At 49.5% G+C, this 101,998-nt stretch overlaps 4 protein-coding genes, 2 long non-coding RNA genes and 3 other non-coding genes across 10 annotated transcripts; 6 read left to right on the forward strand and 3 right to left on the reverse strand.

Annotated features, from left to right (window-relative positions):
* The first annotated feature begins 261 nt into the window (after positions 1-261).
* FBXO47 (F-box protein 47) lies at positions 262-25,452 on the forward strand. Its single transcript, XM_071450826.1, has 10 exons — positions 262-433; positions 1,736-1,903; positions 10,118-10,194; positions 14,652-14,729; positions 16,756-16,864; positions 17,640-17,816; positions 20,679-20,825; positions 21,773-21,915; positions 23,065-23,224; positions 25,138-25,452. The coding sequence occupies exons 1-10, from the start codon at positions 262-264 to the stop codon at positions 25,254-25,256; spliced, it is 1,350 nt and encodes a 449-aa protein (XP_071306927.1). The 3' UTR covers positions 25,257-25,452.
* Positions 25,453-28,801: 3,349 nt separating this feature from the next.
* LOC139601772 (uncharacterized) lies at positions 28,802-31,472 on the reverse strand. The gene is made up of 2 exons (XR_011683017.1): positions 30,159-31,472; positions 28,802-29,546 (listed from the first exon to the last, which is right to left on the reverse strand). It is a non-coding gene; the product is annotated as an uncharacterized lncRNA (long non-coding RNA).
* LOC139601773 (uncharacterized) lies at positions 29,150-31,944 on the forward strand. The gene is made up of 2 exons (XR_011683018.1): positions 29,150-29,270; positions 29,364-31,944. It is a non-coding gene; the product is annotated as an uncharacterized lncRNA (long non-coding RNA).
* Positions 31,769-64,433, reverse strand: LASP1 (LIM and SH3 protein 1). 2 transcript variants are annotated; one of them, XM_071451038.1, is made up of 7 exons: positions 64,207-64,427; positions 57,416-57,510; positions 46,369-46,453; positions 40,407-40,514; positions 35,254-35,404; positions 34,564-34,658; positions 31,769-33,826 (listed from the first exon to the last, which is right to left on the reverse strand). In XM_071451038.1, the coding sequence occupies exons 1-7, from the start codon at positions 64,273-64,275 to the stop codon at positions 33,653-33,655; spliced, it is 777 nt and encodes a 258-aa protein (XP_071307139.1). In that variant the 5' UTR covers positions 64,276-64,427; the 3' UTR covers positions 31,769-33,652. The 2 variants fall into 2 exon arrangements, with proteins under 2 accessions (XP_071307139.1, XP_071307138.1); XM_071451037.1 differs by lacking the exons at positions 31,769-33,826; positions 34,564-34,658 and adding an exon at positions 34,690-34,987 and having other exon boundaries at positions 35,169-35,404; positions 64,207-64,433.
* Positions 64,434-64,676: 243 nt separating this feature from the next.
* Positions 64,677-64,748, forward strand: TRNAC-GCA (transfer RNA cysteine (anticodon GCA)). Its single transcript has one exon. It is a non-coding gene; the product is annotated as a tRNA-Cys (tRNA).
* A 179-nt stretch (positions 64,749-64,927) lies between these two features.
* Positions 64,928-64,999, forward strand: TRNAC-GCA (transfer RNA cysteine (anticodon GCA)). The gene has a single exon. It is a non-coding gene; the product is annotated as a tRNA-Cys (tRNA).
* A 92-nt stretch (positions 65,000-65,091) lies between these two features.
* RPL23 (ribosomal protein L23) lies at positions 65,092-67,290 on the forward strand. Its single transcript, XM_071451039.1, has 5 exons — positions 65,092-65,227; positions 65,440-65,523; positions 65,822-65,950; positions 66,739-66,852; positions 67,158-67,290. Exons 1-5 carry the CDS (start codon positions 65,215-65,217, stop codon positions 67,238-67,240), a joined length of 423 nt encoding a protein of 140 aa, XP_071307140.1. The 5' UTR covers positions 65,092-65,214; the 3' UTR covers positions 67,241-67,290.
* A 2,698-nt stretch (positions 67,291-69,988) lies between these two features.
* Positions 69,989-70,060, forward strand: TRNAC-GCA (transfer RNA cysteine (anticodon GCA)). Its single transcript has one exon. It is a non-coding gene; the product is annotated as a tRNA-Cys (tRNA).
* A 2,754-nt stretch (positions 70,061-72,814) lies between these two features.
* On the reverse strand, positions 72,815-82,836 carry LOC139601538 (acrosin-like). Its single transcript, XM_071450665.1, is given in 6 exon segments — positions 72,815-73,378; positions 76,165-76,310; positions 78,497-78,762; positions 81,491-81,703; positions 82,627-82,752; positions 82,754-82,836. Coding segments are annotated over 6 exon segments (1,398 nt in total).
* Between the last annotated feature and the right edge of the window lie 19,162 nt (positions 82,837-101,998).

Raw genomic sequence — 101,998 nt, forward strand, 5'->3', positions numbered from 1 at the left:
ATGATGATAATAATAATAATAATAATAATAATAATAATAATAATAATAATAATAATAATAATAATTTAGAACACATTCTTTATGTACTCAAAGTTATTTAACAAATTGCTTTCACTCAATCCAAGCAGTTCATCCCCCACACACGCACACTCCAAGGGAGTCATTTCCTCCTTCTGGGAGCCTTTTCCTCCTCAGAAAATCAGACTTTAATGCATTTTTTGTTGTTTTTCTCCAGGTTGGGTGCATGGGAGCGCGGGCACAATGACCTCGAGCGCGGGGGGCGGCCGCGCCTCGGTGCCCGGGCCGAGGCAGAGGCGGAGCCGCCGCCGCTCGGGCCCCAGGCCGGGCAGGGATTGCCCGGCTCCGTCAGCGCTGGGGCATTTCCAAAGCCTTCCCTTGGAGATCTTCCAAATGGTGCTGAATTATCTGTCAGGTGAGGGCCCGAGCAGAAACAGCGACAGCTGCAAATAGCCGTGTATAGGTTTGATTTATTTGATATGTGTATATGTTTGATTTATTATTTTAAATATTGTCACTTTGAAGTAGGTAAAATAATTTTATAGGGCTTCAACTCTGAATTTTCACCTTTTTAAGGATTGAAAAAACAACTGACCCAAACTGCAATGAGATTTGACCAATATATATTTAACAACCTATTTGAACTTTGCTTTTCTGCCGATCAAATGTGAAAATCACTCCTTAGATCTGGCAGTTTCTAATTCCTCCACCTTGCTGGGGAAGCAGACCGACATGAATCAATTTAATTGATAAATCTCATTCCTTTTCCTCGTTCTTTTGAAGCCAGAAGGAAACACTCAGTGCTTTTCTCAAACAAGAAGGAGTCATTGACTGGCGAGCAGCATTTCTCCCGTGCTGAGGGGATTTAGGAGCGTCCTGGGGTTTGTGCTGAGGGGATTTAGGAGCTGTCCTGGGCTCTGTGCTGAGGGGATTTAGGAGCATCCTGGAGCATCTTGGGCTTGATGCTGAGGGGATTTAGGAGCGTCCTTGGCTTTGTGCTGAGGGGATTTAGGAGCGTCCTGGGCTTTGTGCTGAGGGGATTCAGGAGCATCCTGGGCTTTGTGCTGAGGGGATTCAGGAGCATCCTGAGCTTTGTGCTGAGGGGATTTAGGAGCGTCCTGGGCTTTTTAGGAGCATCCTGGGCTTTGTGCTGAGGGGATTCAGGAGCGTCCTGGGCTTTGTGCTGAGGGGATTCAGGAGAGTCCTGGGCTTTGTGCTGAGGGGATTTAGGAGCATCCTGGGCTTTGTGCTGAGGGGATTTAGGAACGTCCTGGGCTTTGTGCTGAGGGGATTCAGGAGCGTCCTGGGCTTTGTGCTGAGGGGATTCAGGAGCGTTCTGCACTTTGTGCTGAGGGGATTCAGGAGCGTTCTGGGCTTTGTGCTGAGGGGATTCAGGAGCGTTCTGGGCTTTGTGCTGAGGGGATTCAGGAGCATCCTGGGCTTTGTGCTGAGGGGATTCAGGAGCGTTCTGCACTTTGTGCTGAGGGGATTTAGGAGCGTTCTGAGCTTTGTGCTGAGGGGATTTAGGAGCATCTTGTGCTTTGTGCTGAGGGGATTCAGGAGCATCCTGAGCTTTGTGCTCAGGGGATTCAGGAGCGTCCTGGGCTTTGTGCTGAGGGGATTCAGGAGCGTCCTGAGCTTTGTGCTGAGGGGATTCAGGAGCATCCCGGGCTCTGTGCTGAGGGGATTTAGGAGCGTCCTGGCCTTGTTTTTGCAGTGAAGGACATCAGCACGCTGAGCATGGTGTCCAAAACCATCAGCGGCCGCCTCGTTCATTACATCTCCACCTCCTCCGGGAGCCGCCGGCTGCTGCTGCAGGATTTCCACCAGGAGCTCCCGGCCAGGAGAGACGGAGCCTCCATCCTGGAGCACTACCGAGCTCTAGGTGAGAGCAAAACTGCCTCCGAAGGGTTCTCCTGCCGTGTGGGTGAATGGGAGAGTGTGGAGGGTGTGGTCAAAAAAAATAAAAATAAAGGAGTAAAAGGATTCCTTCCAGCACGGAGGAATTGCCTGGGAGAATTCTGGAAGAATTTCTGAGTTATGGAAAAAAATTCCTGGGTGTTCTGCGTCTTCTGGGTGTCCCAAAATTTTTGTTTTATGGAAAAAAAATTCTGTTTTTCCTGCCTCTTCTGGGTGTCCCAAAGTTTCTGATTTATGGGAAAAAGCCTGTGTGTGCCCCCTTCTCTGGGCATCTCAAAATTTCTGATTTTTGGGAAAAATCCTGCTTTTCCTGCCTCTTCTGGGTGTCCCAAAGCCTCTGAGTTAGGGAAAAACCCTGCTTGTCCTGCCTTCTCTGGGTTACCAACATTTCTGATTTATGGAAAAAATCCTGTGTGTCCCCCCTTCTCTGGGCATCTCAAAATTTCTGATTTTTGGAAAAAATCCTGCATGTCCTGCCCCTTCTGGGTGTCCCAAAATTTTTGTTTTATGGAAAAAAATCCTGTTTTTCCTGCCTCTTCTGGGCATCCAAAAATATCTGATTTTAGGGGAAAATCCTGTTTTTCCTGCCTCTTCTGGGTGTCCCAAAATTTCTGATTTATGGGAAAAAAATCCTGTTTTTCCTGCCTCTTCTGGGCATCCCAAAGTTTCTGATTTATGGAAAAAAGCCTGTGTGTGCCCCCTTCTCTGGGTGTCCCAAAATTTCTGGTTTATGGAAAAAATTCTGTGTTTCCTGCCTCTTCTGGGTGTCCCAAAAATTTCTGCTTTGTGGAAAAAAAATCCTGTTTTTCCTGCCTCTTTTTGGTGTCCCAAAGCCTCTGAGTTAGGGGAAAACCCCTGCTTGTGCTGCCTTCTCTGGGCATCCCAAAATGTCTGATTTTAGGGAAAAAAATCCTGTGTTTCCTGCCTCTTCTGGGTGTCCCAAAATTTCTGATTTATGGGAAAAATCCTGTGTGTCCCCCCTTCTCTGGGTGTCCCAAAAATTCTGGTTTAGGGAAAAAAAACCAAAACCCTGCATGTCCTGCCTCTTCTGGGCATCCCAAAATTTTTGTTTTATGGAAAAAGGCCTGCTTGTTCTGCCTCTTTTGGGCATCCCAAAATTTCTGATTTATTGGAAAAAAATCTGGTTTTCCTGCCTCTTCTGGGTGTCCCAAAGTTTCTGATTAATGGGAAAAAGCCTGTGTGTCCCCCCTTCTCTGGGTGTCCCAACATTTCTGGTTTATGGAAAAAAACTCCTGTTTCCTGCCTCTTCTGGGTGTCCCAAAATTTCTGAGTTATGGGGAAAAAATCCTGGTTTTCCTGCCTCTTCTGGGTGTCCCAAAATTTCTGATTTATGGAAAAAAAGTCCAGTGTTTCCTGCCTCTTCTGGGTGTCCCAACATTTCTGATTTATGGAAAAAAAGTCCAGTGTTTCCTGCCTCTTCTGGGTGTCCTAAAATTTCTGATTTATGGAAAAAAATCCTGTTTTTCCTGCCTCTTCTGGGTGTCCCAAAGCCTCTGAATTAGGGAAAAAACCCTGCTTGTCCTGCCTTCTCTGGGTGTCCCAAAATTTCTGATTTTTGGAAAAAATTCTGTGTTTCCTGCATCTTCTGGGTGTCCCAAAATTTCTGATTTATGGGAAAAAAATCCTGCATGTCCTGCCCCTTCTGGGCATCCCAAAATTTTTGTTTTATGGAAAAAAAATCCTGTTTTTCCTGCCTCTTCTGGGCATCCCAAAGTTTCTGATTTATGGAAAAAAGCCTGTGTGTGCCCCCTTCTCTGGGTGTCCCAAAATTTCTGATTTTTGGAAAAAATTCTGTGCTTCCTGCCTCTTCTGGGTGTCCGAAAAATTTCTGATTTATGGAAAAAAATCCTGCATGTCCTGCCTCTTCTGGGCGCCCCAAAGTTTCTGATTAATGGGAAAAAGCCTGTGTGTCCCCCCCTTCTCTGGGTGTCCCAAAATTTCTGGTTTATGGAAAAAATCCTGTTTTTCCTGCCTCTTCTGGGTGTTCCAAAATTCCTGGTTTAGGGGAAAAAACCCCTGCAAGTCCTGCCTCTTCTGCGTGTCCCAAAATTTTTGTTTTATGGACAAAATTCCTGTTTTTCCTGCTTCTTCTGGGTATCCCAAAGCCTCTGAGTTAGGGAAAAACCCCTGCTTGTGCTGCCTTCTCTGGGTGTCCCAAAGTTTCTGATTTATGGAAAAAATCCTGGTTTTCCTGCCTCTTCTGGGCATCCCAAAATTTTTGTTTTATGGAAAAAAAGTCCTGTTTTTCCTGCCTCTTCTGGGCATCCCAAAATTTTTGTTTTATGGAAAAAAATTCCTGTTTTTCCTGCCTCTTCTGGGTGTCCCAAAATTTTTGTTTTATGGAAAAAAATTCCTGTGTGTTCTGCCTCTTCTGGGTGTCCCAAAGTTTCTGATTTATGGAAAAAATCCTGTTTTTCCTGCCTCTTCTGGGTGTCCCCAAGCCTCTGAGTTAGGGAAAAACCCCTGCTTGTCCTGCCTTCTCTGGGCATATCAAAATGTCTGATTTTTGGGAAAAATCCTGTTTTTCCTGCCTCTTCTGGGTGTCCCAAAATTTCTGAGTTATGGAAAACCCCCTGCTTGTGCTGCCTTCTCTGGGTGTCCCAAAATTTCTGATTTATGGGAACAAATTCCTGTTTCCTTCCTCTTCTGGGTGTCCTAAAATTTCTGATTTATGGAAAAAAAAGTCCAGTGTTTCCTGCCTTCTCTGGGTGTCCCAAAATTTCTGATTTATGGAAAAAAGCCCGTGTGTCCCCCCTTCTCTGGGCATCTCAAAATTTCTGATTTTTGGAAAAAATCCTGTGTTTCCTGCCTCTTCTGGGTGTTCCAAAATTCCTGGTTTAGGGGAAAAAACCCCTGCAAGTCCTGCCTCTTCTGGGCATCCCAAAATGTCTGATTTTTGGAAAAAATTCTGTTTCCTGCCTCTTCTGGGTGTCCCAAAATTTCTGATTTATGGGAAAAAAATCCTGCATGTCCTGCCCCTTCTGGGCATCCCAAAATTTCTGATTTATGGAAAAAATCCTGTTTTTCCTGCCTCTTCTGGGTGTCCCAAAGCCTCTGAGTTAGGGAAAAACCCCTGCTTGTGCTGCCTTCTCTGGGTGTCCCAAAGTTTCTGATTTATGGAAAAAATCCTGGTTTTCCTGCCTCTTCTGGGCATCCCAAAATTTTTGTTTTATGGAAAAAAAGTCCTGTTTTTCCTGCCTCTTCTGCGTGTTCCAAAATTTTTGTTTTATGGAAAAAGGCCTGCTTGTTCTGCCTCTTTTGGGCATCCCAAAATTTTTATTTTATGGAAAAAAAATCCTGTTTTTCCTGCCTCTTCTGGGCATCCCAAAATTTCTGATTTATGGAAAAAAGCCTGTTTTTCCTGCCTCTTCTGGGTGTCCCAAAGCCTCTGAGTTAGGGAAAAACCCCTGCTTGTGCTGCCTTCTCTGGGCATCCCAAAATTTCTGATTTTAGGGAAAAATCCTGTTTTTCCTGCCTCTTCTGGGTGTCCCAAAATTTCTGAGTTATGGGGAAAAAATCCTGTGTGTTCTGCCTCTTCTCAGTGTCCCCAAGCCTCTGAGTTAGGGAAAAAATCCTGTGTGTCCCCCCTTCTCTGGGTGTCCCAAAATTTCTGAGTTATGGGGAAAAAAAATCCTGTTTTTCCTGCCTCTTCTGGGTGTCCCAAAGCCTCTGAGTTAGGGAAAAACCCCTTCTTGTCCTGCCTTCTCTGGGTTACCAACATTTCTGATTTTTGGAAAAAATCCTGTTTTTCCTGCCTCTTCTGGGTGTCCCAAAAATTTCTGCTTTGTGGAAAAAAAATCCTGTTTTTCCTGCCTCTTTTTGGTGTCCCAAAGCCTCTGAGTTAGGGGAAAACCCCTGCTTGTGCTGCCTTCTCTGGGCATCCCAAAATTTCTGATTTATGGGAAAAATCCTGTTTTTCCTGCCTCTTCTGGGCATCCCAAAGTTTCTGATTAATGGAAAAAATCCTGTGTCCCCCCTTCTCTGGGCATCTCAAAATTTCTGATTTTTGGAAAAAAATCTGTTTTTCCTGCCTCTTCTGGGTGTCCCAACATTTCTGATTTAGGGAAAAAAAGTCCAGTGTTTCTTGCCTCTTCTGGGTGTCCCAAAATTTCTGATTTATGGGAAAAAAATCCTGTTTTTCCTACCTTCTCTGGGCATCCCAAAGTTTCTGATTTATGGAAAAAATCCTGTGTGTCCCCCCTTCTCTGGGCATCTCAAAATTTCTGATTTTTGGGAAAAATTCTGTGTTTCCTGTCTCTTCTGGGCATCCCAAAGTTTCTGATTAATGGGAAAAAGCCTGTGTGTGCCCCCTTCTCTGGGCATCTCAAAATTTCTGATTTTTGGGAAAAATCCTGTTTTTCCTGCCTCTTCTGGGTGTCCCAAAGCCTCTGAGTTAGGGAAAAACCCCTGCTTGTCCTGCCTTCTCTGGGTTACCAACATTTCTGATTTTTGGAAAAAATCCTGTGTTTCCTGCCTCTTCTGGGTGTCCCAAAATTTCTGATTTATGGGAAAAAAATCCTGCATGTCCTGCCCCTTCTGGGCATCCCAAAATTTTTGTTTTATGGAAAAAAAATCCTGTTTTTCCTGCCTCTTCTGGGCATCCCAAAGTTTCTGATTTATGGAAAAAAGCCTGTGTGTGCCCCCTTCTCTGGGTGTCCCAAAATTTCTGATTTTTGGAAAAAATTCTGTGCTTCCTGCCTCTTCTGGGTGTCCGAAAAATTTCTGATTTATGGAAAAAAATCCTGCATGTCCTGCCTCTTCTGGGCGCCCCAAAGTTTCTGATTAATGGGAAAAAGCCTGTGTGTCCCCCCCTTCTCTGGGTGTCCCAAAATTTCTGGTTTATGGAAAAAATCCTGTTTTTCCTGCCTCTTCTGGGTGTTCCAAAATTCCTGGTTTAGGGGAAAAAACCCCTGCAAGTCCTGCCTCTTCTGCGTGTCCCAAAATTTTTGTTTTATGGACAAAATTCCTGTTTTTCCTGCTTCTTCTGGGTATCCCAAAGCCTCTGAGTTAGGGAAAAACCCCTGCTTGTGCTGCCTTCTCTGGGTGTCCCAAAGTTTCTGATTTATGGAAAAAATCCTGGTTTTCCTGCCTCTTCTGGGCATCCCAAAATTTTTGTTTTATGGAAAAAAAGTCCTGTTTTTCCTGCCTCTTCTGGGCATCCCAAAATTTTTGGTTTATGGAAAAAAAAAATCCTGTTTTTCCTGCCTCTTCTGGGTGTCCCAAAATTACTGATTTAGGGAAAAAAAGTCCAGTGTTTCTTGCCTCTTCTGGGTGTCCCAAAATTTTTGTTTTATGGAAAAAAATCCTGGTTTTCCTGCCTCTTCTGGGTGTCCCAAAGCCTCTGAGTTAGGGAAAAACCCCTGCTTGTCCTGCCTTCTCTGGGTGTCTCAAAATTTCTGATTTTTGGAAAAAAAATCCTGTTTTTCCTGCCTCTTCTGGGTGTCCCAAAAATTTCTGCTTTGTGGAAAAAAAATCCTGTTTTTCCTGCCTCTTTTTGGTGTCCCAAAGCCTCTGAGTTAGGGGAAAACCCCTGCTTGTGCTGCCTTCTCTGGGCATCCCAAAATGTCTGATTTTAGGGAAAAAATCCTGTGTTTCCTGCCTCTTCTGGGTGTCCCAAAGTTTCTGATTTATGGAAAAAAGCCTGTGTGTCCCCCCCTTCTCTGGGTGTCCCAAAATGTCTGAGTTATGGAAAAAATTCTGTGCTTCCTGCCTCTTCTGGGCATCCCAAAACTTCTGATTTATGGACAAAATCCTGTGTGTCCCCCCCTTCTCTGGGTGTCCCAAAATTTCTGGTTTAGGGAAAAAAAAACCCTGCATGTCCTGCCTCTTCTGGGCATCCCAAAATTTTTGTTTTATGGAAAACAATCCTGTTTTTCCTGCCTCTTCTGGGTGTCCCAAAATTTTTGTTTTATGGAAAAAAATTCCTGTGTGTTCTGCCTCTTCTGGGTGTCCCAAAGTTTCTGATTTATGGAAAAAATCCTGTTTTTCCTGCCTCTTTTGGGTGTCCCTGGGTCAGCTGCTCCTCAGGCAGTGCTGTCCAAAGCTGACCCAGCCCATAAAAAATGGATTTGGCTGAGTTTTGGGGCAGATCTGAGGCTGATGAATAAATGAGGGTTGGAACACTGACACCTCTGAGCCAGGCAAGACTCACTTCAGAACCACAGCAAATCCTTTCTGACCTTGGGGAAAAACAAAAAAATAAAATTGAGTTTTTAGGATTTTTTTTAAAATCTGGAGAAAAAATTTTATTTTTTTTTTGTTTCTTTCCCCTGGGAAATTCCAAGCTTTTCAGAGGATGCCTTGATTAATTAACAAGCAGTATATATATATTTTTTTTATTCTGGTGAAAGGCTTGGAGTGCAAGCTGTTAACCCAGTTTCTGTCATGAATGTAGAAGAAATTCTGCTCAACAACCAGCTGTTCCTCAGGATAATGAGCTCCAGACTCTGACATCCCAAACAGGAGAATAAATTTCCCTCTCTGCTCTGTTTTACATGAAGGAATTTCAACTTTGCCTATAAGTGCAGCTAGTTATGTCTATAACTAGCCTATAGTTATATATAGACAAGTTTTATATATATATATATATATTTATTTATTTCCTTTTTATTTATTGTTTTCTTTATTTATAGATAGAAAAATAAAATATTTATTTTTTTTAATTTTTATATATTTATATAGAATGATTTTTCCTCCCTGAAAATTTTGGCTTTTTCCTCCCTGAAAATTTGTTTTTTTCTCCCTGAAAATTTTGGCTTTTTCTCCCTGAAAATTGGGGCTTTTCCTCCCTGAAAAGTGGGCATTTTCCTCGCTGAATACTGGGGTCTTTCCTCCCTGAAAATTGGGGCTTTTCTTCCCTGAAAATTTTGGCTTTTCCTCCCTGAAAATTTGGGATTTTCCCCTCAAAATTGGGCTTTTTCCTCCCTGAAAATTGGGGTTTTTCTTCTCTGAAAACTGGGCTTTTCCTCCCTGAAATGTTGGGATTTCCCCCCATCATAATTGGGCTTTTTCCTCCCTGAAAACTTTGGCTTTTCCTCCCTGAAAATTTTGGCTTTTCCTCCCTGAAAATTTGGGATTTTCCCCTCAAAATTGGGCTTTTTCCTCCCTGAAAATTGGAGTTTTTCCTCGCTGAGTATTGGGGTTTTTCCTCCCTGAAAATTGGAGTTTTTCCTCCCTGAAAATTGGGCTTTTCCTCCCTGAAAATTTTGGCTTTTCCTCCCTGAAAAGTGGGCTTTTTCCTCCCTGAAAATTGGGGCTTTTCCTCCTTCGAAATTGGGGTTTTTCCTCCCTGAAAACTGGGCTTTTCCTCCCTGAAAATTTTGGCTTTTCCTCCCTGAAAATTGGAGCTTTTCCTCCCTGAAAATTTTGGCTTTTTCCTCCCTGAAAATTGGGGTTTCTTCTCCCTAAAAATGGAGGCTTTTCCTCCCTGAAAACTGGGCTTTTCCTCCCTGATAATTTTGGCTTTTCCTCCCTGAAATTTTGGGATTTCCCCCCTCATAATTGGGCTTTTTCCTCCCTTGAAATTGGGGTTTTTCCTCCCTGAAAATTTTGCCTTCTTCCTCCCTGAAATTGGGGCTTTTCCTTCCTGAAAACTGGGCTTTTCCTCCCTGAAAATTTTGGCTTTTCCTCCCTGAAATTTTGGGATTTCCCCCCCTCATAACTGGGCTTTTTCCTCCCTCAAAATTGGGGCTTTTCCTCCCTGAACATTGGGGCTTTTCCTCCCTGAAAATTGGGGCTTTTCCTCGCTGAATACTGGGGCTTTTCCTCCCTGAAAATTGAGGCTTTTCCTCCCTGAAATTTTGGGATTTCCCCCCCTGATAATTGGGCTTTTTCCTCCCTGAAAATTTGGGATTTTCCCCTCAAAATTGGGCTTTTTCCTCCCTGAAAATTGAGGTTTCCTCTCCCTGAAAATTGAGGTTTCCTCTCCCTGAAAACTGCCTTTTTTCCCCATGAAAACTTGATTTTCTCCCCCTGAAAACCTGCCTATAACCGCATCCCCACCCTGTGACTGATTTAACACCTACCCAATAACCAGATTTTGAAGAGCCACCTGGGGTCCCACATTTCTCCTTACGGCAGCTTTTTCTCTGTGCTTTTTCTCATTTATTTCATTTTTTTTCTGAGGATTCTCCAGCAGTGTCTGTTTGTGTTGCCCCAGGGCTGCTGCTCAAGAGGTGCACCCTGCTGCTGCCCACCAGGGACAGGCTCAAATATGTGCACAAGGTGCTCTCAGGGGTAAGTCTGCTGCCAAATTTCGATTTTTTTGGGCCTTTTCTTTTCTATCCCTTTCATAAAACTCTTGTTATTAAATTCTATTAAATTTTCTTGTATTAATTTTAAAATGAAATCTCGTTATTTAAAAAAAAAAGTAAAATTTTATTTAAATTTCCATGCTATTAAATATTAATTTAATATTAATAATGATATTATTTTTAGTTTTATATTATTTCGTTTTTATTATACAATATTATTATTTTAATTTGTATTATATTTATAGAAATATTTTATTATATTATATATTTATTATTTTTATTATATTATCCAATATAATATTATTATTTAGTTTTATTATTATAAGAAATATTTTCTTTCTATTCTTTATAGAACTCTAAGTATTCTTAGCATGCATGCTTGTAATTCCTTAAATCTGATAACTCAGCTTAGTCCTGGTATTAGGATAGGCCAGGAAACCAAACATCCTAAAGGCTGGAAAACCCTAAATTATCTTGGGAAAGCAAGGCCCTGGCTAGAACACATCCTGAAAATTAGGGATTTGGCCCATCCAGGGGGAAATTCCATGGATTATCCATGAATTATCCATGAATTATTTGCTCCATCCAAGGCAAAATTCCATGGATTATCCATGAATTATCCATGAATTATTTGCTTCATCCAAGTGGAATTCCATGGATTATCCATGAGATACCCATGAATTATTTGGTCCATCCAAGGGGGAATTCCATGGATTATCCATGAGATATCCATGGATTGTTTGGCCCATCCAGGGGGGAAATTCCATGGATTATCCACAGGATATCCATGAATTATTTGGCCCATCCAGGGGGGGAATTCCATGGATTATCCACCAGATATCCATGAATTATTTGCTCCATTCAAGGGGAAATTCCATGGATTATCCATGAAATATCCATTAATTATTTGGCCCATCCAAGGGGGGAAATTCCATGGATTATCCATGAAATATCCATTAATTATTTGGCCCATCCAAGGGGGAATTCCATGGATTATCCATGAAATATCCATGAATTATTTGGCCCATCCAAGGGGGAATTCCATGGATTATCCATGAGATATCCATGAATTATTTGCTCCATCCAAAGGGGAATTCCATGGATTATCCACGAGATATCCACAGATTATTTGGCCCATCCAAGGGGGAATTCCATGGATTATCCACGAGATATCCATGAATTATTTGCTCCATCCAAGGGGGAATTCCATGGATTATCCACGAGATATCCATGAATTATTTGCTTCATCCAAGGGGGAAATTCCATGGATTATCCACCAGATATCCATGAATTATTTGGCCCATCCAAGGGGAATTCCATGGATTGTCCATGAGATATCCATGAATTATTTGCTCCATCCAAGGGGCAATTCCATGGATTATCCACCAGATATCCATGAATTATTTGCTCCATCCAAGGCAAAATTCCATGGGTTATCCATGAATTATCCATGAATTATTTGCTTCATCCAAGGGGGAATTCCATGGATTATCCATGAGATATCCACAGATTATTTGGTCCATCCAAAGGGGAATTCCATGGATTATCCACAAGATATCCATGAATTATTTGGTCCATCCAGGGGGGAATTCCATGGATTATCCACCAGATATCCATGAATTATTTGCTCCATCCAAGGGGAATTCCATGGATTATCCATGAGATATCCATGGATTATTTGCTCCATCCAGGGGGGAATTCCATGGATTATCCATGAGATATCCATGAATTATTTGGCCCATTCGGGGGGAAATTCCATATATTATCCACCAGATATCCATGAATTATTTGGTCCATCCAGGGGAAATGCCATGGATTATCCATGAGATACCCATGGATTATTTGCTCCATCCAGGGGGAAATTCCATGGAATTTTAGGGAAAACTGGGGCTTTTGCTCCCTGAAAATTGGGTTGTTCCTCCCTGAAATGGGAGTTTGGCTCCCTGAAAATGCGGTTTTTCCTCCCTGAAAATTTGGGGTTTCCTCCCTGAAAATTGGGGTTTTGCTCCCTGAAAATTGGGGTTTTGCTCCCTGAAATCTGGGGCTTTTCCTCCCTGAAACTGGAGCTTTTTCTCCCTGAAAATTGGGGGTTTTCCTCCCTGAAAATGGGAGTTTGGTTCCCTGAAAATTGGGGTTTTCCTCCCTGAAAATGGGAGTTTGGTTCCTTGAAAATTGGGGTTTTTCCTCCCTGAAAACTGGGGCTTTTCCACCCTGAAAATTGGAGCTTTTGCTCCCTGAAAATTGGGGTTTTTCCTCCCTGAAAATGGGAGTTTGGTACCCTGAAAATTGGGGTTTTTCCTCCCTGAAAATTGGGGTTTTTCCTCCCTGAAAATGGGGCTTTTCCTCCCTGAAATGGGAGTTTTGCTCCCTGAAAATAGGGGGTTTCCTCCCTGAAAATGGGAGTTTGGTTCCCTGAAAACTGGGGCTTTTCCTCCCTGAAAATTGGGCTTTTCCTCCCTGAAATAGGAGTTTTCCTCCCTGAAAATTGGGTTGTTCCTCCCTGAAAATTGGAGTTTGTCTCCCTGAAAATTGGGGTTTTCCTCCCTGAAAATGTGAGTTTGGCTCCCTGAAAATGGGAGTTTTGCTCCCTGAATATTGGAGGTTTTCCTCCCTGAACATTGGGCTTTTCCTCCCTGAAAATGGGGGTTTGGCTCCCTGAAAATTCGGGTTTTTCCTCCCTGAAAATTGGGCTTTTGCTCCCTGAAAATGGGAGTTTGGCTCCCTGAAAATAGGGTTTTTTCCTCCCTGAAAATAGGGTTTTTTCCTCCCTGAAAATGGGAGTTTGGTTCCCTGAAAATTGGGGTTTTCCTCCCTGAAAATTGCATTTTTCCTCCCTGAAATGGGAGTTTTGCTCCCTGAATATTGGAGGCTTTCCTCCCTGAAAACTGGGGCTTTTGCTCCCTGAAAATTGGAGTTTGGCTCCCTGAAAATTGGGCTTTTCCTCCCTGAAAAGGGAGTTTGGTTCCCTGAAAATTGCATTTTTCCTCTCTGAAATTGGGGGTTTTCCTCCCTGAAATTGGGGTTTTTCCTCCCTGAAATAGGAGTTTTCCTCCCTGAAAATTGGGCTTTTCCTCCCTGAAAATGGGGGTTTGGTTCCCGGAAAATTGGGTTTTTTCCTCCCTGAAAACTGGGGCTATTGCTCCCTGAAAATGGGAGTTTGGCTTCCTGAAAATTGGGTTTTTTTCTCCCTGAAAATGGGGGTTTTTTCCTCCCTGAAAATTGGGTTGTTCTTCCTGAAAATGGGAGTTTGGTTCCCTGAAAATTGGGGTTTTCCTCCCTGAAAATTGGGGGTTTCTTCCCTGAAAATGGGAGTTTGTTTCCCTGAAAATTGGGGTTTTTCCTCCCTGAAAATTGCATTTTTTCTCCCTGAAATGGGAGTTTTGCTCCCTGAATATTGGATTTTTTCCTCCCTGAAAACTGGGGCTTTTCCTCCCTGAAAATTCTGGTTTTTCCTCCCTGAAAATGGGGCTTTTGCTCCCTGAAAATGGGAGTTTGGCTCCCTGAAAATAGGGTTTTTTCCTCCCTGAAAATTGCATTTTCCCTCCCTGAAAATGGGAGGTTTCCTCCCTGAAAATTGGGGGTTTTTTCTCCCTGAAAATTGGAGTTTTTCCTCCCTGAAAATTGGGGTTTTCCTCCCTGAAAATGGGAGTTTGGTTCCCTGAAAATTGGGGTTTTTCCTCCCTGAAAATTGGGGCTTTTCCTCCCTGAAAATTGGGCTCTTTCCTCCCTGAAAATTGGGCTTTTTCCTCCCTGAAAATTGGGGTTTTGCTCCCTGAAAATTGGGGTTTTCCTCCCTGAAACTGGAGCTTTTGCTCCCTGAAAATTGGGGTTTTCCTCCCTGAAAACTGGAGCTTTTGCTCCCTGAAACTGGAGCTTTTGCTCCCTGAAAATTGGGGTTTTCCTCCCTGAAAATGGGGGTTTGGCTCCCTGAAAATTGGGGTTTTCCTCCCTGAAACTGGAGCTTTTGCTCCCTGAAAATTGGGGTTTTCCTCCCTGAAAACTGGAGCTTTTGCTCCCTGAAACTGGAGCTTTTGCTCCCTGAAAATTGGGGTTTTCCTCCCTGAAACTGGAGCTTTTCCTCCCTGAAAATTCGGGTTTTTCCTCCCTGAAAATGGGGGTTTGGCTCCCTGAAAATAGGGTTTTTTCCTCCCTGAAAATTGCATTTTCCCTCCCTGAAATGGGAGTTTTCCTCCCTGAAAATTGCATTTTTCCTCCCTGAAAATTGGGCTTTTTCCTCCCCAAACCCTTTACCCACCCCCACTTTTGACCCCAAACCCCAAATCAGCTGCCATAACCCATCCCAACAACTCATTCCCACACCATTCCCCTCACTCCCCAAAACCAGGGAATCCTTCTGCACCTCCCTGAATTGAGAATTTCCAATCACTGCAATTAAAAATTGGCTAATTAGGACCCACCTGCTGCTGTTTGCACTTGCAGGTTTCCTGTTTCAAGCTGAATGGTTGTGCCAGTCCCCTGCACTGCCTGGGGCTGCAGTGCTATGGGGTTTTCTTACAGGTACAGTATCCCCATCCACACAAGGCTAGTAAAATTAATAATAAAATAAAATAAAAAGAAAATTCAGGCTTTTTTTTCTATATTAACCTGTGTTTTGCAAGATTTTTTAAAGTATAAACTGATTTTTTTTGGCGTGGTTTGGGGTTTATTCATCCGGTTCTCTGGGTTTTCTTTCTGGTGCTGGAAATTGCTGAGGATTTCTTGGCCTGGATTTCACTCCCAGCCAGTCTGGATTTTTTTAAATTAGCAATTTATTCCCTAAGAAAACAAAGGAGAAAGGGAGAATTTTATCCCAAATTCACAGGTCAAGAGCAGAAATGCTTTAATTTCCAGGGAAATGGCTCCACACAACAAAGGCCAGAATATTTTCTGTGTGTGGTAGCTTCAAGTGAATGTAAACCAAATATAAAAATTAAAATCCTCTCTTAGAAGAGCAGGTGATTGATTATTAGTGCTGGGACATTTTGTAGCAATTCCCTTCCACATCACAGCCACAAATCAGATTTTGGGACACTCTCAGCAGTTTTTGATTTCTGGGAGGCATCAGGCTGATGAATCCCTGCTTTCTAATGCTTCAAATCATGTTAGAAAGTTCATTTTCTGGCCAATTTTAGTACAAATCCTTAAGCACCTCATGAATCCTTGCTTTCTAATGCTTCAAATCATATTACAAAGTTTATTTTCTGGCCAATTTTAATATCAAATCCTTAAGCACATGATGAATCCCTGCTTTCTAATGCTTCAAATCATGTTAGAAAGTTCATTTTCTGGTCAATTTTAGTATCAAATCCTTAAGCACCACCTGATGAATGTCTGCTTTCTAATGGTTCAAATCATATTATAAAGTTCATTTTCTGGCCAATTTTAATATCAAATCCTTAAGCACCAGCTGATGAATGAATCTCTGCTTTCTAATGCTTCAAATCATGTAATAAAGTTCATTTTCTGGCCAATTTTAATATCAAATCTTTAAGCCCCACCCGATGAATCCCTGCTTTCTAATGCTTCAAATCATGTTAGAAAATTTCTTTCTAATACTTGAAATCATATTATAAAATTTCTTTTCTGGTCAATTTTAGTACAAATCCTTAAGCACCACCTGATGAATCCCTGCTTTCTAATGCTTCAAATCATGTTAGAAAATTTCTTTTCTGGCCAATTTTAGTGCAAGTCCTTAAGCACCACCTGATGAATCCCTGCTTTCTAATGTTTCAAATCACATTATAAATTCTATTTTCTGGCCAATTTTAATATCAAATCTTTAAGCCCCACCTAACATGAATCTCTGCTTTCTAATGTTTCAAATCATGTAATAAAGTTCATTTTCTGGCCAATTTTAGTATCAAATCCTTAAGCCCCACCTGATGAATCCCTACTTTCTAATGCTTCAAATCATGTTAGAAAGTTTATTCTCTGGCCAATTTTAGTACAAATCCTTAAGCACCTGATGAATCTGCTTTCTAATGCTTCATATCATGTTATAAAATTTCTTTCTAATGCTTCAAATCATGTTAGAAAGTTCATTTTCTGGCCAATTTTAATATCAAATCCTTAAGCACCACCTGATGAATCCCTGCTTTCTAATGCTTCAAATCATGTTAGAAAGTTCATTTTCTGGCCAATTTAGTATCAAATCCTTAAGCACCTGATGAATCCCTGCTTTCTAGTGTTTCAAATCATGTTATAAAATTTCTTTTCTGGCCAATTTTAATATCAAATCCTTAAGCACCACCTGATGAATCCCTGCTTTCTAATGCTTCAAATCATGTAATAAAGTTTATTTTCTGGCCAATTTTAGTACAAATCCTTAAGCACCTGATGAATCTCTGCTTCAAATCATGTTACAAAATTTATTTTCTGGCCAATTTTAGCACAAGCCCTTAACCCCCTCCCCTCAGGTATGACCCTTCCCTCCCCTCCCGAGCCTCTGCAGGATAAATTCGCCTTTATCCGCTGGAATCCCGGGCATTGGGAAGGGAATTTCTCCCCAAGCTCCCATTTTCAGCCCATTTTCCCTCCCCTGCAGATGCTGACCGCGGGCTGGGATGAGCTCGAGTGCCACCGGGTGTTCAACTTCCTCTGGGAGCTCAGCAATTTAGCCCGGAAGGTGCAGACGGTGGTCAGCAGCAAACCAGGTGACTCCGAGCAGCCAGCAGCCCCAAAATCCCCCCAAAAATTGCCCAGCACAGCCCCAAAAAACCCAAAAATGCCAGCCTGGAAATGGCTCTTGGTTGTGGGATTCAGGGTGGTTTTGTCTCCTGATTCTGCTGAGGGTTCTGTGGGCGTCTCCAGCAGTTCTGGGGTTCCCCTGATGGAAATTCCTCCCCAAGAGCAGATAAAAGTGCTTTTGGCTCTGAAATGATCTGTCTGGAGAGCTCTGCAGGGGTTTTAAATCATCCCTAAATCATCAATCCAAAGCCTCACTTGTGTCTGCACAGCAATTGTGGGTTTGTCTTTCCTACCCTACAGCGATGAAATGGATGGCTGAGGAGTTAGAGATAAAAATGAGGAATAAAATGAAGCCGTAAAAAGCGAGGTTTAACATTTCTGAACCCCAGCAGCCATGGGACGAATGCCTATCAAGAGATTCTCCCATTTCTCCCATTCCTCTTGAGAATCTCTCAAGGGAGAAATTTTGTTCCCTTGCTCCTCAGAACGAGGGATCGCTTGGATTGTGTGGATCATTTCTGAGGAACATTCCACCCACATCTCCCTTCCTCCCATTGCCAAACCCCAGAGGCTGCACCCACACATCCCACCCTGAATCAGGCCAGAACACCCAAACTCGGGAAGCAAGAGACAAACCCCGAATGAAACACGTCCCAAACCCCGTCCTTTCCCTCCCTACGAGGAAGCCGCGCTTTGCAGGGCTCGGGGCCGGGGAATCGCTGATCCCGGCCGCTGTTGCAGGCAGTGCCCGGCGGCTGGAGCTGCGGATCCGCCTGTTCTGCCGGGGGGTGCTGCTGTCGCCCGGGAGCCGCCGCAGCGACTCCGCCTTTTGGCTCACCCGCATCCTCAAGCCCTGGCCCATGGTGAACCAGGCCCGCCTGCTCTACATCATCTTCGGGCCCGTGTCCTCCCGCGATGGTGAGCAAAGGCTGCGGCCCCGGGACGAGATCTTCGGGCAGGAAAGGCCCAAATAATGGGATTGTGTTGGAATCGTGGAGTTGTGGGACGGGCTGGGGTGGAAAGGATGTTAAACTCATCCGGTGCCAGCCCTGCCATGGGCAGGGACAGCTCCCACTGTCCCAAGGCATCATGGGGTGCTCCAAACCCTGCCCAGCCTGGCTTGGGACACTTGCAGGAATGGGGCAGGGACAGCTCCAACTGTCCCAGAGCAGCGTGGGGTGCTCCAAACCCTGCCCAGCCTGGCCTGGGACACTTGCAGGAATGGGGCAGGGACACCTCGACTGTCCCAGAGCAGCGTGGGGTGCTCCAAACCCTGCCCAGCCTGCCTTGGGACACTTGCAGGGATGGGACAGGGACACCTCGACTGTCCCAGAGCAGCTTGGGGTGCTCCAAACCCTGCCCAGCCTGGCCTGGGACACTTGCAGGGATGGGACAGGGACACCTCGACTGTCCCAGAGCAGCGTGGGGTGCTCCAAACCCTGCCCAGCCTGGCCTGGGACACTTGTAGGGATGGGACAGGGACACCTCGACTGTCCCAGAGCAGCGTGGGGTGCTCCAAACCCTGCCCAACCTGCCTTGGGACACTTGCAGGGATGGGACAGGGACACCTCGACTGTCCCAGAGCAGCGTGGGGTGCTCCAAACCCTGCCCAGCCTGCCTTGGGACACTTGTAGGGATGAGGCAGGGACTGCTCCCACTGTCCCAGAGCAGCGTGGGGTGCTCCAAACCCTGCCCAGCCTGGCTTGGGACACTTGCAGGAATGGGGCAGCCTGGGAAATCCATTGCAGCCCCTCACCATACATTAAAAAAAAAATATCTCTGCTAAGGTGGGCATGTGTGCTGCTGTTTAACTTGTTAGATTTGGTGGAATGCTGTATGCAGTACCTGAAATATTGAATTGTGATACTACTTGGTTTAAGAAAGGTCATTATGGTTTCAGTACTAAACTAGATTTCTTTTCTGTATTACATGACACAGAAAAAATTAGCTTGTGAACTGCAAGGGATAGAAAAGTTGGAGTTTCAAAGCCAAAGGGAAATGCCAAAGAAATGCATAGTTTATATTTTTAAACCATAGACACCTACAGGCTACAATGTGAACTAAACAGTTCCTAAGTCAACTTTTGTTTACCCTCAGAGGATCCTCCCATGAGGAAGGGAGGGGAGGAATTCCTTCCCAAGAGCCAATCTGAACCTGCCCTCTGTGCATCTGAACCCATTGGAACCATTGCATTACCTGGGAAAAACTGTTCTGCTCAACCAGGCATCACTAACATACAGGAAATAACCAAATTATACACTGAAAACACTCCCTAACATACAGGAAATAACTAAATTATACATACAAAACACTAACATACAAAAATAACTAAATTATACACAGAAAACACTCCCTAACATACAGGAAATAAATAAATTATACACAGAAAACACTCCCTAACATACAAAAAATAAATAAATTATACACAGAAAACACTCCCTAACATACAGGAAATAACTAAATTATACACAGAAAACACTCACTAACATACAGGAAATAAATAAATTATACACACAAAACACTCCCTAACATACAGGAAATAATGAAATTATACATACAAAACACTCCCTAACATACAGGAAATAATGAAATTATACATACAAAACACTCACTAACATACAGGAAATAACTAAATTATACACACAAAACACTCACTAACATACAGGAAATAAATAAATTATACACACAAAACACTCCCTAACATACAGGAAATAATGAAATTATACACACAAAACACTCACTAACATACAGGAAATAACTAAATTATACACAGAAAACACTCCCTAACATACAGGAAATAAATAAATTATACACACAAAACACTCACTAACATACAAAAAATAAATAAATTATACACAGAAAACACTCACTAACATACAGGAAATAACTAAATTATACACACAAAACACTCACTAACATACAGGAAATAATTATACACAGAAAACACTCACTAACATACAGGAAATAATGAAATTATACATACAAAACACTCACTAACATACAGGAAATAATTAAATTATACACACAAAACACTCACTAACATACAGGAAATAAATAAATTATACACAGAAAACACTCCCTAACATACAGGAAATAACTAAATTATACACACAAAACACTCACTAACATACAAAAAATAAATAAATTATACACACAAAACACTCCCTAACATACAGGAAATAAATAAATTATACACAGAAAACACTCCCTAACATACAGGAAATAATGAAATTATACACAGAAAACACTCCCTAACATACAGGAAATAACTAAATTATACACACAAAACACTCCCTAACATACAGGAAATAACTAAATTATACACACAAAACACTCACTAACATACAGGAAATAACTGAATTATACACACAAAACACTCACTAACATACAGGAAATAACTAAATTATACACAGAAAACACTAACATACAGGAAATAACTAAATTATACACACAAACACACATGTAAAAGTTACAATTCAATGAAGAAATTAAATTACACCTCTGCTCCTCTCTTCTCCCCTGCTTGGGGAGACTTGACTCAAATCCATCCCAAGCACCCATTTCCCTGAAGGAAAGCACATTTTCTCACTTAATTATTCAACCTGAGTTTCTTTAATTGGACTCACTGTCCCTGCTGAAATGACAGCTGGAAACCAATCCCAAATCCTCGATGGTGGCACCTGAATTCCTCCCCTCTGCCTTGGCTGTGGGGCTCAGTTTAGCACCTTCCTTGTTTGAAAAGTGTCCCTTCCCAGCAGCTGTGATTGATCTCTCCCCCAGGACACGTGGTCTGGCAGAAAATGATAGAAGGACCAACAGATGAGAGCAGCCTGAAGGGTTTAGCTGATGCAATTAAGCTGCTCTATGGTACAGAAGCTAGAGAATGGACAGCAGATGATGTTATCAGTCTTGTGGATGAGCTGTCAGGTGTGTTTTTGCCTTTATCATTGATCCCTGGGATTATGGAACCTCACATCCTCCAAATTTTGGATTATGGATCCAAATCCTCCACACACCCCAGCTATGTGCTGCAAAATTCCTCTCAGTAGCTGGGAAACTCATCACACTGTGGAGCCAGGCTGGGCTGAGGCAAGCCCAGTTTGTTTTATACATCCAGGCTGCCTTTCCCCATGGAGAAATCTTTAAAGAACCCATGCAAACCTTTAAAAGTCAAATCTTGCCTTGAATTATTCAGGGAACATTGTCCAAACATGAATTTGCTCAGGCAAAATTCCCCTGAGCATTTTTACCAGCTGCACTGGGAGTTTTGGCTGAGGTTGTGTCCCAGAGTTGGTGTGGAGAGCTCTGACCATCCCTGGTGGGGATTATTGGTGCAATTTCACTGCTCAGAGGTTGTTGGATTTTACCCTTTTCTGACCCAGAGATGGGGTAACTGAGAGGTGGTTTAAAAACTTTTTATTCTATTTTAACTTTCATGAGAAGGGTGAGACAATACAGATGTTATAATTCATGCCATCACAATCAGAAGCTATTTTTTAATTACAATACACTATAAATGTTTTTTACCCTATCAGCTTTAGTCACATTATATTGTAAATGTCTTAAAGCTGATTACCTAAAATTACTCCTTGTAGGTCTTGGTACAATACACCTTTCAAAGTTCTATTTCTCTAAAATATCTGGTCTTATTTATTTTTTTCTAGTTCCATTTCTCTCCCAACAATATCTATCTTATTTTAGCATTATTAGAGCATTTCTAAGTTAACATTTCTATCTCAAAGCTTACACCCAAACACACACCATGTAAAGCTTCTGTCAAGGTCTGAGAATTTGCTAGAAATCCATTTCCCACAATGGAAATGGATTTTTAGAAATTTCAGGTGCCTGAAATCCTCTCTCCCCCCGCTCTGAAGTGGTTCCCCAGGAGTGGCTGATGGAGAACAACGCTCGCCTGCTGCTCCTCAGTGGGAACAGCATCTGCTTCACCTTCATGGCCAGCAAAGCTGTGAATGGCAGAGCTGTGGAGCTGGCCAGGCTCATGGTCTTCATGGTTCTGGTGAGTACAGCTCAGCCTCTCTGCCCCACATTTTCCAATTTGAAAATTTTCCCCCCACACTGCAGGGATAAACCCAGCCAGGAGCTGCGTTTCTGATTTTCACTTGTGATGGGAGCTGCTCTCTCCTCCAGGTCCCTGTGCCATGGAACCAAAACCACCCCATTGCAAGGTGCAAAAAGTCAATTTTAAGGCAAACAGCAGCTGAAAGGAGATTTGAGGCAGACATCTCACCTAACCCAGTCTGGGGCAGCCCTTGCTCAAGGCCCTTGCTCTGGTCTTTAATTTATGGGATTGAAAACCATTTCTCATCTTTTATTTATACTTTTTTCCTCATTACCTGTATTTTCTTTTTGCTGTAAGAAAAGCTCTTCCCCCTCTCTGCTCCCTGTCCTGCACATCCCTGAGGAGCAGAAGCACCAGCAGCAAAAGGGTCATGTTGGAAGCCAGGGCACAGGGAATATTTCTCTGCCTGTCCTGAGAAGTGCTGAGCCCCAGGAGAACACTGCTTTTAACCTTCACCCATGGAGGAAACCTCCAAGACTTTGGCATGGATTGGAACCTCCAGTGTGTGAAATAGATAGTAGGATAGTTTATCACAGGGTGGAAACCTCAGAGTTTTGAGGTTTTAGTATGGAGGTGGATGGAAGACAAGATGGAGGATTTTGGGCCTTGTCTCATCTCCTCCTTGTTCTTCATCTGCTCCATTTTCTGCAGTGCTGGTGGCACTGAAAGAGCTGCAATGCAGATTCTGCATGAACAGACAAAGAATTATCGGTGGAAAGGTAGAAATAAAATATGTTCAAGAGTTAATTGGACAAAACAGCTTTAAAAGACCTTGAGCCCGTGTGTCTGGTGGCTTTTGGTGCCTTCTCTTTGTACCCTAAGTCTGAGAGAGTAGACAGAGTTCTGAACTGTTGATAAGAGAAAAATAAACAGCAAAGAAGACCCAAAAACCCAAAAGTTCCATTCACCTCCCAGTTCTGGCACAGAATTTTTTAGGAGTCTCCCCAGCAGGGAGGTTTTCCACAGGTTCAGAATTCCCTTTGTGCCAGCAAGAACAACCTCTGTGTCCTTCTAACCAGCAGTGAACGCTAAGATTTGACCTTGCACCAGAAAAACTGAGCATGAAACCCTCCCTGTGCCCTGCAGGTGTGTGAGAAGGACCTGTACTGCATGGACTGGGCAGTGAGGATGATGCAGAAGGTCTGCAAGGTTTTCAGCACTCCCTGGGAGAGGAACAACTTCCTGCAGTGCCTGGAGAACTTCTTTGCCCGCATGCTCATGGACATGCTGCAGGCAGTGCTGGCTGGTAAGGGCTGGAGAGCACAAAATCACAAATCTCCAGGGTTTCAGAATGCTTTGGGTGGGAAGGGACCTTGGAGTTCATCCAGGGACACCTCCCACTGTCCCAGGCTGCTCCAAGCCCTGCCCAACCTGGCCCTGGAACTTCCAGGGATGCAGGGGCAGCCCCAGCTGCTCTGGGCAACAAAAATAACCAAGCAAATGTCATAGTTGGGAAGAAATATTTATTTTAAATTTATTAAATGGTATTTATTATTATTATTATTATTATTATTATTATTATTATTATTATTATTATTATTATTTATATTTATATTTATATTTATATTTATATTTATATTTATATTTATATTATTATATATAATAATATACACAATATTATATAATTTATTATATATTCTTATACATTTATTTTATATATAATGATTATATTTAATTATTATAAATAACAATTTATATTATTATATTACTATATTAGTTCTTATATATTTATTTTACTATTATATATTATTATTAATTGTTATTGTTGTTATTATTAACATTACTATTATTAATTTTAAGCTTATTTTAAATTACTAAATTGCTAAGGGATTCCTGGTGCCATGGAGGGTGAAACCAACAGTGGTTTAAAATCTGTCCCACCACAAAGCTGGGCCCAAAGTCCCTTTTGGGCTGAGCCTAAAGCTGCAGCAGCTGCAGCTGCTGCCTGTGCTCAGCCCTGCTGGAGCCTCAGGGACCATGGTGGAGCTGAGCTGGAGTGAGGAACATTCACTGAGCTCAGCCTAACCCAGCTCAGCTCAGCTCAGCCCAGCCCAGCCCAGCCCAGCTCAGCTCAGCTCAGCCCAGCCCAGCCCAGCCCAGCTCAGCTCAGCCCAGCCCAGCCCAGCCCAGCTCAGCTCAGCCCAGCTCAGCCCAGCCCAGCCCAGCTCAGCTCAGCTCAGCCCAGCCCAGCCCAGCTCAGCCCAGCCCGGCCCAGCTCAGCTCAGCCCAGCCCGGCTCAGCTCAGCTCAGCTCAGCCCAGCTCAGCCCAGCTCAGCCCAGCCCGGCCCAGCTCAGCTCAGCCCAGCCCGGCTCAGCTCAGCTCAGCTCAGCCCAGCCCAGCCCAGCCCAGCCCGGCTCAGCTCAGCTCAGCCCAGCCCAGCCCAGCTCAGCCCAGCCCAGCCCAGCTCAGCCCAGCCCAGCCCAGCTCAGCTCAGCCCAGCCCAGCTCAGCTCAGCTCAGCTCAGCTCAGCCCGGCTCAGCCCAGCCCAGCTCAGCTCAGCCCAGCCCAGCTCAGCTCAGCTCAGCTCCTTGTCCTGGCTCACAATTGTTCCTGTCTGTCCCAGGACAGGCTGGAAGGAGTCTGGGCTCAGCTCCTCCTGTGCTGCCATGGGCTGAGGATAAACCCAGCACAAGCTCAGGCTGAGCTCAGCTCCCCATGGGCTGAGGATAAAGCCAGCACAAGGCTCAGGCTGAGCTCAGCTCCTCCTGGGCTGAGGATAAACCCAGCACAAGCTCAGGCTGAGCTCAGCTCCTCCTGGGCTGAGGAAAAACCCAGCACAAAGCTCAGGCTGAGCTCAGCTCCTCCTGGGCTGCCATGGCTGAGGATAAACCCAGCACAAGCTCAGGCTGAGCTCAGCTCCTCCTGGGCTGAGCATAAACCCAGCACAAGCTCAGGCTGAGCTCAGCTCCTCCTGGGCTGAGCATAAACCCAGCACAAGCTCAGGCTGAGCTCAGCTCCCCCTGGGCTGCCATGGCAGAGACTGAGCATAAACCCAGCACAAGCTCAGGCTGAGCTCAGCTCCCCCTGGGCTGAGCATAAACCCAGCACAAGCTCTGGCTGCTGCCTCCCTCTGCTGAGAGCTCTGCCTCAGGGGGATTCAGCTCCTGACCTTACCTGGGTGAGTTCCTTCATTTCCCTCCTTTTCTGTGCCCTGCCAGGGGAGAGGGATGAGGAGGACAGCAGCTTCCTGAACCTGTTCCACCTGATGAATGCCCAGGCCAACTTCCACAAGGAAATCCTCTACCTGGCCATGGGCAGCACCAGCAGCACCTCCTGAGCTCCAGGGAGCCCTGCCCTGCTCCTGCTGGATTCCTCTTGCTTTTCCTTTGAACTTTAGCAGAGAAGTCTCCGATTATTTCTGAAATTTCCATCCCAGGAAGAGCTGGGGTGGCAGAGGTTGGGCCCACCCGTGCCAGGCCAGCTGAGTGAGCTCATGGAGGGCTTGGGGGTGGAATTCCATCCACTCTGCTCCTCCAGGGAAGAGGGCTGGGAACACAAAGTGCATTCTTTTCCCACTGTGTGCATGTTTGCACACACAATAAAAATGACATGGTTTCCATAGCTGATGTGCAGACACCAACTGAAGCTCGTGTTGTCTTAGCCCAGAACCCAAAACATTCTGAGCTCTTAAATTTGTTTTCTCTTGGGAATCTGAGGAGAAAGGGAGGGATGGGGTTGGAGGAGCTGCATTTTTCCAGCTTGCCAAGGTCTCTGACTCAGGCTCTGTGACAGAAATGCTCCGTGCTTTGCACATTCAGCTTTAGGGAAAGGTGATTTCTGAAAGCAATTCCAGTGCTTTGATCAACCAAGGCATTTCTGCCTCTCAATCTCCAGGTTTTAGAAAGCAAAAGAAACTTCAAATCTCTCCCCCTGGCCTAGGTTGAATTGTTCTAGGATTTAGCCAAGTTGAAGACACCCATTAAACACATGAAATTCAAACACTGGTTCATTAAATGGATAAATTTAAATTTAAATATTTAAATGGATAATATTTTTTTTATTATTTTTAATTTTGTTTGCTGCTCAGAGAAGGCTTTGATTTTCTGCTCTGTTGCCTTCCAGACCAACCCCTGTGATGGCAATGAAAGGCACTCCCACCCTCTGTGCTCTTTGCAGCCTCCAGGTTCCTTTCCCACCCAAATATTCCCTTCCCAAACCGTCCCTGGCACCCATTTCCCCCATTTAGCTCGGGAATTGTGGGAACAGCTGCAGCGGGACCGATTGGTGTCAGCTGTCCCCACCTGCTGCCATCAGCTGCCACCTGGGAGCAGCTCGGCAAAGTTCGAGTGCCCAAATTCCCAAAATTCGTGGAATCCCCAGTTCCAGGCAGGATCTGCCTCGGGGCCATCCTCTGGCGGTGGTGCCGGTAGATGGCAGAGGTGAAACCTTCCCAGCTGCTGGAAAACGCTGAGAATATCCCATTTTTTTCCCCCTCTCTGGCTGCTGGAAGGTGGCGTTTTAAGGGCGCTGCAACGCGTGATTTCTGAAGGGAGAGAAATTCCAGGCTCTGCTTCCCACTCCGGGAACCGAACGTGTCCGGAGCGAGCCCGAAATGTGAGGAGAAAAAAAAAACCCTCGATGTAAGAACGGGAAAAACCCACCAGGAATCTCCAGCCCGGGTCCTTGTCTGTCCCTTTATGCTCAGGAGCCGCTCCCCATGGATAATCCCGGCGGATGGGAGCAGGGAAAGGGAGCAGAGCCCGGCCCTTTGTGTGTCCCCATCCCTGTCCCGGTCATTCCCGGCCAGGAGCAGCCAGAAATTCCAGCCGGGCACAAGGGGGGCCCTAATGAGAGCTCAGCCAGGGAAAAAGGAAAAGGGAAAAGGGAAAAGGGAAAAGGGAAAAGGGAAGAGGGAAGAGGGAAAAGGGAAAAGGAAAAGGGAAGAGGGAAAAGGGAAAAGGAAAAGGGAAAAGGGAAGAGGGAAATGGGAAAAGGAAAAGGGAAAAGGGAAGAGGGAAGAGGGAAAAGGGAAGAGGGAAAAGGGAAGAGGGAAAAGGGAAAAGGGAAAAGGGAAGAGGGAAAAGGGAAGAGGGAAGAGGGAAAAGGGAAAAGGGAAAAGGGAAGAGGGAAGAGGGAGCTCTTTGATTCCCTGGAGCAGCCGGCGGGGCTGCAATGTCAGCCCGGCGCTGCTCCTGGTGAATTATTGATGGCTTTATTAATTAAAAATTAATTGTCATGAACTGCTCACTCCCAGTGCCTCAGGGAGTGCTTGGAAGGGACATTAAAGCCCATCCAGTGCCACCCCTGTCCCAGGGTGCTCCAAGCCCCATCCAGGCTGGCCTGGGACACCTCAGGGATGTTAGGTGGAAGTTTTTTGCCACATTTCCATCAAACAGGACTTTCCTTGCCAAAGGAGTGAAGCCCAGTCCTGCTTCCCTGCCCAGTTTGGGGTGAACTGGGAAATGCCACCAGCTTTGCTCCCTCCTTTTCCAGCTCCCCTTGGATCAGCTCAAAGGCTGACAGGATCCAGGTCCACACCAGGGATGGGGGCACTTGAGAAAAGGCTGATTTTCCTTTTGCTGCCAGATTTTAACAGCTGCACTGGAGAGGGGGTAAAAGGCAGGGCCAGGAGCAAATCCCCCGTGCCAGGGTGGCAGGGCTGGGTCCTGGCTGCAGCCTGGGATGTGTCCCTGCCCTCTGTGCCCTCTCCTGCCCTGGCTCCCTTTTCCCAGCCCTCCCCAGCTGCCAGCACGGAGCTGGGGCCTGCAGGAAGGGATTTCTCTGCAGAGCTGGCAGCTCCGTGAGGCCTGGGAGCCAGAGGAAAGGATCGTTCCTGCTTTCACACTCAGCTGAGTTTCCATTCCTCGCATTCCTCTTTCCTCACTCTGCCCTCATCCCCGCAGATGCCGGCTCCACACGCACGGCCTGAGGGAGGGGAGGTTGTTGAGAACGCGATTTGTGCCTGCAGAAATTCCTCCCGGAATGTTTCAGCCTCCTGATTCCCGGCTATATTTGGTGCTGGAGAGAGGGAGCAGCGTTTCCTCACCTCGGGGGCTCCGTGGGAGGATCCACCCTGGGCGGCTCCAGGAACGCCCCGGGGTGAAATCCCCAGCCTGGAGTTTCTCTCGGGAGTTTTCCTGGCAGGAAATTGCAGTGTGGAGCATTCAGCTGGCAGCACTGACCACAAAAAGCATTCCCAGGCTCTGAAATTTCTTTTTTCCCCTCTCCTGAAAGTCACAGCTGCCCATTCCAGCATTTCCTGGCCCCTGCTCTCCCTGGATCCTGTTCTCTCACACACTTGTGTGGTGCTTCCAGGGACAGCTGAAGGGGCACAAAGTTTTCCCCATTATGGATATTTCAAGTGTTTATTGCTTAAAAAAATATAAAGCCCTGGGAGATACCAGGAATGTGAAAATTCTGCCTTCTAGGAGGGTGAAACTTTCAGTCATTGCCTGCGAGTGGCGGTGGGAAAGCAGGGATGGATGCAGAGCTTCAAAACAGGACAGGAAAAATCCTCCTGATGCCCCAAACACCTCCCAGGCATCTCCAAGCAGGGGGAAAATGAAGCTCTGAAATGTTCTTTCCATCCCACAGAAATTTCCATTGTGTTAAAAGCTTCCCTTTTCCTATCCAAGGCCTCCTGGAGCTTCCCCAAACAGCAGAGAGGGACCCGAGGGAGCTGTGGGGACACTCAGGGAGGGGACAGGCTGCTGGGGACCCTTCCCCAGGACAGCCACTCGTGCTGGGGCACACAGAAGTGCCCTCAGGCTGGATTTCTGATCCCTGGCATTCCCGGGATGCTCTGGATCCCTCTGCCCTCCCAGCGTTTGTCCCTGGAGCCTCGTGTCCCCCGCCCCCATCCCTGCAGTGACACCAGAGCCATTCCCGTGTCATTCCTCTTTATTCCACTCCCTGAACATCGCTCAGCAAAAATAGAAGCCACTCCCTAAAAATGAAACCCAGACGAGCGGCCTCGGACCGAGGGGACACAAGGGGGGGACAGGACCCTTCCCACCCCCCTGGGGACACCGCGTGCGTCACCGGGAGCATCCCAGGTCCTGGCAGGGTGAAGGACACGGTCCTGGCAGGGTGAAGGACACGGGTCCTGGCAGGGTGAAGGACACAGGTCCTGGCAGGGTGAAGGACACAGGTCCTGACAGGGTGAAGGACACAGGTCCTGACAGGGTGAAGGACACGGTCCTGACAGGGTGAAGGACACGGTCCTGGCAGGGTGAAGGACACGGGTCCTGACAGGGTGAAGGACACAGGTCCTGACAGGGTGAAGGACACGGGTCCCAGCAGTGGGAAGGACACAGGTCCTGGCAGGGTGAAGGACACGGGTCCTGGCAGGGTGAAGGACACGGGTCCCGGCAGGGTGAAGGACACGGTCCTGACAGGGTGAAGGACACAGGTCCTGGCAGGGTGAAGGACACGGTCCTGACAGGGTGAAGGACACGGTCCTGGCAGGGGGTTTAGCCGGGTCCCGGCGGCGGGACAGCCCCTCGGAGCCCCCTCCCGTGTCCCCCCATTCCCGTTCCTGGCTCCGTGACCGCTCTGTGCTCCGTGCCGGGCTCGCAGAGGTTAACGCTGTTCCAGAAGGCTCCGAGGGACGCGCACCGGGCGGAGGCTGCGGGAGAGAAGGAGAAAGGAGAGGCCGGTGTGAGAGAGCCGGGCCTGGAGCTGCGGGAGAACCGGGGATGGAGCAGCTCCGTGCGGGAGAACAGGGGAGGGATGGAGCAGCTCCGTGCGGGAGAACAGGGGATGGATGGAGCAGCTCCGTGCGGGAGAACAGGGGAGGGATGGAGCAGCTCCGTGTGACGGAACAGGGAATGGATGGAGCAGCTCCGTGCGGGAGAACAGGGGATGGAGCAGCTCCATGTGACAGAACAGGGGATGGAGCAGCTCCGTGCGGGAGCAGCCGCCCCCGGCCCCGGGAGGCTCCTCTGGCTCCTGAGGATGACGCAGCCGGGATCCCGCCCGGTTTCTCCCCGAGCTGCTCCATTTCCCCCCGCTCGGAACAAAAGCCACCGGGCCGAGCTGCAGGAGCGGCTTTTCCAATAAACCCGGCGGCAGCTGCGCAGCGCCCGGGGCTGAGCGGCCTGGATTGGAAAATCACCCCCGGTGCCCCCTCCCAGCCCAGGCGGCCAAATCCAACAGCACCGACCCCTAAAGTGCCCCCTGCCCCCCTCCCGGCACAATCCTCCCCTGAAACTCGCACCTGGAGGGGCTCGGAGCTCACCTGGCCGCCGCTCGGGGGGCGAGGCCTCTGCTCAGCCGCATCCTCGGCGGCGCCGGCTCCTTAGAGCATGTAAATGATGTAGGACAGGACCACCAGGCCGATGATGGCGAAAAACATCAGGATGAAAATGTCCAGCATGGTGAGGGAGGGAGGGAGGAGGAGGCGGCGGCCGGGGCTGCGGGGCTCCGGGCAGCGCTGCTGGGCAGAGCCGCCCCCGCGTCCTCCCCTCCCCGCTCCGCTCAGGATGCAGAGACGATGCCGGAGCTGATGGAGCCGCTTTTCCTGCGGGAGATCAGGGGAGAAACCCCGGCGGGCAGCCGGGCTCGGCCCGGCCCTGGCGCCCGGGGCCGTCTGTCCCCATGGGGGCTGTTCTGTCCCCATAGGGGTTGTTCTGTCCCTCGGGTGTTGTTCTGTCCCATGGGGGTTGTTCTGTCCCTGCTGGGGTTGTTCTGTCCCGCGGGTGTTTTTCTGTCCCGTGGGTGTTGTTCTGTCCCCTCGAGGGTTGTTCTGTCCCATGAGGGTTGTTCTGTCCCGTGGGGGTTGTTCTGTCCCCTCGGATGTTGTTCTGTCCCCTCGAGGGTTGTTCTGTCCCGCGGGTGTTTTTCTGTCCCCTTTGGGGCTGTTCTGTCCCCTCGGGTGTTGTTCTGTCCCATGGGGGTTGTTCTGTCCCCTCGAGGGTTGTTCTGTCCCCATGGGGGTTGTTCTGTCCCCTCGGGTGTTGTTCTGTCCCCTCGGGTGTTGTTCTGTCCCCACAGGGGTTGTTCTGTCCCCGCTGGGGTTGTTCTGTCCTGTGGGTGTTGTTCTGTCCCCATGGGTGTTGTTCTGTCCCATGAGGGTTGTTCTGTCCCCTCGGGAGTTGTTCTGTCCCCATGGGGGTTGTTCTGTCCCGCGGGTGTTTTTCTGTCCCCATAGGGGTTGTTCTGTCCCCTCGGGTGTTGTTCTGTCCCCTCGGGGGTTGTTCTGTCCCCACTGGGGTTGTTCTGTCCCATGGGGGTTGTTCTGCCCCTGCTGGGGTTGTTCTGTCCCGCGGGTGTTTTTCTGTCCCGCGGGTGTTTTTCTGTCCCCTTTGGGGCTGTTCTGTCCCCTCGGGTGTTGTTCTGTCCCCACTGGGGTTGTTCTGTCCCCGCTGGGGTTGTTCTGTCCTTGCTCCTTCCTCCCCAAAACGCTTCAGGGGATGCCCACGGGGATGTGCCCCCAACCCCATCCTTTGGGGAAAGGAGGAAAAACGAGAAAATGAGTGCGGTCCCCACCCTGAAATCACCTTGGCTGGTGCTGCTGGGGTGCCCCAGCGCCGCCCTTTGCCTCCCCCGGCACCACTGCTTTGTTTTCCTCGCTTTTTTGAGCTGCTGATCAACACCATCCCTCCCCAGACACCCGCCAGCTGTTCATTAAACCCCGCTGGAAATCCCACCTGCGTTCCCAGCGCTCCAGGGAAAGCCCTCGGCTGAGGTGGGGCTCCAAAACATCCAAAGGCAGGGGATAAGCCGAGGAGCTGCAGCCCAGGAGGATCCCCAGCTGTGCCCCAAACCCCAGTTCTGGAAGCCTCCCCTTGTCCCAACCAAACAGGAAAAATGGCTGGAAAAGCGGCCACAATCAAAGCCAGCACGATCAGCAGGTAAAAATTAAACTTTTATTTTCAATTCCGAGTAAACCAGCAAGAGAATCGATGGTCGGGTTGTTCCATTCCGTGGGTTTTCTTTCTTTTGGATAAAAAGGCCAAATAATTTTGTAAAAAATTTTTTGTTTTTTTCCTGGTGGGTGCTCAACCCAGGAAGGAGGACACAAGGACAAAACCCCAATTAAGCAACAGATCCCGAGGAAAACACGTTCTAAGCTCAGCACTGAGACACAACCAGGGAAGCTGGGATGGACAAGGTCTATTTTACACGTGATGAGAAGCAATTACTCAGCTTTTTAATTGTTCTTCTTCCTTGTAATTTCTTTTTTTTTTTTTAACTCATTTATTTATTTATTTATTTTAAATACAGGTTTAGGTGCTTTTCAGCTATGAAAAAAAAAGGCAAAAAAGTGCATAAAGTTGAGAGAAAAGGCAGAAATCAAGCAGTAAGAGGTTTTGTTTCCCATGGCGGGGGTGAAAGGAGCATGGGAGGGGAGAATTTAGGGACAATGATTTTGAGGGAGGATTAAAAAAAAGATCTGTATCCCAAAAGGGAATTTCCTGTGTTATTTGGTCCATTAAAAAAGGGTTTATTCACATTGAGGCTCCCTCCCCCATTCCCAGACAAGAACGTGATTAAGAAGAGGATTCAGCAGGGAGAGGAGGCTCCCCCTGCCCTTGTGCTCCCTGTTTTAGCACCAGCCGGGATTCCCAGCCCAGGCAGCCCATCCTGGCTGCTCCTGCCCCTCTGTCACCCCAAATCCCTGTCCCCACCCCACTGCAGCCACAATTCCCTTTTCCCAGCGTGACTCTGCCCCAGTCCCAGCCCCCGAGGAAGGGAGGTGTCCCCAGCAGGACCAAGGAATGTCTCACTTGCCTGCTTTGGTCCCTTATTCCCGATTTTCCTGTGGAAATAACAAAAGTGGAGCTTCCCCCTGGGAGCCTCCCGGCTGGGGGACAACCCCACTGTCCCCTGGAACCCCATTGTCCCCAGGTCCTGGCACGGGGACCCTGCAGAGGTTCCTGCTCCTCCCTCCCTGCCCAGTTCCAGTTTAACCCGGCCCTGATCCTCCCCAGGAGCTCTGGAGGAGAAGGGGACAGGGATGTGCTTTGACGTTTTGGTCCATGACATGATCCCAAAGTGGTCCCAAAAAGCTGCCACCAGCACTGGGAATGAGAGGTGTGGGCTGGCTGGGGGTGTCACAGCACCAAGGGGACAATGACCCGGGATGGGCCCACAGGGGTGGCAGCACTCAGCAGCAGCAGGAGGAGGAGAAAAGCAGGAAAATTCTGGGTGGGGAGAAAAGGCTCCCCCAGGGGACCCCAGAGTGAGCTGATCCCAGTCTGGGGGGGCTGATCCCAATCTGGGGGGCTGATCCCAATCTGGGGGGCTCATCCCAGCTCCAGAGGCCTCATCCCAATCCAGGCCTCCAGCCAGGACAAGCCCCAGGGCTGCTCCTGCTCCGGAGGGCTCAGGACAGCCCAGGCCGAGGCAGGAGCAGCCAGAGCAGAGAGATTTTGTTGGAGATTTGAGCTCCAAACTTTCCTGCTCTGGGCACTGAAGGGAGTGAGCATTGAGGGCAGCCAGGAGCAGGATGAGCCAGAGCTGCCAGCCCACCCCGAGCCCCCCTTGCTTCCCCCACCCCACAGTGGGAATTTGGTCCTGAATTTGGCCTCTCCCTCCCTTTTCCTGGCATCCCGGTGGCTCCAGAGGCTCCCCACACCGGGAGGGCAGGACAGGAAGGACAGGGGGACAAACGCCCTGGGAGCTTTGATCCCCACCCCGCAAGGGGACACGGGGACGCGGCTCGGAGGGGCGGAGCGGGCGGGGAGGGGACAAGAGCCGCACCCACGGGGAGGGGACACGGGGCAGGGCTCAGATGGCCTCCACGTAGTTGGCCGGGAGCATGCCCGTGTCCCCCGTGCGCTCCACCGTGCCGTACATCCAGCCGTCATCGATCTGCTGCACGTTGATGATGGTGTCCCCGTCCTGGAAGGACACCTCGTCCTCGTCCGCCGCGTTGTAGTCATAGACGGCACGGAAACGCTTCTGTGGGGACACGGGGACATGGTCACAGCCCCAGGGGGCAGCGGGGTCATTGTCACAGCGCCGGAGGACACGGGGGTGGGTCATTGTCACAGCCCCAGGGGACACTGGCACAGCCCCTCCCTGGGGACAGAGGGGTCACAGCCCCTCTCCAGGGACAAGCTGGGAGCTGGATCTGGGCGGGTCCCAGTGCCCAAAACTGAGCATCCAACACCCCCAAAAACGAGCATCCAAACCCCCAAAACCAAGCATCCAACACCTGCCAAACTGAGCATCCAACCCCCCCAAAAACGAGCATCCAACACCCCCCAAACCAAGCATCCAACACCCCCAAAAACGAGCATCCAACCCCCCAAACTGAGCATCCAACCCCGCCCAAACCGAGCATCCAAACCCCCCAAAAAATGAGCATCCAACCCCCCAAACTGAGCATCCAACCCCCCAAAAACGGGCATCCAAACCCCCCAAGACTGAGCATCCAACCCCCCCAAGACTGAGCATCCAACCCCCCCAAAAACGAGCATCCAACACCCCCCAAACCGAGCATCCAAACCCCCAAAAACTGAGCATCTAAGCCCCCAAACTGAGCATCCACCACCCCCCAAAACCGAGCATCCAACTCCCCAAAATGGCTTCTCCTGGGGCTGAAGGAGCAGAGGGACCCCTGGGGTGGGAACTGGGGGCCTGAGGGAACCCTGGGATCGCCAGGGTGGGGGATTTGGGCTCTGGGCTGAACTCACCCCCCCTCCGGCCGGGGCGTTGCGCTGTGAGGAGGCCGGAGTTGGCTCCTTGTAGCCGTAGGACTGGGATGGAGGCGGCTGCTGCTGCTGGTAAACTGGGGAGGGACAGGGGTGAACTGGGATGGGGAGGGACAGGGGGTGAACTGGGATGGGGAGGGACAGGGGATCCTGCACTGGGATTTGAGTGGATCCATGAACTGGGATTTGGGTGGATCCTGCACTGAGATTTGGGTGGATCTATGAACTGGGATTTGGGTGGATCCTGCACTGGGATGTGAAGGGAAGGATGAATTCAGGAACTAGGATGTGGGTGGATCCATGAACTGGGATTTGGAAGAATCCTGCACTGGGATTTGGAAGGAAGGATGGATCCTGCACTGGGGTTTGAGTAGATTCTGCCCTGGGATGTGAGTGGATCCACGGACTGGGATTTGGAGGGAAGGATGGATCCTGCACTGGGGTTTGGCTGGATCCATGCACTGGGATGTGAGTGGATCCTACACTAGGTTTTGAGTGGATCCATTAACTGGGATATGAGTGTATCCATGAACTGGGATTTGGAAGAATCTTGCACTGGGATTTGGAAGGAAGGATGGATCCTGCACTGGGATTTGGAGGGAAGGACGGATCCTGCACTGGGATTTTGGGATGCGGGGATGCCGAGGAGCCCCGGGGCTGTGCCCACCCCACCTGTGGCTCCGGGCTGGCCGTGCTGCTGCTGCTGCTGCTGCTCTGCTCTCCGGTAGGCGCCGCTCTCCGGGGAATTCCGGCGCTCCGGCTCCGAGCCCTCGCTGGGGCTGGGCCCCATCCGGCTCCGCTCGAACTCCTCGTGGTACTTGATCTGCAGGGAGGGGGGCACAGCTCAGAGCCCGGCCCTGCTGCAGCAGCTGCTCCAGGGAAAAGGGGCTGGGACAGGGAAATGGCCTCGGGGCAGGTTTGGATTGGAAATGAGGGAGAATTCCTTCAGAAAAGGGAGTCACCGTCCCTGGAAGGGTTGAAAGCCCATGGGCTGCTGGTTAATGCTGGGTTAATGCTGGACTCGATGGCTTTTCCAGCCTGAAGGATTCTCATCCCAGCTCAGCTCTTTTTGCCACCCCAGCAAACCCCAGAGGCTCCTTCCCCACTCCCCCTCTGCTCAGAGCAGCTCCAGGCACACACGGGACAGGACAGGACAGGAGGAGCTTTCTGTGCCCTGTGGGTGGGGTGAGGAACTGAGAGGAATTGTTTCAGGATGAGATTGAGCCCCAGATGCACCTCCCAAACCAGGGGAACACGGAGCAAAATCCCCTTTGGGAATTCTGGTGTGCAACCCCCAATGCCAGGGGGACACAGGAGGGAAGGGTTAACCCAACCACGGGAGTGTGAGGGTAAAAATTACCAATTAACTCCTTGCTGTTAATGAGTGCATTCCCACCGGGAAGCAGCTGGAGCCTGGCAATGTGCCCTGGTTAAACAGTGATGGACTGGAGGGCACTGGGAGCTGGGCATGGCTGGAGCAGAGAGAACCTGGGCAGCCCTGGGAGGCTGGGACAGCCCAGGGACAGATAAGGGATAAAGGGCAGCACCAGGAAGAGCCTTGGGAACAATCAGGATCAGCCCCAGGACAGCCCTGGGACAGATCTGGGAACAGGGACAGCCCTCAGGATGGGCTCAGGAACAGGAACAGCCCCAAAACAGCCTCAGGAAGAGCCCCAGGACAGGTTCAGGAGCAGGGACAGCCACAGGAACAAGGACAGGAGCAGGGACAGCCTCAGAAACAGCCCCAGGAGCAGAAACAGCCCCCAGGACATGTTGAGGATCAGGAACAGCTCCAGGAACAGCCCCAAGAACAGCCCCAGGAGCAGCTCCAGGAGCAGAAACAGCCCCCAGGACAGGTTGAGGATCAGGAACAACCCCCCAGGAGCAGGGACAGCCCCCAGGAGGAGCTCCAGGATGGGCTCAGGAACAGCCCCAGGAGCATCCAGGTTCAGGATGAGGAACAGCCTCAGGAGCAGGGACAACTCCAGGAACAAGAATAGGAACAGGCTCAGGAACAGCCCCAGGAGCAAGAACAGGAGCAGGAGCAGCCCCAGGATGGGCTCAGGAACAACCCCAGGAGCAGAAACAGCCCCAGGAGCAGGAGCAGCCCCAGGATGGGCTCAGGCCATGCCCCAGGAGCAGGAGCAGCCCCAGGAGCAAGAACAGCCCCAGGCTGGGCTCAGGCCATGCCCCAGGAGCAAGAACAGGAGCAGGAACAGGAGCAGGATGGGCTCAGGAACAGCCCTGGGATGGGCTCAGGCCATGCCCCAGGAGCAGGAGCAGCCCCAGGCTGGGCTCAGGCCATGCCCCAGGAGCAGAAACAGCCCCAGGAGCAGGAGCAGCCCTAGGCTGGGCTCAGGCCATGCCCCAGCCCCATTCCCAGCAGGGTTTTCCCCACCTGTCCCCACCCCGAGGCCGTTTTTGGGCAGGGCCGGGCTGGCCCCACCTCCCCTGGCCCTGGGGACAGCGCTGGTGGCTGTGGCTCCCTAAGTGGGTCAGGGCCACCCGGGCTGGCAGCCAGGCACGGAAGCTGCTGGAAACGCTGGCAGAGGGTGAGGGGCAGGGCAGGGCCACCGGGGCTGGGCCCAGGGCAGCTCTGTGCTGTCATTTCATGGCCCCAAACCCAGCCCTGGTGAAGCTGCCGGCTCAGAGCTGCCCCAGGGAGAATCTTCCAGCTTGGACCCCACTCCCTGCCTGGGGTTTGGTGAACCCATCACATCCCGGGGATGCACAAATGGGAGCAGAAAAAGGGGGAATAAAAATCCCACTGGGTGGTTTTTGTGTGAGCTCCTGCCGTGGGCACCATCTCCCTGCATTGCAAACCTCTTCCATTCTCCTGGGACCATCTCCCTGAGCATTCCTGAGCCTCCCTGTCCATCCCAGAGCTTTCCTGAGCATTCCTGAACATCCCAGAGCCTCCCTGAGCATTCCTGAACATCCCAGAGCCTCCCTGTCCATCCCAGAGCCTCCCTGAGCATTCCTGAACATCCCAGAGCCTCCCTGAGCATCTCAGAGCATTCCTGAGCATTCCTGTCCATCCCAGAGCCTCCCTGAGCACCTCAGAGCATTCCTGAGCCTCCCTGTCCATCCCAGAGCTTCCCTGAGCATTCCTGTACATCCCAGAGCCTCCCTGAGCATTCCTGAACATCCCTGAGCCCCCCTGAGCATCCCTGTCCATCCCAGAGACTCCCTGAGCATTCCTGAACGTCCCTGTCCATCCCAGAGCCTCCCTGAGCATCCCAGAGCCTCCCTGAGCATTCCTGTCCATCCCAGAGCCTCCCTGAGCATTCCTGTCCATCCCAGAGCTTCCCTGAGCATTCCTGAACATCCCAGAGCCTCCCTGAGCATTCCTGAACATCCCTGAGCCCCCCTGAGCATCCCTGTCCATCCCAGAGCCTCCCTGAGCATTCCTGAACGTCCCTGTCCATCCCAGAGCCTCCCTGAGCATCCCAGAGCCTCCCTGAGCATTCCTGTCCATCCCAGAGCCTCCCTGAGCATTCCTGTCCATCCCTGAGCACCTCAGAGCATTCCTGACCATCCCTGTCTATCCCTGCCCATCCCTGAGTATTCCTGAGCCTCCCTGTCTATCCCAGAGCTTCTCTGAGCATTCCTGAACGTCCCTGTCCATCCTTGAGCATTCCTGAACATCCCTGAGCACCTCAGAGCATTCCTGTCCATCCCAGAGCCTCCCTGAGGATTCCTGTCTATCCCTGCCCATCCCTGTAAGAGATTTGATCAAGAGATTTGATCATTTTGATACCCTTGGCAAAAATAAATGGAACTTTGCAAATCAGACCCAGATTGCAGGAATATTAAATCAGACAGGTTTACCAGGAAGCCTCATTAAGCCCTGCAAGCAAGAGATGTTGTTAGATGCATCAGTTTGTGTGTGTGATTTTAACCTCATCACTGTAGTAAACATTACTAGTCTCCCTAAAATGACTAATAAGTAATTAATGGTCTCCCTAAAATTATTATTAAGTAATTGGAAGTGTCCCTAAAATGACTATTAAGTAGTGAATAGTCTCCCTAAAATGACTATTAAATAATGAATAGTGTCCCTAAAATTACTATGAAATTTCCCTAGAATTACTATGAAATTTCCCTAGAATTGCTATGAAATCTCCCTAAAATTACTATGAAATTTCCTTAAAATTACTATTAAACAATCAATAGTCTCCCTAAAATGACTATGAAATTTCCCTAAAATTACTATGAAATTTCCCTGGAATTACTATGAAATTTCCCTAATATGACTATGAAATTTCCTTAAAATGACTATTAAATAATGAATAGTCTCCCTAAAATTACTATGAAATCTCCCTAAAATTACTATGAAATTTCCCTAAAATAATAGTAATTTTAGAGAAATTTCATAGTAATTTTAGGGAGACTTTAGAGTAAAGTCTCCCTAAAATGACTATTAAATAATGAATAGTCTCCCTAAAATTGCTATGAAATCTCCCTAAAATTGCTATGAAGTAATGAATAGTCTCCCTAAAATTACTATGAAATGTCCCTAAAATAATAGTAATTTTAGGGAAATTACTATGAAATTTCCCTAAAATTACTATTAAATAATGAATAGTCTCCCTAAAATTACTATTAAATAGTGAATGGTCTCCCTAAAATTACTATGAAATCTCCCTAAAATTACTATTAAATAATGAATAGTCTCCCTAAAATTACTATGAAATTTCCCTAAAATAATAGTAATTTTAGGGAAATTTCATAGTAATTTTAGGGAGACTTAATAGTAAAGTCTCCCTAAAATGACTATTAAATAATGCATAGTCTCCCTAAAATGACTATTAAATAATGCATAGTCTCCCTAAAATTGCTATGAAATCTCCCTAAAATTGCTATGAAACCTCCCTAAAATTGCTATGAAATCTCCCTAAAATTGCTATTAAATAATGAATAGTCTCCCTAAAATTACTATGAAATCTCCCTAAAATTACTATTAAGTCTCCCTAAAATTACTATTAAATAATGAATAGTCTCCCTAAAATTACTATTAAATAATGAATAGTCTCCCTAAAATTACTATGAAATCTCCCTAAAATAATAGTAAAAATTACTATTCTTTTAGGGAAATTTCATAGTAATTTTAGGGAGACTTAATAGTAAAGTCTCCCTAAAATGACTATTGAATAATGAATAGTCTCCCTAAAATTACTATGAAATCTCCCTAAAATCACTATGAAATCTCCCTAAAATTGCTATGAAATCTCCCTAAAATTGCTATGAAGTAATGAATAGTCTCCCTAAAATTACTATGAAATTTCCCTAAAATTACTATTAAATAATGAATAGTCTCCCTAAAATTACTATGAAATCTCCCTAAAATTACTATGAAGTAATGAATAGTCTCCCTAAAATTACTATGAAATTTCCCTAAAATAATAGTAATTTTAGGGAGACTTAATAGTAAAGTCTCCCTAAAATGACTATTAAATAATGCATAGTCTCCCTAAAATGACTATTAAATAATGCATAGTCTCCCTAAAATTACTATGAAATCTCCCTAAAATCACTATGAAATCTCCCTAAAAATCACTATTAATGCCCAATCACTATACCCATTTCTATCCCCTGATAAAATCGGACTCTGATCACTGAACCGCCCCCTCCTCTCCTCCTCACAGAGGCCGATTCGTGCCGGGGCTGCAGGAACCGCTGAGCCCGGGGCTGTTTGCAGCAGCTGCGCCCTCCCCGCTGCCCCTGCAGGTCACAGCGGTGTCACAGCGGTGTCACAGCGGTGTCACAGCGGTGTCACAGCGGTGTCACAGCGGTGTCACAGCGGTGTCACAGCGGCCACTCACGTTGCTGATCTGATCCTGAGTCTTCTTGATCCTCTGCAGCTCGGGGGTGTCGGCCACCACGCTGAAACCCTTCCCTTTGTTCTTCTCGAACTCCTCCTTGTAGCGGATCTGGGGGCGCAGGAAGATGAAGGGGTTTGAGCAGGGGGGAGAGCAGGGACAGGGCCCAGCCCCAGGCTGACACCCAGGGCTGCCCCAGGGCAGCAGCTCCTGCCAGGGCTCCTGCCTCGCCCAGGGGCACCCCTGAGCATCCTTGAGCACTCCTGAGCATCCCAATGCATCCCTGAGCACTCCTGAGCCTCCCCCAATGCATCCCTGAGCCTCCCAATGCATCCCTGAGCAACCCAGTGCATCCTTCAGCATCCCAGTGCATCCCTCAACATCCCTGAGCCTCCCAATGCATCCCTGAGCACTCCTGAGCATCCCAATGCATCCCTCAACATCCCTGAGCCTCCCAATGCATCCCTGAGCCTCCCAATGCATCCTTCAGCAACCCAGTGCATCCTTCAGCATCTCTGAGCATCCCTCAACATCCCTGAGCCTCCCAATGCATCCCTGAGCAACCCTGTCCATCCTTGAGCATCCCAGTATGTCCCTGCACATCCCTGAGCATCCCTCAACATTCCTGAGCTTCCTCGAGCATCCCCAGTGAATCCCAGCACCTCTCTGAGCCTCCCAGAGCATTCCTGAGCCTCCCAATGCATCTCCGCACATCCCTGAGCCTCCCTGAACGTCCCAGTGCACCCCTGAGCATCCCCAGTGAATCTCTGCTCATCCCTGTTCATCCCTGAGCCTCCCAGTGCATCTCTGAGCATCTCCAGAGAATCTCTGCACATCCCCGTGCATCCCTGAACATTCCTGAGCATCCCTGAGCCTCCCAGTGCATCCCTGAATATTCCTGAGCCTCCCGGAGCATCCCTGAACATTCCTGAGCATCCCTCAATATCCCCAGTGAATCTCTGCACATCCCTGAGCATCCCTGTTCATTCTTGAGCCTCCCAGTGCATTCCTGAACATCCCCAGTGAATTCCTGAGCATTCCTGGAACATTCCTGAGCATCCCTGAGGCTCCCTGAACATTCCTAAACATCTCTGAGCCTCCCTTAACATCTCTAAACATCCCTGAGCCTCCCTCAACATCCCTGAGAATTCCAGGCAGAAAAGACAAGGAATCACTGAGGAAGAAGCCAATCCCAAGGGAGGGCAGATCCTCTGATAAATCCTGTGGTTTTACCCTCCTAAATCCCACCCTGCTCCATCTCCTTTGGTTTTTCACCCTGCTGATGTTCAGGACACAAGAATTCAGCCCTAAAAAACCACCTGGCAACATCCCCATGATGATGATGAGAATAATTTAACAAATTAATGAACCCCACAATTAATTTTCCTGTGGGGAGCTGCTCCCTCCATGCCGTGACTCCGAGTGCATCCATGAGTTATCAAAGGGAGCCAGAAATAAAAATCTTCAAAAAACCCTTCACACATCAAACACTAAAAACCCTTCACACATCAAACCCTCCCCTTTTTGCCACCAGCACCGGGGTGACAGTGCTCCCAGAGGGACACAGCAGGACAGGAGTGGCACTGCCACCCCCACACGGGACCCTCGGGCAGGAAGGGCTGTGCCCAAACTCCCCCCAGGAAAAGCTCAGAAAAGGAGCCCCAGGATGGGAACCTGCAATTTCCCTGCCACACGTGGGCTGGGAGAAGCAGCCTGTGGGCACCAGGGTGGCACTTTGGGGACACTTTTGGCCTGACAGGACATCATTATCCAGCAGCTTCCCGTGAGCGGAACGGGAGGCGCCTCCTGGGGACACAAATAGAGGGGACGGAGGAGTGACAGGGAACTGCTGTGGCCTGGCCCTGCCACCCCCTGTCCCTGGCACCCATCCCTGCAGCTCATTGTCCTCGTCACCCCATCCCTGTCACTCCATGCCCGACTCCCTGTCCCTGGCACCCATCCCTGCAGCTCATTGTCCTCGTCACCCCATCCCTGTCAACCTCCCCTCGCAGGTGCCCAGGGTCCCATCCCTGCAGGTGCCCAGCACATTGTCCCATTATTGTCATCCCATCCCTGTGGGTGGTGAGCACCCCATCCCTGTCACCCCCACCCAGCTCCTTGTCCTTGTCACCCTACCCCATAAGCTCTGATATCCCAAACCTCTGATATCCCCCTATTTGTCATTCCAAACCTCCTACATCCCAAACCTCCTGCATCCCCCCCTCCCTCCTGGCTCCCAAACCTCAGATATCCCCCCATTCATTACCCCAAACCTCCTACATCCCAAACCTGTGATATCCCACTCCTCCTGCATCCCAAATTTCTGATATCCCACTCCTCCTGCATCCCAAACCTCCTGTACCCCACCCTTTCTGTATCCCACCCCTCCCAGCCCCTCTGCAGGGTCTCTCCCACCCCCAGAGCTGTTCCCTGCCCAGCACCCACAGAATCCCCTCTGCAGCTCATCCTGCTGGGAATGTGACCCTGAGGAGGCCCTGGCCCTGCCCTGCAGGAGGCTCTTCCACTCCTGAGCCACCCCAGCTCCATCCCAGCACCCCATTCCTGTCACCCCCACACCATCCCTGTCACCCCATTCCTGTTACCCCACCCCAGCTCCTGCCCAGCACCCCATCCCTGTCACCCCCACCCCATTCCTGTCACCCCATTCCTGTCACCCCCACCCCAGCTCCATCCCTGCCACCCCATCCCTGCAGGTGCCCAGTGTCCCATCCCTATCACCCCACCCCTGTCCCCCCAGTGTCCCCGAGCCTGGCAGGCCCCAGGAGCTGGGCACAGCTGGCACAGGGCACAGGGCACAGGGGCTGAGCTGTGGTCACCAACCCATGGAACAGGAGCCCCCCTCCCTTCAGGGCCGTGCCCCACCCAGCGTGAGGGGCTGCGAGTCCCCCCCAGGCTCAGGAGAGCCCAGGCAGAGCTCAACCCCCTCCCCTGGCTCTGCTTCCATCAGCAACAACCCAGGGAGAGCCTGGAGACTCCAGAGCAGCAGCAGCAGCTCCGTGGTTGCCATGGAAAAGCCACGGTGTCCCCTTGTCCCTGTCACCCCCCTGTCCCTGTCATCGCTGCGTGCACACAAATGCAGCCCCAGGCTGGGCTCAGCTCGGAGCCTGAGCCAGGGCTGGGGGAAAAGCTGAGCTTTGGGGACAAAAGCTGAGCTTTGGGGACCCCATGGTGGCCCTGGTCCTGCAGGTGAGGCTCCCCCATCCTCCCAGAGGAATTCCCAAGGATTCAGCTCCTGGCACTCTCAGGCTAATGGGAAGAGAAGGAAGAAGGTCACAGCATCCTTCAGAGCACAGCAGGCAGGGATCTGATCCCAGTCCCAAAAAAATGACTGGAAACAGCAGGGAAAATCCCAGAAAACAGCAGGGGAAAAAAATCCCAGGAAACAGCAGGGAAAAATCCCAAAAACCAGCAGGGAGAATCTCAGAAAACAGCAGAGAAAAAAATCCAGAAAACAGTAGAGAAAAAAATCCCAAAAAACAGCAGGGGAAATTCCAGAAGACAGCAGGGAAAAAAATTCCCAGGAAACAGCAGGGAAAAAATCCCAGAAAATAGCAGGGAGAAATCCCAGGAAACAGCAAGGGAGAAATCCCAGAAAACAGCAGGGAAAAAATCCCAGGAACGTGCAGGGAAAAAATCCCAGAAAATAGCAGGGAAAAAATCCCAGAAACCAGCAGGGAAAAATCCCAGCCCAGGAGAGGCAGCAGGCCTTGCTGCCAGCACCCTGGGCTGTCCTAGGGCCCCTTTTCCAAGGAAAAAAGGGAATTGGGAGCAGGAATGGCAGGGCAGCTGCCCATGGAGCTCTCCTGGCAGACAGGGTTGCCTTGGATGGGATTTTTTCCAGCACAGTGAGCTCGGCTCGTGAGCAGGGCTGACATCAAAGCTCCCAGCACGGCTCAGGGGAGGCTCCAGCACAGCCAGAGCCCAGGGAAACGTGGAATTGTCACAGCTGGAAAAGCTCTGTGAGCTCAGAGTCCAAGCATGCCCCAGTTCACCATTAACCCACGTCCCCAGGCTGGATTTGGGACATTCCCAGGGATGGTGACCCCAGCACTGCCCCCTGCAATGCCTGACAACCCTTCCAGTGAATGGCTCTTCCCTGATTTCCACCCTAAACCTTCCCTGGAACAAGGTGAGGCTATTTCCTCTCACCCTGACAATTTGGGGAAAAGCCTGACCCCCACCTGCCTCCTTCCAGGGATTTTTAGGGATTTTGGGAAGGACCCTCCCTGATCCTCCTTTTCCATCTCCCTCAGCCTCTCCTGGTGCTCCAGCCCTTTCCCCAGGCAGGGTCACATCTCCCTCCGTGCCCATTCCTGCACTTCCAGCAGTTTTCCTACAAAACTGAAGCTCCCATCCCTTTTCCCAGAGTTCTGGGGCAGAAGGAAATCCGGGATCACCACAGGGACAATCCCTGGGCCCACACCCAGCAGGGAATGGCTGAGCCAGGGCCACCTGCAGGGGACAAAGCCTGGCCAGCAGCCTGTCCCACAGGCTCTGCCCTTCCCAGAAAAAGCAGGAACTCATGGAAGGGGTTTGGAAATGGATTTGTAGGAAATTTGTAAAGTTTGACAGAAGGTTTACAAAGTTTGTAGCTTATTTGAGATAAGCTTATTTCTTATTTGAGATAAGAAATGTTGACTTGGGAATGTTATGGAATAGGATGGATATTGTTGAGAGAGGAATGAAATTAGAAATAAGTTTTAAAGGAGGTTTTTTTTAAAATTAAGACTACAGATACTTTGGAGAAGTAGAATTATGAAAGGTGTATTGCAGTAGGACTTAGGAGGGAGGGGTTTGGGAAGCAGCCAGAGAATCATGGAATTGTCAATCATGGAATTCCAATTGACTTGGAGTTGCCAATTCCAAGGCTGGAAGGGCCCCTCTGGAGAGGGAATGCAGAGAAATCCCAAACCATGGAACCCTCAGAGACAGAAATGCAATGGGAAGGGTCAGGGTGGGCTTTTCCCATGGGAAATTTGGGAATTTGAGGGGCACCCAGAGAAATCCCAAAACACAAAACCCTCAGAGACAGAAACAGAACAGGGAATGGTCAGGGTGGGTTTTCCCCATGGGAATTTGGGGGGCACACAGAAAACAATGGAATTTTCAGGGCTGGAAGGGCCCCTCTGGAAATCCTGCCCAGCATTAATCCAGGAACCTGCAGAAGTCAGACACGGAGGGAACTCCCAAAACACAGAGCCCTCAGAGACAAAAATGCAATGGGGAAGGTCAGGATGGGTTCTTCCCATGGGAATTTGGGAAGCACAGAATAAATCATGGAATTTTCAGGGCTGGAAGGGCCCCTCTGGAGAGGGAATGCAGAGAAATCCCAAACCATGGAACCCTCAGAGACAGAAATGCAATGGGAAAGGTCAGGGTGGGCTTTTCCCATGGGGAATTTGGGAATTTGAGAGGCACCCAGAGAAATCCCAAAACACAAAACCCTCAGAGACAGAAACACAACAGGGAAAGGTCAGGGTGGGTTTTCCCCATGGGAATTTGGGGGGCACACAGAAAACAATGGAATTTTCAGGGCTGGAAGGGCCCCTCTGGAAATCCTGCCCAGCATTAATCCAGGAACCTGCAGAAGTCAGACACGGAGGGAACTCCCAAAACACAGAGCCCTCAGAGACAAAAATGCAATGGGGAAGGTCAGGATGGGTTCTTCCCATGGGAATTTGGGAAGCACAGAATAAATAATGGAATTTTCAGGGCTGGAAGGGCCCCTCTGGAGAGGGAATGCAGAGAAATCCCAAACCATGGAACCCTCAGAGACAGAAATGCAATGGGAAGGGTCAGGGTGGGCTTTTCCCATGGGAAATTTGGGAATTTGAGGGGCACCCAGAGAAATCCCAAAACACAAAACCCTCAGAGACAGAAACAGAACAGGGAATGGTCAGGGTGGGTTTTCCCCATGGGAATTTTGGGAATTTTCAGGGCTCACCTGGCTCTGGAGCTCACTCTGCTGCTTTAGGCGCAGGTTCTCGGGCGTGTCTGCCACCATGGTGAAGGATTGCTTGGGGTAGTGTCTGCAGAGGGAAGGAAAGGGTTAATGTCACTGTCCCCTGCCCCTGTTAATGCCACAGCCCCCTGTCCCCACCTGCCCAGGTGTTCAGGCACAGCAGAGCCATTCCCACCATGGAACTGTGGAGTCTTTCAGGCTGGAAAAGCCCTCCAGGATCATGGAGCCCAAACCTGTGTCCCCCCAAACCTGTGTCCCCCCAAACCTGTGTCCCCCCAAACCTGTGTCCCCAAGGGTCACACCCAGGTGTTGTGACCATTCCAGGGGTTTTGTGCCACTCCCAAGGAGCCAGAGCTGGTCCCAGCTATGGAGCTTCACCCCCAGGCCCTGCATGCTGGTCCCACAGCTCTGCCTGGAGCAAGAGGAGCATTCCCAGCCTGGCAGAGCCCTCCATGCCCCAGGATTCCCAGGAAAAGCCCAGGGAGGAAACCTGACCTGGAGCAGATCTGGGAGATCCCAGATCATGAATTCCCCCTGGGAATCCCAGAGCATTCCCAGCCCTGTGAGGAGTGCCAGCCCAAACCATTCCTGGAATTCTGGAAGATCCCAGATGATGAATTCCCCCTGGGAATCCCAGAGCATTCCCAGCCCTGTGAGGAGTGCCAGCCCAAACCATTCCTGGAATTCTGGAAGATCCCAGATGATGAATTCCCCCTTGGAACCCCAGAGCATTCCCAGCCCTGTGAGGTGATTCCCAGCACCTCTGCCCCAGGTTTTAACAAACCCTGAGGGTTCTCCCTGTGGCTCAGCATTGTTTTTTACTGATACTCCCAATGTGAGCATCCCAATATCCCCCAAGAAAGGCACGGACAGGGACAGGGCCCAGCCAAGGGCAGAGGCTCCTCTGGAACCTTTGAGAGCAGCTCAGCCAGAGCCCAGAGCATCCACAGAATTCACAGAATGACAAAATTACAGGGCTGGAAGGGACCTTCAAGATCATAGAGCCCAACCCAGCCCCAACACCTCAACCCTGGCACCCAGAGCCAACCCAGCCTTGTTTAAACACCTCAGGGCAGTGCCCACCTCCCTGGCAGCACATTCCAGTGCCCACTCTCTCTTTCTGAAGGATTTTTTCCTCATGCCCAGCCTAAACTCCCCCTGGCACAGCTGGAGGCTGTGTCCTCTTGTCCTGGTGTCACTGCTGAGCCCTGCAGAGGAAATGACCTCGTGGGAATGGTGTGAGCACAGAGAACAGAACAGAATGACCAGGCTGGAAGAGACCTCCAAGATCATCGAGTCCAACCCAGCCCCAGCCCCTCAATAAACCCTGGCACCCAGAGCCACATCCAGGCTTTGTTAAACACCCCCAGGGATGGTGACCCCAGCACCTCCCCGGGCAGAACATTCCAGAACTTTATCACCTTTCTGGAAAAAACCTTTTCCCTGATATCCAACCTAAATTTCCCTTGGTGCAGCTCCAGGCTGTGTGCTCTGGTTGTGTCAGTTCCTGGAGACAGAGCCCAGCCCCAGCTGAGCCCAGGCACCTTTCAGGAGCTGTGAGAGTGAGGGGGGCACCCCTGAGTCTCCTTTTCCCCAGGCTGAGCACCCGCAGCTCCCTCAGGTGCTGCTCACAGGGTTTGTGCTCCAGACCCCTCACCAGCCTCGTTGCATCCTCTGGACATGCTCCAGCCCCTCCTAAATTGGGGGGTGGCCTCACCAGTGACAAATCCAGGGGAACAACGACCCCCCCTGCTCCTGCTGGCCCCACCATCCCTGATCCATCCCCGCCCTTCCAGCCGGGATCTCCCATTGCCATGGCAACTGCATCCTGCCCCGGGCACTGATAACAGGGAGGAGATCAGGCCCCAGCAGGCACGCTGGCCAGGAGGGCTGGGAAAGGCAGAAATCCATCCCTGGGCAGCTCAGGAGAACGAGAAAACTGCAGGAGAAGGAGGAGGAGGAGGGAATTAAAAACAACCTGGAAAACAACAACAAGCAGCCAGGCTGGAGTGAATGCAGAGCTGTGTCCTGCTCCAGCCCAGCCTGGGGGAGCAGCAGACAGCCAGGGATGAAGCTGGGATTAGGTTTCCTTTGGATTTTGAGGAAATCTCGCAAGGATTTGAGGCAGCTTTTGCTCAGCCCTGAGGTAGCAGGCAGCAGGGATCTGTCTGCTAGGATGGCAACAGACAGCCAGGGGGGACTGGGTGGGGAACCCTGGGGTCTCTCCTCACTGCTGGCATCCCTCCATCCCTTTATTCATCCCTTTATCCATCCCTCCCATCCCTTTATCCATCCCTCTATCCATCCCTCCCTCATCTCCCTGCCTGCAGCCTGCACACAATTCCCTGCTGGAATTGCTGTCCCGTGGATCCCAGGCACACACAGGGATGGAGGAGCTGCTCCCTGCAGGGGATGGAGCAGGAAAACCCTCCCTGAGCTCACCAGGAGCCCAGGTGGAAACCTCAGGAAAAGCCACCTCTGGATGCAGCTGGAAAAGTCAGGGGAGACTCCCCAGGGGCTGCAGCTCCTCACAGGAGGAGTGGAGAGGCAGCTTTGATCTCTGGTACAGGGCCAGGACAAGGGAAGGGCTGGAGCTGTGCCTGGGAGGCTCAAGCTGGATTTTGGGAAAGGTTCCCAGCTGCCCAGGGAATGGGCATGGCCCTGAGGCTGCCAGAGCTCCAGGAGGGTTTGGACAACAGAGGGGACAAGGGGGGAATTTTGGGGTGTCTGTGCAGGGCCTGGGGTTGGATGGATGATCCCTGTGAGTCCCAGAGCTCCAGGAGGGTTTGGACAACACCCTGAAACAGGCTGGGATTGTGGGGCTGTCTGGGGTCAGCCTCATGACCCTTGGGGGTCCCTTAAACTCAGGATATTCCAGCATTCCACAGAGAACAGCGCAGGGCATGGCGGGGACCCCAAACACAACCTCACAGGCAGCATCCCACAGCAGGAGGGACCCCTTTCCACCCTCAAAACCCCCAAAAAAACCCCAAAAATTCCACAAATCCCCGTCTCCTGCTGCCAGCAGCCCAGAGCAGGCAGCTTTTGTGGCGCTGCTAAATCAGGTCAGAGGAATCTCCCCGGGCTCAGCTCCCGTCTGGCGCCGGCATTAGGGGCGGGCTGAGGCTGAGCCCGGCAATTCCCGGGGATGGAAACTCATCCCCCTGAACCTGGAGATTCCCAGGGATGGAAATTCATACATCTGAGCATGGAGACTCCCAGGGGATGGAAACTCATCCCTCTGAGCCTGGAGATTCCCAGGGCATGGAAATTCATCCCTCTGAGCATGGAGATTCCCAGGGATGGAAATTCATCCCTCTGAGCATGGAGACTCCCAGGGGATGGAAATTCATACACCTGAGCCCAGAGATTCCCAGGGATGGAAACTCATCCCTCTGAGCCTAGAGATTGCCAGAGGATGGAAACTCATCCCCCTGAGCATGGAGATTCCCAGGGATGGAAATTCATCCATCTGAGCCCAGAGATTCCCAGGGATGGAAATTCATCCCTCTGAGCATGGAGATTCCCAGAGGATGGAAATTCATCCCTCTGAGCCTGGAGATTCCCAGGGGATGGAAATTCACCCCTCTGAGCCTGGAGATTCCCAGAGGATGGAAATTCATCCCCCTAAGCCTGGAGATTCCCAGGGATGGAAATTCATCCACCTGAGCCCAGAGATTCCCAGGGGATGGAAATTCATCCCCCTGAGCATGGAGATTCCCAGGGATGGAAATTCATCCATCTGAGCCCAGAGATTCCCAGGGGATGGAAATTCATCCCCCTGAGCATGGAGATTCCCAGGGGATGGAAATTCATCCCCCTGAGCATGGAGATTCCCAGGGGATGGAAATTCATCCCTCTGAGCCTGGAGATTCCCAGGGGATGGAAATCCACACCCCTGAACCTGGAGATTCCCAGGGCATGGAAATTCATCCCTCTGAGCCTGGAGATTGCCAGAGGATGGAAATTCATCACCCTGAGCCCAGAGATTCCCAGGGGATGGAAATTCATCCCCCTGAGCATGGAGATTGCCAGAGGATGGAAATTCATCCCCCTGAGCATGGAGATTGCCAGAGGATGGAAATTCATCCATCTGAGCATGGAGATTCCCAGAGGATGGAAATTCATCCCACCGAGCCCCGAGATTCCCAGGGGATGGAAATTCACCCCCCTGAGCCTGGAGATTCCCAGGGCATGGAAATTCATCCACCTGAGCATGGAGATTCCTGAGGGATGGAAATTCACCCCCCTGAGCATGGAGATTCCCAGAGGATGGAAATTCATCCACCTGAGCCTGGAGATTCCCAGGGGATGGAAATTCATCCCTCTGAGCCCAGAGATTCCCAGGGATGGAAATTCATCCACCTGAGCGTGGAGATTCCCAGGGGATGGAAATTCATCCCTCTGACCCCAGAGATTCCCAGAGGATGGAAATTCATCCCCCTGAGCCTGGAGATTCCCAGGGGATGGAAATTCATCCTCATGAGCATGGAGATTCCCAGGGGAGGGAAAATCATCACCCTGAGCATGGAGATTCCCAGGGGAGGGAAATTCATCCCACTGAGCCTGGAGATTCCCGAGGGATGGAAATTCATCCCACTGAGCATGGAGATTCCCGAGGGATGGAAATTCATCCCCCTGAGCCTGGAGATTCCCAGGGATGGAAATTCATCCCCCTGAGCCTGGAGATTCCCAGGGGATGGAAATTCATCCACCTGAGCCTGGAGATTCCCAGGGGATGGAAATTCATCCATCTGAGCCCAGAGATTCCCAGGGGATGGAAATTCATCCCCCTGAGCCTGGAGATTCCCAGGGGATGGAAATTCATACCCATGAGGATGGAGATTCCTGAGGGATGGAAATTCACCCCCCTGAGCCTGGAGATTCACAGGGATGGAAATGCATCCACCTGAGCATGGAGATTCCCAGGGATGGAAATTCATCCACCTGAGCCCAGAGATTCCCAGAGATGGAAATTCACCCCCCTGAGCCTGGAGATTCCCAGGGCATGGAAATTCATCCCTCCTGATAATTCTCAGGGGATGGAATTCATCCCTCTGAGCATGATGGGATTTGGGAGCCCCAGGAGCAGACCCTGCAACCTCAACCCCGAGTCTGATCCCAAAAAAAAACCCCATGGATGATGTGAACGTTTGGAAAAACCTCGGGAGCTGTGAGTGTTGCTTACATTGAGGCTTTAAAGCAGATTTTGGCATCCAGGAGCAGCCCTGGATGCAAACACTCCCTTGTCCCTGCAGCTCCCAGGGGTGACAGCCACCCCCCAGCTGGCTCAGGGATTTGGGAACCATTTGGGGAGGATTCAGCAGAGGAGAGTTAAACAAAGGAAGCAATTGGCTGTGCTCTGCCAGGAGGCTCCGAGGTCACATCCTGCCTTTCAAAGGGCTGGGGACGAGCTTAAAAAATAAACTGAGCCTTTGTCAGCACCGAAATCAGCCCCAGGCTGCAGAGATCCCAGCGGGAACGGGCACAGGGGAGGGCTGGGATCCTCCCAGGGTGGCTGGGCCAGCTGCTCCCAGAGAGCCCAGCACCTCTGTGGAGGACAGGATTTCCCCAGGATTTGTCCCTGTGTCCTGGCTGGCACCAGGAGAGGCCAATCCCACGGCCAGGCCAATGCCAGGGCTGGTTTGGGGCCAGCAATGGGAACGGGGATTTGCTCACCAGCTCTGGGTGCAGCAGGATCAATCCCATATCCCCAATCTCACCCCCAATTTCCAGCAGGGGAACAACCCCAATCCCAGATCCAGGAGGTGGAACAGCAGATCCCTGGGATCCAGCACAGAAACAACCCCAATCCCAAATCCAGGGGCAGGAAGAGCAGATCCCTGTGATCCAGCAGGGAACAACCCCAATCCCAAATCCAGGAACAGCAGCAGATCCCTCTGATCAGGGAACAACCCCAATCCCAAATCCAGGAGCAGGAACAGCAGATCCCTGTGATCCAGCAGGGAACAACCCCAATCCCAAATCCAGAAGCAGCAGCAGATCCCTGGGATCCAGCAGGGAACAACCCCAATCCCTAATCCAGGAACACCTGATCCAGCAGGGAACAACTTCAATCCCAAATCCAGAAGCAGCAGCAGATCCCTGGGATCCAGCAGGGAAACAAGCCCAATCCCAGATCCAGGAGCAGCAAATCCCTCTGATCCAGCAGGGAAGGAATCCCAATCCCAAATCCAGGAGCAGGAGGAACAGCAGATCCCACTGATCCAGCACAGAAACAACCCCAATCCCAAATCCAGGAACAACAGCAGATCCCTCTGATCAGGGAACAACCCCAATCCCAAATCCAGGAGCAGGAACAGCAGATCCCTGTGATCCAGCAGGGAACAACCCCAATCCCCGATCCCTCAGCTTCAGCACAGCAAGTTTAATATTTTAAAAAAATTATAAAATATATTTAATATACATAATAATAAAGATACAAAATATTTTTATGTCTTTATAAAATATACATTTAATATAAAATCTCTAAAAAATGTGTGTTTGGGAGCAGCTGGAGTTGGAACTCCAGCCTTGCCTGTCTCTTGTATCCAACTTTTCATCTGGGAAAAGTCTCAGACTTGCCTGGATTTTCCCTTCTCCCAACTTTTAGCTCCAAGTGCTCAGGCCAAGAGCCCAGCCCAGCCCTGACTGTCACTCCCAGTGAGCCACCAGTCCCTGCCAGTGCCCAGCTGGGGCCAGGGAGGGGACAGGGAGGGGGGTGGGCACCATCCCATCTGCCACCCAGCCATTCCCAAAGATTTCTGCTGGATTTCTGGCTGGGGGAACGGCAGGACTGGAGGAAGCCCAGCCCTCTTCCTCCTGCTCTCCCAGAAGAAAGAAACTCAGGAATTTGGCAGGGGGCCACGGGCTCGAACAGAGAGGACCCTGTTTGGAAAAGCAGCCTCTTCCCTGCCAGGATAAACGTTGCTTTTCCACCCCCTTCTCCTGGATCAGAGGACCTTTTCCCTCCAAATCCAGGAAATTTGGGAAGGCTGGGCTCCTCCTGGGATGTCCCCAGCCAGGCCCAGCTCTCCTGGAGTTTCTGCTGTCCCAGGATACTCCTGGGAGCAGCTGAGAAAGAACCAACCCCAAATCCAAGCCTGGAATTTTCCCTTTTTTTTCCCCACACATCCCAAGCCACTGGAAAATCCTCCAGCAACTTCCAGCTGCTCCCTTTGCTTTCAGACCAGGAAAATGGGGAGAAGAAAGGATTCTGGGGGGCAGTTTCTGTGCTCAGTGCTGGGCTGGGAAGGGTTAAAGCAGCAGCGGCATCAAAGGGAGCCCCCAGAGAGGGGGGTGAGAACCCGAGGTTGCGCAGACTCCTTGGAATGTCAGGAATTTCCCATTATTATCCCACTTCCCTGGCAGGGAGAGCAGAGAACAGGACCCTAAGCCTGGGGATGGGCAAATCCCACAGGGCCAGGGGGGGAAATTTTGGGTCAGGACACTCAGAACAGCTCGGGGGGCTCAGCTCTGCCAGGGCAGACCCTCCCCAGCCCAAAATCATCACCCCCTCCAAGGCAGAGCCCACCTGCCTCAGCACACACATCTTCCCCCAAAAAAACCTCAAAATTTCCTGCTTTTCCCCCAAAAAACTGGAGCTCCAACAGTGCTGTTCCCCCACAAATAAATCAATTTATTTTCAGCCCGTTATTTGCATTGTCACCTCGGTGAGACCCCCAAGAAATGCCATTCCCTGCCTAAATTGGAATTTAATAAATTTCCTCTCAGCCCAGCTGAACTCTTGGATTTTGGACAAGCCACAGCCACCCCCAGCACCCAACCCCAGCAAAAAAAAAACAAACCAAACAACCTAAAAAACCCCCACGGAAATGGGAGGGTCTGGCCAAGCTCTGCTCTCACCACTTCTCCTTTCCGTGTAACTCAGAAGAGTAAATTTAAAGAGCAAAAGTAAGAACTTTAAGAGTAAAAATCAGGAATATTGGGAAGAAATTCCCCCCTGTGAGGGTCTTTCACAGGTTGTGCATCCCTGAAGTGTCCCAGGCCAGGTTGGATGGGTTTGGGGCACCCTGGGATGGTGAAAAGTCTCCCTGCCCATGGAGCTGGATGGGATTTAAGGTCCCTTCCCACCCAAATCACCCTGGAATTCCCTGACTCCTACAGGGATCTTGTCAGGATCAGCATTTTTAAAGCACCCTGTGATCAGACCCCCTCTAATCCAGCATTTAGGAATTAATTACATTAATTATATTCTCTAATTTTCCTTCTAACGACTGCCAGTGCATAAAGAGCAGCTAAAAAAATCGGATTTTCAAGCTGCCTTTTAGATATTAGAAGTATTTTGGGTCCACAGGGTCCTTCTGGATAATGGAAAAAAAAAAAAAAAAGGTTGGAAGGGAACATCCAGTGCTCAGGAACAGGTGGAAAGGGCCAGGAAAAAAAGGGCCCAGAGGAAAAACAAAAATAAAAAAAAGGAAAGAAGAGGAAAAAAAAAGGCCCAGAGGAAAAGGAGAGGGAAAAGGGTTCAAGGGAAAAAAAAGAGGCTCAGGACAAAAAAAGTACCCAGAAAAAAAAAAAAAAGACCCAGAAAAAAAAAAGGCCCAGAGGAAAAAAAAAAGGAAAAAAAAAAGGGCCCTGAGCTCTTGCTCCACCCTGCCCTGCCTCCATCCCCCACACCAAGGCTTTCACCTCCCAGGTTTATTTACCTTGGGACTCTTTCCCTGCCAGGAAATTCAGGTGGCTGCACCCAGCCCAGCCTGGCCTGGTGAGCCCTGCACAGAGGGAATTTCAGGGGCTGTTCCCAGCAAAAAGGGAATTTCGGGGCCTGTTCCCTGCACAGAGGGAATTTCTGGAGAAATTGCAGAATTTCTGGAATTCCTGCTCCTGGAGAGCTCAGGATGCCCTACAGAGCCCATGCCAGGGTGAGGAGTGGAGTTTGAGAGAGGAATATCCAGGAGATCCCACAGGAGACCCCACAGAAAATGCCACAGGAGATACCCCAGAGGAGACCCCACAGAAGGGTGCCCCACACAGGAGAGACTCCCACAGCACAGGAGATCCCCACAGGGATCTCCACAGGAGGATCCCCCACAAAATCCCACAGCAGACTCCACAGGAGGCCCCAAAGGAGGATCCCACAGGACATCCCCACACAGGAGAGACCCCATGAGGGTCCCACACAGGAGGAGGCCCCACAGAAGGGTGCCCCACACAGGAGAGACTCCCACAGCACGGGAGATCCCCATGGGAGGGTCCCACACACACCACAGGAGACCCCCAAAGGAGGATCCCCCACAAAATCCCATAGCAGACTCCACAGGAGGCCCCAAAGGAGGATCCCACAGGAGGATCCCCACAACAGGGCCCTGCGCAAGGAGGATCCCATACAGGAGGAGATCCCATGGGAGGATCCCTATAGGAGTAGATTCCACACAGCAGGGTCCCACACAGGAGATCCCACACAGAAGGAGACCCCACACAGGAGAGACTCCCACAGCACAGGAGACCCCCAAAGGAGGATCCCCCACAAAATCCCACAGCAGACTCCACAGGAGGCCCCAAAGGAGGATCCCCCAGGAGATCCCCACACAGGAGAGACCCCATGAGGGTCCCACACAGGAGGAGGCCCCACAGGAGAGACCCCCACAGCACAGGAGGATCCTCAATGGATCCCACAGGAGGATCCCCACAACAGGGCCCCACACAAGGAGGATCCCATGGGAGGATCCCCACAGGAGGGTCTCACACAGCACAGGAGACCCCTCATAGCACAAGAGGATCCCCCACAGGAGACACCCCCATAGGAGGGTCCCCCACCACAGAATTCCCCCAGTGGGCCCCACATGGGAGAGACCCCCACAGGAAGGGCCCACACAGGAGGATCCCCCACAGCACAGGAGAGACCCCATGGAAGGATCCCCCACAGGAGAATGCCCCACAGCACAGGAGACCCCAGTGGACCCCACAGGAGATCCCATGGAAGGTCCCACAGCACAGGAGGGAGACCCCCACAGCAAAGGAGGATCCCCACAGCAAAGGAGGATCCCCATAGGAGGGGCCCACACAGGAGGGTCCTGACAACAGGGCCCCACACAGGAGGATCCCCAGAGCACAGGAGACCCCCATGGGAGGATCCCCACAGGAAAGACCCCCACAGCACAGGAGACCCCCAACAGACCCCACAGGAGGGTCCCCACAACAGGAGATCCCATGGGAGGATCCCCACAGGGGGGTCCCCCACAGAAGGGGACCCCCACACAGGAAGGTCCCACAGGAGGGACCCCACATGGCAGGAGACCCACAGAAGGTCCCACAGCACAGGAGACCCCCAGTGGATCCCACAGGAGGATCCCACATAGGAGGGTCCCACAGGAGAGACCCCACAGCAGGAATCCCCCCCAGAAAATCCCACAGCAGGATCACAAACAGGGGAATACCCCAGTGGGGATCAGCCCCAAAAACCCCACAGGGGAGGATCCCCACAGGAAAGACCCCCAGTGGATCCCACAGGAGGATCCCACATAGGAGGGTCCCACAGGAGAGACTCCACAGCACAGGAGATCTCACAGCAGGCCCCATAGCAAGAATCCCCCCCAGAAAATCCCACAGCAGGCTCACACACAGGGGAGTACCCCAGCGGGGATCAGCCCCAAAAAACCCACAGGAGAGGATCCCCACAGCACAGGAGACCCTCAGTGGACTCCACAGGAGGGCCCCACACATCGGGGTCCCACACAGGAGATCTCACACAGAAGGGGACCCCCACACAGGAGGGTCCCACAGGAGAGACCCCACACAGCAGGAGAGCCACAGGAGATCCCACAGCACAGGAGGAGATCCCACACAGGATGATCCCCCCCCTACAGCACAGGAGACCCCCAGTGAATCCCACAGGAGATCCCACATAGGAGGGTCCCACAGGAGAGACCCCACAGGAGATCCCACAGCAGGAATCCCTCCAGAAAATCCCACAGCAGGAGATCCCCACAGGAGATCCCACACAGGAGGGTCCCCACAGGAGGGATCCCCCAGAAAAGCCCCCAGGACCCCCTCAGAGGGCACTCACGCGTTGCAGTAGGGCTTCTTCTCGTAGCCCTTGTAGTTCTTCATGTTCAGGGTCATCTTGCAGGTCTCGCAGTGGAAACATGATTTGTGCCAGAACTGCAACACAAAAAACCCCAACCATCAGCACCAGGGATCCCAAACCCCTGCTGGAACCCCACAGTTCTCACCCAGCATGGCAGCAGTGCCACCTGTGACCCCAGGAAAACCAAATTTTCCTTCTAGGAATTGCCAGTGCATAAGGAGCAGCTACAAAAATGGGATTTCCAAGCTCCTTTTTAGATATTAAGAAACATTTTGGGTCCAGAGAGCTCAGGACCAGCCAGGAAAGGGGAGTACAACTCAGGATCCTTCTGGATAAGGGGAAAAAAAAAAGGTTGGTTAAATGAGCACAGGGAATATCCTGGTTAATTTAGGATAAAATTCCATCTCTCCTGATCTTCCCAAGTGCCAGGGGAGGTTTTTTTCCTTCCATAAAACCAGGAATTCACGGATAGGAAAAGCTCCTTCTGCAAGTGACACCTCAGCAGAGGGAACAGCTGTGTTTGGAGGTTCAAAGCTGCTGCTTTGGGTTTATTTTTTTATTTTATTTTATTGCTGTTCTCTGCTCAGTGCCAGCCAGAAGAGCAGGTCAGGTGAGGCTGCACGAGCCAAGCAGGAAAAGGTTCTCATGGGAAGCAGACACAGACCCACAAGAAAGACAAAATCCCAAAAAAAGCCAGACCCTGACCCCACAGCCTGGGCTGTGACAAACCCTAAAGGAGAATTTGAAGGTTCTTTTTCAGGGCTGCTCCTAAAGAAATTATTCCCACCTGGCTCTGAGCTGGGCCCAGGCTGGGAGGAGCCTGAGGACAGCTCAGAGCTGGAGTTAAAGGTTGGATTTGATGATCTGGGAGTGAAATTATTCTGATTTTGTGATTCTGAGCTCACACAGACTGAGTTCAAAGTCCTGCCAGAGTCCGGACTCCTCCTTTCCACGGGGATTTGTGGGGTCTGGTGGGAATTCCCAGGGCCCAGAGAGGAATGGGAAATTCCTCCTGGAGCAGGGAAAAAGGGAAAGCACAGCCTGGAGCAAAACCTTCACCCCTGACAGCCGGTCCTGCCCTAGGGCAACCCCCCAAAAAATCAGAGAAAACTCCACCAAAAGCCCAATTAGCAGCTCCAAGCCCTAATTAGAGCACAGGCAAGTGTCCTTTAACACTCAGCCACCACACCCAGAGTGCCCAGCTGCTGCTTTTTGCTGGGATTTCCACTTGAAACCCTGCAAGGAGCCGATCCCCCTCTCCAAGGCCAGCCTGGATCTGTGTCCCCGCAGGGACCAAGCCCTGCTGTCACCTGCCCAGGTGCCACACCCCGTGCACAAACACTGCCAGGCTCTGGGGACGTGACTCAGCCCTGGAGAGGACAATCCTCCTCCTTTTCATTGCTCTCAGACACAGATTTGTTCCTCCCCTCTGCTCACAGCAGTTCTCCAGCTGCAGAGGTTTTGCTCCTCTATCCTCTCTCCCAGGGTGGTTTTGCCCCTTTCCCAGTTTTTTTGGGCTCCTGCAGGATGGATCAGCAGCTGGAGCCTGAGTTTTTGGGGCTGTTCTGGGGGGTGAAGGGCCCTTTGCAAGCCCTTCCCAAGCAGGAGCTGCCAGGGATGGCACCGTGGGTCTGCAGGGAGGCAGCACAACCCCAGAGCCTTCTCCTTAAGGAATGTCCCAGCTTCCAGGAGGATCTGGCACAGCCAGCAGATCCCTGGGGTCCAGCAGAGGAAAAACCCCAATCCCAAATGCAGGAACAGCAGCAGATCCTTCTGATCCCAATCCCAAATGCAGGAACAGCAGCAGATCTCTCTGATCGCAATCCCAAATGCAGGAACAGCAAATCTCTCTGATCCAGCAGGGAAAGAACCCCAATCCCAAATCCAGCAGCAGCAGATCCCTGGGATCCAGCAGGGAAACAACCCCAATCCCAAATCCAGGAACAGCAGCAGATCCCTAGGATTAGGGAAACAACCCCAATCCCAAATCCAGGAGCAGCAGCAGATCCCTCTGATCCCAATCCCAGAACCAGGAACAGCAGCAGATCCCTCTGATCCAGCAGGGAAAGAATCCCAATCCCAGTTCTGGGAGCAGGAACAGCAAATCCCTGTGATTCAGCAGGGAAACAACCCCAATCCCAAATGTGGGAACAGCTGCAGATCCCTCTGATCCAGCAGATCCCTCTGATCCCAATCCCAGCTCCAGGAACAGCAGCAAATCCTTCTGATCCCAATCCCAAATCCAGGAACAGCAAATCCCTGGGATCCAGCAGGGAAAAAAAGAAACCCAATTCCAGCTCCAGGAACAGCAGCAGATCCCTGGGATCCAGCAGGGAACAACCCCAATCCCAAATCCAGGAACAGCAGCAGATCCCTCTGATCCCAATCCCACCCCTCAGCAGGACCACACTCCCAGGCAGGCTCTGCTCCCAATCCAGAGCATTCCCAGCACATTCCTGCCCCAGTTCCCACCAGGAATTGCTCAGCAGGGCCATTCCCAGCCTGAGGCTCCTCCCAAGGGATCTGGGAAGAGATTTGGGATCCTTTGGGAAGTGTCCATGGAGCATTTTCCCCGTCCCCAGCCTCGCTGCCACCGCTCCCTGTCTCACAAATGGAGTGGAATTAATGCTGGATCCACAAAATCTGAGGCAGCACTAAAAGGAGGCTGGAGCAGGGCTGGACACAGGGGAGCTGGAGTTATTTCAGCTTCCAGGAACGTTCTGCTCGCTGTGGAAAGAGGACAGGATCCAAATGGGGTTTGAGGGGAGGATGAACTCCCTGTGCTTCCCAATCCTGAGCCTGGAGGGGATCCCAGGTGACCCCACATCCCAGCAGGCTGGACAGGATTTTAGTTCTAAGTTTTGGAAACTCTTCTGACCAACATAACCTCAGTGGAAAATCACAGATTTAAAGGAAAACAGACCTAAAGCTTTCCAGGTTATCCAGGTGAGTGGGACAGAGGTAATCCATGCTGGGGAAATAAAGGATTCTTTAAGATTTATAATCATGGAATGGTTTGGGATGGAAGGGACCTTCAAACTCATCCAGTGCCACCCCTGCCATGGCAGGGACACCTCCCACTGTCCCAGGGTGCTCCAAGCCCTGTCCAGCCTGGCTTTGGGCACTTCCAGGGATCCAGGGGCAGCCACTGCTTCTCTTTTCCCACCAGGCAAAGCCTCTGCAAAACACCTGGGGCAAAACCCACAACATGGGAGCAAGCCCCACAACACAGGGGGGCAAACCCTATAACATGGGAGCAAACCCCACAACACAGGGGGGGCAAACCCCACACACCATGGGGAGCAAATCCCACAACCCTGAGTGGGGCAAACCCCATAACATGGGAGCAAACCCCACAGACGCCCTGAGGACAAACCCCACACCTGGGGGACAAACCCCACAACATGGGGGGCCCCAGGATTTGAGGATAACCCCCAGAGGAACCCCCTGGGCTGGAGGAGACGAGCCCAGGGTGAGGCTCAGCTCAGGGCAAGCCCAGCCCAGCCCTCGGGTGTCACTTCCCCTGCGGAAGCCAGAGCCAGCAGTGGCACTGTCCCCGTGGGGGCAGGGACAGCGATGTCCCCAAAGCCACCTGGGGCACGCCAGGGCGGTGGGGAGGTGGTGATGCTCTGGGTTTTCCATAAATCCCAAAGGGAAGCGGGGCTTCCCTGGTTCTGGAAGGAAAAGCACATCCCAGACACACCAAGGTTGGGGCTGTGCCCTCCTGGTGCCAGCACAGCCCTGCTGCCCTTCGGACCCTGCCTGGGAAAATGGGGACAGGAAAGGGACAGGGACACGAGGGGCTGGGAAAAGCAGGGACAGAGATAGGAACTCCCAACAGGGATAGAGGCAACTCCAAAGGCTGGGAAATGCAGGGACAGAAAAATTCCAAGGGCCAGGAAAAGCTGGGACAGAGGAACTCCAAGGGTCAGGAAAATCAGGAATAGAGGAATTCCAAAGGCTGGGAAATGCAGGGACAGAGGAACTCCAAGGGTCAGGAAAATCAGGAATAGAGGAATTCCAAGCAGGGACAGAGGCACTCCAAGGGTCAGAAAAAGCAGGACTAGAAGAACTCCAAGGCCTTGGGAAAAGCAGGGATAGAGGAAAATCAGGGAAAGGGAGAGGTACTCCAAGGGCCAGGGAAAGGAGGGACAGAGGAATTCCAAGGGCTGGGAAAAGCAGGAATAGAGGAACTCCAAGGCCTGGGAAAAGCATAAATAGAGGAACTCCAAGGGCCAGGGAAAGCAGGACAGAGGAATTCCAAGGGCCAGGGAAAGCAAGGACAGAGGAATTCCAAGGGCCAGGGAAAGCAGGAATAGAGGGACTCCAAGGGCCAGGGAAAGCAGGAATAGAGGGACTCCAAGGGCCAGAGGAATTCCAAGGGTCAGGAAAAGGAAGGATAGAGGAATTCCAAGGGCCAGGAAAAGGAAGGATCAAGGAATTCCAAGGGCCAGGAAAAGCAGGGACAGAGAGAGGAACTCCAAGGGCCAGGAAAAGCAGGAATAGAGGAATTCCGAGGGTCAGGAAAAGCAGAGACAGAGGAATTCCAAAGGACAGAGGAATTCCAAGCGGGGACAGGGAAAAAGCAGGGACAGAGGAACTCCAAGAGTGAGGAAAAGCAGGGACAGAGGAACTCCAAGAGTGAGGAAAAGCAGGGATACAGGAATTCCAAGGGTTAGGAAAAGCAGGGATACAGGAATTCCAAGGGTCAGGAAAAGCAGGGATACAGGCATTCCAAGCAGGGCCAGAGGCACTCCGAGGCCTGCCCAGGATTTTATGGGAACTGGGGCAGCGTTCCGGGAAAAGGGCAGCCGGAGGCGCTCCGGGGCGGGGTGAGCCGCACCACGAACCGGCCGAGCCCCGGCTCCTCGGAAGAGGAAGTGGCTGAGGAGCCCGAGGAGGACAAGATGGTGACTGCAGGCTCCTGCCGGCTCCCCACGGCTGGATCAGAGCCTCCCCTGGAGCTCACAGCTGGATCAGAGCCTCCCCTGCTCCCCACGGCTGGATCAGAGCCTCCCCTGGAGCTCACGGCTGGATCAGAGCCTCCCCTGGAGCTCAGGGAGCCCCGGCTCATCCCCTTCCCTGCCGGCAATCCTGGGATCCCCCTTCCCTCCCGGTCAGCCTCAATCCTGACATTTCCCTTCCCCTCCAGTTATCCCCAACCCCCCTTCCCTATCAAATATCCAGAATCCACAAATCTTTCCAAATATCCCCAATCTCAGCACTCCTTTTCCCTTCCAGTTACCCCCAATCCCAGCACCCCTTTCCTCTTCCTGTCAGCCCCAACCCCAACACTCCCCCTCCTTCCCAATATCCACAATCCCCAAATCTTTCCAAATATCCCCAGCCCCAGCACTCCTTTTCCCTTCCAGTTATCCCCAAACCCTTCCCTTCTAAATATCCACAACCCCCAAACCCCTTCCCTTCCAAATTTTCACAACCCCCAAACCCCTTTCCCTTTCCAAATATCCACAAATCCCAAACCCCTTTTCCCTTCTAAATATCTACAACCCCAAACCCCTTTCCCTACCAAATATCTACAATACCAAAACCCCTTTTCCTTTCCAAATATCTACAGCCCCCAAACCCTTTTCCCTTCTAAATATCCACAAATCCCAAACCCCCCCTTCCCTTCCAGTTATGCCCCAACCCCTTCTCCCTTCCTATTGTCCCCGGTCCCAACACCCAGCAGCTCCTGGAGGCTCCCAGGGCCCAGAGTCACTCACAGCCCCAAATCCCAGGATTCAGGGGTGATAGTTCAGCTCCCAGCCATTCCCAGCCTCAGGAAGAAGCATCATCCCTTAAAAATGCGAGCAACAGGGTCTGCCGGAGCTCAGGAATGCCGCTGGAGAGCGGAGTGTTCTTCCCAGTTACTTTTTTTAGTCCCTAAACTGGTTGTCCCAGAAGCCTGGGAGAGGAGGGGGAGGAGAGTAAAGGAAATCCCAGGGGAAGAGCAGAGGGAATGGAGCCCCACCATCACCTTCCTCACCTCCAGCTTCCACCAGAGCTTGGGTTTTGAGAGGAAAATACTCCAAAAAAAAATATTCCAGGTTAAGGGAGGCAGCCCCAGAGTGGAGGAACGGGATTTTGGAACAGGGAAGCAGCAACTGGGATGGAAGATTTGGAAAAAAAAAAAAAAAAAAAGAGAGAAAAAAAAAAGGGGAAAAAGCTCGATAATGGAAACCAGATGAGGTTCCCGGCTTCAGGGAAGCGTTAACTGTTGCTTTCCTTGGGCCTCCACACGGCTATGCCGCCTTTGAATGGGAAATATTCCAATAAATAGAAATATTTGCTATGGAAGGAAGAGCTGGGGATGCTGCCGGAGCCCCCAGGGCAAAGAGCCCCGACCCTGTCCCCTCCCCATGGGGACCCTCGGGACACCGAGGGCTCCGGGGACCCCCGGGACACGGCGGGGGAACGTGGAAATACCCCCGGGAAATTGGGGTGGGAAGGACCCAGATCCCCTGGAGTCCCTCCAGGAGGGGATCCAATGTGGAAATCCCCCCGGGAAAAGCGGGGTTTGGAGTGGGAACCGTGGAAATGTTGCCGGGAATAGGGCGGGGGGAGAGCCGCGTCCATAAGGAAGTGCCACCCGCGGGTGGGGGGGGAGGCTGGAATCCAACCAGAGACCCCCCAAAACAACAAAATCCCGTGGAAACCCCCCCCCGGGAATGGGGGTGAGGGGAAAAACCATCCCATGCAGAGGCGATCCTATGGGAAAAGCCCCAAATCCTTGTCCCAGTCCCCACGTGCCACCGTGCGGAGCTCACCTTATCCAAGCAGTTCACCTTCTCCGTGGGATACACGATCTTCCCGCAGCGCGCACAGTTAGGATTCATGGCGGAAAACTCGCGTGGAGGAAGGGGGAAAGAAAAAAATTAAAAAAAAAAAATTACTCCCACCCTCCTCCTCCGCCGCCTTCTTCTTCTTCCACTGAGCCGCCGCCCGCGATGTCGCGACTTTAAATAGTCGGGAAGGGGAGGAGGCGGTGGGAAAAAGGAAAGGGGAGGGACCGCGGGGGCGGGGCGCGCACCTACGCGTGCGCGCACACGTAACGCGCGTGCGAGCGGGGTGCACACCCCCAGGGAGGCAGCGCCGAGTTGAAACACCCCTAAAAAGGGCTAAAAACGGCGTAAAAACCACAAGAAATTCGCATTGAGGGCGCGGCGGGATTCGAACCAGGGACCTTCGGTTTCGCGGCGCGGGTAGAGGCAATTCCTGGGGAAGGCACGCGGCGGACGGGGGTATAGCTCAGTGGTAGAGCATTTGACTGCAGATCAAGAGGTCCCTGGTTCAAATCCGGGTGCCCCCTCAGAGAATGCTTTTACTCTTTTTACCCATTTTTTCGTTTTTTTGTCGGTATTTCCGGGGGATGGGGGGGGGTTTTGAGGCAGGCAGGTCGTATTTGTACGCACGCTCAGCTTTTGCTCCACGGGTAGAAAGGCGTGGACCAAGTGCTAAAATATTACCCAGCGAGGTGCGTACGGCAGTGGGGGTATAGCTCAGTGGCAGAGCATTTGACTGCAGATCAAGAGGTCCCCGGTTCAAATCCGGGTGCCCCCTTATTTTGCTTTATTTTTTTTCTTAATTTCTCCCATAATTCCAAGTATTCTCGCCCCAATTATCCCTGGTCGCTCATTCCGTCCCCGCCGGCCGCTCCCGGTGCTCCCGGTACCGGTGAGGGTGTCGCGGTTCCCGCCGGCGCTAGGGGGCGCCACGCGTCGAGCGAGGCGGGGCGGGCGCGTCACGTGACATCCGCCGCCTCTTCCGCCGCCAAGATGTCGAAGCGAGGTGAGGCGGGCTCCGCTCTCCGCCGCCATCCGGCTCCATCCGCCGCCATCCGGCGTCCCCGTGGCCGCCCCGGCGTAGCGGGGACCCGGGGAGAGGCGCCTGAGCCCGGGTGGGAGCGGATATCGCGGGCGATGGCACCGTCGTCCTCCCCGTGAGGCCGTGGCCGCTCCGTGAGGCGGTACCGGGCTCTTAACGCTCTTCTCGACCCGCAGGACGCGGAGGTTCGTCCGGGGCTAAGTTCCGCATCTCGCTGGGTCTCCCGGTGGGGGCCGTGATCAACTGCGCCGACAACACCGGTGAGTGCGGGGCTGGGACCGCGGGGCGGCGGGAGGGACGGCCCGGGAACCGGGGGAGGCCCTCGGGAACCGGGGGAGGCCCTCGGGAAAGGCCCCCTCAGTAATCCCGGGGTGAGGTGTTCAGTGAGTTCCCAAACCTCCGTTTTCCTTCTGGAATCTCTGGCTGGGCCCGTGGTAGTGGCAGCACTGTGGGGTGTCCCTGCAGTGGGACACGTCCCCGGTGTCCCGGGATAAGGGCGCTGCTGCTCCCCGGTATCTCCCCGGTGTCCCGGGATAACGGCGGCGCCGCTCTCCGCAGGGGCCAAGAACCTCTACATCATCTCCGTGAAGGGCATCAAGGGCCGCCTGAACCGCCTGCCGGCGGCCGGCGTGGGTGACATGGTGATGGCCACGGTGAAGAAGGGCAAGCCGGAGCTGAGGAAGAAGGGTGAGTGGCACCACTGGCGTCCCGAATTGTCGCGGGAATCGGGGACAGAGTCCCCGCAGAGCCCCCGAGTCACCCCCCCCTTCTCTAAAGCACTCGTTGGGTCCGTGCCGTGGCTCAGGGAGTTGTCGTGGAAGGGCAGAGCAAAGGCGCCGCTTTTGGGTGAAGTGGCAGCTGCTGGTGCTGTTGATTTCAATCAGCGGTGGGACACAGGGTTTGGGAATCCTGGAATGGGCTGGGTGGGATGGGACCTTCAATCCCACTTTCACTGCCCCAGGTGGCTCCAAGGCCTGGCTTTGGACACTTCCAGGGATCCAGGGGCAGCCACAGCTGCTCTGGGTAACCTGGAGGAATCCCTTCCCTAAATCCCCTCCTGAGCCCAGCTGTCCATCAGTAAAAGGAGAGTGATGTCACATGGATCCATAAAATTTAAAATTATGGAATTATTTAGTTGGGAAGGAACCTTAAATCTCATCCAGGTCCACCTCCTGCCATAGGCTTGCTCCTACTCCAGAGGACTTTTTGCTGGCTATTGTTTGTGAATTAATAATTTACTTCAAAATAAAGGTGCAAAAGTGGGAAAACCCTGGATTTTCCAAGTGTAGATGCAGCTGCAAGTATTTAATGATCAGTTTTAAGGAGACTGCTGACTATAAAGTGTAACTTTTTTTAGTAAAACACCACAAATACAAGGTGCTAAACAACCCCCACCCTGAGTCTGGGTTTGATTCCTGGGGGATCTGTGTGGAATGTGTGTTTTTCCTGAGGGCTGTGACACTTTTTCCTCCCAGTGCATCCAGCAGTGGTGATCAGGCAGCGGAAATCCTACAGGAGAAAAGATGGGGTGTTCCTGTACTTCGAGGACAACGCAGGAGTGATTGTAAATAACAAAGGGGAAATGAAAGGTGAGCCTGCCAATTGTGTCCCATGGGGAAAAAAAAAGGGAAAAAGGACTCAAGATTCCCCTCAGAGAGCAGGATTTTGGCTGGGAAATGCTGCCCTGAACCATCTGTGAGCTCTAAATCACAGAATTCCAGAATGGTTTGGTTGGAAGGGAGCTCAGAGCTCATCCCAGGGACATCTCCCACTATCCCAGGGTGCTCCAGCCTGGCCTTGGACACTTCCAGGGGCAGCCACAGCTTCTCTGGGAGTTGCATCTCAGGGATCAGGTGAGCCTCAGTGACCCTGGGGTGTTGTCCCTGTTTTCCAGGCTCAGCCATCACAGGCCCCGTGGCCAAGGAATGTGCAGATCTGTGGCCCAGGATCGCCTCCAACGCCGGGAGCATCGCCTGATCCCCACCCTGCCCCTGGCCAGGGACACAAAATAAACTCCTTGTACCAACTCCGTGGTGTTTTCATTCCAAACAGGAGCAGGGTTGTGCTGGGAGGTGATTTTATGGAGCTCCAGCTGGAAAATGGGATTGGGGGATTGAAATTCTGGTTTTCAGGCAGGTTCCTGAAGAATCCCTGGAGTGGTTTAAATTTTAGTGGGAGGGGAGCTGGGAGGGGTCTGTGCCTTTGTGCTGGAGCTCCCAGAATTGGAGAATTCCCAGAATTTTCTTCCAGAATGGGCAATTTAGCTGTTCAGAGTGAAACAGTGCCTGAGGCTGAGCTGCAGGACAGAGGGAGCTGAGGGCTGGGGACATGGGGAGGCTCTGCTGTCACCTGGGGAGTGGCTGGAGCTGAGGCCTCGGTGCCAACTGCACCTGGAGAGCCTGGGCTGAGCCCGGGGTCACTGGGAACCGTCAGGAACAGAGTGGGAAGGGAAGAGCTTGGGCTGTTTGTGGTGGTCCTGGAGCAAAAGGAGGAATGGTTTGGGTGGGAGCTGGGATTTCCTGGTCCAGAGGATGGGGGAAGCTCATCCCTGATCCCACAGGTGCCAGTGGGGTGGCTTTGGGACTCTGGTTTGGGGGCCCCAGTGCATGGAATGCCTGCCCTGGCCCCAAATCATGGGGCTGGAAAAGGGGGCAATTCCCACCTCCAGCTGTTCCCTGCTGCACTTCTGGAGATTCCTGATGATTCTGGGTCATTCCCGATGATTTTGTGCCATTCCCAATGATTTTGTGCTATTCCCAACATTCCTGTGCCACCCATGATGTTCCTGTGCTGCTCCCGGTGCCTTTTGTGCCATTCCCGACATTCCTGTGCCATTCCCGATGTTCCTGTGCCATCCCTGATTCCTTTTGTGCCATTCCCGATGTTCCTGTGCCATCCCCGATTCCTTTCGTGCTATTCCCTATGCCTTTTGTGACATTCCTGACATTCCTGTGCCATTCCCGATGATTTTGTGCCACTACTGATGATTCTGTGCCATCCCTAATTCCATTTGTGCCACTCCAAACGTTTCTGTGCCATTCCTGATATTCCTGTGCCGCTCCCGATGCCTTTTGTGCCATTCCTGATGATTTTGTGCCATTCCTTATGCCTCCTCTGCCATTCCCAATAATTTTGTGCCACTCCAAACGTTTCTGTGCCATTCCCAATAATTTTGTGCCACTCCAAACGTTTCTGTGCCATTCCCGATGTTCCTGTGCCGCTCCCGATGCCTTTTGTGCCATTCCTTATGCCTTTTGTGCTATTCCCGATAATTTTGTGCCATTCCCGATGTTCCTGTGCCATCCCCGATGCCTTTTTTGCCATTCCCGACGTTCCTGTGCCACTCCCGGCGTTTCCACTCCGCGGTCACTGCGGGAAGGCAGCGACACCTCCTGGATTGGGCAGCACCATCCCAGGGAAGGCTGCACAAATCCCCGCTTTGGGCGGGGTTTTTAAACCTCTCTGACCATTCCTGGCTATTCCTGGATATTCCTGGATATTCCTGGCTGTCCCAGAGCCGGGTGCGGGCAGCAGGAGCAAACCTGGCCAAGGATTTGCACATGCCGGGGGTCACTGCCTCTGTTCTCCACGGGGTTTTGGAGCAGGTGAGCACACGTGGAGCCCTGGAAGGGCCCAGCACTGCTCTGGGGGTGATCCCAACACCCCAAACCTGCAGCTGGAGGGGGTTTCTGTCTTCCCAAGCAGTGACCGTCATCCAGAGGTGCAGGTGATGCATCAGGTTTTAATTTTTATATTTTTTTTTAGGTTCTGTGCTGCTTTAGTGGGCGGGTCTGGGCTTCACATCAGGGGATGGTGAGCTCTGTGCACAGAGCAGGGAGACAAAACAATTCCTGCTCCAGCTGGGCACCAAGGACAAATGATCCAAATCTCAGCCCAAGAGCACAAACACCGTGGGCTGAAGAGAGAAAAACAAGAAGGATGGGCTGGAATTGGACAATGAACTCCAATATGCAAATGGAGTAAAACTTATAAAAGTGAGAGACCCCATGACCAGTGGGGCATTTTGTGACCACTTTGGTTCCTTTTGGATTAATTCTGTGACCATTTTGGGTTCATTTTGTGACCATTTTGGTTCACTTGGGGTTTAGCCCTGGCTGAGCTCTTGTGCTGCCCAAGGTGGATCCATGGAGGAGATGCTTTGAATAAATCCCTTTATTCTGCTTTACTCTAATCCCTTTATTCTGCTTTATTCTGGCCTCACTTCTAGCTGAGCCTTCTCAAGGCATCACAGGGACCTGCTCCATGTAAGGAACCACCCCAAATAAAACCCCGATAAATCTGCTCTTGTGGGTCAGCTTTAACATTCCTGCTTTTTGAAGGATTTCTCCACGGCTTCCAGAGTTGGATGAAACATTTTGGGAGGGATTTTTGGTGTTGCAGTAATTCCTGAGCCAGGCTGGGCACACCCTGTGTGACCAAACAGAGCCTGTGGTGACATTTTGAAGTCAGTGCTGGAAAAGTTCCTCTCCTTTGGCCACATTTGGGGCTTTTTAGAGGGAATCAGGTGGGAATTCAGTACCTGCCTTAGCAGGAGTGTGGTGAGAGCCCTGGTGTGAGGGCAGTGAGGGAGGGCTGGGTGTGCCAGGCAGGGCTGGGAGTGGCTGGTGTGTGACAGCCATCCCTGGAATGTGACAGAGCCACGTCAGTGACCACAAGGAGCCTCACCTGGCCACAAGGAGCCTCACCTGGTTACTATGCTCAGGTGGGGGTATAGCTCAGGGGTAGAGCATTTGACTGCAGATCAAGAGGTCCCCGGTTCAAATCCGGGTGCCCCCTCCCTTTTATGTCTTTTTATCCCCAAAAATGTGGTCCGGAGCCCAGAATTCCCAGGTTTTCCCCCCAAGCTGTGTGCAGGCCCCGTGCTGATTCCCAGCAGAGCAGCAGCAGGGGGAGTTGGTGAGGAGAGGGAGGAGGATTTTGGGAGGATGTGGATTTTGTCCTGGGATTAATTAGCAGAACTTTGTTGGGATCAGGAGCAGGGAATTCCTGCTGGGAATGCCCATGGGAAGCAGGGGGCGTAGCTCGGGGGGAGAGGAGAGCATTTGCAGAGCAAGAATTCCCTGATTCACCTCCAGGTGCCTCCTCTTTTCTCCTCCTTTTCCTCTTCCACCAGCCTTCCTTCTGCCCAAATCCTTCAGGGGAAGGTTGGGAAGCTGCTGTGGGATGTGGGAGATTGTGCTGGGCAGGGAATGTGGGGTGGGAGCACCAAGGCCTGGAAAAGCACAGGGGGTGGGCACTGGGTGAGGAACCACTCACAGGAACTCCTCAGGGGAAATCTGGGCCTGCCTGAGCCTCCCCTGGGCTGAATTCTCTGTATGGAGAAATTCTGGGAATGACGGGGAAAACTGAACTTGGATCCGGGCTGGAATCCGGAATGGGGGAAAACCGGGACTGGATCCGGGCTGGAATCCGGAATGGGGGAAAACCGGGACTGGATTTGGGCTGGAATCTGGAATGGGGGAAAACCGGGACTGGATCTGGGATTTGGAATCCGGAATGGGGGAAAACCAGGACTGGATCTAGGATTTGGAATCTGGAATGGGGGAAACCGGGAGTCTTTAAAAAGTCCTCAACATACCCTCAAAAGTCCTAAAAAAGCCCCAAGAAGACCTTAAGAAACCCTAAATAATTCTAAAATGAATTAAAAAAAGCCCTTGAAGTACCCTGAAAAAAAAAAATCTTTTAATAGTACCCTAAACATTCCCAGAAAACTCCTAAATCCTACAAAAAAACCCTAAAATATCCTTTAAAAGCCCTGATCAAAACCTAAAAAAACCAGTTCAGCCTCCAAACCCTTCCTGTCACTCTCTAGCCCACAGAGGGCGTCATCCCTACCTTTTGGAGGGGGTCTTGTCCTACTGGGAGGGTTTTGGGGCTGTCCCACCATTAGGGTCATTGCCTTCACCTGCTGGAAGAGATTTTGGGGCTGTCCCACCATTAGGGTCATTGCCTCACCTGCTGGAAGGGATTTTGGGGTTGTTCCAACATTAGGGTCATTGCCTCACCTGCTGGAAGGGATTTTGGGGCTGTCCCACCATTAGGGTCATTGTCTCACCTGCTGGAAGGGATTTTGGGGCTGTCCCACCATTAGGGTCCTTGTCTCACCTGCTGGAAGGGATTTTGGGGCTGTTCCACCATTAGGGTCATTGCCTCACCTGCTGGAAGGGATTTTGGGGCTGTCCCACCATTAGGGTCATTGCCTGCACCTGCTGGAAGGGATTTTGGGGCTGTCCCACCATTAGGGTCATTGTCTCACCTGCTGGGAAGGTTTTGGGGCTGTTCCAACATTAGGGTCATTGCCTGCACCCACTGGAAGGGATTTGGGGGTTGTTCCAACATTAGGGTCATTGCCTGCACCTGCTGGAAGGGATTTTGGGGCTGCTCCACCATTAGGGTCATTGCCTGCACCTGCTGGAAGGGATTTTGGGGCTGTTCCACCATTAGGGTCATTGCCTCACCTGCTGGGAGGGATTTTGGGGCTGTCTCACCATTAGGGTCCTTGTCTCACCTGCTGGGAGGGTTTTGGGGCTGTCTCACCATTAGGGTCATTGCCTGCACCCACTGGAAGGGATTTTGGGGCTGTTCCACCATTAGGGTCATTGCCTCACCTGCTGGAAGGGATTTTGGGGCTGTTCCACCATTAGGGTCATTGCCTCACCTGCTGGAAGGGATTTTGGGGCTGTCCCACCATTAGGGTCCTTGTCTCACCTGCTGGAAGGGATTTTGGGGCTGTTCCACCATTAGGGTCATTGCCTCACCTGCTGGAAGGGCTGGGGAGGAGTGAAGGGCAGGTGAAGGGTGGAAATGTGGGTACAGTAAAGGGGTGAAAGGGGAGCCATGGTAGAAGAGGAGTGAGGGGAGGAGGTGAGGGTTAGGAGAGGGAAGCCCATATCTAGGGTGCCAAAGCAGCAGCAAAAAACCCCTATAGTTCCCCTGGTAGGGTAAAGTGGCTCCTGCAAACAGACATCAGGACCCTGGCCTGGTGAGTTTTCTCTGCCAGGGAAAAGGGCTGAGGTTGGTGTTTGGGGGTCTGTGGTTGGCTGGCTCCTGAAATTCCGCAGTGCTCAGGATGCTTCCAGACCCAAGCTGGCACCAGTGCCAACTCAGGCTGCTTTGACTGTGCTAAGTGGCCACATCTCCTGACTCATGACAGAGCCCAGTTTCAAGTCCCACACCCAGGGATGATGCCCCTGATGGGCAGCATAAAACAATGTTCCCAACTACTGTCCCCAGGAGCTGTAGCCCCTGTGACCTGTGCTCCCTTCTCCCATCACACCTCTGTTTTGCTGGTGCCTGGCTTGGGACTCCTTGTCTTGCACAGGAGACTGGACTGGACTGCACACACGTGCTAACAGTGGCTATAGGCAACTTTATTTCCACAACTAAATCAATTTCAGCATTTGTGTGCATGCAGAGGAGGAAGATGGGCAGGAGAGGGGACACCTTTGACCCTGAGGCTGCCTTTGGATCAGCAGGCACTGGCCCAGTGTGAAGTGGTCATGGTCCACTGCAGCCTACACTGGATCTTCTTCATCCTGCTGCTTCTGTCCTGTTCCCCATGAGGCTCTGCAGCATCTGGTGCACCTGGGTTAAGAATTGCTGCAGAATCTCGTACGGATGCGGAGTGGGAAAGAGAGGTTGTGTTGGCATTGGCTCCTCAGAGGAATTTGAGGTCCAGGCTACCTCTGGCATGGCTGCTTCAGTTGGCTGCTGAGTGCTGGCTGTAGTAGAGCAGCCTGCCTCTGTGGGTGTTGGCGTTGGCTCCTCAGAAGGGGTTGAGCTGAAGGTTGGCTCAGGCGTTGGAGCCTCTGTTTCAGCTGGCTGTGGACACAGAGTGGGACTAGAGCAGCCTGATTCTGTGGGTGTTGGCTCTGGCTGCTCAAGAGGGGTTGAGATGCAGGGTGGCTCAGTGGCTGTTGCAGGTGGGCACGCGCCCATCTGGATCAGGATCCAGTTGTAGAAGTACTGAGTGGAGGTGTAGACTCCCAGATGTTTGGCTTTTTTCGCACAGCCTTTTCCCCAGCTGGTCACTCCCACCAGCCAGAAGTAGCTGGCACGGTTATCTTTGCACACCAGAGGCCCTCCACTGTCACCCTGCAACACAGGAAGGAGGATTAGGGTGCTGTTGGGTGGCTGCTCTTCTAAGAGCCTAAATGAGGGATGCAGGACTTGAGGTGGCTCTTCAAAATGCAGTTTATTGCATACAAAATGCAGTTTATTGCATACAAAATGCAGTTTATTGTATACAAAATGTAGTTTATTCCATCCAAGAGGTTACAGCAGCGCAGGGTCGTGGGTGACAGAGCTGTGCCCACAGCTGTCAGCTCCAGCTAGGCCTGGAGACCCTTTGGCTTTGGTTACACTGCATTCTATACTTTTCTTTTGCTTACAATGCATTCTATACTTTTCTTTTGGTCACAATGCATTCTATACTTTTCTTTTGGTTACAATGCATTATTTACTTTTCTTTGCTGAGCATCTTCATACAGTAGAACCAATCTATACCTTAACTATTATCCATAGCCCATCATAACTACTGTAATTACCATATTCATGGTACTGTTCTCCAATCACTAAAAGTCAGTACATCACAGTTTAAGCCAGAAGTTGTTTTTCAGTTTTTGTGCAGTGGAAAATTCTGAGACCTTTTTTCTACTTGCAACTTTGCTGACTTGTTTGCCTGTGCTATCTTTGTGCTTGGTAAAAACATCTTCTTGTTTGGGGTGGGTTTATCCTTTGCTGTAAGCCATAAAAACCCCTTCTAACCAACACACCCTTTGCCTCCTTGGTTATCCAGTGAGACTGGCTCAGCAATTCTTTTCTTCTCTATCAAAACTTGCTTCCCTCTCTATTCCTTCATCAGACTCTACATTCCAAAATCTTTCTGCTAAGCATCTGTGAGACTTCCTTGTCAAACTTTCATCCTTCCCAACATGCTCTCAGCACCAGAGGCTTGCTTTTCTCTTGCAGCCCCTGCCCCAGCTGTGTTCACGACACAAAAAGGCTCTGCTCAGGTGCTGGAGTCTCCAGAACTCCAGGAGTCTCCAGAACCTCAGCTGGGATCAGGGTGGGTGTGTGTGAGGGCCCCTCTTGTGTCTGCACGGTGATCCTGGATGAGCAGAGCATGGATAATCCAGGATCTGCACCTCTGTGCTGCTGAGAGCTCTGGATGGGCTCTCTGGGCAGAGGGGCAGGCCTGGGGAACACGAGCCCTTGGCAAGGAAACTCCAGCAGAGGAGGAAAAGTGATTTTCCAGGCACAGCCCATGGTGCCAGGTACCTTTAGTGCTGGGGGCTGGCGCCCAGTGCTGGTGAGCAGGAACACAATCACAGAATGATTCTGTGCAGGTGCTTTTATGGAGAGCTCTGGGTGCCAGGGCCACAGACCCAAATCTGACCCGCCACGGGTTTGGGATGAACGTGTTTTATATTCTATCATTATATAACTACATCTTAATTATTAAACTTACATTGTTCTATTGATATCACAAAATCACAATACAATGTTCTATTACATTGTTCTATACATTGATTTCATCCAAGCATGGGTTTCTTGTGATCCCCCTCAAACCCTTGAACATAGTTTCTCATGATTAAACAATAATTATATCTAATTACTAAGCAATCATCACATCTAACAATTATATAATTTATCGTACACTGACTACACAGGTGCAGTTTCACATGATCTAGCAAATACAAGGCCTAACATTAACATTTTCCTTTAACATTTTCCTAACCTTTAACATTTTCCCAGGGCCTACTAGGCCTAGCTTTCTTTCTAACTCTCTGAATTTTCTGTGATTTTAAAATCTTTTACTGTCACTGTGTAAAATGCCAAACGCTTATTTTTAGAATTTTAAAAGTTTAATAGTAATAAAATGGTTATAAAAATAGTAATATAATTAGAGTAATAAAAATTTGAACAATTGAGATTAGGACAATACAAGACAATTAAAAAAAAAGTGTTACAGACAGTCTGGGTACCTCTTTCTGGGCATAGTAAGTCCAAAAAAGGACCCATGTTAACAGAGGATTAAAAGCTTAAAAGCAATAACCTGTTGTGTATTCATACACCTCATACATGATGCATAAATTCTGTTAAAACACAGGATTCTGTCTGGTCATCATCAACTTCTTCCTCTGAACCCTAAGGTGTCTCCAGTGTTGAGTGAGGCGGGAAGTTCATTTCTGCTGATAATGGAGCAATAAATCCTTTATTTGAAAGATTCAGGTGTCCTATGGCTGCTATCTGGTGTGAGTACCTCATTCCTTTCTTTAAAAAAATATCCCACATACACAGTTTCTATTTTAACATTATATCATAACCTAAAACTGTATTTAACACTCTACTTACAAAAATTAATACAGCATCACTTTCTAACACAAGACATATAATATTTGAATATTTGCCAAAAGCCAATCATAAAATACACATTTTTCACACATATTCATACACCTCATACATGATGCATAAATTCTATTAAAACACAGGATTCTGCCTGGTCAGTGTCACCTTCTTCCTTTGAATCCTAACAGCGTCTTCAGAGCTGAGCAAGGCAGGAAGAAGTTAATTTCTTCTGATAAGGGAGGAATAAATTCTCTTTCTTTGAAAGATTCAGGTGTCCTGTGGCTGCTATCTGGTGTGAGTACCTCATTCCTCTCTTAAAAAAAATATCCCACACACACAGTTTCCATTTTACCATTATGTTATAACCTAAAACTATAATTAACACGCTACTTGAGAAAATTAATACAGCAATATATAATTAATACAAAAAATTAATACAGCTTTCTAACATAACACACAGAATATTCATTTTAATATTTGCAAAAATCATAAAATACACATTTTTCACCAACAAAAAAGTGAAGTCCTACCTGGCAGGTGTCCATGGCACCCCGGGGGTAGCCAGCACACAGGTTGTGGGTGTGGATGGCCCCGGCGTACCAGCGGCTGCTGTTGACCAGCCGGACATCCAGGAGCCGGACCTTGGCTTCCTGCAGGACATCACTGGCACCCTGAGCTGGGAGCACAGCAAGGAATGAGCACCCAGCAGCTCCCTGCCACCTCCACGCCCTTGTCTGCAGTGAAGGCATTCCCCTTTGGTGCTGGCTGGGGGCTGTACACAACGTGCAAATGTACACAATGTACACAATGCACAAATGTACACAATGTACACAATGTGCACAATGTGCAAATGTGCACAATGTACAAATGTACACAGTGTACAAATGTACAAAAGGTACAAATATACACAATGTGCAAATGTACGCAATGTGCAAATGTACACCATATACAAATGTACACAATGTGCACAATGTACAAATGCGCACAATGTGCAAATGTGCACAATGTGCAAATATACACAATGTACAAATGTACACCATGTACACAATGTACAAATGTGCACAATGTACAAATGCATACAAGGTAGACAATGTACAAATGCGCACAATGTACAAATGCGCACAATGTACAAATGTACACCATGTGCAAATGTACACCATGTGCAAATGTACACAAGGTACACAATGTACACAATGTACAAATGTACACAACATACAAATGCACACAATGCACACCATGTACACCATGTACAAATGTACAAATGCACACAATGTGCACATGTACACAATGTACACAATGTGCAAATGTACACAATGTACAAATCATGAACGGGACAGGACTGCTGTGGAACGTGCCTGGAGCTGTTGTATTTTCCAGCATCAGTCTCAATACATGGTTATGACAATGGGAAGATGCCAGCAGCTCACATCCCAGGCAGCAGACTAAGAACTTAATGTTACAACTCACTTTATAAGTTTTTGGACTGATCACACAAAGCAAAAGCACATTGACAGTAGTTCTATCCAACCACTATAAGCACAGGTACCTGTGGTTAAAACAATGCTTGCTTATTTTGAATACAATACCTGCTTGTAAGCTTTAAAACACAATGCACAGAGCTCCATTATTAAGCTTCAAACTTCTTAATATCTTGCTAGATAAACTTTTCTGTAGCTTGGAGAGTTATTCTAGACAAGCGTTAATACACAGCTCATTGTTCTATTTGTCCTTGCTTTTCTACAGTTTAAATAATTTTTCTGCTGACCTATCTCATGGCTGCTGCTTAGCTCTACTCACAGTTCTACTGCCTCTGAAGCCTGCCTTTTGCAGCTTTCCCAAAACCCTCTGATTTTGTGGATTCCCACACCCAGGGCTTGGCTTTGCCTCTGGAGCAGCTGTTGAAGGGCTGTACCCTATAGGAATGTGCCCCATGTTGATGGAGTGACAAAACTCTCCTTTGTCTCCTTAAAAAGGAAATAAGCCCAGAAGTTTCTCTCCTCAATTAGGTGAAAAGACACCTCATAGGACCTGGGGGACTTCACCTCAAACTGAAGGACAGCCAATTGACAGGAGCCAAGAAGTCCCACCTAAATAATTCACTAGAAAAAGAAGAGAACCAAGGAACTAAATTGCTTTTGTGAGGTGTTTTACCAACAGCAAGAACCTCTTGCACCTGGATCAGTTTTTCTCTGCTGAGAGTTTTGTTATTTTGCCTTTTATTAAACCTTTTTGTTTCCAACACTACCACAGAAGCCATCCTGCTGATTTTATGCCTCCAAAGATAGCTGAGCTATCTTGGGTGTGAAATAGATCTCCAAGAGCTTATGAGACCTGGTGTTGGAAAGGCATCTTGTGCTGTTCTTGTGAGCCAGCAAAGGCTTCCTGAAGATAAGGAAAGCCCCTTATCTCTCCTGAGGAAGACACCAAGGCTGTCACCATGGAGAAGTGATGAAGGATAGAATGTTGAGATACAGACTTTGGCTGGCTCACAGAATGACATGGCTCCTTGTTCACCTACTGAGAACTGTGTTTCTTTCTTATGACTACTGGGCAGTGAACGTGTCTGCTAAGTAAATGTAAATATCTTGAAAAACTATAAAAGTAACATGTTGCTATAATAAATCCCTCTTACACACCTTTCTGATGGGGGTCTTGGTGTCTGATGGGGGTCTTGGTGTCACGCTCTATAGCAACAACCTGGCTCAAGGAGAATCACATTTCACTGCCCTTTCTGCCCTTGGGGAGCAGGCCAGGCACTCCTCTCCAGAGGCATACATCCTACAGCCTGACTCTGGTCTCTGCTGTCTGGATTCCTCCCAGGGCGTGCCCAGCTCACCCTCAGGTCCCTTTTTGGCAGCTCACCTTTAGCACTGGCAGAACTCCAGCCAGCAATGTAGCAGGTTTTCAGCTCCGACACCGTGAGCGAGGCGTTGGGCACGCAGGCGAGCTGCACGTAGTCGCTGCACTCCACGGGCTGGTCCAGCTCCAGCAGGGCGATGTCATTCTGCTGGGAGTCAGCCGTGTACTCCTGGTGGGCCAGCAGCCTCTTGACGTGGCGCACCTGAGCCTCGGGGCCCAGGTGGCTCAGCTGGGTGGCCCCGATCAGCACGCGCCACTTGGTGACGTTCCTGCAGGGCAGAGACGGGGCTGAGAGGGAGCAGAGCCGGGTGCTGGTGGTGCCTTGGGATTTGAGCTTTGGTGTTTTCCATCTGTGACCGTGTTTGGAGGGGTCTTAGGATGAGGGAAGAGACGAGGATCTGACTCCATGTTTCAGAAGGCTTGATTTATTATTTTATGCTATATATTCTATTAAAACTATACTGAAAGAATAGAAGGAAGGATTTTGTGGGAATCTACAAAATTAGGGGGTTTTGGGAAAGCTGCAAGATGCAAGCATCAGATACAGCAGAACTGTGAGTAGAGCTAAAGCAGCAGACCAAAAAACTTCATGTTACAACTCACTTTATAAGCTTCTTGACCAATCACACAAAGCAAAAGCACATTGACAGTGGTTCTATCCAATCACCATAAGCACACGTGCCTTTAGTTACAACAATGCTTGCTTATTTCAAATACAATACCCACTTGTAAGCCTTAAAACACAATGCACAGAGCTCCATTATTAAGCTTTAACTTTCTTAATATCTTGCTAGATAAACTTTCTGCAGCTTAGAGAGCTATTCAGACAAGCGTTAATACATAGACCATTGTTCGTTTTGCTCTTGCTTTTCTACAGTTTAAATATTTCTTCTGCTGGCCTATCTCATGGCTGCTTCTTTAGCTCTACTCACAGTTTTGCTGTATCTGAGGTCTGCCTTTTGCAGCTTTCCCAAAACCCTCCAATTTTGTGGATTCCCACAATTCCCCCTCTCTGTTCACCCAAAAAGAAACCTTCATAATCGTGTCGTTTATTACTTGCGTTTCATAGGAATGATAACAAAGGCTTGTGTCTCAGATAGAGTCCGAGCCAGCTGACTGTGATTGGCCATTAATTAGAAACAACCACATGAGGCCAATCCCAGATGCACCTGTTGCATTCCACAGCAGCAGATAACCATTGGTTACATTTTGTTCCTGAGGCCTCTCAGCTTCTCAGGAGGAAAAAATCCTAAGGAAAGGATTTTTCATAAAAGATGTCTGTGACATTCATCTATTTGTAATCCTGCATGTAATAGATGATGTGTGTAAATTCGTGCTGAGGCTACAGTAATCTCACCTGATGAAAGTCCTGGCATACCAAAGGAGAGTTCTGGTGTTAGGAAAATTAATCCACAAACACCAGATGTTTATGTCCAAAAAGGAGACAGAGGAGTCCTTTTGCTTTATTCCAATAAACGGAGAGGCCATGGGGCATTCCCCTGGGATCTCTCAAGTTTTTGGAGGATGCAGCCTCCTTTTTATCCCAATTTCCATTCTCTCTTTCCCCATTGGCTGAGGTACTTGAGAAGTACAGACTCCCCAGTATGCCTGATACTAAAGATTTCCCTCTAATGTATAACCCTCCCTTTTAAATTTTAATTCTTATGGAATTTGGGGTTTTTCTTCCCCATTAGCTGAGGTACTTGAGAGGTACAGACTTCCCGATATGCTTGATACCAAAGCTTGATTGATATGCTTGATTTCCCTCTAATGTATAATATAATGAGGGGACTTTGTCTGCCCAAAAAAAGTACCTGAAGTCCCTTCAATAAATAGAACCACTTTTTATCCCTTGTCTGGCCTGTTTTTAGGTAGTCCCAAAGGGCATCACTGTGGTAGCTCAGCACTTTCCTGCCTTCTGAGCAGGGAAGGAGTGTGACTGCCCTAGCACGCCTTAGGCTCCAGGAATGCCACTCTGGAGGCTCCTGGGCAGCAGTGGCACCAGCCCAACCTTCTGATGGGCTCTGCAGTGCCAAGGCACTGGGCACACTGCAAGGAAACAGCAGGGGAGCAGGATGTGGTGCTGCAGGCCGGGCAACTCTTTGTGTGCTGAGGACACCCTCATTCCTTCCTTGCTCCTTGTTGCGTTGTGATTTCAGGGTTTACCTCGGAACCTCGGGTCCCTGCCCTGATCATTCCCTCACAGGTGTGTCAGTCACCTCTCCTTCCCCTCCCAGCACTGTCTGTCAGTCCTGGCATTCCAGAAGGGCATCGAGTGATTGGGCAGATCCAAAGGATGCCCTCTACCCCTGGGGGCCCTGGGCCATCCAGGTGTCCTTTGTCCCTTTGTCCCTCCCCTCCTGTCCCTGCTTGGTGGCTCCCTACCCCTTCCCTGCCCCTCTCCCCAGGCTAAAGGAGCAGCAACCACGGGCTCAGGGAGTTCTGTTGGAGCTGGTGCTGCATTCAGAGGCCTGAGGGCCAGAATAAAGCTCTGGATCCAAACCTTCCCTCAGAACCGACTCCTTTCCTTCACCATCACCTCAAAGCTTCTCTGCCAGAGGTAACCCCAAGGAGCAGCCCCTGTTATGGGGGAAGCTCCATCCCACCACCACCAGAGCTCCTGCAGGCCTGGACTTGTCCCCATGTGCCCAACTGCAGCACCCAGGCAGGCAAAAGTGTCTGTGGGGTGAAAACACCACACACCCAGCCAGCCAAAAGTGTCTGTGGGGTGAAACACCACACACCCAGGCAGCCAAAAGTGTCTGTGGGGTGAAACACCACACACCCAGGCAGCCCAAAGTGTCTGTGGGGTGAAACACCACACACCCAGCCAGCCAAAAGTGTCTGTGGGGTGAAACAACACACACCCAGCAGCCAAAAGCGTCTCTGGGGTGAAAACACCGCAGTGCTGCTATTTGGTTCAGCACCAAGGGCCAGACAAGCTCAGGCACGTCCTGTCCAGCAATACTGGTAATTATTCCAATATCTCCTCCTTACCTGGCCTGGAGGAAGCAGTGGGCTGCTGTGAGGACCCACTGTGGGCTGATGAGGGACCCTCCACACGTGTGGCCGCTGCCATCTTTCCTGGGGTCCTGGATGCTGACAATCCAGGGCCAGGCCCCCGGCAGGGCACCTGTGCCAGCCATGATTCTGTAGTCAGCAGCTATGGAGTTGTAGTCAGAAGCCATGGGCCGCTGCCCACAGGTCCCTCTGGAAGGACAAAGTCATTAGGGTGATCAAGTTCTGGAATGTTCTGCCCGGGGAGGTGATGGAGTCACCGTCCCTGGGTGTGTTTAACACAAGCCTGGATGTGGCTCTGGGTGCCAGGGTTTGGTTGAGGTGTCAGGGAATGGGTTGGACTCGATGGTCTTGAAGGTCTCTTCCAATCCTGTGATTCTGTGATTTCCCCCAGCTCTGCTGGGTGCCATCCCTGGGGGTGTTTAACAAAGCCTGGATGTGGCTCTGGGTGCCAGGGTTTATTGAGGGGCTGGGGCTGGGTTGGACTCGATGATCTTGGAGGTCTCTTCCAGCCTGGTCATTCTGTTCTGTTCTTTGTGCTCACACCATTCCCATGAGGTCATTTCCTCTGCAGGGCTCAGCAGTGACACCAGGACAAGAGGACACAGCCTCCAGCTGTGCCAGGGGGAGTTTAGGCTGGGCATGAGGAAAAAATCCTTCACAGAAAGAGGGAGTGGGCACTGGAATGTGCTGCCAGGGAGGTGGGCACTGCCCTGAGGTGTTTAAACAAGGCTGGGTTGGCTCTGGGTGCCAGGGTTGAGGTGTTGGGGCTGGGTTGGACTCGATGATCTTGAAGGTCTTTTCCAACCTGGTCATTCTGTGAATTCTGGGAATTTTGGGACTGGGGAGATGGTGGAGTCACCATCCCTGGGTGTGTTTAACAAAGCCTGGATGTGGCTCTGGGTGCCAGGGTTTGGTTGAGGTATCAGGGAATGAACTCAATGATCTTGAAGGTCTCTTCCAACCCAGTGATTCTGTGAATTTTGTGTTATTCTGTGATTACTGCCCTGCCCAGCAGCTGCTGCTGCTCCTGTTGGCTCCTTCTGCCCCCTCCCACGTGGGGTTTGGGGTGTGACAATGAGGGACAAGCCCCCTCCCAGAGCCTGGGGCCGTACCTGCAGTTGTCCCAGGTGCCATGTGCAGGTGTGTACACAGCCAGGAGGATGAGGAGGTACAGCAGGCTCATCACTGCCAGCTGAAAGAAACAAAATCTTGTCTCTTCCAGGGCAGCCTCTGAGCCGAGTGCCCGCAGCAGCTGCACTGCCCCTGGCACCTGCAGCCCTGGGGCTGATGTCACAGACTGGGTGGTTCCAGGTTCTGGGCATGGCGGCCTCAGAGGGCAGGGAAGGGCCACAGCCTCAGAGGAACACAAGATGGTTTGGGCTGGGAGGGACCTCAAAGGTTGTGCAAGGAAAAAGGGGTCCCGTGCCTGCAAAATGAGATCATGGGCAGAAAAATCTGGCATGAAGGGAGAGTCACTCCAAAGGCTCTCCCCAATGGAGCAGGGGGACACCCAGGTTCACCAAAAGGAGAAGAGGGACACATGGGTTCCTCAAAGAGAGCAGGGGGACACCCAGGTTCACCAAAAGGAGAAGAGGGACACATGGGTTCCTCAAAGAGAGCAGGGGGACACCCAGGTTCACCAAAAGGAGAAGAGGGACACATGGGTTCCTCAAAGAGAGCAGGGGGACACCCAGGTTGCCCTGAAGGAACAGAGGGACACTCAGGTACCCAAAAAGGAGCAGGGGCACACCCAGGTTCCCCTGAGGGAGCAGAGGGACACCCAGGTTCCTCAAAGAGAGCAGGGGGACACCCAGGTTCCCCTGAAAAGGAACAGAGAGACACACAGGTACCCAAAAAGGAGCAGAGGGACACCCAGGTTCCTCAAAGGGAGCAGAGGGACACTCAGGCTCCTCTAAGGGAGCAGAGGCACACCCAGGTACCCCAAAAGGAGCAGAGGGACACCCAGGTTCCCCTGAAGGAACAGAGGCACACCCAGGTTCCCCTGAAGGAACAGAGGGACACACAGGTACCCAAAAAGGAGCAGGGGCACACCCAGGTTCCCCTGAGGGAGCAGAGGGACACACAGGTTCCCAAAAAGGAGCAGAGGGACACTCAGGTTCCTCAAAGGGAACAGAGGGACACCCAGGTTCTCCCTCTTTTAGGGAGCAATTGGGATCCAAATTCTGTTTTGTTTAAGGCTGTCAGGGCACCTTCCTGGGCATTTACCCCTTGATTTTTATCTAAATCTGCAGTGGTTTTGACGAGGCATCAAAATGAAGTGCAGAAAGCAGATCTTCCTCCCCTAAAACTGCAGCTTCCCCCCAGCTCAGAGGGAGCAGAATAAACCTTTGCTGGGAGCAGTTTTGTCACAGTGCCCATCACCTGGATCCTCTGGAGAAAATCCCAATCCTTGGCCGGCCATATGGATACAACAATCACAATATAACAATTGAGTTTTCTGTCATGTACTTCTTTATCTTCTGGTTTCTGCACAATGTCCTTGAGAGCTTTAAATTCTGCATTCCTCGTGTCCCATTTCAGCAATATATCTCTGTCTCTCTTCAGACTTTGTTCATTGAGGCATGTCAAGGTTGGTTTAATAAAACTTTAGAGTGTCGGTAATTTTTCCAGTAATTTTTCCAAACTTTGTTCCCGAAGTTAAAAGTGAATTAAAACTAATTAAAAGTAGTTTTAAGTTTTTAGATTAAAATCTGCCATGCCCCCCTGTGGCAGTGGTCACAATTAATGTGAGAACTACACATTTCTTCTTTCTTAGGGATAGCAGCATATGACAAACTTGGGAGAACAGAGGACATCTAAACTACTATAACAGAACTATATATCACTAAAGCTTTTTTAATATTCACACAATAGTTCCCTTTTCTTGGATCCTGATCTGGGGCTGCTGTGGGGCTTGCAGGGAAAAAGGGCAATTATTGACTGGATGGAAGTGAGAAGAAGAACCTAATTGCTAAATTAACATAAATGTAAATAGAGTTTGTGGTGGTGCTGTGGTGGTTCTGGCCCCTCCTGCCTGTGCCTCAGGCTCTCCCCAGCAGGAGGGTGCTTGGTGGGCCCTGATCTCCAAAAATCCATCCTTGCTTTCACAGCCTTGTGACAGAATTTGAACCCCAGTTCAGGTGGGGGTGATGCCTTTTGGGACTACCTAAACACAGAGGCCACACACAATTAAGGGAATAAAAAGTGGTTCTATTTATTGAAGGGCCTTCAGGTACTTTTTGGGCAGGTGAAGTTTGCTACACCCAAAAATGGACTATGGGTCATGGATTTTTATATTTTTATAAGTTTGGTCCTTTTGCATATTGGGGGTTAATCTTCCAATTACAGATGCAGCTAATGAAGTCATTTACCCCAAGTTTGCTCCCCCCAACTCACTTTTGCTCACATCTCTCATGGCCTGAGGCAGTGAGGTGTCCTTGGAGAGGAATTGTTGTGTCTGACCAGAATGGGAAAGCAGCAGCTCACTCTGTGTATGGAGTTTAGAGTTATACAGGAAAGAATTGCAGGATTATAAATAGAGGAAAAATACAAAAAGCTAAAATCTGAAGGCATCAGGGGTGAATAGCAGCCTCCTTGGAGCACGAGGAACACCAACTGCTGCTCAGAGGCTGCTCACAACACCAGAGCACGGCCCAAAACCACGTGGATCAAATGCAGCAGGAGCAAAACTGCCTCCAGCTGTCCTGAGTGGGAATCTGGCTAAAGCTGTGTCTGATCCAACCCAGCCTAACCCAGCCTGGAGGAAGGAGCCCATGTGAAGCTGCTGAAAAGCTGCCCAGGAGAGGCAGCAGCTGGGTGGGGGCCTGGCAGCCAAGTTCACCCAGCTCAGGCTCTGCAGGGCCCCTTTGGTGGGGCTGGCCCGGGTCAGCCTGGGGGTACCTCGAGGGCTGATAAAATTCACTGCGTTGTGTTTGCCCAATTATCCCATCATAAAAAACCCCCAAACATATATTAGAGATAGCAGCAATTTTAATTGAATAGTTTAGAAAATACATATTGACAATATAGTTTGATTAAAATAAGGGATGATTTCGTTCCAGTAATAGCACATAAGCAAAAGATAACCATGGGGTAGGGAGTGCAGGGCTCTGGTCCCCTGCCACCTCACGTACGAGCTTGCCAAGTGAAGATTCCCCCTCATATGCCCTGTGTCAATGCCATCTCCTCCCATTTTCGATTCATCACACTTCTACCTCCGCCCTCATCACCACCTTTACCGTGCACGCTCCACCACTCATTTTGGTGGTCACACAAGTCTTTGGGGGTTGTTTTTGATGAAGGCCTCTCCTCTTCTTCAATGTCCTTCAACTCACCCTTGGGTTACACATGCACACCAAGCCAGTATAATGTAAGCCAAGACTAACATAATATTATATTTAAGCATCAAAGCAATAAATCTCTTATAACTGGCATTTTCCTGGGACCCAACCAGATTTTTCTTTCTTTCTGTTAATTTTTAGTAACTGTTATCTCTTGCTTTTTCCTGCCGAACATCTGCAGAAAAGGGGTGGGGGTGTGGAACCCCTCCTCTCCCTTTCTTTCTTGGCATTACACTTTTTAACTGCTTTATTATTTCCAAATATTAATTGCTGCATCCACATTGATTACTGTTTCAATTTTGTCAGCACGAATCATACCTATTTACCACAACTGGAAATGACCTTGTGAGGGCCTTGGGTGTTTTCCCAGTGGAACAGAAATCCCCAGTGACATGGCCAGGCAGGGCTGTGACCAGGCTTGTGCCAGCTCTGGCAGCCCTGTGCTCGTTCAGCTCTGTGGTTTGGGGAAGGAGTGGCAGCTCCTTCCAATGAGCCCCTCTCCACCAGCAGCACAGGGGAGTCCCAGGGGCTTCCACCATGAGAGGAGCCAGGTGGGTTCCTGTGTGTCCAGACATCTTTTTATGAAAATCCTTTCCTTAGGATTTTTTCCTCCTGAGAAGCTGAGAGGCCTCAGGAACAAAATGTAACCAATGGTTATCTGCTGCTGTGGAATGCAACAGGTGCATCTGGGATTGGCCTCATGTGGATGTTTCTAATTAATGGCCAATCACAGTCAGCTGGCTCAGACTCTCTGTCTGAAACACAAACCTTTGTTATCATTCCTTTCTACTCTTAGCTTAACCAGCCTTCTGAGGAGAACCTTTTCTTCTATTCTTTTAGTATAGTTTTAATGTAATATATATCATAAAATAATGAATCAAGCCTTCATAAATATGGAGTCAGATCCTCGTCTCTTCCTTCAACATAAGACCCCTGTGAACACCACCACACCTGTGCCCATGTGGCCTCAAGGGGACACATCCCTGCATGGCCCTGTGTCACAGAGGGGCAGAGATGTGGCGCCTCTGCAGTGATTGTGACCTCACCTGCCCAATGCTGGGTGTCCTGAAGGCAGGCTAATGGAAGAGCTGGCCTGCAGGATAACTCAGCTTCTTCCTCTGCTACTCATGTGCCTGCCTTTTAAACAAATTTATTGTTTACTGTCCTCCTCAACTTTCATCCTCTCTAAGGTAATTATGATTTGACTCTTGAGATAGATCACAGGGGAAGGAGATATGGGATAAAAGTCTGGGCTGGTTTGTACCTTGTAGGCTGCCCAGATACAGGCCAGGCTAGAGCTCTTCTTTGCTGATTCTCTTTAGCCTGGCATAGGCAAGTAGGGGGTGATTATGGTCTGAGGGCTCAGCCCAGAGTGGCACAAAGCCCACCCTGGCTGCTGCAGAGGGAGTGAGACAGAAAAAGGAGAGCAGCAAAGGCAGGAGTTAAATTGGAGTTAAATTAGTGGCTGAAATCTGGCCACTCCTGCAGGGGAGGTGGGAAAAGCCAGAGAGCTCTGCTCTTGATGCTGTGGCAGAGAAGGGAACGTGCCCTGGAGCACTCCAGAGGGGCCTCTGAGCCTCCTGTGGGGCTCTGCCACTGATCCAAAGGTGTGAGTTCAGCTGGTACAGGCACCACGGAAACTCTGGATGGCAAATGCTGTTCTATTGGTTGTATTTATTAGGAGTTTTTGTACTTTTAGTGAGCTACAGTAATTTCTTTGCAATCAGGTGATGGGATTGACACAGATCTCTCTATTCTGGAGCATGTCCTGATGTCCTTGGTCATCCAGAGCTTTGCCCTCTGTTCCTGAGAGAGGCAATGGCCACAACAAGGAACGATTTCTGTGAGTAACAGCTTCATGGCAGGTTTGGACTTGGTGAATCCCCACAGACAATGGATGGGACTGGCGGTCAGGTCCCAGAATGATGAGCTCATGACCCATTGTGAGCTCTGGGATGTTTCCTGAGAGCAGCCAGACTGACCCAGGTGTTTGTGATTAGTCACAAAACACCTTTTGTCTCCCCTTTTTCACTATGCACAAGACTTTGAAACATCACTGCTCACGGAGAGCTCTGACATCCTTGAGTTACCTTTTGTGTTCAGTTTCTTGTTTTCTGTAAGTTACAATCAGGGAAAGCTTGACCTGATAATCCAATCTACAGCTCTGGTGAGAAAGGAAGGCACCTTGGGGCCCAGAAATTGGAGTTGGGGTTTGCTGGATCTTGGCAAAGAGAGCAGGGGTGTGGGATTGTTCCTCACTCGGGGTCACCAAATGTGGTGGTGTTCTCAGGAGTCCCAGGACGAGGGAAGAGATGAGAATCTTGACTCCATGTTTCAGAAGGCTGATTTATTATTATATGATATATATTATATTAAAAGAAAATGATATACTAAAACTACACTAAAAGAATAGAAGAAAGGATTTAATCAGAAGGCTAGCAAGGAACAGAAAAGAATAATAATAAAATCTTGTGACTGCTCACAGTCTAGACACAGGTGGCTGTCATTGGTCATCAAGTAAAAACAATTCCACATGCTGGGTAAACAATTCTCCAAATCACATTCCAAAGCAGCAAAACATGGGGAAGCTGAAGCTTCCCAGCTTCTCAGGAGAAAAGATCCTAATGAAAGGATTTTTCATAAAATGTGTCAGTGACACAGGGGAGCAGAGTTTTCCAAAGCAGTGAATTCAAAGGCAGTGCTAGGTTTCCCCTGATACTGAGCTGAAGCTTCAAGCTGCTTGTCCTGACTGCTTGTGTGGAGAGCTCAAAGTTTAAATATGCTTTTGTTCCTCATCTCATCCATGAGTTACCTTTTGTGTTCAGTTTCTTGTTTTCAGTAAGTTACAATAAGTTACAATCAGGGAAAGCTTGACCTGATAAACCAATCTACAGCTGTGATGAGAAAGGAAGGTACCTTGGGGCCTAGAAATCAGAGTTGGGGTTTGCTGGACTCTTGGCAAAGCAAGCAGGGGAGCAGAGTTTTCCAAAGCAGTAAATTCAAACGCAGTGCTAGGCTTCCCCTGGTACTGAGCTGAAGCTTCAAGCTGCTTGTCCTGACTGCTTGTGTGGGGAGCTCAAAGTTTATAAATATGCTTTTGTTCCTCATCTCACCTCTTTCCAAAATGGAATTTCTCTGCAGTGATTGCTGAGGGAATAGCTCCTCCAAAAAGGATCCTCTTTCCACCAGAGAAGATCTGCATGGTGTGGCAGCAGAGGCAGCGCGCTGGGGCCGGGCTCTTCAACGTGGGCAACACCTGCTTCCTCAACTCTGTGCTGCAGTGCTTGACCTACACCCCACCACTGGCCAACTACCTGCTGTCCCGAGAGCACAGCCGGGCCTGTGAGTGCCGGGGACACCTCCCTGAAACCCGCCAGGCAAACCCCAGAGAGCCCCAGAACATGGAGTGAGGTTTAGGGAGAATGTGGCGGTACCAGCTGTGGGTTTCTCCGGGTCTGGATTGAAGGCATTTGACACAGTAATTCGTGTTTAGACTCAGGTGTTTGTTATTTCTTATCAGTAAAACAGTCTCACTGCTGTGAGTTCAGCAGCTTTTCATTAGAAGGCACAAAATGGCCACAATCTCTTGTTCCAAGGTCTTTTAAGGCTAAACTATCCAATTAAGACCCAACACCTCGATTATTTTCCCTTTTAACCCAATAAATGATCCCAATGTAGACTCTTCTGCCCAATTACAAAATGCCACCCAAACCCATGGAGAAGAAGGAAGAAGCAGCATGAAGAAGAAACCCAGGACATCACCCTGTGCCCTCCATCTTGCTCTCATCCACAGCACACTAAAAACCCCAAAACCTCAATTTCTCACCAAGTGATGCACCTACACTGCTCTCTATAATCTGTTTCACACTTTTGTGGGTTCCAGTCTATCTCAAAGTCTGGGAAACTTTCTCCATGAATGAGGGTCAAAGTCAGTGTTCCCCTGGGGCTCAGGGCACCCCAGAGCAGACACAGAAATATTCCCTGGGTGCCCTGGGTTTGCAGAGGAGAACAGCAGCCCTTGGTCAACCCCATGAGTTTATGTTCTTTGAGCACTCAAGCCTAGAAGCCACTTGTCCTACCATGCTGCCTTACCCTTCATGAAAACACCTCTTTGTAGCTCCAAGTCTTAATTCCTGCAAGTTAAACCCTCTTGCCTTACTGCACAGAAAACTGTCAGTTTAGCAGCCCTCTTAAGAACATTTTCTAAAATGCCCTGGGATCACTGGGATAAAAATCCCTCTTTCTAAAATGCCCTGGTGGGGTGTTTGTGAGGTCCCCAGGATGAGGTGAGGGATGAGAATTTGACTCCATGTTTCTCAGAAGGATTATATTATATTATATTATATTATATTATATTATATTATATTATATTATATTATATTATATTATATTATATTATATTATATTATATTATATTATATTATATTATATTAATTTCTATAATAAAACTGTACCATAGAAAGAGAAAGGATCCATCAGAAAGCTGGAAAGGAATGTAAAATAAAAACCCATGACTGACCAGAATCCCGACACAGCTGGACCATGATTGGTCATTAATTAAAAACCATTCACATGCTGGGTAAACAATTCTCCAAATCACATTCCAAAGCAGCAAAACAAGGAGAAGCTGAAGCTTCCCAGGAGAAAAAATCCTGGTGAAGGGATTTTCCATAAAATATCACGGTGACACCCTGGGATGGCTGGAGTGGGAGTGGAAGAGGGGGAGTTGCCCACTGCTGTGGACACTTTGGTAACTCCAGGACCTTCCCTGTGTCCCTCTTCAGGTCACCAGCAAGGTTTCTGCATGATGTGCATCATGGAAGCTCACGTGAACAAGGTCCTGCACTCCCCTGTCAGCGCCATCCTGCCCTTGGCTGTCCTCAAGGTTTTCAGGCGTAAGTCCTGCCAGATACTTTGACAGGTTTCCTTCCCTCCTTGCATGAGAGAACCACAAACTTCTTCTTTCTTAGGCATAGGAGAGCATTTCCAGCCTGGCAGGGAGGAAGATGCCCACGATTTCCTGTGCTGTACTGTCAATGCCATGCAGAGAGCTTGTCTGAGTGCAAGCAATGAGTAAGCTCAAGCAAATCGCCCTCACAGCATTCTGAGCCCTTTGGGCTGCTTGATGTGCTCCCAAAAAGGGAAAACCTAAACCCTGGGCTTTCAGGCCAAGCAAAACCCGTGGAGGAGATAATGCTTTGTCTTAACACTTGTTTCCAGCTTGGACCTCTCTTCTCAATCCACTACCATTGTCTATCAAATATTTGGGGGCTTTCTGAGATCCAGAGGTATGTTTGCACAACTATTACTCTCTTTGGCATTGCCTGTGCCTGCCACTTGGTCCTGGGACTGGTGGGGCAGGTGCAATGTGCAAATGGGCAATGTCAGTCAGCTCACCATTGCTCAAAATTTGGATTTTTCCTTCCAGTCACCTGCTTCAGCTGTGAAGCCATTTCTGACTCCTACGAGGCCTTCCTGGATGTTCCTTTGGATATCAAAGTAAGAGGCTTTGCAGTTCTGCTTCAGGACATCCCAAGGCCCCTGCAGCTTTCCAGAGCCAACACATTTGTCTTAAAAATGTAGACTGTGTACACAGGAGACCTTGGTGGTGGGTGGGAAGGGGAATGGAGAGGCCACAGCACTGGTCTCCCTGTAGGTGCTGTTTTTAAGCTGGACAAGCAGCATTATCCCCTCTGCACCCTTGATATATCCTCATCCTTGTTCCCTTTGCCCTCCCACCGACCTGTCTGCCTCCCAGGCTGATGGGGTGCATTGTCTGCACCACTGGTGCCCCTGCACAGTGGCATTAGCTGAACTGAGCAGTGGTACAGGGTGGGAGCTCCTGATGGCTCCAGGAGCTGCTGGGACGCAGGGAAATGTTCAGCACCACGCTCTGTGCCTGCCTCCTTCTGCACAGGTTCATGGTGGGTCTCTTCAGCATCAGCCACAGGGGTTTGCTTGGGAAATATTTGGGCTGAGGGCATTTCCTGCAGCTCAACGTGCTCATTTCTCACTCCTCCAGGCAGCCTCGTCCCTCACTGCAGCTCTGGAGGAATTTGTGACACCCGAGCACCTGGATGGTGATAACTGCTTTAAATGTGACAAGTAAGATGATGACTGAGAACATATTAGCACAAAATCCTGTCTGAGGGGGCTGCATGTCATTGAGCAGAAGTCATCTTCTCGTGGAGGTTTCCTGCACACAGATGAGATGCAGCTTTTTAAAAACCTGGCAGTGAATAGCAAAAGCTGTGTGAGACAGGAGAGGTTGCCTGGCCACTGTGGTGTTTGTGAGGTCCCCAGGATGAGGGAAGAGATGAGGAATCTGACTCCAGAAGGCTGATTATTATATTATATTATATTATATTATATTATATTATATTATATTATATCATATCATATTATATTATATTACATTACATTATATTACATTACATTATATTACATTACATTATATTACCATATTACATTATTTATATTATATTATACTAATATATTATATTGTAATCATGTTTATATATTATATTAATATACAATATTATATGCTTATATTATAATTGTATATTATAATATAATTATAATTAAATTATATAATTATAAATTAATAATATAATATTAAATTAAATATAATTAAATATAATTAAATAATATTATAATTAAATTATAATTAAATTAAATATTAAATAATTAAAATATGTTATATTATGCTAAAACTGTACTAAAGAAATAGAAAGGATACATCAGAAGGCTTAACAAGAATGAATAATAAAAACCCGTGACTGACTCCTCAGACTCCAACACAGCTGATGGTGATTGGTCATTGATTCAAAACAATTCACATGGAACCAATCAAAGATGCACCTGTTGGTAAACAATCTCCAGACCACATTCCAGAGCAATCAGATAATTATTGTTCACACTTCTCTCTCTGAGGCTTCTCAGCTTCCCAGGAGAAGAAATCCTGGGCAAAGAGGATTTTTCAGAAAATATCATGGTGGCATGGCCACCGTGGGGGAGGATTTGGGTGCGTTTTAACCCCGGGCTCTGTGCTTGGTTTCAAGGTGCAAGAAGAATGTTGCTGCCTCCAAGAGGTTCACAGTCCATCGTGCACCCAAGATTCTCACGGTGTGCCTGAAAAGGTTTGACTGTTTCACCGGTGGGAAGATCAGCAAGGTGTGTACACAGCTGGGGGGCAGCTTTCTCTTCCTGGAGCCGATTTTCTGGGGCTTGGCACAAGCCACTCGTGTTGGGTTGTGTTAGGAACTCATCCTGTTCCCTTCTGGGGAGAGTGTCACCGTTAGGTTGGACGTGACATACACACACGTGATCGGGGTTTAAGAAGAAAAAAGTTTTTATTTTGCAGCTTTCCAGCTTATGTACTCTTAATAGAGCGTGAATTTAAGTTAATCTTAAATTGAGATTTAATTATACCACAATAACTTATTATATTCATTGGTGCAAAACAATGAGCATCAATACAATTGGCAAAAGTTTTACAGAAATTTAATAAAACACATATGCACATCTACTTATACACATAATCTAACTTACAAAAATTTTCATGTATCTTTTCTATATCTGTTTCTATATCTGTTTCTCTGTTTCCATGCTAACAATCTTGTCTTCTTCCTTGCTATAAATACACTCAAAACCACTCAAAATCATCAATTGTTATTTTTTCTATTAACTTTACTTGCAAGCCAGCTGTCAAACCCCTCACAGGAGGGAAGAAGACAGGCAAGCGCTCTTCTCCAAGAGCTGCTTTGGCCAAGAACACTTTCCACCCAAACCATTACATGCTGCTTTATGGAAAACCAGCTGTTCATGAACCCTAAAGATGTATTTCCCACCTCTGGCTCCTTTCAGAGGAGAGAAGAATTCCCTTGGGAAGACAGGCAAGCACTCTTCTCCAAGAGCTGCTTTGGCCAAGAACAGTTTCCTGCCACCCAAACCATGTTGCTTTATGGAAAACCAGCTGTTCATGAGCCCCAAAGATGCATTTACACAGATCTGGCCCCCTCCACAGGAGGGAAGAATTTCCTTGGGAGGACAGGCAAGCGCTCTTCTCCAAGAGCTGCTTTGGCCAAGAACACTTTCCACCCAAACCATTACACGTTGCTTTATGGAAAATCAGCTGTTCATGAGCCCCAAAGATGCATTTACACACCTGTGGTCCCTGGATGTGGCAGGCTATGCTGTGTCACAGGTCAGGGTCACTTCTGAGCCCTGCTGGTGTCCCTGTAGGTTGTGGAGTACCCCGAGTACCTGGACCTGCGTCCCTACATGTCCCAGGCAGATGGAGAACCCCTCCAGTACTCCTTGTATGCTGTCCTGGTGCACAGTGGTGTCAGCTGCCATGGAGGACACTACTTCTGCTACACAAAGGTGAGCAGCAGCTTCCCTCCTTCCCCAATGGGGAAAATGTGTGCTGGGGGAGATAAACTTTCCAAGGGTTTGGGGCAGAAGGTCTCCTTAGGGGCTGGGCTGGTTTGTATTTGTGTTGCTCCCAGATGAAGGAAGGAAGGAAGGAATGATGAATCTGACTCCATGTTCTCAGAAGGTGAATTTATTATTTTATGATGCTATACTATATTAAAGAATGCCGTACTAAACTGTACTAAAGAATACAGAAAGGATACAGACAGAAGGCTTAACAAGATAATAATGAAAACTCGTGACTCTCTCAAAAGCCCCAGCACAGCTTGGCCCTGATTGGCCAATGAGTCAAAACAATTCACATGAAACCAATGAAACAATCACCTATTGGTAAACAATCTCCAAACACATTCCAAAGCAGCAAAACACAGGAGAAGCAGATCAGATAATTCTTGTTTTCCTTTTTTTCTCTGAGGCTTCTCAGTTTCCCAGGAGAAAAATCCTGGGGTTTTTCAGAGAATGTGAATGCCACAGACTGGATTTGTTTTGACATACTCTTTGTTTGGTAGTTTTCTGCCTGTGTTTTTGGAGAGAAGCCATGCAGAGCTCTTTGCCTATCACCATGATACTTTCTGAAAAATCCCTTGGCCAGGATTTCTTCTCCTGGGAAGCTGAGAGGCCTCAGAAAAGAATGAAAACAATAATTACCTGATTGCTTTGGAATCTGGTCTAGAGATTGTTTACCAACAGGTGCATCTTTGATTGGTTCCATGTGAATTGTTTTGAATTAATGACCAATCACCATCAGCTGTGTTGGAGTCTGAGGAGTCAGGCACGAGTTTTCATTATCATTCTTGTTTAGGCCTCTGATGTATCCTTTCTATTTCTTTAGTATAGTTTTAGTATATAATTTCTAATAATATAATATAATATAATATATAATATAATATATAAATCAGCCTTCTGAGAACATGGAGTCAAATTCTCATCTCTCACCTCATCCTGGGGACCTCACAAACACCACAATTGCCTTTTTTCCTTTTTTCCCAGGCCAGCAATGGGCTGTGGTACGAGATGGATGATGAGTCCGTGGAGCTCCGTTGCATTGACACAGCTCTCAGGCAGCAAGCCTACCTGCTCTTTTATGCCAGGTAATAACCAGCATTCAGATCTGCTCAGAAGATGTTTCCTTTTCCCTGTTTATTGTTTTGCTTCTCATACTCCAGAGTGTTTTTCTCACTGAATGCAATTACTGCCTGCATCATCCAGTGCTGTGAAACCTGTGCTACCCCATGTCTGTCAACCTGATATTTGTCTGGACTTATGTAGAGAAGAGCAAGAGAACCTAAAGGGGCCTGCCAGGAAAGATGGGGAGGGACTCTTTTGTCAGAGGGTTGGACAGGATGAAGGCTCTCAGTTTTCAGCTTACCAGGGCAGGTCTACATTAAATATTAGGCAGAGATTCTTCAGTGTAAGGGTGGTGAGACAATGGAAGAGGCTGCCCAAAGCAGCTGTGGGTGCCCCACTCCTGGAAATGTTCAAGGCCAGGTTGGACAGGGCTTGGAAAAAAAAACTTGTTCTATTGTATAACAGAACAAAATGAGCTTTAAGATCCCTTCCAACCCAAACAAGTCTGTGAATTTATGAAAGGGAGGCCGTAGAAGGTACAAAAATGAGGTTTTGCTGGGACAGACTGGGTGGGAAGACAAGCTGAAATCTCCATTAGTGGTCTTGGTTAAGTCCTCTCTCTGTCATAGAACCTCTCCAAGAAAATCACCCAGAGGAAGCTGCAACAACAGCCCTAAACTGAGATCTCTCTTCTTCCTCCAGATGCTCTGATCTGAAGATTGGAGAGAGGGCTCCTTCTTCCTCTCTGACACCACCACGTGCCCCCTCCTTCCTCAGTCACTGGGCAGCCAGCAGCAAGGAGGTGGCGTCCATTGGCCCACAGGGCCTGCCTGGCAGGGGGAAGGTAACTCTGGGGAGGAGGGTCAGGGCACCAGAGGAGCAGTGGATTTTCTCTAGGATCTCTCTCAGAATCTCTGCTGGTCAGAGATGTGTTCGAAAGTCTCTTTTCCCAGCCCAGCAGTCAAAGAAGGAGTCAGAACTCTTCTATTCTCGTTCTCAAGATTGTTTATTGTTTCTTATCTATAAAATTCTTTCTCTGACCCGCCAAGGTCCATTCAGCAGGTCAGACAGAGGCACACTGGTGTTATTTTTTATACTAAAAACTACATGTACATTATTTACCATAACTTCCCAATACCTATCACCTATGTTAGACAGTGAGTTTCTACTCTAAACCAATCTAAAAATGCCAACATCACCCAGAAGATGGAGGCTAGGAAGAAGAAGGAAAAAGGACAAGGCACACACAAATTCCTCCATCTTGGGAGCCCCCATTCTAAAAACCTCAAAAATCTATTTTTCACACCATGACAAACATTATTATTATAATCCCTCATTCTTGCCTCCTGAATCCCCATTCTAAAAACCCCAAAAAATCTATTTTTCACCCCGTGACAAACTAACTATTATTCTACTTAAACTTTCTTGACTTGTAATTCTTCATATAAAGGCTGGTAATTGTTTTTTCCATGGGCTAAATCAAGGGCTCAGGGGTCCTGGGCTTTGTGCCAAGGTCTCTGAGCCTCCTGGGCAGGGGCTCAAGCCCTCCAGGGCAGCCAGAGGCATTTCCTGGGTTCTGACAGATCTCAGCATTTCTGCTTTTTGTCCCCCCACCCTGCAGCTTTCTTCACAGCCACAATGCTGCTTCCTCTTGAACATCCCACCCAGATCCATCCCTTTTGTGCACTTTTGTCCTTTGCAGCCTCCAGAAGAGCCTTTGGGAGGCTCTGAAATGTCCCCTCCCAGAACTTCTGGGGGTTCCCCGCTGACTCTGGCCCTTCCAGGAGAGGAGGGCAGGAACTCTCCACGGCTCTCTTTGCAGGACACGGTGCTGGAGGTGGAAGATGCTGGCGGGGAGCAGGCCTGGAGCAGGGCCCCGCTGTGGGACAGGGATGGCCGCAGCTGCTTTGTGGACACCACGGGCTGTGAGCCCTTAGCAGGGAGGAGAACAAACCCTCCCAGTAAGGGCCATTCTCCCAGGGATGGTGCAGCTTCAGGGCCTTCCAAGAGGAGCCTGCAGTGGGCTGGTGCCCCCAGGGCTGCTCTGGAGCAAACCCTGCTGAGGCACAGGGAGATGAGCAGATCCGTGCGCGGCGGCTACAACCTCCGCAGCCGCTTCGTGCAGCACGCAGAGCCCTCACCCAGGAGGAGGAGGAGGAGGAGGAGGCAGACAACACATCCTCCATGCCATGACCATGTCCACAGAGCAGCTCCAGAGCCCTCCAGCACCGGCTTGAGGCAGGCTGCCACACTCAGAGAGCAAACCCCACCGAGGTGGAGGGAGCAGAGGAGATGGGCCTGGGGCCGGCGCGGCCGCTCGGTGCAGCGCACACACCACCACCCCTCTCTGGGCAGGAGGAACAGGGGGAGAAGGAGCCCTCCACGCTGTGACAAAGCCCCAGTGGACAACAACAGCAGCCTGAAGAAAGCTGCCATGCTCAGGGCTGCTCAGGAGCCATCCAGAGCCAGGCTGAGAGAGCAGAGAAGATCCCCACAGCCAGGCTATGATCTCCGCAGCCGCTTTGTGCTCTGCACCCACCAGCCTCCAGCGAGGAAGAGGAGGGTTTCCATGGCCCAGAGATGTGTGTCAGACAAGCACTCAGAGCACCCTGGGAGTGCTGCAGTCAGATTATGGCCCTGGCTGAAGCAGAATGGACGATTAGCGCTGCGGTTTTTAGCAAAGGTGTCCTTGTTTTCTACACGCCTTCTCACACATGAGGGAATGATCTATTTACATGGATGATGATGCTAATGGCTAGACTGAAAGGTTTTAATTAGAATTCTTTATTCCACTGTGTAGATAGTTATTGCTACTAATATAGCTCAGTAGTTGGAAGCAATAGTGAAGCAAATATGTTAAAGGTAGAAAAATAAATGTTAAGTAGAGACTGACATTACTCACCCTTCCCAATGAAGGGAAGGCCCTGAACAAGTCTCTTTTTCTCAGTCTCAAAGTGAAACTTTGCTGGCTGTCCCCACTCAAGGGGGGAATCTCCACACTCTGAGAAGGGAGGGTGTTAAAGTGAAGCAGAATGGAAGATTAGTGCTGCGGTTTTTAGCAAAGGTGTCCTTGTTTTCTGCACGCCTTCTCACACATGAGGGAATGATCTATTTACATGGATGATGATGCTAATGGCTAGACTGAAAGGGTTTAATTAGAATTCTTTCTTATAATTAATTCTTTATTATTCTTTATATAATTCTTTATAATTGCTATATTAGTAGCAATAACTATCCACAGTGTAGACAGTTTTCGCTACAAATATAGCTCAGTATTTGGAAGCAATATTGAAGGAATTATGTTGAAGGTAGAAAAAGAAATGTTAATTAGAGATTGACAATGCTGACCCTTCCCAAGGGCCCTGAACAAGTCCCTTTTTCTCAGTCTCAAAGTGAAACCTTGCTGGGTGTCCCCACTCAAGGGGGAATCTCCACACTCTGAGAAGGGAGGGTGTTAAAGTGAAGCTGAAGCAGAATGGACGATTTGTGCTGCCGTTTTTAGCAAAAGTGTCCTTGTTTTCTACACGCCTTCTCACACATGAGGGAATGATCTATTTACATGGATGATGATGCTAATGGCTAGATTGAAAGGTTTTAATTAGAATTATTTATTCCACTGTGTAGATAGTTATTTTTACTAATACAGCTCTAATACAGTAGTTGGAAGCAATAGCGAAGCAATTATGTTAAAGGTAGAAAAATAAATGTTAAGTAGAGACTGACACTACTCACCCTTCCCAATGAAGGGAAGGCCCTGAACAAATCTCTTTTTCTCAGTCTCAAAGTGAAACTTTGCTGGCTGTCCCCACTCAAGGGGGAATCTCCACACTCTGAGAAGGGAGGGTGTTAAAGTGAAGCAGAATGGACGATTAGTGCTGCGGTTTTTAGCAAAGGTGTCCTTGTTTTCTACACGCCTTCTCACACATGAGGGAATGATCTATTTACATGGATGATGATGCTAATGGCTAGACTGAAAGGGTTTAATTAGAATTCTTTCTTATAATTAGTTCTTTATTATTCTTTATATAATTCTTTATAATTGCTATATTAGTAGCAATAACTATCCACAGTGTAGATACTTTTTGCTACAAATATAGCTCAGTATTTGGAAGCAATATTGAAGGAATTATGTTGAAGGTAGAAAAAGAAATGTTAATTAGAGATTGACAATGCTGACCCTTCCCAAGGGCCCTGAACAAGTCCCTTTTTCTGTGTCTCAAGTGAAACCTTGCTGGGTGTCCCCACTGGAGGGAGGAATCTCCACACTCTGAGAAGGGAGGGTGTTAAAGTGAAGCTGAAGCAGAATGGAAGATTAGCACTGTGGCTTTTAGCAAAGGTGTTCTTGTTTTCTACACACCTTCTCACACAGGAGGGAATGTTTTATTTACATGGATGATGATGCTAATGACTAGACTGAAAGGGTTTAATTAGAATTCTTTCTTATAATTAATTCTTTATTATTCTTTATATAATGCTTTATAATTGCTATATTAGTAGCAATAACTACCCACAGTGTAGATAGTTTTCGCTACTAATATAGCTCAGTATTTGGAAGCAATATTGAAGGAATTATGTTGAAGGTAGAAAAAGAAATGTTAATTAGAGATTGACAATGCTGACCCTTCCCAAGGGCCCTGAACAAGTCCCTTTTTCTGTGTCTCAAGTGAAACCTTGCTGGGTGTCCCCACTGGAGGGAGGAATCTCCACTCTCTGAGTAGGGCGTGTGTCCTGCTAAAGGGTGGGACAGGGTTCTCCAGTCTGGAGGGCTGGGCTGTCAGGGAGCCAGCTGCAGCAGGATGCTCTGTCTGGGCAGGGACACAGCAGCTCCAGCTGTTTACCCCTCACCAGCAACTGAGCAAGGAGGGCCTCCTGTTTTTAGTGTTAAAGAACACTGAGAACAGCTTGAGCAAACTATCACACTGTCACTGAAAACATCAGGATAAATGAAGCTCTCTAATGCTACTTTTAGTATCAGAAAGTACACATTACCTTATTAAAGGGCTCCTCTAAACATGCACATGCTCTTTCAAAACTTTGCACTATTTATACATTTTAGCAATTAACGTTCATTGGCTGTAAATTGCATAATACTCTTCATTAATTAGTTTTCTGTTTTCTATTAATTATTGACTTCTTGCTTTTCATGCTAATCAGTCCACATTTTCAGTCTTTTTATTATCTTTTCCCCAGATAGAGAGAGGTATCGTGTTTTAAAGCCAGCTGGAAATCAAGCACCACGCAGCTGCTTGCTCAACCACGTCCTCTTCCCCCCCATACTGGTGGGATGGGGAGGAGATTGGAAGTAAAACTTGTGTGTTGAATTAAGAACAGCTTAATATTTGGAAATAAAGTCAAGTACAACAATAATAGTAATTAATAATGATAATGAAAAGGGACCGAAGAAGTGATGCACAATGTGATTGCACACTACCAGAGCAATCAAAATTCCTCCCCAAACCAAGATCAGCTGCCTTTCTAGGCAATTCCTCCCAGTTTATATACCAGGCATGATGCTCTAGGGTGGGGATGTCCCTTTGGGCAGTTCAGGTCCCCTGTCCCAGCTGGGTTCTCTCCCAGTTCCTTTTGGGAACCTCCTCACTTGCAGAGCAGAAGATGAGGAAATAAAAAGTCCTCGACTCAGAATAAACCTGACTTAGCAAAACCTGAAAATTCAGTGTGTTATCAACACCATTCTCATTCCAAATCCAAACCACAGCACTGCAACAGCTAAAGAAGAAATTAAAGAAGAAATTAAAGAAGAAATTGGCTCTACCCTAGCTGAAACCAGGACAATGGGATTACAGCAAATTGTCCTTGTCTGTTCCCTCTTTCAGGGTTCTGCACAATGGCCTCATGGCTCATAAATTCTGCATTCCTTGTGTCCAGCTTCAGCAATAAATCCCTCTTCCAGGTCTGAGACCACTGAAGCATATCAAGGTTGATTACAGTTGTTTTAGCAAAACTTAAATGCTTCAGGAATCTTCCCAAGCTGTGTTTCCACTGTAGCAGCTTATGACAAACCTTGCTGAATGTTGGCTATGACAGAGTGGAAAATTACACTGGTTATGATTAATTAAAACAAGTAATTAGAAAATGTAATTAAAACAATTCATTAGAAAAGGTATTTGTAAAGTTATATAATTGCCCAACAGATCCTCCCTGATCTGAGGGCAGGAGCAGCAGGGATGTCCAGGCCTTAACAGGGAAGTGAGAGTCACAAGTGTCACACTTCTAACACCTTCTTCAGCAGAAAAGCATATTTTACTGAATAAACATGACAAAACAAAATCTAAAAATGTATCAGACTGGCAGCCAATCCTGTTATGCTGTAGAAGGGCAGTCCCACTTTTGCATGGTGAGAACTCTTAGAATATCACCCTAAGGTGGGTGAAGATCCCTCCCTTGAGTAGGGAAGCCCCTTAAGGTCACTTCTCAAGGTTGAGCAAAATAGATTTGCTCATGGTTGTTGTATGGGTAACATCAATATCGACTTTATAATTGTTTTTCTAAATTTAATACAATTGCTTCTCTATTCCTTCAAAAATAGTGCTCTATACTATACTAGTGGTTATGGCTACCTGTGCTATGTAGCAAATAATTCTGATCAAGTTATTTTGCTTAATCATTGCAATAAATTTAA

This window comes from Agelaius tricolor, unplaced genomic scaffold (genome assembly GCF_023055355.1).
Source record: "Agelaius tricolor isolate 1412-34295 unplaced genomic scaffold, bAgeTri1.0.p SCAF_31, whole genome shotgun sequence".
NCBI classification, from domain to species: Eukaryota; Metazoa; Chordata; class Aves; order Passeriformes; family Icteridae; genus Agelaius; species Agelaius tricolor.

Bases quoted from the DNA above. Each gene is read 5' to 3' on its own strand.
- FBXO47 (XM_071450826.1), top strand. From the start codon at position 262: ATGACCTCGAGCGCGGGGGGCGGCCGCGCCTCGGTGCCCGGGCCGAGG. The intron at 17,817-20,678 runs GTGAGCAAAGGC...TCTCTCCCCCAG, and splicing joins GCCCGTGTCCTCCCGCGATG to GACACGTGGTCTGGCAGAAA. The intron at 21,916-23,064 runs GTGAGTACAGCT...TGTGCCCTGCAG, and splicing joins TCATGGTCTTCATGGTTCTG to GTGTGTGAGAAGGACCTGTA.
- RPL23 (XM_071451039.1), top strand. The intron at 65,951-66,738 runs GTGAGTGGCACC...TTTTCCTCCCAG, and splicing joins GCCGGAGCTGAGGAAGAAGG to TGCATCCAGCAGTGGTGATC. The intron at 66,853-67,157 runs GTGAGCCTGCCA...CCTGTTTTCCAG, and splicing joins TAACAAAGGGGAAATGAAAG to GCTCAGCCATCACAGGCCCC.
- LASP1 (XM_071451037.1), bottom strand. From the start codon at position 64,275: ATGAATCCTAACTGTGCGCGCTGCGGGAAGATCGTGTATCCCACGGAG. The intron at 46,454-57,415 runs GTGAGTGCCCTC...TTCCCTCTGCAG, and splicing joins AAGAAGCCCTACTGCAACGC to ACACTACCCCAAGCAATCCT. The intron at 40,515-46,368 runs GTGAGCCCTGAA...CTGCGCCCCCAG, and splicing joins AGAGTGAGCTCCAGAGCCAG to ATCCGCTACAAGGAGGAGTT.